This window comes from Sphaerodactylus townsendi, linkage group LG01, assembly GCF_021028975.2.
Source record: "Sphaerodactylus townsendi isolate TG3544 linkage group LG01, MPM_Stown_v2.3, whole genome shotgun sequence".
In the NCBI taxonomy this organism is placed as follows: Eukaryota; Metazoa; Chordata; class Lepidosauria; order Squamata; family Sphaerodactylidae; genus Sphaerodactylus; species Sphaerodactylus townsendi.
This window is the reverse complement of record NC_059425.1, coordinates 86,799,702-86,943,880: the sequence shown is the minus strand read 5'-3', so window position 1 is coordinate 86,943,880 and position 144,179 is coordinate 86,799,702. Positions and strand designations below refer to the sequence as shown.

At 55.8% G+C, this 144,179-nt stretch overlaps 1 protein-coding gene across 1 annotated transcript; it reads left to right on the top strand.

Annotated features, from left to right (window-relative positions):
- The first annotated feature begins 44,359 nt into the window (after positions 1-44,359).
- Positions 44,360-140,830, top strand: DISC1 (DISC1 scaffold protein). The gene is made up of 6 exons (XM_048486191.1): positions 44,360-44,420; positions 48,295-48,397; positions 83,456-83,516; positions 101,153-101,423; positions 129,603-129,755; positions 137,877-140,830. The coding sequence occupies exons 2-6, from the start codon at positions 48,382-48,384 to the stop codon at positions 138,003-138,005; spliced, it is 630 nt and encodes a 209-aa protein (XP_048342148.1). The 5' UTR covers positions 44,360-44,420; positions 48,295-48,381; the 3' UTR covers positions 138,006-140,830.
- The last annotated feature ends 3,349 nt before the right edge of the window (positions 140,831-144,179 follow it).

Below are 144,179 nucleotides of genomic sequence, written 5' to 3'. Positions count from 1 at the left end.
CCCCATTGTGATAAAGGTACTCAGGAAAACAGCGGAAGAAAAATGAAGGGAAATGTTTCTGGAATCAAATGGAGGGAAAAAGTGCAGACTTGAAAGAAAAAAAAGTAGTATTTCACAGCAAGATACATTATAAACAACTTGTATGGAAAAGGCCCAGATGAAGTGACTCTGGTTACTGTTGCTGACATTAGAATCACAGAGTTGGAAGGGGCCATACAAGCCAACTACTCCATGTTCCTCAGCCTTTCCTCATAGGGTTTGATCTCCAGGCCTCTCATCATCCTTGTCACTCTCCTGTGCACCCACTCCATTTTGTCCAAATCTTTTTTGAAGTGAGGTTTCCAGAACTGCATACAGTACTCCAGATGTGATCTGACTAATTTGGTATTTAGCAGGATTATGACATCTCGTGGTTTGAATGTTATGCCCCTGTTGATACACCCTAAGAATGTATTAGCCTTTTTTGTCACTGCATCACAATGACTGCTCATATGTAGCTAGTTCACTTGTGCCCCTAGATCTTGTTCACACATAGTGTTACCCAGAAGTATCCCCCCCCCCAATCCAGTTCTCATTTTTGGTGCCCATTATGTAGAACTCTGCACTTGTTCTTTTTTAATTGCATCTTGTTCACATTGGCTCACTTTCCCTGTGCGTTCATTTTATTGAATTCTGTCTTTATCATCTGGGATGTTTGTTATTCCTCCCAATTTGGTGCCTATCATCTGCAAACCCTTTTATCAGATCATTTGCAAAAATATTGCAGAGTATTGAGCCTACAACCGAGCCTTGTGACGTCCTACTTGGCGACTTCCTCCAATCAGATGAAATGCCATTGACAACTACTCTTTGGGTATGGTTCTCCAACCAGTTCCCAATCCACCTAACTATCCTATAGTCTAGTCTGTAGTGCTTCAGTTTACCTATCAGAACATCATGTGGGATCCTGTTGAAGGTGTTCCCTCAATCCAGTAAGCTTGCCCCTTGATCAAAGAAGGAAACGGGTCTGGCAAGACCTGTTAAGAACAAATCTATGCTGGTTTCCCTGGATCACCAGTTGTCCTTCACATGCCCACAGACCCCTTTAAAATCTTCTCCAATATCTTTCCTGGGACAGAGGTCAGATTGACTGGCCTGTAGTTTTTAAGAGACTAGGTACGTGTAGGTCACAGGGCAGCATAAGTCCCAGGCAAGGAATTTGGGAAAGGGAGCTCTCCTGAGGAATCAGGGCAAGAGAATCTTGAGAGGGGAAAGCAAATAAAGAGAAATGGGTTGAGAATATAATCCCACTGTGGATTATGAACAAAAGCGTTTTAAAGATAAAATGTGCTAAATGATATTGTGAATATAAATTGTCGTTCCAGATCCCATTCCTTCCAACAAATATTTAATAGTACAACCCTATATTTTATGTTGATCTTAATAATGCTGCATTTTAATGGAGTAGGGTTTATTTTTTAGAGCCTGTATTAACTGATATTTAATGGATTTTAGTGTGATATATGTCCTCTATTTTACATGTTGTTCACAGCCCTGAGTCCTCCAGGGGAGGGCGGTATATAAACCTAACCAATCAATAAATCAGTAAATAAATATGTACAGTTGCTCCAGTGTAAACCTATTGATTGGAGTAACTCTGCATAGGATTGTGTGGTAAATAATATTAGGGGTGGATAAAATTTAAATTGGAGAGAATCTGTTACCGTATATACCTGTGGTGGCGAACCTTTGGCACTCCAGATGTTATGGACTACAATTCCCATCAGCCCCTGCCAGCATGGCCAATTTCTTTAAGAAAACCATAGAGACAAGCTGTCCCAAGCGGCAGCTTCCCTGAAGCCAAGCTTTAGACTTAGAGCCTGCAAGAAAGAAAGCATGAGTTAGTGAGGGGGACAAGGCTTCACGACTTGCGAGTAAGCTCTGCCGCTCTGCGGGAAAAGTGTGAGTTAGTGAGGGGGACAAAGCTTCGCAACTCGTGAGTAAGCGCTGCGACACTTACTCACAAGTAAGCAGGGCTCCGCAGGGGGGCGCCTGGAGGGTTTTTGGTCTCCGGGCACAATTTATGTCGTTTCCCCACTCACCATTTGTTGCGGGTTACTGGCGGCAAATAACCCGGCGTCCGGCTGTACTCCCCACTACACCAGCGGCAACAACGCAGCCACCCCGATTCTGCCGCTCCCCTACCCCCTCAGCGTGCGTCATTTAAGATCCTGAACTGAAGAGCACCTTTTGAAAAACCCTGCGGGGAGCGCGGGGCAGTGGTGAAGTCCGGGGGGGGGGGTGAATTCGGGGTTTGAGTTTCCCACACCTGTGACTTCCCACCCGGGCGCCGGAGTAGCAGTGGGTAAGGCAGCTGGGCAGGCAACTGCTTGTCCAGGCAACTCCCCAGCCACAGCTTGCTCTCCTCCTCCCCAAATCCTCATCGCTCTGCCCTTTGTGAAGCCCAAGGACTGCAGAGGAAAACATTCCGCCCCGCACCCCGGCTCAACTGGCTCAGGGAGAGCCGGGGAGTGGTTGCACCTTTTCTGGGAAAACGGGTGGCGGCAGGTGTGTGTGTGTGTGTGTGTGTGTGTGAAGGAGGGCCAGTCCCCCGGGTTTGCCTCGCCTGTTGCAGGAGGTTTGGGGGCTGCCGGTGTGGCGGCAAACAAAGGGAAGTGCAGCAGCTGCTGCTGGAGTCTGGCGGGTGCTGCGCCTCCTCCCCACCCCGGCGGCGGTGGCGGTGGTGGTGGGGAGCATTAACCTGCACTCAACAACACCAGGCTATCTTCCTCCACTTTCACTTCTGAAGTGGGGAAACCCACGTACTGCATTCTCTGCTTCGCTTTCTCCTGCCTTCAGCTGCTTTCCCTCTCCCCAGACCCACACGCGCGCCCCCGCCTCGCCCTTCCTTAAAAAGCTTCCCAAAGGCTTCTGGGGTGCTCCTTTCCTCCAGCTGTGGCTCCTTTGCCAGCTCAGCACCCTGCCTCTCGATGGACCTTTCCCACCCTCGACTTATACACGAGTCAATAAAATGTCCCAGTTTTTTGAGGTAAAATTGGGTTCTTCGACTTATATTCAGGTCTACTTATACATGAGTATATACAGTATGTGTTCTTATTGATGTCACAGCAGAGGTGTTTTGAATATATGATAAATATCTTGGGAAATCTATGTTTTATAAAGCCAGAGATTGTTATAATATTTAGAAATAGAAAATTTGGGATTCTGATTTTTATTAGATTTAGTGGCTACAATTAGACCTGTCTGATGTATTGCACTTACTGAAATGACTGCTGCTCTGTTGTCTCATCCTCATTATATGCAATCACTATTGAGTCGCTAATAGAAAATTACTTACTATTTCAGTGAACTCAATTCCAAATGGACTGTGTGTGTCAGACACTTAATTTGCAATGTGCTCCCTTGGTGAATTAAAAAAACTTAAATAGTAGAGCTGGAACACTCAAACTGTATTTGCGTCTTAAATTGGCTGCTGTCAGTGTGCTGTCACATTGCCCTTTATTTGCCTGATGATCCTTACGCAGAATCACTCACCAGGTGTTTTGACAGAATAGGGGTGGGGGTGGGACCAAATGTTTGTCAGCTGATAGAATAAGATAAGTAAAGCATACTTATTACACAATCCGTCAGAGGAGGCAAATGTACAACCATTAGATTTGTTTAGCAAACTAGTACTTTTTAAAATTTAGCATGATATGATCACTTAGAATATTATTAGCAGCGTTTTGGGCTTCAACAAAATTATTTGTCTAGTACAATTTGGCTTGGAATTGATCTATATTAAACTAACAAAGCTATCTTTGAAATAAATTAAAGACACATTTTTCTAGTTTGTCGTCCACTCAGAAGTGTAATTGGTGAATGTAGGATGACTGTGTAGTTCTGTGCAGAGTTACTTCTGTCAAATGGGCTTAAAGAGACATAATTTAGCCAGTCACTGATCAGGGGACAGGGCCAACCTAGACAAGATACTAGAAGATGAATCTCTGAAGTGCCTTAAACTGGTAAATAGCAGCAGCTGGGCTCTAGTTCAGACCAGGGCAATGGCACAGGGAGAATGGGGCAGGGTTTACCACTTTCTCCAGGTTCTGTTTTTCCATCCTCAAATGGCTTCCATAACTGCTGCTTGCTGTATTGGGGGAAACCCAGAAACTTGCCTTATGGTGTCTCTGTGTTTCCTCATACTGGGCAGGTAACAGCTCTTGGACCCATGAAACTGAGAAAATGATCTGAACGTGTGTGGCAGATGTGTCCCTCTTCTGTGCTGTGACCCCAGTTCTGATCCCCCTCTTCTCTGCATAGCTGCCATGTACCAGTTCAGCTCTTTTGATTCAGCCTCTCTTCCTACCAGGCATGAAAGTCTTCCCCCTCTATTCTGCCTTATCTTTAACATTTTGCTTATCTGGGGGACATTGTGAATGTATTTTTATTTTCATTACATAATAGCCCCTCTCCACACTCTTTCTTCTCCCCTACCTGTTGTCGCTGCAACTGTTGGCAATAAAGTAATTCTGACTTGTTTTTGTTAAAGGCATTGGTAGCAGAAACCATGGTAGAACAGTAATCAGTCTAACAGTCAAGAATTCACAATTTCTTCTAGATTTTTAAATAATGCGTCTTAAAATGAAACAACAATTCTGAAATCTCTTTGGCAGAGAAATTAGTTTAAAAGCTTCAAGGGTTCTTTGCAGGGGCGTAATGCCCATTGGGCAAGGTGGGCAGCTGCTCAGGGCATCACCTTGTGGGGGGCATCAAAATGCAGGGTTCATTTTTGGGTATTTTTAGTTTTGAGACTGTGCCTTCAGAAATGTGCCCCCCCCCCCCCCGCCTGCAACCCCCATTGACAGCAATGCAGAAAACTCAATGCAGAACAAAGATTCTTGGGCAAATTTCTGTGATGTTCCTGCAGGGGGTGCATTTTTGGATGTAACAGCACCAAACTTTCAGGGTATCATCTGGAGACTGTCATGATGGGACCCCCTGAGTTTGGTGCAGTTTGGTTCAGGGGGTCCAAAGTTATTGGACCCTCAAAAGGGTACCCCCATCTCCTTAGCAAAGAATGGGGGATGGGGCACCCCTTTTGAGGGTCTATAACTTTGGACCCCCTAAATCAAACTGCACCAAATCTGGGGGGTCCCATAAGGACAGTTTCCAGATGATACCCTGAAATTTTGGTGCCAATACATCCAAAAATGCACCCCCTGCAGGAACATCCCAGAAACCTCTCTTTCCCACATTTGCCTGTCAGAATGGCCCTAATTCTGACAAGGGGGGTGGGGAAGGGATGCTCAGGGCAGTAAGGGATGCTCTTCTTCCTTTCCTGCCAGTTGGTTGGGGCTTGGTTCAGCTCAATTCTTTCTCAGTGTGAAATGCCTTTTGTCTTTTGTACTTTTTCTTTGATCCTGTGGGAATGGGATTGGCGTCGCTAGCCTAGGGACCTTGCAAGATCTCTCCTCCCTGTCCTGGGCTCCCAGGCACTAAAAGCCCCACCACTGTCTCTCCCAGGGGAGCGGGGGGGTCTTAACAAACAGTTCACTCCAATCAGGGTGAGCGCCTGAATCCCACCACTGCGCCTGCCCTGCTCTTGGCAGACACGCTCTTCCCAATGGAAGCCCCTCACCCAGACTGTTGCTTTTTAATCCTACCCATAAAGTTTTAGTTTGGTCCCAAAAGTTACATGCCAAGAAAAGCGTGCCAGCCTCCAGTCTCCCAACTTTGTGGGGGATGTGGGGTACTTATGAGGTGGTAGATGGTACAGGTCGACTCAAGAGGACCTTCCTGAAGCTCAGCCCCAGCCGGCAGAGTGCCTTGTGCACGGCAACCTGTGCAGCGTGACTCCCAACGCATTTGCTGCAGTGAGTGAGGGGGGGAGGGGAAGGGGGAAATGACGGCATGTGTGCCCACAGAGAGGGCTCTGAGTGCCACTTTGGGCACCCATGCCATAGGTTCACCATCACGGCACTAGACCAAAATGCCCATGCCATAAGATGGCTACTCTTCTGCAAACTCCCCCTTTGTCCATCACCACAGGCTTTTCCCCTTTGAGATAACTTCTTCAGAAATTCTCTATACCCTTAGGAGAAAATGCCTTAGCTTTTTGCCTTTCACTGGATTTTTCTGCACAGCACAATTATAATGTCTTGCAAATGTTATCAAAAATTGTTTTCGTGGATTTTGTTCATACGGGGGTCTTTTATAACATTCTGCAAGCATGTTAAGCTTCTGAAAATGATTTGGGTGGGTTTATTATATTTTTATTTGTTTTAGAGATCCAGAGTTGCTGACTACCTTCTGGTTCTTTTTGTAAAAAGAAGCTAGCAAAGAGACCAGGATACATGAGAACTAGCGATCTGCAACAGATAGAATTTCACCCTCCTGCTGACTGTGAACCATTTATTCCAAAAGAGCTTGAGTACTATAACAGGAAACACCACAGAGATTTGAAGAGGTCACGCAAAAATGACCCAGGATTGCTCCATTGTAATGTACATGTGTGTACCACAGTTCCCACAGATGTTTCAGCTGGGCCAGCCACTGTTGAAATTACTGCAGGTCACAGAGAACATCAATCAGAAAATCTAATCTTACCTGCTTGTTCTCCAGTTGCTGTGTGTAAAGAAGCTGTCCTGCCTGTGTACAGCTCATACTCACCAAAAACCTATTTGTTAGACTCTGTGAATGATACTGCCTACACTGGTAGCTCACAGGAGAAGAAAAGAATGCATGCTTTCGGTAAGAAGGCAGTGGATGAAAATCAGGAATTTGAAAGCAAAGAAACTGTTTGTGGTTCTTCTGAAGGTCACTTTAATTCAAGTTTTAGCTTCATCCAGCAATCTTTAAACTCAGCTTTTGATAGAAATAGAATTGTGGGCCTTTCAGTCTGTAGTGAGCCTAACAATATTCTGCAAGAATGTAAAGCAGGAAAATCAAATAATGTTCATTTGCATGGACCTGTAGAGGGTCAAAAAACTTTGGAAGAAAAATCGTGGACTTCATCCTACAGTTGCGTGTGCACGGAAGACTATAAGAGCCCAGGAGAGACCATAGAGGATTACAAATTTTACGATTTTGAGCACCTTTCACTTTTATGTGCAAATGCTGCTCTTTCCTGCTCCACTGATTCTTTGGATGTAGCATCTGCTGGTTCTTCTGCGACCTCAGGCTATGAAAGTAGCACCAATATTAGTGATCACAGATGGAATTCTTTGATAAAGAAGTACGAACCAGTCCTACAGGAGTGTGTACTTGGCAACCACAGTATATTAAAGGTAGGATTTCCTTTTGTTCATGTTCACAATCATTAAGTGTTGTACCTTATGATTCTTGACAAATGTATTTTCTTTTATGTACACTGCCCCCCCCCCACCCCCCCCCCCCCCCACCCCCCCCCCCCCCCACCCCCCCCCCCCGCCACCCCCCCCCCCCCCCACCCCCCCCCCCCCCCACCCCCCCCCCCCCCCACCCCCCCCCCCCCCCACCCCCCCCCCCCCCCACCCCCCCCCCCCCCCACCCCCCCCCCCCCCCACCCCCCCCCCCCCCCACCCCCCCCCCCCCCCACCCCCCCCCCCCCCCACCCCCCCCCCCCCCCACCCCCCCCCCCCCCCACCCCCCCCCCCCCCCACCCCCCCCCCCCCCCACCCCCCCCCCCCCCCACCCCCCCCCCCCCCCACCCCCCCCCCCCCCCACCCCCCCCCCCCCCCACCCCCCCCCCCCCCCACCCCCCCCCCCCCCCACCCCCCCCCCCCCCCACCCCCCCCCCCCCCCACCCCCCCCCCCCCCCACCCCCCCCCCCCCCCACCCCCCCCCCCCCCCACCCCCCCCCCCCCCCACCCCCCCCCCCCCCCACCCCCCCCCCCCCCCACCCCCCCCCCCCCCCACCCCCCCCCCCCCCCACCCCCCCCCCCCCCCACCCCCCCCCCCCCCCACCCCCCCCCCCCCCCACCCCCCCCCCCCCCCACCCCCCCCCCCCCCCACCCCCCCCCCCCCCCACCCCCCCCCCCCCCCACCCCCCCCCCCCCCCACCCCCCCCCCCCCCCACCCCCCCCCCCCCCCACCCCCCCCCCCCCCCACCCCCCCCCCCCCCCACCCCCCCCCCCCCCCACCCCCCCCCCCCCCCACCCCCCCCCCCCCCCACCCCCCCCCCCCCCCACCCCCCCCCCCCCCCACCCCCCCCCCCCCCCACCCCCCCCCCCCCCCACCCCCCCCCCCCCCCACCCCCCCCCCCCCCCACCCCCCCCCCCCCCCACCCCCCCCCCCCCCCACCCCCCCCCCCCCCCACCCCCCCCCCCCCCCACCCCCCCCCCCCCCCACCCCCCCCCCCCCCCACCCCCCCCCCCCCCCACCCCCCCCCCCCCCCACCCCCCCCCCCCCCCACCCCCCCCCCCCCCCACCCCCCCCCCCCCCCACCCCCCCCCCCCCCCACCCCCCCCCCCCCCCACCCCCCCCCCCCCCCACCCCCCCCCCCCCCCACCCCCCCCCCCCCCCACCCCCCCCCCCCCCCACCCCCCCCCCCCCCCACCCCCCCCCCCCCCCACCCCCCCCCCCCCCCACCCCCCCCCCCCCCCACCCCCCCCCCCCCCCACCCCCCCCCCCCCCCACCCCCCCCCCCCCCCACCCCCCCCCCCCCCCACCCCCCCCCCCCCCCACCCCCCCCCCCCCCCACCCCCCCCCCCCCCCACCCCCCCCCCCCCCCACCCCCCCCCCCCCCCACCCCCCCCCCCCCCCACCCCCCCCCCCCCCCACCCCCCCCCCCCCCCACCCCCCCCCCCCCCCACCCCCCCCCCCCCCCACCCCCCCCCCCCCCCACCCCCCCCCCCCCCCACCCCCCCCCCCCCCCACCCCCCCCCCCCCCCACCCCCCCCCCCCCCCACCCCCCCCCCCCCCCACCCCCCCCCCCCCCCACCCCCCCCCCCCCCCACCCCCCCCCCCCCCCACCCCCCCCCCCCCCCACCCCCCCCCCCCCCCACCCCCCCCCCCCCCCACCCCCCCCCCCCCCCACCCCCCCCCCCCCCCACCCCCCCCCCCCCCCACCCCCCCCCCCCCCCACCCCCCCCCCCCCCCACCCCCCCCCCCCCCCACCCCCCCCCCCCCCCACCCCCCCCCCCCCCCACCCCCCCCCCCCCCCACCCCCCCCCCCCCCCACCCCCCCCCCCCCCCACCCCCCCCCCCCCCCACCCCCCCCCCCCCCCACCCCCCCCCCCCCCCACCCCCCCCCCCCCCCACCCCCCCCCCCCCCCACCCCCCCCCCCCCCCACCCCCCCCCCCCCCCACCCCCCCCCCCCCCCACCCCCCCCCCCCCCCACCCCCCCCCCCCCCCACCCCCCCCCCCCCCCACCCCCCCCCCCCCCCACCCCCCCCCCCCCCCACCCCCCCCCCCCCCCACCCCCCCCCCCCCCCACCCCCCCCCCCCCCCACCCCCCCCCCCCCCCACCCCCCCCCCCCCCCACCCCCCCCCCCCCCCACCCCCCCCCCCCCCCACCCCCCCCCCCCCCCACCCCCCCCCCCCCCCACCCCCCCCCCCCCCCACCCCCCCCCCCCCCCACCCCCCCCCCCCCCCACCCCCCCCCCCCCCCACCCCCCCCCCCCCCCACCCCCCCCCCCCCCCACCCCCCCCCCCCCCCACCCCCCCCCCCCCCCACCCCCCCCCCCCCCCACCCCCCCCCCCCCCCACCCCCCCCCCCCCCCACCCCCCCCCCCCCCCACCCCCCCCCCCCCCCACCCCCCCCCCCCCCCACCCCCCCCCCCCCCCACCCCCCCCCCCCCCCACCCCCCCCCCCCCCCACCCCCCCCCCCCCCCACCCCCCCCCCCCCCCACCCCCCCCCCCCCCCACCCCCCCCCCCCCCCACCCCCCCCCCCCCCCACCCCCCCCCCCCCCCACCCCCCCCCCCCCCCACCCCCCCCCCCCCCCACCCCCCCCCCCCCCCACCCCCCCCCCCCCCCACCCCCCCCCCCCCCCACCCCCCCCCCCCCCCACCCCCCCCCCCCCCCACCCCCCCCCCCCCCCACCCCCCCCCCCCCCCACCCCCCCCCCCCCCCACCCCCCCCCCCCCCCACCCCCCCCCCCCCCCACCCCCCCCCCCCCCCACCCCCCCCCCCCCCCACCCCCCCCCCCCCCCACCCCCCCCCCCCCCCACCCCCCCCCCCCCCCACCCCCCCCCCCCCCCACCCCCCCCCCCCCCCACCCCCCCCCCCCCCCACCCCCCCCCCCCCCCACCCCCCCCCCCCCCCACCCCCCCCCCCCCCCACCCCCCCCCCCCCCCACCCCCCCCCCCCCCCACCCCCCCCCCCCCCCACCCCCCCCCCCCCCCACCCCCCCCCCCCCCCACCCCCCCCCCCCCCCACCCCCCCCCCCCCCCACCCCCCCCCCCCCCCACCCCCCCCCCCCCCCACCCCCCCCCCCCCCCACCCCCCCCCCCCCCCACCCCCCCCCCCCCCCACCCCCCCCCCCCCCCACCCCCCCCCCCCCCCACCCCCCCCCCCCCCCACCCCCCCCCCCCCCCACCCCCCCCCCCCCCCACCCCCCCCCCCCCCCACCCCCCCCCCCCCCCACCCCCCCCCCCCCCCACCCCCCCCCCCCCCCACCCCCCCCCCCCCCCACCCCCCCCCCCCCCCACCCCCCCCCCCCCCCACCCCCCCCCCCCCCCACCCCCCCCCCCCCCCACCCCCCCCCCCCCCCACCCCCCCCCCCCCCCACCCCCCCCCCCCCCCACCCCCCCCCCCCCCCACCCCCCCCCCCCCCCACCCCCCCCCCCCCCCACCCCCCCCCCCCCCCACCCCCCCCCCCCCCCACCCCCCCCCCCCCCCACCCCCCCCCCCCCCCACCCCCCCCCCCCCCCACCCCCCCCCCCCCCCACCCCCCCCCCCCCCCACCCCCCCCCCCCCCCACCCCCCCCCCCCCCCACCCCCCCCCCCCCCCACCCCCCCCCCCCCCCACCCCCCCCCCCCCCCACCCCCCCCCCCCCCCACCCCCCCCCCCCCCCACCCCCCCCCCCCCCCACCCCCCCCCCCCCCCACCCCCCCCCCCCCCCACCCCCCCCCCCCCCCACCCCCCCCCCCCCCCACCCCCCCCCCCCCCCACCCCCCCCCCCCCCCACCCCCCCCCCCCCCCACCCCCCCCCCCCCCCACCCCCCCCCCCCCCCACCCCCCCCCCCCCCCACCCCCCCCCCCCCCCACCCCCCCCCCCCCCCACCCCCCCCCCCCCCCACCCCCCCCCCCCCCCACCCCCCCCCCCCCCCACCCCCCCCCCCCCCCACCCCCCCCCCCCCCCACCCCCCCCCCCCCCCACCCCCCCCCCCCCCCACCCCCCCCCCCCCCCACCCCCCCCCCCCCCCACCCCCCCCCCCCCCCACCCCCCCCCCCCCCCACCCCCCCCCCCCCCCACCCCCCCCCCCCCCCACCCCCCCCCCCCCCCACCCCCCCCCCCCCCCACCCCCCCCCCCCCCCACCCCCCCCCCCCCCCACCCCCCCCCCCCCCCACCCCCCCCCCCCCCCACCCCCCCCCCCCCCCACCCCCCCCCCCCCCCACCCCCCCCCCCCCCCACCCCCCCCCCCCCCCACCCCCCCCCCCCCCCACCCCCCCCCCCCCCCACCCCCCCCCCCCCCCACCCCCCCCCCCCCCCACCCCCCCCCCCCCCCACCCCCCCCCCCCCCCACCCCCCCCCCCCCCCACCCCCCCCCCCCCCCACCCCCCCCCCCCCCCACCCCCCCCCCCCCCCACCCCCCCCCCCCCCCACCCCCCCCCCCCCCCACCCCCCCCCCCCCCCACCCCCCCCCCCCCCCACCCCCCCCCCCCCCCACCCCCCCCCCCCCCCACCCCCCCCCCCCCCCACCCCCCCCCCCCCCCACCCCCCCCCCCCCCCACCCCCCCCCCCCCCCACCCCCCCCCCCCCCCACCCCCCCCCCCCCCCACCCCCCCCCCCCCCCACCCCCCCCCCCCCCCACCCCCCCCCCCCCCCACCCCCCCCCCCCCCCACCCCCCCCCCCCCCCACCCCCCCCCCCCCCCACCCCCCCCCCCCCCCACCCCCCCCCCCCCCCACCCCCCCCCCCCCCCACCCCCCCCCCCCCCCACCCCCCCCCCCCCCCACCCCCCCCCCCCCCCACCCCCCCCCCCCCCCACCCCCCCCCCCCCCCACCCCCCCCCCCCCCCACCCCCCCCCCCCCCCACCCCCCCCCCCCCCCACCCCCCCCCCCCCCCACCCCCCCCCCCCCCCACCCCCCCCCCCCCCCACCCCCCCCCCCCCCCACCCCCCCCCCCCCCCACCCCCCCCCCCCCCCACCCCCCCCCCCCCCCACCCCCCCCCCCCCCCACCCCCCCCCCCCCCCACCCCCCCCCCCCCCCACCCCCCCCCCCCCCCACCCCCCCCCCCCCCCACCCCCCCCCCCCCCCACCCCCCCCCCCCCCCACCCCCCCCCCCCCCCACCCCCCCCCCCCCCCACCCCCCCCCCCCCCCACCCCCCCCCCCCCCCACCCCCCCCCCCCCCCACCCCCCCCCCCCCCCACCCCCCCCCCCCCCCACCCCCCCCCCCCCCCACCCCCCCCCCCCCCCACCCCCCCCCCCCCCCACCCCCCCCCCCCCCCACCCCCCCCCCCCCCCACCCCCCCCCCCCCCCACCCCCCCCCCCCCCCACCCCCCCCCCCCCCCACCCCCCCCCCCCCCCACCCCCCCCCCCCCCCACCCCCCCCCCCCCCCACCCCCCCCCCCCCCCACCCCCCCCCCCCCCCACCCCCCCCCCCCCCCACCCCCCCCCCCCCCCACCCCCCCCCCCCCCCACCCCCCCCCCCCCCCACCCCCCCCCCCCCCCACCCCCCCCCCCCCCCACCCCCCCCCCCCCCCACCCCCCCCCCCCCCCACCCCCCCCCCCCCCCACCCCCCCCCCCCCCCACCCCCCCCCCCCCCCACCCCCCCCCCCCCCCACCCCCCCCCCCCCCCACCCCCCCCCCCCCCCACCCCCCCCCCCCCCCACCCCCCCCCCCCCCCACCCCCCCCCCCCCCCACCCCCCCCCCCCCCCACCCCCCCCCCCCCCCACCCCCCCCCCCCCCCACCCCCCCCCCCCCCCACCCCCCCCCCCCCCCACCCCCCCCCCCCCCCACCCCCCCCCCCCCCCACCCCCCCCCCCCCCCACCCCCCCCCCCCCCCACCCCCCCCCCCCCCCACCCCCCCCCCCCCCCACCCCCCCCCCCCCCCACCCCCCCCCCCCCCCACCCCCCCCCCCCCCCACCCCCCCCCCCCCCCACCCCCCCCCCCCCCCACCCCCCCCCCCCCCCACCCCCCCCCCCCCCCACCCCCCCCCCCCCCCACCCCCCCCCCCCCCCACCCCCCCCCCCCCCCACCCCCCCCCCCCCCCACCCCCCCCCCCCCCCACCCCCCCCCCCCCCCACCCCCCCCCCCCCCCACCCCCCCCCCCCCCCACCCCCCCCCCCCCCCACCCCCCCCCCCCCCCACCCCCCCCCCCCCCCACCCCCCCCCCCCCCCACCCCCCCCCCCCCCCACCCCCCCCCCCCCCCACCCCCCCCCCCCCCCACCCCCCCCCCCCCCCACCCCCCCCCCCCCCCACCCCCCCCCCCCCCCACCCCCCCCCCCCCCCACCCCCCCCCCCCCCCACCCCCCCCCCCCCCCACCCCCCCCCCCCCCCACCCCCCCCCCCCCCCACCCCCCCCCCCCCCCACCCCCCCCCCCCCCCACCCCCCCCCCCCCCCACCCCCCCCCCCCCCCACCCCCCCCCCCCCCCACCCCCCCCCCCCCCCACCCCCCCCCCCCCCCACCCCCCCCCCCCCCCACCCCCCCCCCCCCCCACCCCCCCCCCCCCCCACCCCCCCCCCCCCCCACCCCCCCCCCCCCCCACCCCCCCCCCCCCCCACCCCCCCCCCCCCCCACCCCCCCCCCCCCCCACCCCCCCCCCCCCCCACCCCCCCCCCCCCCCACCCCCCCCCCCCCCCACCCCCCCCCCCCCCCACCCCCCCCCCCCCCCACCCCCCCCCCCCCCCACCCCCCCCCCCCCCCACCCCCCCCCCCCCCCACCCCCCCCCCCCCCCACCCCCCCCCCCCCCCACCCCCCCCCCCCCCCACCCCCCCCCCCCCCCACCCCCCCCCCCCCCCACCCCCCCCCCCCCCCACCCCCCCCCCCCCCCACCCCCCCCCCCCCCCACCCCCCCCCCCCCCCACCCCCCCCCCCCCCCACCCCCCCCCCCCCCCACCCCCCCCCCCCCCCACCCCCCCCCCCCCCCACCCCCCCCCCCCCCCACCCCCCCCCCCCCCCACCCCCCCCCCCCCCCACCCCCCCCCCCCCCCACCCCCCCCCCCCCCCACCCCCCCCCCCCCCCACCCCCCCCCCCCCCCACCCCCCCCCCCCCCCACCCCCCCCCCCCCCCACCCCCCCCCCCCCCCACCCCCCCCCCCCCCCACCCCCCCCCCCCCCCACCCCCCCCCCCCCCCACCCCCCCCCCCCCCCACCCCCCCCCCCCCCCACCCCCCCCCCCCCCCACCCCCCCCCCCCCCCACCCCCCCCCCCCCCCACCCCCCCCCCCCCCCACCCCCCCCCCCCCCCACCCCCCCCCCCCCCCACCCCCCCCCCCCCCCACCCCCCCCCCCCCCCACCCCCCCCCCCCCCCACCCCCCCCCCCCCCCACCCCCCCCCCCCCCCACCCCCCCCCCCCCCCACCCCCCCCCCCCCCCACCCCCCCCCCCCCCCACCCCCCCCCCCCCCCACCCCCCCCCCCCCCCACCCCCCCCCCCCCCCACCCCCCCCCCCCCCCACCCCCCCCCCCCCCCACCCCCCCCCCCCCCCACCCCCCCCCCCCCCCACCCCCCCCCCCCCCCACCCCCCCCCCCCCCCACCCCCCCCCCCCCCCACCCCCCCCCCCCCCCACCCCCCCCCCCCCCCACCCCCCCCCCCCCCCACCCCCCCCCCCCCCCACCCCCCCCCCCCCCCACCCCCCCCCCCCCCCACCCCCCCCCCCCCCCACCCCCCCCCCCCCCCACCCCCCCCCCCCCCCACCCCCCCCCCCCCCCACCCCCCCCCCCCCCCACCCCCCCCCCCCCCCACCCCCCCCCCCCCCCACCCCCCCCCCCCCCCACCCCCCCCCCCCCCCACCCCCCCCCCCCCCCACCCCCCCCCCCCCCCACCCCCCCCCCCCCCCACCCCCCCCCCCCCCCACCCCCCCCCCCCCCCACCCCCCCCCCCCCCCACCCCCCCCCCCCCCCACCCCCCCCCCCCCCCACCCCCCCCCCCCCCCACCCCCCCCCCCCCCCACCCCCCCCCCCCCCCACCCCCCCCCCCCCCCACCCCCCCCCCCCCCCACCCCCCCCCCCCCCCACCCCCCCCCCCCCCCACCCCCCCCCCCCCCCACCCCCCCCCCCCCCCACCCCCCCCCCCCCCCACCCCCCCCCCCCCCCACCCCCCCCCCCCCCCACCCCCCCCCCCCCCCACCCCCCCCCCCCCCCACCCCCCCCCCCCCCCACCCCCCCCCCCCCCCACCCCCCCCCCCCCCCACCCCCCCCCCCCCCCACCCCCCCCCCCCCCCACCCCCCCCCCCCCCCACCCCCCCCCCCCCCCACCCCCCCCCCCCCCCACCCCCCCCCCCCCCCACCCCCCCCCCCCCCCACCCCCCCCCCCCCCCACCCCCCCCCCCCCCCACCCCCCCCCCCCCCCACCCCCCCCCCCCCCCACCCCCCCCCCCCCCCACCCCCCCCCCCCCCCACCCCCCCCCCCCCCCACCCCCCCCCCCCCCCACCCCCCCCCCCCCCCACCCCCCCCCCCCCCCACCCCCCCCCCCCCCCACCCCCCCCCCCCCCCACCCCCCCCCCCCCCCACCCCCCCCCCCCCCCACCCCCCCCCCCCCCCACCCCCCCCCCCCCCCACCCCCCCCCCCCCCCACCCCCCCCCCCCCCCACCCCCCCCCCCCCCCACCCCCCCCCCCCCCCACCCCCCCCCCCCCCCACCCCCCCCCCCCCCCACCCCCCCCCCCCCCCACCCCCCCCCCCCCCCACCCCCCCCCCCCCCCACCCCCCCCCCCCCCCACCCCCCCCCCCCCCCACCCCCCCCCCCCCCCACCCCCCCCCCCCCCCACCCCCCCCCCCCCCCACCCCCCCCCCCCCCCACCCCCCCCCCCCCCCACCCCCCCCCCCCCCCACCCCCCCCCCCCCCCACCCCCCCCCCCCCCCACCCCCCCCCCCCCCCACCCCCCCCCCCCCCCACCCCCCCCCCCCCCCACCCCCCCCCCCCCCCACCCCCCCCCCCCCCCACCCCCCCCCCCCCCCACCCCCCCCCCCCCCCACCCCCCCCCCCCCCCACCCCCCCCCCCCCCCACCCCCCCCCCCCCCCACCCCCCCCCCCCCCCACCCCCCCCCCCCCCCACCCCCCCCCCCCCCCACCCCCCCCCCCCCCCACCCCCCCCCCCCCCCACCCCCCCCCCCCCCCACCCCCCCCCCCCCCCACCCCCCCCCCCCCCCACCCCCCCCCCCCCCCACCCCCCCCCCCCCCCACCCCCCCCCCCCCCCACCCCCCCCCCCCCCCACCCCCCCCCCCCCCCACCCCCCCCCCCCCCCACCCCCCCCCCCCCCCACCCCCCCCCCCCCCCACCCCCCCCCCCCCCCACCCCCCCCCCCCCCCACCCCCCCCCCCCCCCACCCCCCCCCCCCCCCACCCCCCCCCCCCCCCACCCCCCCCCCCCCCCACCCCCCCCCCCCCCCACCCCCCCCCCCCCCCACCCCCCCCCCCCCCCACCCCCCCCCCCCCCCACCCCCCCCCCCCCCCACCCCCCCCCCCCCCCACCCCCCCCCCCCCCCACCCCCCCCCCCCCCCACCCCCCCCCCCCCCCACCCCCCCCCCCCCCCACCCCCCCCCCCCCCCACCCCCCCCCCCCCCCACCCCCCCCCCCCCCCACCCCCCCCCCCCCCCACCCCCCCCCCCCCCCACCCCCCCCCCCCCCCACCCCCCCCCCCCCCCACCCCCCCCCCCCCCCACCCCCCCCCCCCCCCACCCCCCCCCCCCCCCACCCCCCCCCCCCCCCACCCCCCCCCCCCCCCACCCCCCCCCCCCCCCACCCCCCCCCCCCCCCACCCCCCCCCCCCCCCACCCCCCCCCCCCCCCACCCCCCCCCCCCCCCACCCCCCCCCCCCCCCACCCCCCCCCCCCCCCACCCCCCCCCCCCCCCACCCCCCCCCCCCCCCACCCCCCCCCCCCCCCACCCCCCCCCCCCCCCACCCCCCCCCCCCCCCACCCCCCCCCCCCCCCACCCCCCCCCCCCCCCACCCCCCCCCCCCCCCACCCCCCCCCCCCCCCACCCCCCCCCCCCCCCACCCCCCCCCCCCCCCACCCCCCCCCCCCCCCACCCCCCCCCCCCCCCACCCCCCCCCCCCCCCACCCCCCCCCCCCCCCACCCCCCCCCCCCCCCACCCCCCCCCCCCCCCACCCCCCCCCCCCCCCACCCCCCCCCCCCCCCACCCCCCCCCCCCCCCACCCCCCCCCCCCCCCACCCCCCCCCCCCCCCACCCCCCCCCCCCCCCACCCCCCCCCCCCCCCACCCCCCCCCCCCCCCACCCCCCCCCCCCCCCACCCCCCCCCCCCCCCACCCCCCCCCCCCCCCACCCCCCCCCCCCCCCACCCCCCCCCCCCCCCACCCCCCCCCCCCCCCACCCCCCCCCCCCCCCACCCCCCCCCCCCCCCACCCCCCCCCCCCCCCACCCCCCCCCCCCCCCACCCCCCCCCCCCCCCACCCCCCCCCCCCCCCACCCCCCCCCCCCCCCACCCCCCCCCCCCCCCACCCCCCCCCCCCCCCACCCCCCCCCCCCCCCACCCCCCCCCCCCCCCACCCCCCCCCCCCCCCACCCCCCCCCCCCCCCACCCCCCCCCCCCCCCACCCCCCCCCCCCCCCACCCCCCCCCCCCCCCACCCCCCCCCCCCCCCACCCCCCCCCCCCCCCACCCCCCCCCCCCCCCACCCCCCCCCCCCCCCACCCCCCCCCCCCCCCACCCCCCCCCCCCCCCACCCCCCCCCCCCCCCACCCCCCCCCCCCCCCACCCCCCCCCCCCCCCACCCCCCCCCCCCCCCACCCCCCCCCCCCCCCACCCCCCCCCCCCCCCACCCCCCCCCCCCCCCACCCCCCCCCCCCCCCACCCCCCCCCCCCCCCACCCCCCCCCCCCCCCACCCCCCCCCCCCCCCACCCCCCCCCCCCCCCACCCCCCCCCCCCCCCACCCCCCCCCCCCCCCACCCCCCCCCCCCCCCACCCCCCCCCCCCCCCACCCCCCCCCCCCCCCACCCCCCCCCCCCCCCACCCCCCCCCCCCCCCACCCCCCCCCCCCCCCACCCCCCCCCCCCCCCACCCCCCCCCCCCCCCACCCCCCCCCCCCCCCACCCCCCCCCCCCCCCACCCCCCCCCCCCCCCACCCCCCCCCCCCCCCACCCCCCCCCCCCCCCACCCCCCCCCCCCCCCACCCCCCCCCCCCCCCACCCCCCCCCCCCCCCACCCCCCCCCCCCCCCACCCCCCCCCCCCCCCACCCCCCCCCCCCCCCACCCCCCCCCCCCCCCACCCCCCCCCCCCCCCACCCCCCCCCCCCCCCACCCCCCCCCCCCCCCACCCCCCCCCCCCCCCACCCCCCCCCCCCCCCACCCCCCCCCCCCCCCACCCCCCCCCCCCCCCACCCCCCCCCCCCCCCACCCCCCCCCCCCCCCACCCCCCCCCCCCCCCACCCCCCCCCCCCCCCACCCCCCCCCCCCCCCACCCCCCCCCCCCCCCACCCCCCCCCCCCCCCACCCCCCCCCCCCCCCACCCCCCCCCCCCCCCACCCCCCCCCCCCCCCACCCCCCCCCCCCCCCACCCCCCCCCCCCCCCACCCCCCCCCCCCCCCACCCCCCCCCCCCCCCACCCCCCCCCCCCCCCACCCCCCCCCCCCCCCACCCCCCCCCCCCCCCACCCCCCCCCCCCCCCACCCCCCCCCCCCCCCACCCCCCCCCCCCCCCACCCCCCCCCCCCCCCACCCCCCCCCCCCCCCACCCCCCCCCCCCCCCACCCCCCCCCCCCCCCACCCCCCCCCCCCCCCACCCCCCCCCCCCCCCACCCCCCCCCCCCCCCACCCCCCCCCCCCCCCACCCCCCCCCCCCCCCACCCCCCCCCCCCCCCACCCCCCCCCCCCCCCACCCCCCCCCCCCCCCACCCCCCCCCCCCCCCACCCCCCCCCCCCCCCACCCCCCCCCCCCCCCACCCCCCCCCCCCCCCACCCCCCCCCCCCCCCACCCCCCCCCCCCCCCACCCCCCCCCCCCCCCACCCCCCCCCCCCCCCACCCCCCCCCCCCCCCACCCCCCCCCCCCCCCACCCCCCCCCCCCCCCACCCCCCCCCCCCCCCACCCCCCCCCCCCCCCACCCCCCCCCCCCCCCACCCCCCCCCCCCCCCACCCCCCCCCCCCCCCACCCCCCCCCCCCCCCACCCCCCCCCCCCCCCACCCCCCCCCCCCCCCACCCCCCCCCCCCCCCACCCCCCCCCCCCCCCACCCCCCCCCCCCCCCACCCCCCCCCCCCCCCACCCCCCCCCCCCCCCACCCCCCCCCCCCCCCACCCCCCCCCCCCCCCACCCCCCCCCCCCCCCACCCCCCCCCCCCCCCACCCCCCCCCCCCCCCACCCCCCCCCCCCCCCACCCCCCCCCCCCCCCACCCCCCCCCCCCCCCACCCCCCCCCCCCCCCACCCCCCCCCCCCCCCACCCCCCCCCCCCCCCACCCCCCCCCCCCCCCACCCCCCCCCCCCCCCACCCCCCCCCCCCCCCACCCCCCCCCCCCCCCACCCCCCCCCCCCCCCACCCCCCCCCCCCCCCACCCCCCCCCCCCCCCACCCCCCCCCCCCCCCACCCCCCCCCCCCCCCACCCCCCCCCCCCCCCACCCCCCCCCCCCCCCACCCCCCCCCCCCCCCACCCCCCCCCCCCCCCACCCCCCCCCCCCCCCACCCCCCCCCCCCCCCACCCCCCCCCCCCCCCACCCCCCCCCCCCCCCACCCCCCCCCCCCCCCACCCCCCCCCCCCCCCACCCCCCCCCCCCCCCACCCCCCCCCCCCCCCACCCCCCCCCCCCCCCACCCCCCCCCCCCCCCACCCCCCCCCCCCCCCACCCCCCCCCCCCCCCACCCCCCCCCCCCCCCACCCCCCCCCCCCCCCACCCCCCCCCCCCCCCACCCCCCCCCCCCCCCACCCCCCCCCCCCCCCACCCCCCCCCCCCCCCACCCCCCCCCCCCCCCACCCCCCCCCCCCCCCACCCCCCCCCCCCCCCACCCCCCCCCCCCCCCACCCCCCCCCCCCCCCACCCCCCCCCCCCCCCACCCCCCCCCCCCCCCACCCCCCCCCCCCCCCACCCCCCCCCCCCCCCACCCCCCCCCCCCCCCACCCCCCCCCCCCCCCACCCCCCCCCCCCCCCACCCCCCCCCCCCCCCACCCCCCCCCCCCCCCACCCCCCCCCCCCCCCACCCCCCCCCCCCCCCACCCCCCCCCCCCCCCACCCCCCCCCCCCCCCACCCCCCCCCCCCCCCACCCCCCCCCCCCCCCACCCCCCCCCCCCCCCACCCCCCCCCCCCCCCACCCCCCCCCCCCCCCACCCCCCCCCCCCCCCACCCCCCCCCCCCCCCACCCCCCCCCCCCCCCACCCCCCCCCCCCCCCACCCCCCCCCCCCCCCACCCCCCCCCCCCCCCACCCCCCCCCCCCCCCACCCCCCCCCCCCCCCACCCCCCCCCCCCCCCACCCCCCCCCCCCCCCACCCCCCCCCCCCCCCACCCCCCCCCCCCCCCACCCCCCCCCCCCCCCACCCCCCCCCCCCCCCACCCCCCCCCCCCCCCACCCCCCCCCCCCCCCACCCCCCCCCCCCCCCACCCCCCCCCCCCCCCACCCCCCCCCCCCCCCACCCCCCCCCCCCCCCACCCCCCCCCCCCCCCACCCCCCCCCCCCCCCACCCCCCCCCCCCCCCACCCCCCCCCCCCCCCACCCCCCCCCCCCCCCACCCCCCCCCCCCCCCACCCCCCCCCCCCCCCACCCCCCCCCCCCCCCACCCCCCCCCCCCCCCACCCCCCCCCCCCCCCACCCCCCCCCCCCCCCACCCCCCCCCCCCCCCACCCCCCCCCCCCCCCACCCCCCCCCCCCCCCACCCCCCCCCCCCCCCACCCCCCCCCCCCCCCACCCCCCCCCCCCCCCACCCCCCCCCCCCCCCACCCCCCCCCCCCCCCACCCCCCCCCCCCCCCACCCCCCCCCCCCCCCACCCCCCCCCCCCCCCACCCCCCCCCCCCCCCACCCCCCCCCCCCCCCACCCCCCCCCCCCCCCACCCCCCCCCCCCCCCACCCCCCCCCCCCCCCACCCCCCCCCCCCCCCACCCCCCCCCCCCCCCACCCCCCCCCCCCCCCACCCCCCCCCCCCCCCACCCCCCCCCCCCCCCACCCCCCCCCCCCCCCACCCCCCCCCCCCCCCACCCCCCCCCCCCCCCACCCCCCCCCCCCCCCACCCCCCCCCCCCCCCACCCCCCCCCCCCCCCACCCCCCCCCCCCCCCACCCCCCCCCCCCCCCACCCCCCCCCCCCCCCACCCCCCCCCCCCCCCACCCCCCCCCCCCCCCACCCCCCCCCCCCCCCACCCCCCCCCCCCCCCACCCCCCCCCCCCCCCACCCCCCCCCCCCCCCACCCCCCCCCCCCCCCACCCCCCCCCCCCCCCACCCCCCCCCCCCCCCACCCCCCCCCCCCCCCACCCCCCCCCCCCCCCACCCCCCCCCCCCCCCACCCCCCCCCCCCCCCACCCCCCCCCCCCCCCACCCCCCCCCCCCCCCACCCCCCCCCCCCCCCACCCCCCCCCCCCCCCACCCCCCCCCCCCCCCACCCCCCCCCCCCCCCACCCCCCCCCCCCCCCACCCCCCCCCCCCCCCACCCCCCCCCCCCCCCACCCCCCCCCCCCCCCACCCCCCCCCCCCCCCACCCCCCCCCCCCCCCACCCCCCCCCCCCCCCACCCCCCCCCCCCCCCACCCCCCCCCCCCCCCACCCCCCCCCCCCCCCACCCCCCCCCCCCCCCACCCCCCCCCCCCCCCACCCCCCCCCCCCCCCACCCCCCCCCCCCCCCACCCCCCCCCCCCCCCACCCCCCCCCCCCCCCACCCCCCCCCCCCCCCACCCCCCCCCCCCCCCACCCCCCCCCCCCCCCACCCCCCCCCCCCCCCACCCCCCCCCCCCCCCACCCCCCCCCCCCCCCACCCCCCCCCCCCCCCACCCCCCCCCCCCCCCACCCCCCCCCCCCCCCACCCCCCCCCCCCCCCACCCCCCCCCCCCCCCACCCCCCCCCCCCCCCACCCCCCCCCCCCCCCACCCCCCCCCCCCCCCACCCCCCCCCCCCCCCACCCCCCCCCCCCCCCACCCCCCCCCCCCCCCACCCCCCCCCCCCCCCACCCCCCCCCCCCCCCACCCCCCCCCCCCCCCACCCCCCCCCCCCCCCACCCCCCCCCCCCCCCACCCCCCCCCCCCCCCACCCCCCCCCCCCCCCACCCCCCCCCCCCCCCACCCCCCCCCCCCCCCACCCCCCCCCCCCCCCACCCCCCCCCCCCCCCACCCCCCCCCCCCCCCACCCCCCCCCCCCCCCACCCCCCCCCCCCCCCACCCCCCCCCCCCCCCACCCCCCCCCCCCCCCACCCCCCCCCCCCCCCACCCCCCCCCCCCCCCACCCCCCCCCCCCCCCACCCCCCCCCCCCCCCACCCCCCCCCCCCCCCACCCCCCCCCCCCCCCACCCCCCCCCCCCCCCACCCCCCCCCCCCCCCACCCCCCCCCCCCCCCACCCCCCCCCCCCCCCACCCCCCCCCCCCCCCACCCCCCCCCCCCCCCACCCCCCCCCCCCCCCACCCCCCCCCCCCCCCACCCCCCCCCCCCCCCACCCCCCCCCCCCCCCACCCCCCCCCCCCCCCACCCCCCCCCCCCCCCACCCCCCCCCCCCCCCACCCCCCCCCCCCCCCACCCCCCCCCCCCCCCACCCCCCCCCCCCCCCACCCCCCCCCCCCCCCACCCCCCCCCCCCCCCACCCCCCCCCCCCCCCACCCCCCCCCCCCCCCACCCCCCCCCCCCCCCACCCCCCCCCCCCCCCACCCCCCCCCCCCCCCACCCCCCCCCCCCCCCACCCCCCCCCCCCCCCACCCCCCCCCCCCCCCACCCCCCCCCCCCCCCACCCCCCCCCCCCCCCACCCCCCCCCCCCCCCACCCCCCCCCCCCCCCACCCCCCCCCCCCCCCACCCCCCCCCCCCCCCACCCCCCCCCCCCCCCACCCCCCCCCCCCCCCACCCCCCCCCCCCCCCACCCCCCCCCCCCCCCACCCCCCCCCCCCCCCACCCCCCCCCCCCCCCACCCCCCCCCCCCCCCACCCCCCCCCCCCCCCACCCCCCCCCCCCCCCACCCCCCCCCCCCCCCACCCCCCCCCCCCCCCACCCCCCCCCCCCCCCACCCCCCCCCCCCCCCACCCCCCCCCCCCCCCACCCCCCCCCCCCCCCACCCCCCCCCCCCCCCACCCCCCCCCCCCCCCACCCCCCCCCCCCCCCACCCCCCCCCCCCCCCACCCCCCCCCCCCCCCACCCCCCCCCCCCCCCACCCCCCCCCCCCCCCACCCCCCCCCCCCCCCACCCCCCCCCCCCCCCACCCCCCCCCCCCCCCACCCCCCCCCCCCCCCACCCCCCCCCCCCCCCACCCCCCCCCCCCCCCACCCCCCCCCCCCCCCACCCCCCCCCCCCCCCACCCCCCCCCCCCCCCACCCCCCCCCCCCCCCACCCCCCCCCCCCCCCACCCCCCCCCCCCCCCACCCCCCCCCCCCCCCACCCCCCCCCCCCCCCACCCCCCCCCCCCCCCACCCCCCCCCCCCCCCACCCCCCCCCCCCCCCACCCCCCCCCCCCCCCACCCCCCCCCCCCCCCACCCCCCCCCCCCCCCACCCCCCCCCCCCCCCACCCCCCCCCCCCCCCACCCCCCCCCCCCCCCACCCCCCCCCCCCCCCACCCCCCCCCCCCCCCACCCCCCCCCCCCCCCACCCCCCCCCCCCCCCACCCCCCCCCCCCCCCACCCCCCCCCCCCCCCACCCCCCCCCCCCCCCACCCCCCCCCCCCCCCACCCCCCCCCCCCCCCACCCCCCCCCCCCCCCACCCCCCCCCCCCCCCACCCCCCCCCCCCCCCACCCCCCCCCCCCCCCACCCCCCCCCCCCCCCACCCCCCCCCCCCCCCACCCCCCCCCCCCCCCACCCCCCCCCCCCCCCACCCCCCCCCCCCCCCACCCCCCCCCCCCCCCACCCCCCCCCCCCCCCACCCCCCCCCCCCCCCACCCCCCCCCCCCCCCACCCCCCCCCCCCCCCACCCCCCCCCCCCCCCACCCCCCCCCCCCCCCACCCCCCCCCCCCCCCACCCCCCCCCCCCCCCACCCCCCCCCCCCCCCACCCCCCCCCCCCCCCACCCCCCCCCCCCCCCACCCCCCCCCCCCCCCACCCCCCCCCCCCCCCACCCCCCCCCCCCCCCACCCCCCCCCCCCCCCACCCCCCCCCCCCCCCACCCCCCCCCCCCCCCACCCCCCCCCCCCCCCACCCCCCCCCCCCCCCACCCCCCCCCCCCCCCACCCCCCCCCCCCCCCACCCCCCCCCCCCCCCACCCCCCCCCCCCCCCACCCCCCCCCCCCCCCACCCCCCCCCCCCCCCACCCCCCCCCCCCCCCACCCCCCCCCCCCCCCACCCCCCCCCCCCCCCACCCCCCCCCCCCCCCACCCCCCCCCCCCCCCACCCCCCCCCCCCCCCACCCCCCCCCCCCCCCACCCCCCCCCCCCCCCACCCCCCCCCCCCCCCACCCCCCCCCCCCCCCACCCCCCCCCCCCCCCACCCCCCCCCCCCCCCACCCCCCCCCCCCCCCACCCCCCCCCCCCCCCACCCCCCCCCCCCCCCACCCCCCCCCCCCCCCACCCCCCCCCCCCCCCACCCCCCCCCCCCCCCACCCCCCCCCCCCCCCACCCCCCCCCCCCCCCACCCCCCCCCCCCCCCACCCCCCCCCCCCCCCACCCCCCCCCCCCCCCACCCCCCCCCCCCCCCACCCCCCCCCCCCCCCACCCCCCCCCCCCCCCACCCCCCCCCCCCCCCACCCCCCCCCCCCCCCACCCCCCCCCCCCCCCACCCCCCCCCCCCCCCACCCCCCCCCCCCCCCACCCCCCCCCCCCCCCACCCCCCCCCCCCCCCACCCCCCCCCCCCCCCACCCCCCCCCCCCCCCACCCCCCCCCCCCCCCACCCCCCCCCCCCCCCACCCCCCCCCCCCCCCACCCCCCCCCCCCCCCACCCCCCCCCCCCCCCACCCCCCCCCCCCCCCACCCCCCCCCCCCCCCACCCCCCCCCCCCCCCACCCCCCCCCCCCCCCACCCCCCCCCCCCCCCACCCCCCCCCCCCCCCACCCCCCCCCCCCCCCACCCCCCCCCCCCCCCACCCCCCCCCCCCCCCACCCCCCCCCCCCCCCACCCCCCCCCCCCCCCACCCCCCCCCCCCCCCACCCCCCCCCCCCCCCACCCCCCCCCCCCCCCACCCCCCCCCCCCCCCACCCCCCCCCCCCCCCACCCCCCCCCCCCCCCACCCCCCCCCCCCCCCACCCCCCCCCCCCCCCACCCCCCCCCCCCCCCACCCCCCCCCCCCCCCACCCCCCCCCCCCCCCACCCCCCCCCCCCCCCACCCCCCCCCCCCCCCACCCCCCCCCCCCCCCACCCCCCCCCCCCCCCACCCCCCCCCCCCCCCACCCCCCCCCCCCCCCACCCCCCCCCCCCCCCACCCCCCCCCCCCCCCACCCCCCCCCCCCCCCACCCCCCCCCCCCCCCACCCCCCCCCCCCCCCACCCCCCCCCCCCCCCACCCCCCCCCCCCCCCACCCCCCCCCCCCCCCACCCCCCCCCCCCCCCACCCCCCCCCCCCCCCACCCCCCCCCCCCCCCACCCCCCCCCCCCCCCACCCCCCCCCCCCCCCACCCCCCCCCCCCCCCACCCCCCCCCCCCCCCACCCCCCCCCCCCCCCACCCCCCCCCCCCCCCACCCCCCCCCCCCCCCACCCCCCCCCCCCCCCACCCCCCCCCCCCCCCACCCCCCCCCCCCCCCACCCCCCCCCCCCCCCACCCCCCCCCCCCCCCACCCCCCCCCCCCCCCACCCCCCCCCCCCCCCACCCCCCCCCCCCCCCACCCCCCCCCCCCCCCACCCCCCCCCCCCCCCACCCCCCCCCCCCCCCACCCCCCCCCCCCCCCACCCCCCCCCCCCCCCACCCCCCCCCCCCCCCACCCCCCCCCCCCCCCACCCCCCCCCCCCCCCACCCCCCCCCCCCCCCACCCCCCCCCCCCCCCACCCCCCCCCCCCCCCACCCCCCCCCCCCCCCACCCCCCCCCCCCCCCACCCCCCCCCCCCCCCACCCCCCCCCCCCCCCACCCCCCCCCCCCCCCACCCCCCCCCCCCCCCACCCCCCCCCCCCCCCACCCCCCCCCCCCCCCACCCCCCCCCCCCCCCACCCCCCCCCCCCCCCACCCCCCCCCCCCCCCACCCCCCCCCCCCCCCACCCCCCCCCCCCCCCACCCCCCCCCCCCCCCACCCCCCCCCCCCCCCACCCCCCCCCCCCCCCACCCCCCCCCCCCCCCACCCCCCCCCCCCCCCACCCCCCCCCCCCCCCACCCCCCCCCCCCCCCACCCCCCCCCCCCCCCACCCCCCCCCCCCCCCACCCCCCCCCCCCCCCACCCCCCCCCCCCCCCACCCCCCCCCCCCCCCACCCCCCCCCCCCCCCACCCCCCCCCCCCCCCACCCCCCCCCCCCCCCACCCCCCCCCCCCCCCACCCCCCCCCCCCCCCACCCCCCCCCCCCCCCACCCCCCCCCCCCCCCACCCCCCCCCCCCCCCACCCCCCCCCCCCCCCACCCCCCCCCCCCCCCACCCCCCCCCCCCCCCACCCCCCCCCCCCCCCACCCCCCCCCCCCCCCACCCCCCCCCCCCCCCACCCCCCCCCCCCCCCACCCCCCCCCCCCCCCACCCCCCCCCCCCCCCACCCCCCCCCCCCCCCACCCCCCCCCCCCCCCACCCCCCCCCCCCCCCACCCCCCCCCCCCCCCACCCCCCCCCCCCCCCACCCCCCCCCCCCCCCACCCCCCCCCCCCCCCACCCCCCCCCCCCCCCACCCCCCCCCCCCCCCACCCCCCCCCCCCCCCACCCCCCCCCCCCCCCACCCCCCCCCCCCCCCACCCCCCCCCCCCCCCACCCCCCCCCCCCCCCACCCCCCCCCCCCCCCACCCCCCCCCCCCCCCACCCCCCCCCCCCCCCACCCCCCCCCCCCCCCACCCCCCCCCCCCCCCACCCCCCCCCCCCCCCACCCCCCCCCCCCCCCACCCCCCCCCCCCCCCACCCCCCCCCCCCCCCACCCCCCCCCCCCCCCACCCCCCCCCCCCCCCACCCCCCCCCCCCCCCACCCCCCCCCCCCCCCACCCCCCCCCCCCCCCACCCCCCCCCCCCCCCACCCCCCCCCCCCCCCACCCCCCCCCCCCCCCACCCCCCCCCCCCCCCACCCCCCCCCCCCCCCACCCCCCCCCCCCCCCACCCCCCCCCCCCCCCACCCCCCCCCCCCCCCACCCCCCCCCCCCCCCACCCCCCCCCCCCCCCACCCCCCCCCCCCCCCACCCCCCCCCCCCCCCACCCCCCCCCCCCCCCACCCCCCCCCCCCCCCACCCCCCCCCCCCCCCACCCCCCCCCCCCCCCACCCCCCCCCCCCCCCACCCCCCCCCCCCCCCACCCCCCCCCCCCCCCACCCCCCCCCCCCCCCACCCCCCCCCCCCCCCACCCCCCCCCCCCCCCACCCCCCCCCCCCCCCACCCCCCCCCCCCCCCACCCCCCCCCCCCCCCACCCCCCCCCCCCCCCACCCCCCCCCCCCCCCACCCCCCCCCCCCCCCACCCCCCCCCCCCCCCACCCCCCCCCCCCCCCACCCCCCCCCCCCCCCACCCCCCCCCCCCCCCACCCCCCCCCCCCCCCACCCCCCCCCCCCCCCACCCCCCCCCCCCCCCACCCCCCCCCCCCCCCACCCCCCCCCCCCCCCACCCCCCCCCCCCCCCACCCCCCCCCCCCCCCACCCCCCCCCCCCCCCACCCCCCCCCCCCCCCACCCCCCCCCCCCCCCACCCCCCCCCCCCCCCACCCCCCCCCCCCCCCACCCCCCCCCCCCCCCACCCCCCCCCCCCCCCACCCCCCCCCCCCCCCACCCCCCCCCCCCCCCACCCCCCCCCCCCCCCACCCCCCCCCCCCCCCACCCCCCCCCCCCCCCACCCCCCCCCCCCCCCACCCCCCCCCCCCCCCACCCCCCCCCCCCCCCACCCCCCCCCCCCCCCACCCCCCCCCCCCCCCACCCCCCCCCCCCCCCACCCCCCCCCCCCCCCACCCCCCCCCCCCCCCACCCCCCCCCCCCCCCACCCCCCCCCCCCCCCACCCCCCCCCCCCCCCACCCCCCCCCCCCCCCACCCCCCCCCCCCCCCACCCCCCCCCCCCCCCACCCCCCCCCCCCCCCACCCCCCCCCCCCCCCACCCCCCCCCCCCCCCACCCCCCCCCCCCCCCACCCCCCCCCCCCCCCACCCCCCCCCCCCCCCACCCCCCCCCCCCCCCACCCCCCCCCCCCCCCACCCCCCCCCCCCCCCACCCCCCCCCCCCCCCACCCCCCCCCCCCCCCACCCCCCCCCCCCCCCACCCCCCCCCCCCCCCACCCCCCCCCCCCCCCACCCCCCCCCCCCCCCACCCCCCCCCCCCCCCACCCCCCCCCCCCCCCACCCCCCCCCCCCCCCACCCCCCCCCCCCCCCACCCCCCCCCCCCCCCACCCCCCCCCCCCCCCACCCCCCCCCCCCCCCACCCCCCCCCCCCCCCACCCCCCCCCCCCCCCACCCCCCCCCCCCCCCACCCCCCCCCCCCCCCACCCCCCCCCCCCCCCACCCCCCCCCCCCCCCACCCCCCCCCCCCCCCACCCCCCCCCCCCCCCACCCCCCCCCCCCCCCACCCCCCCCCCCCCCCACCCCCCCCCCCCCCCACCCCCCCCCCCCCCCACCCCCCCCCCCCCCCACCCCCCCCCCCCCCCACCCCCCCCCCCCCCCACCCCCCCCCCCCCCCACCCCCCCCCCCCCCCACCCCCCCCCCCCCCCACCCCCCCCCCCCCCCACCCCCCCCCCCCCCCACCCCCCCCCCCCCCCACCCCCCCCCCCCCCCACCCCCCCCCCCCCCCACCCCCCCCCCCCCCCACCCCCCCCCCCCCCCACCCCCCCCCCCCCCCACCCCCCCCCCCCCCCACCCCCCCCCCCCCCCACCCCCCCCCCCCCCCACCCCCCCCCCCCCCCACCCCCCCCCCCCCCCACCCCCCCCCCCCCCCACCCCCCCCCCCCCCCACCCCCCCCCCCCCCCACCCCCCCCCCCCCCCACCCCCCCCCCCCCCCACCCCCCCCCCCCCCCACCCCCCCCCCCCCCCACCCCCCCCCCCCCCCACCCCCCCCCCCCCCCACCCCCCCCCCCCCCCACCCCCCCCCCCCCCCACCCCCCCCCCCCCCCACCCCCCCCCCCCCCCACCCCCCCCCCCCCCCACCCCCCCCCCCCCCCACCCCCCCCCCCCCCCACCCCCCCCCCCCCCCACCCCCCCCCCCCCCCACCCCCCCCCCCCCCCACCCCCCCCCCCCCCCACCCCCCCCCCCCCCCACCCCCCCCCCCCCCCACCCCCCCCCCCCCCCACCCCCCCCCCCCCCCACCCCCCCCCCCCCCCACCCCCCCCCCCCCCCACCCCCCCCCCCCCCCACCCCCCCCCCCCCCCACCCCCCCCCCCCCCCACCCCCCCCCCCCCCCACCCCCCCCCCCCCCCACCCCCCCCCCCCCCCACCCCCCCCCCCCCCCACCCCCCCCCCCCCCCACCCCCCCCCCCCCCCACCCCCCCCCCCCCCCACCCCCCCCCCCCCCCACCCCCCCCCCCCCCCACCCCCCCCCCCCCCCACCCCCCCCCCCCCCCACCCCCCCCCCCCCCCACCCCCCCCCCCCCCCACCCCCCCCCCCCCCCACCCCCCCCCCCCCCCACCCCCCCCCCCCCCCACCCCCCCCCCCCCCCACCCCCCCCCCCCCCCACCCCCCCCCCCCCCCACCCCCCCCCCCCCCCACCCCCCCCCCCCCCCACCCCCCCCCCCCCCCACCCCCCCCCCCCCCCACCCCCCCCCCCCCCCACCCCCCCCCCCCCCCACCCCCCCCCCCCCCCACCCCCCCCCCCCCCCACCCCCCCCCCCCCCCACCCCCCCCCCCCCCCACCCCCCCCCCCCCCCACCCCCCCCCCCCCCCACCCCCCCCCCCCCCCACCCCCCCCCCCCCCCACCCCCCCCCCCCCCCACCCCCCCCCCCCCCCACCCCCCCCCCCCCCCACCCCCCCCCCCCCCCACCCCCCCCCCCCCCCACCCCCCCCCCCCCCCACCCCCCCCCCCCCCCACCCCCCCCCCCCCCCACCCCCCCCCCCCCCCACCCCCCCCCCCCCCCACCCCCCCCCCCCCCCACCCCCCCCCCCCCCCACCCCCCCCCCCCCCCACCCCCCCCCCCCCCCACCCCCCCCCCCCCCCACCCCCCCCCCCCCCCACCCCCCCCCCCCCCCACCCCCCCCCCCCCCCACCCCCCCCCCCCCCCACCCCCCCCCCCCCCCACCCCCCCCCCCCCCCACCCCCCCCCCCCCCCACCCCCCCCCCCCCCCACCCCCCCCCCCCCCCACCCCCCCCCCCCCCCACCCCCCCCCCCCCCCACCCCCCCCCCCCCCCACCCCCCCCCCCCCCCACCCCCCCCCCCCCCCACCCCCCCCCCCCCCCACCCCCCCCCCCCCCCACCCCCCCCCCCCCCCACCCCCCCCCCCCCCCACCCCCCCCCCCCCCCACCCCCCCCCCCCCCCACCCCCCCCCCCCCCCACCCCCCCCCCCCCCCACCCCCCCCCCCCCCCACCCCCCCCCCCCCCCACCCCCCCCCCCCCCCACCCCCCCCCCCCCCCACCCCCCCCCCCCCCCACCCCCCCCCCCCCCCACCCCCCCCCCCCCCCACCCCCCCCCCCCCCCACCCCCCCCCCCCCCCACCCCCCCCCCCCCCCACCCCCCCCCCCCCCCACCCCCCCCCCCCCCCACCCCCCCCCCCCCCCACCCCCCCCCCCCCCCACCCCCCCCCCCCCCCACCCCCCCCCCCCCCCACCCCCCCCCCCCCCCACCCCCCCCCCCCCCCACCCCCCCCCCCCCCCACCCCCCCCCCCCCCCACCCCCCCCCCCCCCCACCCCCCCCCCCCCCCACCCCCCCCCCCCCCCACCCCCCCCCCCCCCCACCCCCCCCCCCCCCCACCCCCCCCCCCCCCCACCCCCCCCCCCCCCCACCCCCCCCCCCCCCCACCCCCCCCCCCCCCCACCCCCCCCCCCCCCCACCCCCCCCCCCCCCCACCCCCCCCCCCCCCCACCCCCCCCCCCCCCCACCCCCCCCCCCCCCCACCCCCCCCCCCCCCCACCCCCCCCCCCCCCCACCCCCCCCCCCCCCCACCCCCCCCCCCCCCCACCCCCCCCCCCCCCCACCCCCCCCCCCCCCCACCCCCCCCCCCCCCCACCCCCCCCCCCCCCCACCCCCCCCCCCCCCCACCCCCCCCCCCCCCCACCCCCCCCCCCCCCCACCCCCCCCCCCCCCCACCCCCCCCCCCCCCCACCCCCCCCCCCCCCCACCCCCCCCCCCCCCCACCCCCCCCCCCCCCCACCCCCCCCCCCCCCCACCCCCCCCCCCCCCCACCCCCCCCCCCCCCCACCCCCCCCCCCCCCCACCCCCCCCCCCCCCCACCCCCCCCCCCCCCCACCCCCCCCCCCCCCCACCCCCCCCCCCCCCCACCCCCCCCCCCCCCCACCCCCCCCCCCCCCCACCCCCCCCCCCCCCCACCCCCCCCCCCCCCCACCCCCCCCCCCCCCCACCCCCCCCCCCCCCCACCCCCCCCCCCCCCCACCCCCCCCCCCCCCCACCCCCCCCCCCCCCCACCCCCCCCCCCCCCCACCCCCCCCCCCCCCCACCCCCCCCCCCCCCCACCCCCCCCCCCCCCCACCCCCCCCCCCCCCCACCCCCCCCCCCCCCCACCCCCCCCCCCCCCCACCCCCCCCCCCCCCCACCCCCCCCCCCCCCCACCCCCCCCCCCCCCCACCCCCCCCCCCCCCCACCCCCCCCCCCCCCCACCCCCCCCCCCCCCCACCCCCCCCCCCCCCCACCCCCCCCCCCCCCCACCCCCCCCCCCCCCCACCCCCCCCCCCCCCCACCCCCCCCCCCCCCCACCCCCCCCCCCCCCCACCCCCCCCCCCCCCCACCCCCCCCCCCCCCCACCCCCCCCCCCCCCCACCCCCCCCCCCCCCCACCCCCCCCCCCCCCCACCCCCCCCCCCCCCCACCCCCCCCCCCCCCCACCCCCCCCCCCCCCCACCCCCCCCCCCCCCCACCCCCCCCCCCCCCCACCCCCCCCCCCCCCCACCCCCCCCCCCCCCCACCCCCCCCCCCCCCCACCCCCCCCCCCCCCCACCCCCCCCCCCCCCCACCCCCCCCCCCCCCCACCCCCCCCCCCCCCCACCCCCCCCCCCCCCCACCCCCCCCCCCCCCCACCCCCCCCCCCCCCCACCCCCCCCCCCCCCCACCCCCCCCCCCCCCCACCCCCCCCCCCCCCCACCCCCCCCCCCCCCCACCCCCCCCCCCCCCCACCCCCCCCCCCCCCCACCCCCCCCCCCCCCCACCCCCCCCCCCCCCCACCCCCCCCCCCCCCCACCCCCCCCCCCCCCCACCCCCCCCCCCCCCCACCCCCCCCCCCCCCCACCCCCCCCCCCCCCCACCCCCCCCCCCCCCCACCCCCCCCCCCCCCCACCCCCCCCCCCCCCCACCCCCCCCCCCCCCCACCCCCCCCCCCCCCCACCCCCCCCCCCCCCCACCCCCCCCCCCCCCCACCCCCCCCCCCCCCCACCCCCCCCCCCCCCCACCCCCCCCCCCCCCCACCCCCCCCCCCCCCCACCCCCCCCCCCCCCCACCCCCCCCCCCCCCCACCCCCCCCCCCCCCCACCCCCCCCCCCCCCCACCCCCCCCCCCCCCCACCCCCCCCCCCCCCCACCCCCCCCCCCCCCCACCCCCCCCCCCCCCCACCCCCCCCCCCCCCCACCCCCCCCCCCCCCCACCCCCCCCCCCCCCCACCCCCCCCCCCCCCCACCCCCCCCCCCCCCCACCCCCCCCCCCCCCCACCCCCCCCCCCCCCCACCCCCCCCCCCCCCCACCCCCCCCCCCCCCCACCCCCCCCCCCCCCCACCCCCCCCCCCCCCCACCCCCCCCCCCCCCCACCCCCCCCCCCCCCCACCCCCCCCCCCCCCCACCCCCCCCCCCCCCCACCCCCCCCCCCCCCCACCCCCCCCCCCCCCCACCCCCCCCCCCCCCCACCCCCCCCCCCCCCCACCCCCCCCCCCCCCCACCCCCCCCCCCCCCCACCCCCCCCCCCCCCCACCCCCCCCCCCCCCCACCCCCCCCCCCCCCCACCCCCCCCCCCCCCCACCCCCCCCCCCCCCCACCCCCCCCCCCCCCCACCCCCCCCCCCCCCCACCCCCCCCCCCCCCCACCCCCCCCCCCCCCCACCCCCCCCCCCCCCCACCCCCCCCCCCCCCCACCCCCCCCCCCCCCCACCCCCCCCCCCCCCCACCCCCCCCCCCCCCCACCCCCCCCCCCCCCCACCCCCCCCCCCCCCCACCCCCCCCCCCCCCCACCCCCCCCCCCCCCCACCCCCCCCCCCCCCCACCCCCCCCCCCCCCCACCCCCCCCCCCCCCCACCCCCCCCCCCCCCCACCCCCCCCCCCCCCCACCCCCCCCCCCCCCCACCCCCCCCCCCCCCCACCCCCCCCCCCCCCCACCCCCCCCCCCCCCCACCCCCCCCCCCCCCCACCCCCCCCCCCCCCCACCCCCCCCCCCCCCCACCCCCCCCCCCCCCCACCCCCCCCCCCCCCCACCCCCCCCCCCCCCCACCCCCCCCCCCCCCCACCCCCCCCCCCCCCCACCCCCCCCCCCCCCCACCCCCCCCCCCCCCCACCCCCCCCCCCCCCCACCCCCCCCCCCCCCCACCCCCCCCCCCCCCCACCCCCCCCCCCCCCCACCCCCCCCCCCCCCCACCCCCCCCCCCCCCCACCCCCCCCCCCCCCCACCCCCCCCCCCCCCCACCCCCCCCCCCCCCCACCCCCCCCCCCCCCCACCCCCCCCCCCCCCCACCCCCCCCCCCCCCCACCCCCCCCCCCCCCCACCCCCCCCCCCCCCCACCCCCCCCCCCCCCCACCCCCCCCCCCCCCCACCCCCCCCCCCCCCCACCCCCCCCCCCCCCCACCCCCCCCCCCCCCCACCCCCCCCCCCCCCCACCCCCCCCCCCCCCCACCCCCCCCCCCCCCCACCCCCCCCCCCCCCCACCCCCCCCCCCCCCCACCCCCCCCCCCCCCCACCCCCCCCCCCCCCCACCCCCCCCCCCCCCCACCCCCCCCCCCCCCCACCCCCCCCCCCCCCCACCCCCCCCCCCCCCCACCCCCCCCCCCCCCCACCCCCCCCCCCCCCCACCCCCCCCCCCCCCCACCCCCCCCCCCCCCCACCCCCCCCCCCCCCCACCCCCCCCCCCCCCCACCCCCCCCCCCCCCCACCCCCCCCCCCCCCCACCCCCCCCCCCCCCCACCCCCCCCCCCCCCCACCCCCCCCCCCCCCCACCCCCCCCCCCCCCCACCCCCCCCCCCCCCCACCCCCCCCCCCCCCCACCCCCCCCCCCCCCCACCCCCCCCCCCCCCCACCCCCCCCCCCCCCCACCCCCCCCCCCCCCCACCCCCCCCCCCCCCCACCCCCCCCCCCCCCCACCCCCCCCCCCCCCCACCCCCCCCCCCCCCCACCCCCCCCCCCCCCCACCCCCCCCCCCCCCCACCCCCCCCCCCCCCCACCCCCCCCCCCCCCCACCCCCCCCCCCCCCCACCCCCCCCCCCCCCCACCCCCCCCCCCCCCCACCCCCCCCCCCCCCCACCCCCCCCCCCCCCCACCCCCCCCCCCCCCCACCCCCCCCCCCCCCCACCCCCCCCCCCCCCCACCCCCCCCCCCCCCCACCCCCCCCCCCCCCCACCCCCCCCCCCCCCCACCCCCCCCCCCCCCCACCCCCCCCCCCCCCCACCCCCCCCCCCCCCCACCCCCCCCCCCCCCCACCCCCCCCCCCCCCCACCCCCCCCCCCCCCCACCCCCCCCCCCCCCCACCCCCCCCCCCCCCCACCCCCCCCCCCCCCCACCCCCCCCCCCCCCCACCCCCCCCCCCCCCCACCCCCCCCCCCCCCCACCCCCCCCCCCCCCCACCCCCCCCCCCCCCCACCCCCCCCCCCCCCCACCCCCCCCCCCCCCCACCCCCCCCCCCCCCCACCCCCCCCCCCCCCCACCCCCCCCCCCCCCCACCCCCCCCCCCCCCCACCCCCCCCCCCCCCCACCCCCCCCCCCCCCCACCCCCCCCCCCCCCCACCCCCCCCCCCCCCCACCCCCCCCCCCCCCCACCCCCCCCCCCCCCCACCCCCCCCCCCCCCCACCCCCCCCCCCCCCCACCCCCCCCCCCCCCCACCCCCCCCCCCCCCCACCCCCCCCCCCCCCCACCCCCCCCCCCCCCCACCCCCCCCCCCCCCCACCCCCCCCCCCCCCCACCCCCCCCCCCCCCCACCCCCCCCCCCCCCCACCCCCCCCCCCCCCCACCCCCCCCCCCCCCCACCCCCCCCCCCCCCCACCCCCCCCCCCCCCCACCCCCCCCCCCCCCCACCCCCCCCCCCCCCCACCCCCCCCCCCCCCCACCCCCCCCCCCCCCCACCCCCCCCCCCCCCCACCCCCCCCCCCCCCCACCCCCCCCCCCCCCCACCCCCCCCCCCCCCCACCCCCCCCCCCCCCCACCCCCCCCCCCCCCCACCCCCCCCCCCCCCCACCCCCCCCCCCCCCCACCCCCCCCCCCCCCCACCCCCCCCCCCCCCCACCCCCCCCCCCCCCCACCCCCCCCCCCCCCCACCCCCCCCCCCCCCCACCCCCCCCCCCCCCCACCCCCCCCCCCCCCCACCCCCCCCCCCCCCCACCCCCCCCCCCCCCCACCCCCCCCCCCCCCCACCCCCCCCCCCCCCCACCCCCCCCCCCCCCCACCCCCCCCCCCCCCCACCCCCCCCCCCCCCCACCCCCCCCCCCCCCCACCCCCCCCCCCCCCCACCCCCCCCCCCCCCCACCCCCCCCCCCCCCCACCCCCCCCCCCCCCCACCCCCCCCCCCCCCCACCCCCCCCCCCCCCCACCCCCCCCCCCCCCCACCCCCCCCCCCCCCCACCCCCCCCCCCCCCCACCCCCCCCCCCCCCCACCCCCCCCCCCCCCCACCCCCCCCCCCCCCCACCCCCCCCCCCCCCCACCCCCCCCCCCCCCCACCCCCCCCCCCCCCCACCCCCCCCCCCCCCCACCCCCCCCCCCCCCCACCCCCCCCCCCCCCCACCCCCCCCCCCCCCCACCCCCCCCCCCCCCCACCCCCCCCCCCCCCCACCCCCCCCCCCCCCCACCCCCCCCCCCCCCCACCCCCCCCCCCCCCCACCCCCCCCCCCCCCCACCCCCCCCCCCCCCCACCCCCCCCCCCCCCCACCCCCCCCCCCCCCCACCCCCCCCCCCCCCCACCCCCCCCCCCCCCCACCCCCCCCCCCCCCCACCCCCCCCCCCCCCCACCCCCCCCCCCCCCCACCCCCCCCCCCCCCCACCCCCCCCCCCCCCCACCCCCCCCCCCCCCCACCCCCCCCCCCCCCCACCCCCCCCCCCCCCCACCCCCCCCCCCCCCCACCCCCCCCCCCCCCCACCCCCCCCCCCCCCCACCCCCCCCCCCCCCCACCCCCCCCCCCCCCCACCCCCCCCCCCCCCCACCCCCCCCCCCCCCCACCCCCCCCCCCCCCCACCCCCCCCCCCCCCCACCCCCCCCCCCCCCCACCCCCCCCCCCCCCCACCCCCCCCCCCCCCCACCCCCCCCCCCCCCCACCCCCCCCCCCCCCCACCCCCCCCCCCCCCCACCCCCCCCCCCCCCCACCCCCCCCCCCCCCCACCCCCCCCCCCCCCCACCCCCCCCCCCCCCCACCCCCCCCCCCCCCCACCCCCCCCCCCCCCCACCCCCCCCCCCCCCCACCCCCCCCCCCCCCCACCCCCCCCCCCCCCCACCCCCCCCCCCCCCCACCCCCCCCCCCCCCCACCCCCCCCCCCCCCCACCCCCCCCCCCCCCCACCCCCCCCCCCCCCCACCCCCCCCCCCCCCCACCCCCCCCCCCCCCCACCCCCCCCCCCCCCCACCCCCCCCCCCCCCCACCCCCCCCCCCCCCCACCCCCCCCCCCCCCCACCCCCCCCCCCCCCCACCCCCCCCCCCCCCCACCCCCCCCCCCCCCCACCCCCCCCCCCCCCCACCCCCCCCCCCCCCCACCCCCCCCCCCCCCCACCCCCCCCCCCCCCCACCCCCCCCCCCCCCCACCCCCCCCCCCCCCCACCCCCCCCCCCCCCCACCCCCCCCCCCCCCCACCCCCCCCCCCCCCCACCCCCCCCCCCCCCCACCCCCCCCCCCCCCCACCCCCCCCCCCCCCCACCCCCCCCCCCCCCCACCCCCCCCCCCCCCCACCCCCCCCCCCCCCCACCCCCCCCCCCCCCCACCCCCCCCCCCCCCCACCCCCCCCCCCCCCCACCCCCCCCCCCCCCCACCCCCCCCCCCCCCCACCCCCCCCCCCCCCCACCCCCCCCCCCCCCCACCCCCCCCCCCCCCCACCCCCCCCCCCCCCCACCCCCCCCCCCCCCCACCCCCCCCCCCCCCCACCCCCCCCCCCCCCCACCCCCCCCCCCCCCCACCCCCCCCCCCCCCCACCCCCCCCCCCCCCCACCCCCCCCCCCCCCCACCCCCCCCCCCCCCCACCCCCCCCCCCCCCCACCCCCCCCCCCCCCCACCCCCCCCCCCCCCCACCCCCCCCCCCCCCCACCCCCCCCCCCCCCCACCCCCCCCCCCCCCCACCCCCCCCCCCCCCCACCCCCCCCCCCCCCCACCCCCCCCCCCCCCCACCCCCCCCCCCCCCCACCCCCCCCCCCCCCCACCCCCCCCCCCCCCCACCCCCCCCCCCCCCCACCCCCCCCCCCCCCCACCCCCCCCCCCCCCCACCCCCCCCCCCCCCCACCCCCCCCCCCCCCCACCCCCCCCCCCCCCCACCCCCCCCCCCCCCCACCCCCCCCCCCCCCCACCCCCCCCCCCCCCCACCCCCCCCCCCCCCCACCCCCCCCCCCCCCCACCCCCCCCCCCCCCCACCCCCCCCCCCCCCCACCCCCCCCCCCCCCCACCCCCCCCCCCCCCCACCCCCCCCCCCCCCCACCCCCCCCCCCCCCCACCCCCCCCCCCCCCCACCCCCCCCCCCCCCCACCCCCCCCCCCCCCCACCCCCCCCCCCCCCCACCCCCCCCCCCCCCCACCCCCCCCCCCCCCCACCCCCCCCCCCCCCCACCCCCCCCCCCCCCCACCCCCCCCCCCCCCCACCCCCCCCCCCCCCCACCCCCCCCCCCCCCCACCCCCCCCCCCCCCCACCCCCCCCCCCCCCCACCCCCCCCCCCCCCCACCCCCCCCCCCCCCCACCCCCCCCCCCCCCCACCCCCCCCCCCCCCCACCCCCCCCCCCCCCCACCCCCCCCCCCCCCCACCCCCCCCCCCCCCCACCCCCCCCCCCCCCCACCCCCCCCCCCCCCCACCCCCCCCCCCCCCCACCCCCCCCCCCCCCCACCCCCCCCCCCCCCCACCCCCCCCCCCCCCCACCCCCCCCCCCCCCCACCCCCCCCCCCCCCCACCCCCCCCCCCCCCCACCCCCCCCCCCCCCCACCCCCCCCCCCCCCCACCCCCCCCCCCCCCCACCCCCCCCCCCCCCCACCCCCCCCCCCCCCCACCCCCCCCCCCCCCCACCCCCCCCCCCCCCCACCCCCCCCCCCCCCCACCCCCCCCCCCCCCCACCCCCCCCCCCCCCCACCCCCCCCCCCCCCCACCCCCCCCCCCCCCCACCCCCCCCCCCCCCCACCCCCCCCCCCCCCCACCCCCCCCCCCCCCCACCCCCCCCCCCCCCCACCCCCCCCCCCCCCCACCCCCCCCCCCCCCCACCCCCCCCCCCCCCCACCCCCCCCCCCCCCCACCCCCCCCCCCCCCCACCCCCCCCCCCCCCCACCCCCCCCCCCCCCCACCCCCCCCCCCCCCCACCCCCCCCCCCCCCCACCCCCCCCCCCCCCCACCCCCCCCCCCCCCCACCCCCCCCCCCCCCCACCCCCCCCCCCCCCCACCCCCCCCCCCCCCCACCCCCCCCCCCCCCCACCCCCCCCCCCCCCCACCCCCCCCCCCCCCCACCCCCCCCCCCCCCCACCCCCCCCCCCCCCCACCCCCCCCCCCCCCCACCCCCCCCCCCCCCCACCCCCCCCCCCCCCCACCCCCCCCCCCCCCCACCCCCCCCCCCCCCCACCCCCCCCCCCCCCCACCCCCCCCCCCCCCCACCCCCCCCCCCCCCCACCCCCCCCCCCCCCCACCCCCCCCCCCCCCCACCCCCCCCCCCCCCCACCCCCCCCCCCCCCCACCCCCCCCCCCCCCCACCCCCCCCCCCCCCCACCCCCCCCCCCCCCCACCCCCCCCCCCCCCCACCCCCCCCCCCCCCCACCCCCCCCCCCCCCCACCCCCCCCCCCCCCCACCCCCCCCCCCCCCCACCCCCCCCCCCCCCCACCCCCCCCCCCCCCCACCCCCCCCCCCCCCCACCCCCCCCCCCCCCCACCCCCCCCCCCCCCCACCCCCCCCCCCCCCCACCCCCCCCCCCCCCCACCCCCCCCCCCCCCCACCCCCCCCCCCCCCCACCCCCCCCCCCCCCCACCCCCCCCCCCCCCCACCCCCCCCCCCCCCCACCCCCCCCCCCCCCCACCCCCCCCCCCCCCCACCCCCCCCCCCCCCCACCCCCCCCCCCCCCCACCCCCCCCCCCCCCCACCCCCCCCCCCCCCCACCCCCCCCCCCCCCCACCCCCCCCCCCCCCCACCCCCCCCCCCCCCCACCCCCCCCCCCCCCCACCCCCCCCCCCCCCCACCCCCCCCCCCCCCCACCCCCCCCCCCCCCCACCCCCCCCCCCCCCCACCCCCCCCCCCCCCCACCCCCCCCCCCCCCCACCCCCCCCCCCCCCCACCCCCCCCCCCCCCCACCCCCCCCCCCCCCCACCCCCCCCCCCCCCCACCCCCCCCCCCCCCCACCCCCCCCCCCCCCCACCCCCCCCCCCCCCCACCCCCCCCCCCCCCCACCCCCCCCCCCCCCCACCCCCCCCCCCCCCCACCCCCCCCCCCCCCCACCCCCCCCCCCCCCCACCCCCCCCCCCCCCCACCCCCCCCCCCCCCCACCCCCCCCCCCCCCCACCCCCCCCCCCCCCCACCCCCCCCCCCCCCCACCCCCCCCCCCCCCCACCCCCCCCCCCCCCCACCCCCCCCCCCCCCCACCCCCCCCCCCCCCCACCCCCCCCCCCCCCCACCCCCCCCCCCCCCCACCCCCCCCCCCCCCCACCCCCCCCCCCCCCCACCCCCCCCCCCCCCCACCCCCCCCCCCCCCCACCCCCCCCCCCCCCCACCCCCCCCCCCCCCCACCCCCCCCCCCCCCCACCCCCCCCCCCCCCCACCCCCCCCCCCCCCCACCCCCCCCCCCCCCCACCCCCCCCCCCCCCCACCCCCCCCCCCCCCCACCCCCCCCCCCCCCCACCCCCCCCCCCCCCCACCCCCCCCCCCCCCCACCCCCCCCCCCCCCCACCCCCCCCCCCCCCCACCCCCCCCCCCCCCCACCCCCCCCCCCCCCCACCCCCCCCCCCCCCCACCCCCCCCCCCCCCCACCCCCCCCCCCCCCCACCCCCCCCCCCCCCCACCCCCCCCCCCCCCCACCCCCCCCCCCCCCCACCCCCCCCCCCCCCCACCCCCCCCCCCCCCCACCCCCCCCCCCCCCCACCCCCCCCCCCCCCCACCCCCCCCCCCCCCCACCCCCCCCCCCCCCCACCCCCCCCCCCCCCCACCCCCCCCCCCCCCCACCCCCCCCCCCCCCCACCCCCCCCCCCCCCCACCCCCCCCCCCCCCCACCCCCCCCCCCCCCCACCCCCCCCCCCCCCCACCCCCCCCCCCCCCCACCCCCCCCCCCCCCCACCCCCCCCCCCCCCCACCCCCCCCCCCCCCCACCCCCCCCCCCCCCCACCCCCCCCCCCCCCCACCCCCCCCCCCCCCCACCCCCCCCCCCCCCCACCCCCCCCCCCCCCCACCCCCCCCCCCCCCCACCCCCCCCCCCCCCCACCCCCCCCCCCCCCCACCCCCCCCCCCCCCCACCCCCCCCCCCCCCCACCCCCCCCCCCCCCCACCCCCCCCCCCCCCCACCCCCCCCCCCCCCCACCCCCCCCCCCCCCCACCCCCCCCCCCCCCCACCCCCCCCCCCCCCCACCCCCCCCCCCCCCCACCCCCCCCCCCCCCCACCCCCCCCCCCCCCCACCCCCCCCCCCCCCCACCCCCCCCCCCCCCCACCCCCCCCCCCCCCCACCCCCCCCCCCCCCCACCCCCCCCCCCCCCCACCCCCCCCCCCCCCCACCCCCCCCCCCCCCCACCCCCCCCCCCCCCCACCCCCCCCCCCCCCCACCCCCCCCCCCCCCCACCCCCCCCCCCCCCCACCCCCCCCCCCCCCCACCCCCCCCCCCCCCCACCCCCCCCCCCCCCCACCCCCCCCCCCCCCCACCCCCCCCCCCCCCCACCCCCCCCCCCCCCCACCCCCCCCCCCCCCCACCCCCCCCCCCCCCCACCCCCCCCCCCCCCCACCCCCCCCCCCCCCCACCCCCCCCCCCCCCCACCCCCCCCCCCCCCCACCCCCCCCCCCCCCCACCCCCCCCCCCCCCCACCCCCCCCCCCCCCCACCCCCCCCCCCCCCCACCCCCCCCCCCCCCCACCCCCCCCCCCCCCCACCCCCCCCCCCCCCCACCCCCCCCCCCCCCCACCCCCCCCCCCCCCCACCCCCCCCCCCCCCCACCCCCCCCCCCCCCCACCCCCCCCCCCCCCCACCCCCCCCCCCCCCCACCCCCCCCCCCCCCCACCCCCCCCCCCCCCCACCCCCCCCCCCCCCCACCCCCGCCCCCCCCCGGCACCTCCCTCCCCCCCCGCCCCCACCTCCCCCCACCGCCCCCCCCACCCACCTTTCCCTCCCCCCCCCCACCCCCACCCCCACCCCCCACCCCCCCACACCCCCCCCCCCCTCCCCCCCCCCTCCCCTCCCTCCCCCCCCCCCCCCCCCCCCCCACCCCCCCCCCCCCACCACCAAGGTTGTTGCTGCTGAATCTGGCCCGTCGCCCGGCTGGAGGCATTCCGTCAAGGCCAGCTGGCTGGGAGAGAACCAGGCAGAATTGCCATCCTTACACGATGTCACAAGTTATAGGGTTTTGCCACAGGGACTGTCAGCTATATTGCAGCTGCAAGTACCTGGTGGCAACTCCATTTAGAAGCAGTGGAGGGGCCTGATTCTGACTGGGACAATAGTGCCAAGGGAGAAGAAGCTTCTTCTCTTTCCCCTCCCTCCCTGCCCCATGCCTTTTTCTGAGCCAAAACATTGTTGGAGGAGAGGGCGTAATTTGCCCCATTAGGGGGCTACATGTACACTGAATGCTTGCATATGCAGTTCTTCAACAAGGCCTGTAATGACCCCATGCCATCTTAGCTCAGGAAAATGACACAAGGGATCTATTTACCAAAATCTTCAGATTGGCTGATCTATTTCTGTACCTTCCTGTCTGTTCAACTTGGCTAAGCAATGCTCATTAATATTTCTAAGTAGAGCTCAGCTGGAATGATTAATCGGAAGAAATAAAATTACAAAAGCTCACTTTATTTATTTAACTTCTGCTCCATGTCTACCCATAACCTCTGAATGGGTATTCACATAAACTTCCAGTTAAGCTAATACAACCATATGCTCCTGAAAAATGTAAAATATGAAGACTAACTGGATTGTTTCGGGGATGTAACTTAGTTATTGATTTAGTATGTTTACCCTGCCTTTTCTCCCAGAAGCTCATTCTGGTTTACATAATTCTTTCCCCTCTTCCATTGTACTCTAACAACCCTGTGATATAGGTTAAGCTGAGAGAAGGTGACTGAGCCAAGGTCCCTCTGTGATTTTCATGGTGAGTGAGGTTTCGAACCTGTATCTCCCACACCCGAGTCCAATTTGTTAAGCCCATTGTTCATTCCTATTAAAATCAATGCACTTTAAAAATATTCAGCTTTCTTTTAAAATTTTTGTTTATTTACAACATTTTTACACTCCTGTTCCCCAGACGGCATCTTTAAGGCAGCAAACATGAAAACCTTAAAATATTTGAACAATTGAAAGCAACGTTAAAAATTATAAAACAATTAAGTAAAAAACATAAACAAACAATATCAGAACCAGAGAGGAAAGCCAATAATGGTTATTGAAGGCATGCCAAATGAAACAAAAAATATTCACCTGCTTGCGAAAGACACCACTAGAGGGAGTTCCAAAGGTTTGGTGCCATGACTAAGAAAGCCTTTCTCAAATCCTGTTAGGATTGTCAGCTCCGTGTTGGGAAATACCTGGAGATTTTGGGTTGGAGCCTGAGGAGGGTGGGATTTGAGGAGGGGAGTATAATGCTATAGAGCAGTGGTGGCGAACCTTTGGCACTCCAGATGTTATGGACTACAATTCCTATCAGCCCCTGCCAGCATGGCCAATTGGCCATGCTGGAAGGGGCTGATGGGAATTGTAGTCTATAACACCTGGAGTGCCAAAGGTTCGCCGCCATGGCTATAGAGTCTACCTTCCAAAGTAGCCATTTTCTCCAGGTGAATCTATCTCTGTCACCTGAAGATCAGTTGTAATCCCAGAAGATCTCCAGCTACCACATAAAAGTTGACAACCCTACATATGTGGCATGCAGCCTGCTGGACTTTTTTGTATTTATTTCTGATCTGCTGAGCAAGCATAGAACACCAGCTAGTGAGAATGCTGCTGCCACAGGTGGTAAGGGCAACCAAAGCAGGATTTCTGAAGGTGATCAAATGAATAGGTAGGTTCAAATGGGAGAAGGTAGTCATTAAGGTATGATGCTTATGGTATGTTTTGAACTGTACCCTAAATACTGACACAGATGAATGAGGTTTCTGATGTTAACAGTGAATACATGAGTTTTAACTTAAACAGTCTGGATATTTGCTATAGTTCTTGTATTGTTTATCAGGCCATGATTGGCTGATCATGCCAACTATTTAATTAATTTTAATTTTAATTTATAGGCATCAAGAAAAAGAGCAGTCCCTCAGTATATCTAATAAAGATACTGCTGCCAAAGTAAGTGTACCTCAATTGTAATAACGTAAAACTGTTGTTTAATGTAAAATTCTATTAATTTGGGGGATCATAAATCATAGAATCATAGAGTTGGAAGAGACCACAAGGGCCATCAAGTCCAACCCCCTGCAATGCAGGAACAAATAATCAAAGCACTCCTGAAAGATGGCTATCAACCATCCCTTAGAAAACCTCCAAAGAAGGAGACTCCACCACACTCCGAGGTAGGGTCAGAGGCGTAGCTGGGCCAGAGTGCGCCTGGTGCGCACTCTGGCTCCCCGCCCTGCGGCGCCCCCCACCCACCACTTACTTTAGGAAATCAAGCAGGCTAGAGGCCTGTTCTGGTGGGAACTACATTTCCCAGGGTATTCTGGGAAATATAGTTCCCACACAGGCAGGCCTGTTCTGCAGCCTGCTTGGTTTCCTAAAGTAAGTGGGGGGAATCAATGCTCGTCTCCCTCTGTAGAAAGCACTCCTCCTCATCGGCGTCCCTTCCCCATTACACTTACTTTAGGGATTAGTGGCTGCAGAACAGGCCTTCCTGTGTGGGAACTACATTTCCCAGGAGACCCTGTTCTGCAGCCTGCCCAGTTTCCTAAAGTAAGTGGGGGAGGGCGCCATGGGGGGGGCGCAGTGGAAGGGGGAGGGGCTGGGGGAATTTTGCACCCCCACGTGACCTAAATCAGTGCACCCGGTGCGTGGCACACCCCCCCGGCCCCTGGGAGCTTCGCCACTGGTTTAGGTGGAATCTCTTTTCCTTCACCATTACTCTTGATCCTAGTCTCTGGAACTGCAGAAAACAAGCTTGCTCCCTCACCAACATGACATCCCTTCAAATATCTAAACATGGCTATCATGTCACCTCTTAACCTTCTCTTCACCAAACTAAAGATTCCCAGCTCCCTAAGTCTCTCCTCGTAGGGCATGGATTCCAGACCTTTTACCATTTTGGTTGCCCTCCTCTTGACCCATTTCAGCTTGACAATGTCCTTCTTGAATTGTGGTTCCCAGAACTGTACACAATACTCCAGGTAAGGTCTAACCAATGCAGAACAGAGAGGTACAATTGATAGGAAAAGTACATCATTCAAAAAAAGTGGTGTGATGCATTAAATATCTTTTTTTGGGCTCTATATTAAGAAAAAGAGCTACATGGTATGCCTCCAATTGGAACAAAAGCCTTCATTTTATGAAATGAAATCGTCCTGAACTGGCAGATTGTAGCTCAATTCTATGCATGACTGGAACAGTAATTAGTGTCATCATGACCATGGTAAACACAGCAAGATTGATCTGTCTCACTGGATAGTAAATATAGTAGGAAGCACCTCTATTATGACCCCTACATAAGGGTGTGGTGATATTGGGAGCTCTGAGCTACTGTACCATTTTGGATGGATTGCATTGAGGGGCAATAATTTTCTAACATGAAATGGAGTTTTAAATGCATAACAGGGCCGACTTATTTCTTTCATAAAATTTAGAGATCCTTCCATAACAGAAGGCCTTTCCCCAAATTATAGCAAATAATGTTGTAACTGTCTTGATCTAAGAAAAAAATAAAAAGAAGTATAACCCAATCCTCTGTACATTTACTCATGAGTAAGATCCATCAGACCAAGTGCAATCTAGGAACAAGGACTCTGACATTTATGAGCCTGAAGCTCAGTAGCAAAACACCTGCTTTTTATTTAAGATATTTATACCCTGCTTTTTTCCGCCAATAGGGACTCAGTGTAACTTGCGACACTGTTGTCTCCCCTTCCGTTTTATCCTTACAGCAAGGTGGTTTCTATATGGGGACAGGTTTATGTGATTTCTCTGGCGATGCTGCAGCTGCTGATAAAAAAGCTTTCCGCATAGCAGGTCTCCCCACAGTCCTACGACCAATATTCATCTTGAGCTACTAGTGCTTTTTCAATTTTTTTTTCAAAATCAGCAGTTGAATATTATATTAATAAAATATGGTAGATCAGCAAACATATCTACATGCCTCCAGCTACCATATCAAACAGTCTATTATCTTTAGCCATGTTTTATAGTCATATCTGCTCCAATCCCTCAGACAGAGATAATTACTTGAAGGAACCTACAGGAAGCATTTTTGCAATTACAATATCATGCAGATATGGTGAGAAAGATGGCTAGAAAGGCCAGAACAATACCCAGGCACGGCTTGCTGCAAGACAAGCCCAAAGAAAATGACAACAGAACAATTTCTGAAGGTTACATACAGCTCACAAGTCTAGCCAGTCCAACATATTATTATACACTTTTCCACTGAAAGATCTCAGTGGAATTGTGAATACATCCTCTGCCCCTTCATGAATCTCCTTCTTTGAAGAATGCTCCTGTTCATTCCTACTGCCTAATGCCCCCCAACCCAGCCGAACTGGCTGAACAGTGGTGGCAAGTTGCCTTTCTCCCTCTGGGCTTGGCAACAGCTTTCCCATTTCCCCACCCACCCTTCCCCCTGCCCAAATACCAAGCTGGGCCCTATGGGACGGCGGCGACTATCTGCTGCTCTCCCACCAGGCCTGGCAACAGCCTCCCCATTCCCTCTTTACCCTCCCCCTGGCCCAAACACCAGTCTGGGCCCAGCAGGACAGTGGAGGCAATCCACCACTCTCCTGCCAGTCCTCCCTATCCCCCCCCCCACAGTCCCCCTGGTCCAAATATCAAGCTGGGCCTTGTGGGACAGCAGCAGCAAGCAGCCTCCCCATTCTCCTGTGCATCTTTAGTCCTTCCATAGCTGGATGGGAATAGAGTTACTTAAGAAAGGAAGCAAGAAAGAAGGAGGGAAAGCTGGGAAATTAAAGAACCTGTTACATACATTGTTTTAACAGTGTATGGATATCAATATTCAATTTCTAGTTTTCTTTAAAAAAAGAGAGACCCTAAGTAACAGGGGGAGCAGAACAACCCCTCCCTATCCCAACCCTTACAAGCAATCCAGAAAGAAACCATGATTGACGTTATCAAAAGCTGATGAGAGGCCCAGGAGAATCAACAGTGTGGCACTCCTCGCATCCATCCTCCAGTGCAAGTCATCTTCCAGGGCAACCAAAACTGTTTCCATCCTATGATCAGGCCTAAAAACAGATTGGAAATTATCCAAAAAATCAATTTCATTTGGGAATGCTTGAAATTGTCCAGTCAGCACTCGTTAGTCTAGAAGGAGCAGAGCACAGGTTTGAATGTGCCAGTGGTTTATGCTGCCATCCAAGGCCTCTAGAACATTCTGCCCTATCACTGTTACAGATTTGTTCTTGCAGTTACTTGCAGGAAGGAGGCAAAAGAACAAAGTCTCAAATGGCATGGTTTTGTCCCTTGTATCTTGTTGCATGAGGGTGCTGTTCTACCTGTTCTACCAAAGCTGCTCAAGTGAAGAACTGGAATGATTAATGTATTGTTTGTCTAAATTTTCTGATTTTCAAATGTTTTCAAATTTCAGCTGACATTATAGACAAAATGATTACTTACATTATAGCCATTATGATTACTTAAAGATGACAAAATGACAAAAGATAGACAAAATGATTACTTAAAGATGAAGCATCTGCAATTGCTTACCATCCCAAGTCTTTTGCCTGAAAATACAGTATCTGCCCCTCAGATGTATTTGTGATTTTTGCCTCTGTAGGGAACTGCTAATAATACAGTTGCTATTTCTGTGGATTGTGTAGCAAAGCCACTGAATTATGGGATATATTTCTTGCAGCAATATCGCACATCACTTTTTATTAATCTTTGTTGTCTTGCTGTGTAATGATATGTCATGTCTGCAAACCAAGATGATTTGAAGACCCTTTTATATTCCATTATATTTTTTACATGAATGAATTATATATCTTGGCTGTCTGCCTCAATCTAGGTATGTACCAGTCAGAAGCTGTACAGCTCTTTAAGGAGGAAAGCGAGTGATACTGAGACTCAACTACCAGCACTTCTTGAAGCCAAAATGCTTGCTGCATCAGGTAATTTTTGATAGGCTAAGAGGATAGGATTAGAGGATGCAACAACTTTACATGACTGTGAATTTTCATCATAGCCTAGATGCAGAAAAGAAATCCACAGTGAGTTACTGAAGCTTACATCAGCTTTGTTTCATAAACAAATGAACTCAAAGGTCTTAGAATTAACATATATCAGGTTCAAATTATTCTTCTCAGCGGAATACAATATTTGGTAGCTTCTTCTTGGTTAGATCAATAGACCGGTAATGTTGGCAGCCAAAGAGCAATTTTTTTCAGTGATTGGATATTAATCACAAGGAAAATATTGCTATATGAATCTGAATTTCAGAACATATGAAGCTGTTATTAATCTTTTTAAAAGTGTAGTAGCTTATCAGGCCATGAACTTTTGATTATTGAACCCCCTTACTTTTTTTGTTGAGGACGATAGGAAAGAAATAATTTTGCACAGTTGTGATCTCAATTTGTTGGATTGACAGGCAGAAAATCTCTCCATTAGGCAAAGGGCCAGTGCCATGAATGAGGGGATGAGGGTTGGGGTGGTGTGGGGGGGCTGAGAGTACAGATTCAAGAAGATCTCTCCTCAAGGAAAATGTGGCAGCGTGTTTTATAAATGACAACTGGCCTGTAACCATTTTCTATTTTAAGTAACTCTGAATTAAGGGATGTAGGAGAAGTGAGGGGTGTGCATGCCCAATCAGAGTTTACATGACGTCTGAAAACAGTTTTATGTGTTTGCTTTTTTCCAGTATTGTCTACAAGGCTATATTCCTCATTTACCAAGGTCAGCATATATTCCATTACATGAGCTCCTGGTTTGTTCAGTTTCTTGAAGTATAGCTGTTCATGGGTACCATCCAGGAGTGGGGTCCCCCCCCAAGTTATTGGCTGCCTATAGAGCCATGGTAGAGTTAGTTGTGTGGTTTTTATTGTTCTGACCATCAAATGGCCAAGTTATATTTAAAGTTTTCTTCTAGATATTTGTCTTTCTCCCTATCTTTAAAAAGGTGTTTAAAATATTGGGTACTTGCAGAGATCCACTGTAATTTCATTCATTTAACTTACTTTCCAAAATTGAATTTTAATATTTTACAGTATTTTATTTTGTAAACAATGTCAATATTTTTGTTTACTCTGTTTTGCCCACCTGCTGTTATATATATATGTGTGTGTATATATGTGTGTATAACGCATTTTTGTCTCAATGGCTGGGGTTCTGTGGTCTAGATCTCCAAGGGGTTGATTTCATACCTTCAAAAATCCTACTGGCATCCTCCAGAAAAATTGCATGGAACTGACTCAAACAAGCTGCAGTTTTAGATACCTCTATAGGATCTGTTTGAACAGCAGCCCCATGTGAGTTAAAGTATGTTGCCAGTTTATTTCAGTAGGCCACTGAGATTCATCTCATTATAAATGGACAAAAAAATAAGCCCCTGAAATGGTTTCCCTGGAGAGTAGTATGCAAATTCTTTGGTGGCATAAAAGAATTATTTCTGCATTCCTCTGTTGCCACTGTATGGCTTTTCAGATATGCTAAAAGACTGTTCTAATGATCTGAGTGGAATGGAAGGTAGAATGGTATAGTAGCCTGATCTCATTAGATTTCAGAAGCTAAGCAGGGTTTAGAAATGTTAGAAATAGCTGAATGTTAGAAATATATTAGAAATAACTGAATGTTCTCCTAGCAAGATCTGAAAAGTACTATCTGAGATGGTTCAGTCTAGAGATGTTTCAAGGAGGTGGTGATGGCCACTAACCTGGATAGCTTTAAAAGGGACTTGGGCAGATTTATGGAGGTGAAGTCGATCTATGGCTACCAATCTTGATCCTCTTTGATTTGAGATTGCAAATGCCCTAGCAGACCAGGTGCTCGGGAGCAGCAGCAGCAGCAGCAGCAGCAGAAGGCCTTTGCTTTCACATCATGCATGTGAGCTCCCAAAGGCACCTGGTGGGCCACTGTGAGTAGCAGAGTGCTGGACTAGATGGACTCTGGTCTGATCCAGCAGGCTTTTTCTTATGTTCTTATGTTCAAGAAAATCAGGAAATTTATCATGTGCATTGTACATAAAGCATAAATCTGTCAAAGAAATGGAGAATTGTAATAATGACATTTTATTAACTTGGTGTTTTGTCTGAAAAACATATTTCCAGTTCCCCAAATTGCCATTTTTAAAAAATTCAGAATGTCATCGTTATTTTGAAACTTTTTCGAGACAGGCTAATTTATATGCTTTAAAAGCATCCCTCATGTGGCATTTAGGAAGTGCCAGTTTTAGTTACTGTGATTGAGGTCAGGAGTTCATTGGTGATACTTTAGGAGAGTGGTTTGCTGATCTCTTGATGAGTTCTTGATTTTTCACCACAGACTTGAAGGCTACATACGGCAGATTTGCTTCACGGGCATATATTAGAGCCAAAAATGCTTATAAATTATTAACTGACTTACTGTGCTTATTTCATCATAGCTTCAAGCTTTGATATTAACTTTCCATCTGGGAATTAATAATTGTTCACTTATAAAAGTTTAATAGACAGTCTGATAGCATTTTACCCCAAACTCTTACAAGAAGAATGAAGATTAGGCTTCAGTTCCTCATTAAGGGGAAATTAGCCTGTGTTTGTAAGGATACACACATACCAGTTCTCATACAGCAGGGGATGGACTGGGGTCACATTTTAACAGCAGAAAGAGACCATGTTGGGAGGACATTGGCCTCTCATCCCCGTACCTCCCCTTCATCCATTTGCTTCAACTCCTTTTTTCCCTCAGGGCTCTGTGTTTGTTGCGGGGGAGGGGGTTAGTTCAGAAGTTTGTATGTGTGTTGCCTAAGAGGAGCCCTTTTCTTTAGTCAGACTTTATTGTGTGTGTGACTTCGAGCCAGCAAAGGTTGAATGATGCACCTTGTAGGGAGAAAGTGTGTGGCATGTGTTATTCCTCAACTGCTTCACTACACACTTGTTTATTAACAAATCGGTTCCAGAATAAGGTGCTTGAGAGCTGCAGCTATATTTACCCGCTATATTTACTGGAACCCAGATTCTCCTTTTAAATCCACCTTAAGGGGAGAATCTGGGCTCCCTACTTTAAACAACATTGAAAGTGATGTTGTTTGGGGTGTGTGTGGGGAGGGGGGCAAATCCACCCTGAAACAGCATCATTTTCAATGTTGTTTAAACTAGGGAGCCCAGATTCTCCCTTTAAGGTGGATTTAAAAGGAGAATCTGGGCTCTCTAGTCTAAACAACATTAAAAGGGATGCTGTTTCAGGGTGGATCAGAGGCGAAGCTGGGCCATACTGCATCCGGTGCCCACTCTGTGTTTTCTGCCCCCCATGGTGCCTTGGGGCTTACAAGGTCTCCTGGGAAGTGTAGTTCCCACCAGGCTGTTTTCAGCCTGAAGGAAACAGGCCTCTTCTCCAGTCTTCACTGTTTCATTAAGGTAAATGGGAAGGGGCGCTGCTGGGGGTTCTGTGGGAGGTGTGCCCGGTGAAAAGCACCCCCCTTCCCCCTGGTAGTTCTGCCTTTGGGGTGGATTTCCCCACCCCATCCTAAAACAGCATCACTTCCAATTCTGTTTAATCTAGGGACCTGACATTCTGCCGTTAAGGTGGATTTAAAAGGAGAATCTAGGCTCCCTAATTTAAACAACATTGAAAGTGATGCTGTTTCAGAGTGGGTTCAGATTTGTAAGTTGGGGCATGTTCTATAAGGTGATTGTGACTTTGAGATTACCTGGTGCAAAAAATAATTCTTTAGTTGGTGGGGGGAGGGCATACAGAGCAGGGCAGGGCGGGGTGTGTGGAAAACTCAGATTTTGCCCCGGGTTCCATTTCCCCTAGCTATGTCTCTCCCCTGCCGCCTCCCAGCCTCCCTGCAGGCCGGCTTCTGCCCTTCCCAGGCTCTGGGGAGAGCAGCAGCCAGCCTCCAGGGACATGCTTTTAAAAACATAGTGGCTGGGTCGGGGCTTTAGGGTGGGGCCCTGCCCCCCCAAGCTGCCACCCAAATTTCTTTAAAAAACCTGTCCCTGGAGGCTGGCTCCTGCTCTTCCCAGGCTCTGGGGAGGGCAGAAGCCAGGCTGCAGGGGGCCTGAGGCTGGGGCCATGCCCCCTAGCCTTACCCCCTGGCATGAGGGGGGGCGCCCAGAGGAGTTGTCTCTGAGTGCATTTTTCCCACCATACTACTCTGGGTGGGTTGGTGCCTGGACTGGCAAACCTGCAGCAGGGTCACCTGTCCAGGCAGCCACAGCCACCCTTCTCCCGAGTCCATTGTGGGCTGGCCAGTCCAGGTACCCATCCCTGGGTTGCATGTATGACACCACTGATCTAAACTTTCCCAACCACATGGCAGCAATCCAGGCTTTACTGTGATCTTTCCTAAAACTCTGTGTCTACTTCTAAAGAGAGGGTGGCATCTACTGAGAATATACGTCTAAATAAAACTATGGATATATGCCACATTTGGATCACATCTCCTTTATTGTCCTTTATTGGTTATGTTGTAACTGATTATGGTGCTCACAAGAGTATGTGTCAGGGTTCTTTTGTGTGTGTGTGATTTTCACAAATGACTACATAGTATATGTTCTCTAGTGGAGTACAATTTTCTGGCTGTATAAATAATTAAAATGTGTGATTTTCTTCTCTCTTTCTCACTCCTCTCTCCTTTTCAACCTTTCTTTCTCTGTCATGGACTGCATATCTTTCTTTAGGCTATGCTAATTTGTTTAGGTCAGATTATATTAAACTTGTGATGGGCGGAACAAATTTAGTTGAAAACAAACCTATTGTGGGGGTGTCTTTAAAATGAAAAACTCCACAATACTGTAATTACTATGTTCATTAATGTTACTGGTTTCATTTTTCCTGGTTTCATTCTATTAGAAAATGTTACATTTCTTATTAGACAGAGGAAATTTCCATGCTCTATTTATAAATATTTCTTCAGTGATGGATATAGCATACGGTTGTGTAATTTTTACACACAGGTGACAACTGATTCATTTTAACAGATAATGAGTTGGATTCTAGTAACATGTTCAAGAGGCATGTCTTTTCCTTCCTCCAGTGGTTCCCTAAGACCCCACAAAAGCTGTTGCTGTGAAAGCTGCAGTGAGGAGGGGATCAGGCTCAGTTTTTTCTTCTACTGAAAGAGCAAGCACACTGAGCAGATTTTCCATGAGTAAAAAATGGCGTGTGAGTGGTTCTCCCTCCGTGCCATGGCTCCCTGTTCCTCTTTGCATTTTGTCCAAAAGGCTTCCCTGTCTTCAAGTGTTGGCTTTTTTTTAAGTCTTAGAGGATTCTTTGCAACAACCATATTAGGTGTTGTATCCCTATACTGCCTCAGTTTTCTGAGGCCACCTATTAAATTCATGACCAAGAAGGTGTTTACACTCAGAACTTTCTGGCTGACAGCTCAGACTTTTAGCCAAAGTACAAGTCTAAACTAAAATATGGTTTAACCTGGTACCCTGATTTTTGCAGGCTAAGTAAGATTGGTTTGGGGAGAAGATATTGGTCATCCTTAGCTAGAGTATGTGATTACTTATTTGAAATGCTCTTCAAAGAGCAATTTATTATTTTTATGTACAAGTTTTAGTAAGCGAAGTAAAAAGAGCACATTCAACAAAGTATGTTAACTTTAATAGGGTTATGCTCTTACTATATCATAATGATCTCTATCTAGTAGCACCTTAGAGATCAGCAAGATTTTTAGGATATAAGTTTTTGAGAATCAAAAGTATATTCATCAGATTATATCTGACAAAGGGTGCTTTGACTCTCAAAAACCTATACCTCAAAAATCTTGAGGGTCTCTATAGTGCTACTGGACTTGAATCTAGGCCATGGGTTGGCAACCCGCGGCTCGCGAGCCACAAACGGCTCTTTTGTACTTGTGGTATGGCTCTCGGCATGGCTGCCCATTCCTGGGGAGCGTGTAGAGAGGGGAGAAAAAAGTGGCGCCCGGCTCAGGCTGGGGCCGCCAACTGCACGCTCTCTGCTGCAGTGGAGAGCATGGGGAACCCCCTCCCCTGCAAAGGGGGGGGGGAGAAGAAAGCGGCGCCCGGCTCAGGCCGGGGCCGCCAACTGCATGCCCGCTCCCCTGCTTAAAGGTAAAAAACCAAAATAAATGTAAAAAATCAAAATCCCCTTTGAAGGGGAAGGGGAGAAGAAAGTGGCACCCGGCTCAGGCCAGGGCTGCCAATCCCCTCCCCTTCAAAGGGAAGAAAGCGGCACCAGCCAACTGCATGCCCCCTCCCCTGCTTAAAGGTAAAAAACCCAAATACGCAGTGTTATCTTCATTTTAAATGTCAAAAAGTATTTGCAGCTCTATGTGTTTTCTTTTCCGTGGAAAATGGGTCCAAATGGCATTTTGAGTGTAAAAGGTTGCTGACCCCAGATCAAGGCCCTTTCCACCTGAGCCATTTAAAATATATCCTGCTGCCAATGCTACTCTTTTTTGTTTGTATTCTGTACTTTTTTCTCCTGTTTGGTTCCAAAATTTTTCCACTTTACTTTTCCTCCATTTTTTTCATGAACACTTTTACCATGATATTTTTATATCAGTGAATCAGTTCAAATGAATAAAGAGACATGGCAAGATATAAATATAAACAAACAGCATTAATCAGTGAATTCATTTGGAAAAATAAATTCTGCCAAAAGACTGAGGATAAACTTACAGTAGATTCAGTCCAATGTCATTTTAGTTGCTAGGGAAAGAGCCAAAAGTCCATGGATACCAGCCCTCTATATTAATCTCCTTCCCATCTAAGATGGTTCGCTGGACAAGCAAATACCAGTAATTCTTTTTAGCTCCCCAAACTATCAATAGGAGCTTACTATCGGTATCATCATTAGTGAGATTGATCTATAGTTTGAATGTGAGAAAGGATCTTTGCCCAGCTTTAACAAGCCAGGAATACATGACTGCTTTCTGTGGTTAAAAATACATCTGTTTCTTCGATGGAAAGAGTGCTGCTTTGAAATCCCTTCCACCTCCAACAATCTTTTATATAAGGGATTGCTAAACCAGCCAGTTTTCATGGACTAACCCCAGCAAACTTGCATGGTAGTGTCCAGTTTCAGTTTCAGGCATGCACTGACAGGTCAGCAAACGTCCCTTTCTCACCAAGGTGCAGAAAAGTGAGGACTCTTTAGAGGCTGTAGAAAAATCTATAGTTTCCAGTGGTATTACTGAGGGCAGAAGTGAACCTAGATGCTGCACTGATTTGAAACTGATCTAATAAAAGAACTATTTACTTCCAGGAGTCTGGAAGACATTAAAAATTAATTTGGAAAAACAGTGGGAGATGTTTGAAATGGTGGCAAAATTTAGGGTCTTTTTGCCACCTGCTTTTCTACTTTATCGTTGTTAAAATTTTACCGTTCCTGAGATGGAAGGCGGCAGAAGTCAAGGGAAGAGATTTAATCACACAATAATCAGGGCTGGAATTTTAAATGGCACACATCATTAGCATGTTAATGAGTTTTCTCGCTTGTTGCCAGCTGCTATGTATAAAAGGTTACAGAAAATAATTCAGAAATGTGGCTTTGCAAAAATATTTGTCCTCTGATCTTTATACGTCTTGTGGAAAAGACCCCCAATATCTTTGAAGAATTGTACTTTCTTGTTAATAAGTATGACATCAACTGATTATTTCAATATATAGGTGACAATCCAGCATGTACATGTATGTCAGAAGTGTTCATGTATGTCACAATCCAGCACACACATGCATGTCAGAAGTGTTCTTGTGCAAGTACCATTAAAATTAATAGGGATGCTGTTAATATGTACACTTACCATTTATCTAAAGAGGCTTTCATGAGAGAATTTATGCTGGATGCTGCCTCATGTCAGCCTGCCCTGTTTGTACCCCGAATTCTACAATGGTATGATTTTGCAACTCATAATCATGAAATTTGCTGTCAATGCAAGGCATGAAAATAAACATTGAAGTGTGTTTGCACTCAACATGCAATACATGTGTGTCATTACATCAATTTAACTAGAGAAGTTTAAAGCCATGAAGGAGGCGAGTGGTGTGGGATTGAACTGTTGTTTAGTGGACTGCAGTCCATAAAAAAAGAACCATACTTGCAACCAGGACTCTCCTGCATGGCTAATTATAGAAAATGAATATTTCCTTGGTTTGCATAGAACTTTGCCATTTCACAGATGGCCGTGGAACCTCTGTGCATATATGGTAACATGACTCATGATTACAGTAAGGAAAAGTAGGCCTGCAACAAGCACTGTGCCAGCAAACAACAAAAAAAGCCAGGTGGCAAGTGACAGCTTTATATGAAACTGCCAAATATTTCACTGTACTAGCTTTATCAAGGGGATCAGAGCTCCTTTGCACTGAACATTTCCAAAGCAATAACAGCTATTTCTGTGGAAACTTTCAACACAAAGGAGCTCTGATCCCTCTGATGAAGCTTGCACAGTGAAATCGTAGGCATTTTACATGACAATAAAGATGTTACCTGTCTACCTGTTGCTAAATTGGGAATATTATAATTCTGATTGTATCTATTTTAATAAATCATTTTTAAAAATCACATTAGCACATGTAACAGATGGGTTTCCATCTGAAGGCAACAGCTTTTGGTCACATTTCTTGACCGATTCTCATTTGAGGTAGGCCCCCTGCATTCCCTCAAATGTGACAGAAGAGGCAGTATGAAAGAGTCCTTTCTTGCTTCCAATTGTAGCTCTTCCATGTCAAATAAAAATCTTCCTAGATTTCACAAATGCACAACAGTCAATAGGGCAACAGGTTTATTAGCAGATTACATAGAATGAGGAGATTCTGTGAGCAGATTTCTAGTTGTCTTGCTGTGTCTTTCTCATTTTGAGTTTTAAAATAAAATTGTATTGTGCTTTGAACAATGACTACTTCCTTTATTCTAATTTAATTTAATATACATTATGTTCATGGCTTTTCTGAGGGAGTTGCCTTCAGCCCAGGCTGTCTGTCTTTTTCTCTCAACTAGCTTTGGCTCAAAATGAGAGGGCATATGATACCCACAAGCTCATGCCCTGTCCTCTAGCTTTAAGGATAGAAGCACAAACAACTTAAGGGAAAACCTTTGATGCTTTACACTGTTCCATTCTCTATGAATTTTACCCATAAGGGTGCTTTTAGCATCCATAATCTGCTTTTAGCATCCATAATCTGCTAAAGCCATACTCTTCTAGATACTGCTTAGATTGCATGTTGGTTCACTTCCAAACACAATTAAGAAGACTGTAAAATTAGAAGACCATATAATTAAAATTATTAATTCAGTAAATGTTGTCATCACAGATTTCTTCTTTTAGTTATGTACTGCAAGTGCGCTTGGAAATTTATTAGGATCCTCTATCTGTCCTTATTACATTATTCTTCCTATTCTATGTTGCATTATAGGACAGAGAGACATTATAATTCTCTTGCTTCATATTTATTCAGGATTTTCTAGACATTTCCACAACTCCCTTTTCTTACCCTTTTCCTTTTTATCTCCATTCCTTTTTTCTTGCTAAACACATGGTAAAAAAATTCCTTCAGTTTCCTTTGATTTCTGCCAACTTTGAAAGGATTGTCAAACCTTAAAAATAGAATGATACATATTGCTGTGGAAGGTAAAATGCCTACTTATCCCCTAATATCATAATCTGCTTACATAACAACAGATTGGGTTAATAGTCTGTTATTCTGCTTGGGAGTTTTCAGTAAAATTCATCAAAGAAAATTCAATAGCTAATCCTTTTGTACAACAATGATTTCACCAGATATTTGCATTTTTAAATTTTAATCATGTCTCTCAAACACTTTAAACCAGAGCCCTTTAGGGATGAGATGGGTAAAAATTGAATAAATAAATAAACAAATCTACACAAAAAAACTTGTGACACATTAAAAATCTAAGGCCCCTTCCGCACACGCAAAATAATGCGTTTTCAAACCACTTTCACAACTGTTTTCAAGTGGATGTTGCCATTCCGCACAGCTTCAAAGAGCACTGAAAGCAGTTTGAAAGTGCGTTATTCTGCATGTGCGGAATGAGCCTAACATTTATTAAAGCATAGGTTTTTGTCATGAACATATGCTGTAACCCCCACAAAATGAAAAAAAAAGAGATAATGTTCACAAAGTTCACATTGTGGTACTTTGAAATGGTTGCATCACATTGTCTTATGGCCTGCATTTAACTGTAGTAGTAGTAGTAGTAGTAGTAGTAGTAGTAGTAGTAGTATGTTTTTGTACTATTTTTTAATTCTTATACATCAAAATAATAATACAGCATTAAATATTTCTAGCCTCATTAAATGCATATATCATGGCTGCTATTGTCCCAAATGTATGTGTATTATAGTTAATATTTTGTGAACATTTTATACTGTAGTAAACAAACATTTCACTTCCTACCCTTTTGTGCTCTTACATCTGTCATTGACTTTTCCCATAATATTTAAATCGAACAAATTCACACTCAAAAACATCTGTATCAAGGTTAATGGAACTGTGCACTTTTTACTCTGACGGTGAAACTGCTTCTTTGCATGAATGAAAATGTAATCATTTTCTGGGATGTGAAATTTCATCTTTACTATGACTGGAAAGATCATGAAGCATCAGCTGGAGGCATGAAAATCAAAGCCAACACCCGCACCCCCCTTGGGATACTGTTCCTCTGCAACAAAAACAAGATGTCTTTCTCTTTAAAAAAAAATGAAAAATGTCATTAGGTTCTATTGCTGTTGATTTTTTTCACACTAAGAAGATGTTCACTTTAGATTCATATGATACATTTTGCACATGTTACTTACACCTAATGGTTTGAACATTAAGGTCATTAAACAATTTGAAATAGTTCTTGCAGGTTTAAAAACAGATTTTAAAGATTTAAATAGGATGTTTTAAATAAAATGTTTTTTTTCAGGGAAAATCTATTTAAATACAGTTTTCTGTTTAAGATACCTTATAGTCCAAATGTTATTCATCATGAAATAAGGATAAGTTTTTAATTATGTATTACAAGGCTGTATATTAATGCAAAGCTAAAAAATTTTGGTGAATGAATTCCATTAATCTATTCACAATGGCCCGTTCCACACAACACAAATAAAACGTTTAGAGGCAGGAATATAAAATGTTTCCTGTAGGAATTCTGCACAGTTTTTTTCTCAGAATGTTTTATTTTTTTCTCAAAATGTTCTATTTTGAAAATGCTAAACTAGTGACCTTTTCCTCTGAAACATTTTTATAAAGTTCCCTGCTTGCTTTGTGGAGTGTAAAAAAGTTTTATTTTTCCTGCCCGATTTAGAAGCTTTCACTTTTTGTTGTGTCCACCATTTTCTGCTGCTCGAGATCTTCCATTCTGTCCACCATCTGCTCTGTTTCCCATGGAAGTTTCCTCTGCTTGCAGCCCAGATGCCCACCATTTCAATGTGTACTGTACATGAATAAAGTTAGTTTTGCCTTCTGATTCTGGTTTTCAATGAGCTGTCTTCAAAGTTACAAAGATGCAATATGAGAATTGATTGAAAACAGAAATATTCTAGCAGCTGATCCCTCCTCAGTATTTGGTACTTGGTATTCATTGGTGCTCCAATCTCTTTCAGATCTGATGTGCTTTTCTTTGCTGAATTTATTCTACTTCCTAGGAACGGTGACATGCAGTGCAAAGAACACTTGCCTGGAAGTGAGCTGCACTGAAAAGACCAGAGTAGGATTCTGAGTAGACCTGCTTAGGATTGCTTTGATAGTCACTGAGGCAATTTTGATTGGTCACATGCTGTTACTAGAATAAAGATGACTAATTTGAAATAAAAAAGAAACTGCAAAGCAGCAGCCAATTAGAACAGCAGCAAATGGAGTGGGACAAGGTAATAGAACACTTTAGCCCTCTGGTACACACCGTTTCATACTAAAAACTATTCATCAGTTAACATTTGACACAGCTTTAATATTTAATTTGATGTGTACGTTATGGCCTTGAGTAAAGGTAAACATAGAGTTATCCATAAAAAGCATGTTGCATTGTTGACTTTGTTAGTACAATAAATGGGTGAGCGTTTTCCATGCTCCATTTAGTGCCTGTGTCCACTGTTTTCCTGCTCAGCATGTGAATTGCTCCTGTGTTTTACAGTACAGCCAACAAAATGATCAATTTTAAAATAGTAAGACTTATAGGAAATGAAGCACCAGGCAGGCTACACCTGTCATTATCGGCTCTTGTGTTGGATCAATAATATTTAAATATTCTTTATGGAAACTGATGGTTCAGCCTGTGACAAAAAGTGCTGGCTTTTTGGAGGTATCAACTCTGCCCCACTGTCTTCTTCAACTAAAAATGCTATTATAAAATGATGGTAAATTGTTCTGTGGATGAGTCCTTTGAAGGGGTGGCATTCTAATGTATGTCATTTATCAGTGTTAGGTTCCAAATATACATAATTTCTTCTGTCTGTTTGCTGCCCCAAGAACTGAATGGGTGAGAGAGCAGGACATAAATAATTTAAATAGATTTAAATAATATCAGGATTTCTGGATTAGACTGTGTATGTAAAGATGTTCTATAGGTATTGGCTGGGATGAAACATTATTCCTGAAGCCTGCAAGCCAACTCCTGTACTTCAAATGGAATCAGCATGAGTGTTGGAAGCACCAGTTCTCAGTATCTGCAGTAGGAAAGGACAGACTTTATGTCGGAAACTGTTTACTTTTTTTCCAGAGCCTTGATAGCTACCAGTCACAAAGTGTGAATCCAGTAGTACCTAGAGCAACAAACTTTTCCAGGTTTTGTGAATCAAAATTCACTTTGGCGCTTTGTGAGTTTCTGACAAAGTAAACTTTGATGCATGAAAACCTATACCTTGGAAACATTTTGTTCGTATTTAAGGGGCTAGTGTACTCAAATTTTGTTTGACTGCTGCAGTGTAGCAGGAGCACCCACTTGGTACAGACACAGAATGATGGTTCAGTGTGTTCAGCTAGTCACAAAATGATAACTTGTACAAGCATTGCAGCATTTCAGAACATGTCTACAGTGCTTGAGTGGGAAAAGCTTTCTTCTGCTATTTTCCCAAAACAGTCCCCCTCCAACTGTGTTCTGTCCTAAAGGGGGAAAATGTTCAGGAACCCTCCATGCATACCATGGAAGAGGCAAACAGGAGCTTTGAGGCAGGAAGAGTGTCAATAGCAAGCTCCTCTTCCATTCAGAGCAAGAGTGTGTGAGTGTTCATGAAGGATGAGGAGGAAGAAGAAGAAGAGTTTGGATTTATATCCCCCCTTTCTCTTCTGTAGGAGACTCAAAGGGGCTTACAATCTCCTTGCCCTTCCCCCCTCACAACAAACACCCTGTGAGGTAGGTGGGGCTGAGAGAGCTCCGAGAAGCTGTGACTAGCCCAAGGTCACCCAGCTGCCATGTGTGGGAGTGTATAGGCTAATCTGAATTCCCCAGATAAGCCTCCACAGCTCAGGCGGCAGAGCTGGGAATCAAACCCGGTTCCTCCAGATTAGATACACAAGCTCTTAACCTCCTACGCCATATATAGAGAGGCAAATGGGAAAGGCCACTGATGCCATCATTTCCCCATTCCGATTTCTTGTCTTTCTCCTTTGCATGAAAGAGAATGAGGAAAGAAGCTGATTTACAAGCTTTAAAGGAAAAGATAAGAAAGTGATTACAGTAGTACTTGAGGAGCGGCACAGAGATACTTTTAATTGCTTGGACAGTGACTAGACACTTCTGAGTGGCCTTCTGCCCATTCCTGATGTTTTGTAGTGGACATCTGCACAGGAAAATGGGATACTTTTCATTCAGGTTCCTCAGCTAATGTTATATTAGCTGGAGAAGGTCAACCAGTGAGTTTCAAAATGGCATGAAAAATTTGAACTGATCTGAACATCTAGATTTGAGTCCAGTACTACTTTAGAGACCTGCAAGATTTTTGGAATATGAGCTTTCAAGAGTCTAAGCTCCCTTAAGATGCTTGAATCTAGCTGTTTTACTGCAGTCCAGCATGACTATGCTCTGAACCCAATCCTGACTCTTTAATCACCATACCACCCTGCTGTTTCCATTGCTTTATAAGGTCCTCATATTCCAGCAGAATCCCTTCCCAATCCTTTCCCGGTCTTTCTGTTTTCACCTCCAGTTTCAATGTATGTTAACGTCTATGATATTTTTTCTACTTAAGTTTCAGCTGAAAATGTCATGCAAAGTTATGCAGAACAGTGCTGCACATCTTTTCACATACCCTTTCATCCTCATTGTCCTGCAAGCTTAATATTTTAAAAAAGATATTGGTGTTTCTGAATCTTCCTATAATATAACCCTGATAGATTTTCTCTGTTATGCCTTTTTGGCATGTCAGCAGAGTTTTCTCTCTAATGGCTACAGTAGGATTTAAGAGTCTGCAAGTTTCTAGGAATTGTATCCAGTTGTGGTCCTCTAAAGGTGAAGTTAAATTATATATTGGATTCATTTTACTGGTAATGCCTTTCTTTATAGACTATTTATAATTAGGATATTATTCTTATTTTAAATTTTGGAACAGGAAACAGGAAACTAAGCTCCTTTGGGGTTTGACAATTGTTCCTTTTTATAAATCTGGAATTTATCTTCAGTGGCAGTTCAGTTTATCCTCTATTTTTTAGATTTTTTCACATGCAGTATATAGTTTTAGACTTTGGAAGCAAATCTCATTAAACATTTCCATCATATTGGCCTTTGATCAGATTATGTTGCACTATTACTATTATATCTGAAGCATTTCCCTTTTCCATACGTAACTGCCAACAGGTGAACTTCATTCTCAGAAATATGCATTTGTAATGAACTGTTAATGAAAGTAAACAGATTGGTTTGGCTTGTGTATATGTATTTTACTTATTTGGTGGAAAAAGCATTCATAATCTGTAGAGGAATAGAAACTTTTTCTGAGTAAACTTCAGTGTGGCTGTTGTGGGTTTTCTGGGCTATGTGGCTGTGGTCTGGTAAATTACAGAGATTACCAGCTAAGTAACACTGGAATGGTACTTTTGTATTTGATATTGAAGAAGAAGAAGAAGAGTTGGATTTATAGCCCCCATTTCTCTCCTGTAAGGAGACTCAAAGGGGCTTACAAACTCTTTTCCCTTCCCCCCTCACAACAAATACCCTGTGAGGTAGGTGGGGCTGAGAGAGCTCAGAAGAACTGTGACAAGCCCAAGGTCACCTAGCTGGTATGTGTTGGAGTGCACAGGCTAATCTGAATTCCCCACATAAGCCTCCACAGCTCAGGCGGCAGAGCAGGGAATCAACATGGTTCCTCCAGATTAGAGTATACCTGCTCTTAGCCACTACACCACTGCTGCTCCAAAATTGGTTTTTGTTCAAAGTCTTTTCACAATGCTCAGTTGCTTTATGTTTTCAGTGTATGGGCATAAGACAGACTCTGCAGAGCTGTTGTGGGTAAACAGAACTGTGTATTGGTTGTGGTGGGTTTTCCGGGTTGTGTGGCCGTGATCTGGTTGAATCTGGCTATGAAGGTCTTTGACAATACATAGAACTGTGTATGTGTGTTTGTTCTGTCTCTCTAAGCAATGGAATGGGGAATGATGTAGTATGTGACATAGCCTTCACACACCCAGTGGACATCCCACAAACACTTTGGTTAGGGGACTATGTGTCGTGCTGCAATTGTGACAATGAAAACATTTTAAACAAATAAAATGATGGTGAAGGTAGGCGTCGAGTGACATTTCAGCAAATTGACCATTACTGGACCATCATTGTTCTGCAAAGTCTAATTTTGTATTTTGGGATTTTTTTGCTTGAATGAACTTTAAGGAAATAATTTCTTAAATGCAGCCTGCCAGTGGACAATGGAGTTCTTGTTCCTTTAACATTTATTAATGTAGGGACACTCACACAAGAATAATCAATATAATGAGTTCTATGCACAAAGGATTCTTTGTCCATCAGCTCTAAACATATTAAGATTTGAGGGGTTTTTTTACAGTTTTGAACGATGTGGTTTTTATAGCAACATAAACTTTATAATCTCTCTAAATGTTCTTTCTGACCTTACTGGAAAAAAATGGATCTAGAATTAGAAGTAATAATTTTCATTCCATCCTACTAGCACTAGAGGGTGTTATTGTAGCACTATAGTTGTAGGCTAAAATTATTTATGGATTAGAGAAGTGTTCACCGTACAGAGGTTCATTTATCAAGTTCATATAACCTGACTGGGTTCTTGCAAAATGCCGAAGGGGTGGGGGTGGGGTGGGGAAATAACAGATACCTCTTTTCAATTATGTTGCCTTTTGATGCTAAGGCTGATTCTCTCCTTTGCAGGCCTGTTTAAAAAAATCTTTTGGTTTAAACTGTAGTGTATTTTACTGTTGATTTTTAATACACACCTTGCTTTAATACTTCATGTCATTGTTATCTCAACAATAGATAAGAAACAGAGGTAGTTGTTCTTAAATCTTTCATTTTTTTGCAGTTCCATTCATAGAAGTTGCATGATGATTTCAAAGAGGAAATTGACTGGTTTTCAAACAGGCGGTTATATTTGGTGGCATGTTGGAAACCAGTGCTGTGTTATATAGGGGAAAAGCCTTTAGTAATTCAAAAATGTATTTTGTACTCTCATTGGTCTGACTTCAGTGGTTTGCAACTGGATCCACATGGATACACTACCACATTAGTCTTTGGTGTGTTATGTGGATGCTGACCTAGGCCTATTATGCATGTACTGCTTACTGTGCACTTGAGAGGCAGTCAGTTCGCAGTCTTTGCCTCACAGCTTTGCACGTCCATTGCTTTCCAGCATCCACTGTATGTGACCCTCTTCCCTTCCCTAATCTGCCATTTTGCCTGCCACCTTCGTTGAATCCTTTCCCCTTGTTTATTTTTGTTTCTTTCAGCAGCAGTAGGCCAGTGATAGACTGCTGGTATAATTTTCCCTCTGTGATGCTTACTTCCAAATAAGCCCCATCCTTTCAGTAAGAGCGCAGAACAAATTAAACATTGGCAAATTAGAGAATCTAGTCTTGTCAATTTCACTTTGGTTCATAGTTCCATCAATAGACTTTTGTCACAATTTTTTTAGAAAAGAAAAAGACTATTGAGGAAAGCTCCCCAAAGTATCACAAAATGGAGGTGACATGAGAATGGAAATGAAGGGGCGTAACGAGGCAGCCCTGGGAAAACTGTAGCCCTGGGCAAAACCTGAGTTGGATGCCCCCCCCCCCACAATGGGCGGCCACTCCACCATGACCAAAAATTCTTTTGCACCAGGACATTGGTGCTTGCAGGGGGTGCATTTTTAGATATATCAGCACCAGAATTTCAGCATATCATCAGGAGACTGTTCTTATGCTACTCCCCAAGTTTGGTGAGGTTTGGTTCAAGGAGTCCAAAGTTATGGACTCCCAAAGGGGGTGCCCCATGCCCCATTGTTTCCAATGGGAGCTAATAGGAGATGGGGGCTACAGTTTTGAGGGTCCATAACTTTGGCCCCCCTGAACCAAACTGCACCAAGCTTGGGGGGTGCCATCATCTCCAGATGATCCCTGAAATTTTGGTCCAAAAATGCACCCCCTGCAGGAACATCCTAGAAATTTACCCAAGAATCTTTGTTCTGCATTGAGTTTTCTGCATTGCTGTCAATGGGGGTTGCAAGCTGTGGGGGGCACATTTCTGAAGGCACAGTCTCAAAACTTTCAGGGTCTCATCAGGAGACTGCCCTAATGATACCCTCCAAGTTTGGTGCAGTTTGGTTCAGGGAGGCCAAAGTTATGGACCCTCAAAACTGTAGCCCCCATCCCCTATTAACTCCCATTGGAAACAATGGGGGATAGGGGCACCCCCTTTGGGAGTCCATAACTTTTGACTCCCTGAACCAAATCTCACCAAACTTGGGAGGTAGCATAAGGACAGTCTCCTGATGATACGCTGATATTTTGGTGCCGCTAGCCTAAAAACTGCGCCCCCTGCAGGCCAATAATGGAAACCACTAAAATACCCAAAAACGAACCCATCATTTTGATGCCCCCCACAAGGTGATGCCCTGGGCAGCTGCCCACCTTGCCCAATGGGCATTATGCCAGTGAGGGGGGAGAAGGTAGGTAGTCGAATGGAAGGAACACCTATAGTTTGGGTGGGAGGGGGGAGGCAGGAAGGGGGGAGACAAGAAACCTGAGGCAAATGTTTATACATTGGGATTGCCTTTGCTTTCCCTCCAAAGGAAATAAAACATGTTTAGGAAATTCACAAAACTTGGGGAATCGCAGAAGTGAAAGGGCAGTGAGTGCTGAAAAGGGTGAAATGTGGGTGTTAGGAAAAAAAGAAGGCCTGATGGGAATGTAGGAATGTATGCTAAAAGTGAAGAGAGCACATGTGCAAAAATGTGGACAGAGTGTTTGTAATTTTTGCTAGTTGGTCAGAAGAGCAACTTGGAACAGTTGTCTGAAAAGATAGACATTTCAGAATTTTTCTTCTGTACCACTATAAAAGGAGTTTTGCACTCCTTTATACATGGTTGCCATAGAGAGATACACATATAGACTAAAATTTTAAATGATCTCTGGTTGTAAACTATAGTTACATGTGGCCGAGAAGATTGAAGACTCCTCCCAATGTCACTGGTGACTTGGGCACATGTACTGCCTTTTTTAAAAAAAAAAGTGGAAGCAATGTATTAGAGGAATTCCAGGCAAATTATTATGAAGAGAACCAAATAATGAGATTGGGAAAGGACAAACCTGTGTTTACTCACTAGTATGGAGTTGCATAATGTAATTAAATTTAAGTATGTGTCATGTTATCGATGATTATAGATAATGTTATAGGATGGGTCCAAATGTCATTGTTCATTAATAGAAAGAACTTCTGTGTGTGGAATAGAACTACTTGCTCCCTGCTGCAGCCTCCAAAATGTTGCTTCTTGGAAGAACCTTCAGGAACACCATGAGTGGGCAAAGCAGGATGAAAATTACTACCCCTTCTGCTAGTGGAGAAAGATGCTTGGATCCAACCAATTGTTTTCATGTTCTTGTTACTGTAGTCACCATATCAAGTGACTTTTGCTCACATGGGTCTGATGCCCCCCCTCCCGGTGTAGCTGTTTTGATGGTCTTTAGTGGATCACCCCTATTTCATCAGTGGAAAACTGGTACGATACAGCCCAGCTATTTAGTACACACTGATTGAATATTACTTGATCTTAAAACTGTTGTACTGGGTACCTATGTTGCTCAAAATCCAAGCAAACCAATTCATGTTGTCCACTAATCAGTGGAGTGATAACATGAAATATGTTTTAGGTGAAGGTATAGAATCAATTCAGCTGTCTAAGATAATCACCTGCCTAAGAATTAAGTGACACAATAACTTGAATTAAATATAACTCTTCATTTTGTTTGTTGGTAATGAAAACAATGTGTCATATTCATTCTCATTTTAAGGTTATTTTTCTATTTGTCCAAAAAAAGTTTCATGTATTTCTAAATCTACTGTATTGATTTTGCTGTATCAGAGCTCTGCAAATGTCATTAATTGATCCAATGTTATCTATTATAGACCCTTCCTGCAAGCCAAGGTCATTCTGATTCTTATCTTATTCTTTGTCTTCTTTGATTCAAATAAGAGCTCTTTTTGCAGCAAACAGAGAATGAAGATGTTGTTGAGATGAATGCTCAACCCCTTCCCAATTCTAAGACTACAGTAAACATTTTGAGGTTACTCTAAAGTGTTCTTTTTCATAGGCTATTATTTTCATGTGTTTATTGAATAGTCCAGTCAGGTCTCTTAAAGTGTTTCTCAGGAAAAGGTACATTAAATTATAAACCTGGGAGGGGGAGAGGGAGGAGGTATAGAGGAAAAGTGTTTTCTTTCAAGCACTAGAGCATGGACTAACCCAATGATGTGGGTTCTAGAAAAAATATTTTCTTCTGTAATTAACTTTGAAATATCTTGCCATAAAATGTAGTCATGAAAAATAAGACACCTTCTTAAAAATTCCTGTCCTGTGTTCTGTCTCTTATGCATTTCCTCAGAACAAGAATGAACATATTTTGCAAAATATCCATCTGTTCATAACTAAAGTGGAGGGTGGACTTTTATTTTGGATCAAAACAAAACATCATGGAAGGGGGAAGATAAACTCTGCCCTCCCCCAATACCTGATGTACCCCACTGAGTTAGTTTTTTCTAGCCTGGCTCATTTTAATGTTGAAACTCTGCTGGATGAGAAGTAGTAAAAGCAGCAGGGTAAGTGGAGGATGATGCAGGATTTATCTCCCCTCACCCATGTGCTCAGTTTTTATTACAAAAAATATCCATCTCCTATATACATATGAATGGTGAGAAGCATATAAATACACTTTTGTGCAACTTTGTACCTTTTTTAGTTGAAACCAGTCATGCAGAGCTGAACAGGCATAGTCCTCCATGTTTTCCTGTAATCTGCTATTGTGTCTAGTTTTTCCAAGCAGATTTTTCTGAAGTTTTTTGGTTGAGAAATATTTAACCATGAAAGATGCTTAAAATAGTTAAAGGGAAAAGATACAAAAAAATTCATAGTCCTGTCACATGGATTTCACTGGCTGCTCCTTTTTGCCTTCAGAGGAGCAATTTTATGTTATTACTTTCCTGTCAAATAAAGATGAGATTAAAGCTGTGGAACTATTTGTAGAGACCTCTGGAATTCAAATATAATTAACTTTCTCCTCTTGAAAATGTTTGTGACATATATCTATTTCAAGAAGTTAAGGAGTTCCGAGACTTTAGAAAACCTAGCAAGTCTAATTGAGTTTAGTGTCTGTTTTGGACACCTAGATTTAAATTCATGCACAAGTTAAAACAGTGATCTCCTTCCCTGGAATACTTTTTCAGGAAAAAATAATTTTTTGTATAACCATGTTATAAATGCGTGAATATTTCTCAAGAAATTTTAAAAAGTGTAGTATAATTTATGATATCTCACTTCATTAAAAAAAGAAATTAGAACAGTAGAATTAACATCCTCTGGACAGTTTGTTATAGTACTATCTATGCCCATGCATCTTGTAAAGATTGTGCATCTAAAAGATTTTGCAAGTTATTCTCATTTATGTAAATGTGCATGACTCATTCCTGTTACACAATGTACAATCTATTATTTCAAAAAAACATAGATATGGTTTATTCAGTATTATTAGGTCAGAATTCCCAGTTATTGAACTACTTAAGCTGTTGGTATATTTATCCTGCTCTGACTGGACTTCTCAAGGCTTTGCAAGTTATTATTCCCTGCTCTACTGCCTGAGTTGGTTGTTTGTCTGTTCAATCAGAAGTGCCAAGGTGTGAATCACATAAAAGTGTTCAACCACAGAGCCATGGTGTGGTATGTGACTTCCGTAACCAGCAAGATCTGTAATTTTACTGATCTTCTTTGGTTACCACTAAAAGTGCTGCTAGTTCTTTAAATGAATGCATGAAAATTTAACAATGTAGCTCTTTTTAAAAATGTTTTTATTTGTGATGAGATGAGGCTGGCAGTAAAAAGATGAGAGAAGGACAGGGGTTGACCAATTCAAGTTCAACCTGAATGTCAGAGAAATGTGTGTCACCTGAAGGATTAGCAATAAAGGTTTTTAATTCTGTTTTAAATGTTGGTGTGGACCTTAATAGAACACATTGTACAGATGTATATGTATAACTGTATTCCTTGTTTACCACAATATTGGCACAGAGAAAAGCTGAAATAGCTGACCCCAAATCTTCCAATAAATTGAGAGCATATTTGGTTAAGGAACACATCACATGCTTTCTGCATTGCATTTATACCAAATTTATGCTGACAAAGGTCTTTTCCCCACGGCCAATATATCCTGGGATAAGGAGATGAAACATCCTGTTTCGGCCATGATTTCCGCATGGCTTCCAGGTCTAACTCTGGCCTGCCCCGCAAGATTTCCCTTATCCTGCACCTTTCAAAAAACGATAAAATTGAGGGCTCTTTTTTTTAAAAAAAACAACAACGCCGCTCCCATGCAAACACCACAAGAGGTGGACCGGTTTATTTTTCCCGCCTCACCAGCAGCAACCAATCAGAATGGTGGAAAAACGGGACAGTTCGCGCATGCGCAGCAACATCGGCAAGGAAAAGGAAACTAAACTGGAGCCATGCATAATCATCTGGAGTTCTTCCTCCCAGCCTGAACGCGCTGGCAGGCAGCTGTGCGGAGGGAGAAACCGAGATAGAAACATCCCGGTATGTATGATCCCGGTTTTCCTCCAGGATATTTTGGCTGTGGGGAAAACGCCAAACATAACTTTAATCCATAGACCTTCAAACAGAATTGCAGTGATGCAGAGACTCATTGACTTCTTTTCCCAATTTGGAAAATGAATGAAGTGTTTGTTTATTTTAATAGAGAATCTACTTGTTGCCTCTTTAAAGCAGCTCAAGGCTCACAACTAAATAAAGAAACCAAGAAATGATTCAATGAGATCAACTTATGCCAATAGAAACGAGTAAGTAAAATAAACCAAGCCAATAAAATAAACAAATATGAACAAGTCAACATGAACAAGTCATACCATTAAACTCAAACTGGACATTAAAGCATATAAACATAGTTGTCTAAAGTTATATTGGTAAAACAGGCCTCAACATGGAAGCAGACTGTGAATCACATAAAAAAGATTAGTTAAAACTGTGGGTAGATGCCAGGCAACCTCACAGGCAAGGGGCCACTACTGAAACAGCCCAGTCTCTGTTGGCTATGTGTCTTACCTTTGCAAGTGGGAGTGCAGAGAAGATGGCTGGTAGTCTGGTCAATGCAGATGGGGGTCCTTGAAGTTGGAATCATCCTCCAGTCAAATGTTGACTTTTAGAGATAAATATTGACTGGATATGTTTCCTGAATAATTTATCCCCATTTTTTTTACTTCTTTAAGGTGAGGTATTTTCCCCATTAGTTCCCCAAATACTTTTGAGGTGAAGATTTCACATGAAATCATAAACTACATGACCAACTGAGAATTAAACAGAGTGAGAAATGGATATTGGGGACAGCAGGTTAGGAAGCACCTCTAGCCTGATCAGAATGTGCGTGGAAAGTGAGGGAGAAATCAAAAATAAGCGTATGACTATATGACCTATGGTCAGAGCTTTCTTTTAGTGTCTCATCTTGTCCTCTCAGAACTTGTGATGTAGATAACAGACCACGGTACAAAGCAAAACCCTGCATGTGAGTTCTCATTTGAATTCACTTTTTGTGTTTTGTTTCTGTGGTCAGAAAGGACTTGGTATCCCTATGGCTGTATGAGTTCCACACAGATTTTCATGCAAATATGAATTCATTGAATGCTCATGAAGTTGACAGTTCTTTAAATGTTTGAGAGCCATATAATTTGGGCTCAGCAACAGTAGCATGTATTTTCAATGGCTAAACGCCAGTGAGAATAACACATTGTGAATATGACAGTCACAGCGTAGAGTTTATGAATATAAGCTGAAGTGTGTTCAGAGAAACAATTATTGAGGCATTGGCATTTATTGCCCTATTTATAAGCATGAAAGCCTGCAGATAAGAATACAGAAATAGCTTTAGTAAGGCAGACAGATGGTCTGTGGGGCAGAGTATTTTGAGCACCCAGTCAGTTCGGATACAGTAGAATTCCTATTATCCACAGTCCTGCTATCTGAAACAGGCTTACCACACCACATTCACTTCTGGGTATTTTTTTTTCTGAATCAGAAACAGCTTTGTTGATGTTCCCAGGCCATTGAAATGTACAACATTTCATAAGTGGAAAGAAATCGTAGTAAAGAGCCTGCTAGTGACTCATTTGTACAGAAAGCAAACACATGCATTGCTTCTAAGGGTTCTTAATTTCTTAAGGTTTACAAATTGGCTCCTGAGTCAACTCTTCCAATACTTTATCTTTGCATATATCTTTGCAGTCTTCCTGTGTAAGGGAGCACAAGAAAGAACAGGAGTGAAGGAAGGATAAATCATGCAAAGGAAAAAAATACCACAATTTTGAAACTACTGCCCTCTTTGGGCAGTTTCATGATCACACACAATTCTACCCATTCTTTCCCTTTGTTGCCATCTATCTCATCCAGATATTTATTTTTATTTATTTAAAACATTTTTTATTTCACTTTTCCAGCTGATCAGGGTTCTCAAGGTGGTACATATAAAACATTAGAAAAATTAAAAACATTAAAATTACACAATAATTCAATAAAAACACATAAAAAGAACAATAGAGCTGGGTTTTTTCCAAAACCAAACCAAAACCAGCTTCATGTGCTGATGAAAGATACCAATAGAGCCAAACAGATGAATTTCCCTGGGATCTGAATCCTCTGAAGATGCCAGCCACAGATGCAGGCGAAACATCAGGAGAGAATGCTGCTAGAACACGGCCATACAGCCCGGAAACCACACAGCACCCCAGTTTTGGTAATATCTTCTGGTTGCTGAAACAGTCCCAGTTTGATGTGCAGTTGTGATATATATTTTAGTCGCTCAGAAAAAAAGAAAAGAAATAGATATTTTAATTAGTCCCAGAGTGGGGATTATTTCATATGAGCTTGAAACTACCCAGAAAGGCAACAAAAGCCATAGCAGAAGACATTAAATCATTCCTCTTTCCTGTTTTCTCCTTATATTTATTGAAGATTCCTTTTCTCCCACGGAAAATGTCTGATTTAACAAATAAAAATATGGCTCAGTGGTTGATTACTTAAACAGATATCTACAGTAGAAATCTGTGTGTTGCTTTATCGGATTTCAAATTCCCTATATCGGGGCTAACAGATCAAAGCATGGGAATTTTTTATCCATGCCAGGTATCACTACATGATAATTTGATCTTAGAAGTTGCATGCACAAACTAGATGGTAGATATGCATGTGTTCTCTTCCAAAACCATGATCTGGATGCATCCTAATATGTAAGAAAGATGGGAAGTTTGCCTAGTGCTCATTCTGGTGTCTTGGCTCCTTCCCCATTTAGAAAAAAGAAAGTGGGACTGGCTACATAATGTGTTTTAGAGGGCCCTGGGGAGCAGCTGTGCAAACTTAAAAAGACTATCATAAAAACATGAAGAGAAGTTGCTTCTTTCATTGTTTAAATCTACAAATATTCTACAAACTTCCTGTGGCTGGGGGCCTCAATAAGAAGTCTGGGGGTAGTGGAGGGCTCGATGTCACAAGCCATGGAGGCTCTGCTTGAGAACTTGCTACACCCGGCAGGAAGTGATGTCACTAAATGGGTACACACCCAAGTGGCACCTAGTAACTTTCTGTCCCAATCCCCATGGGGGATGGGCCGGGTTCAGCACAGTTGCTGCCCGAAGGGCTGGGTTCAGCATTTGCTGCCCGTAAGCCAGATTCAGCACAGTTGCTGCCTGGCGGCCAGGCTGTGCCCCTTATGCCCACCTAGCTTCCTATGTTGCTAATTAATAAAAAAGCTTTGGCCAATTTCTATTCCAATTAACAACTGTGTTGGTGGTCAATGGTGAGCGAGCATCCACACATCCACACAGCAACAGTGCTGTGTGTGGGGAGGATGTAACAAACTGTACAAACTGCTTATGAGAAAACTTTCACATTCCTCACCTGAAAATCTCTTGTGCTGGCTTCCCCCGTCTACCTCCTTCCAAGTGATGGAGCAGATCCACTTTTTAATGCACAAATCTTTTGCCAAAACATATAGCTGGGCCTGAGATCACTCATTTGACTTTTAATCACTCCCCATTTTTTTCTGCTCAACTATTTTGGCTTAGCAGCTAATTGACCTGATTTTCTAGCTTCAGATTTGTGGTTGTAACCCTCTGAACTAATTTATACACTGTGCTTTGAACAGAACATTACAATGCAAATATAATGTCCTATTAGCAAGTGATGAATTATTACTGTTGGGGTTTGTACAATCATTTTAGTTCATTATTACAGCCATTCAATATTGCAGATGAGTAGAGGAGAAAGATAATTAAGCCAAAATAGCAGAGTAAGCCCCATAAGAAACATCAAATCAGCATAGATTAAATCCTAGCAGGCCTAACTTGTGTTTAATATATATGATCCTTTGAGATGGAGGATATGCAAGGATATGTACATGCAGGATAGAGCTGCCATTGTAATTGGATTAAAAAATTGCTATCCAGCAAAAGTTTCACCATAACCATATCATTTCTGCATAAAATCATAAATTTAATGTAACAATGAGAATGGTTTTAAAATGTTCCTCTATAATGGCTCCTTAAATCTAACTTCCATTTTCAAACTGTTCCTTGGAGATTTAGACAAATGAAGACTTTGACTTTACCGAGAATTTCACAGAGATAACTTTGCATACTGATCTGAAAATATAGATATTTTTAGCTGAACAGTATAGAAGTGTACAAAATTGATGATTTAAAAAAAACTGTCAGAAAGTTCAAATCACATGTCCTTGCCAACAAAGGCAGCAAGAAAAGGTCCAATCTCCATCTCTACAGCGTACAAAACCTCTAGGCACTGGGATGAAGACTGCATCATCTATTTATATGATTCTGTGGAGGATTCAGAAAGAGAAGAGAAAGTGTCAGATGATGAGCGCCCCCCCCCCCCTCCACAAGAACTAACAACTTCACAGGCTATTTTCTGAGAATGAGTTTCCTGACCTTCTGTATGGAACATTAGAAATTCTTAAGTTTTCTGTGCCTGAAGAGAAATAAGTTAAGGAATCTAAGGAAGAGAGAAACCCAGAGGTGTTCTCAAGGACTAGGATCAATTTACCTGTCTTTTTCTAGTCAGAATGAACTGCCAAGGCCATACTTTGCCATACCAAACAAAAAACCTGTACTCTTCCCCTAAGATGAACAAACTTCTGCAAAGTCCCTGTCATGGATGTCCTGATGGAGAATGCTCCTTCCAGGGTGCCACTGACTGGAAGAGTGACACATTTCTTTGCTGATCCTATAAGACTCTTACTTTCTTCATTTGAACTTCTGCTGTCATCTCTCATGGCAAATGCTCAGCTGCAACTTGACAGCACTTTATACACACAAAGAAGCTACGAAGGGCAGACAAAAAGCAGGTTCATTGTGATTTTCCTTTAAATAGGTGTTCCAAGCTTCTCCTGTTTTGGGTACACCACAGTGCTATCTTAGGCAACTGAATATGTACATGTATACTCGAATGTAAGCCCTTTGGCTGAAATGTGACTCTGTTTCTGTCTAAGGATTGTACTACATAGCACATGGAAGAAAAGTTGTAGCACTGGTTTGAATTTCTTGTGGTCAACATCTCCACAAATAGGAAGATGGGCTCAGCTGTTCAAAATAAACAGAACATGTTGCTAATGCACTGAGATTTCATCGCTTGTTGGCTTTCTTTTTCACATTCACAGGTTGCCCTTGACAGTGCATTAAGGGCAGGGTTTCATTTTGCAGTCTCCATTTCATTTCATTTCTTGTCTTGGTTTTTGGTTTTGGTTTTTAGATATCATGGTGCGAGCAGTTTTGTGTTATTATTCAAATAAATTATTTTCTGCTGACCCTGAAACTGTCTGTTACAATCCAGAGAGGTAGTTTTTAAAAAATGTAATAGGATTGCTTCTTTCATTATCTATTTTAACACTAATATTATTGGCTTCCTCTTTGGGTCCAAAAGGTTACAAATCAGCTCAAATATTCTTCATATTAAGAGGAAATGGCAAACTTATCTCTAAAAATTGTGACAAAGAATGATATATGGAAATAATGATTCAACATTCCCTCATGAGACAAGCTAGGTTGAGGTTACCTGCGATAACCACTGTAACTAGTTCTATCTTCCATTTAAATTACCTTGTTTTATTGTATGTGTTCAGTTGTAGCATCCAAGATTCATTTTAAAAGAATGTTTGATGAGTTATTTTAAAAATGCTACATTTGAATTGCTGTGTAACTTTAATATGAAATTTGTTTCATTGAAAGGGCTCAAAATGGTTACTTTTTGCATAATAGGACATTTGTCAAGAAGAGCTAAAGATTCTCTCTCCTGACATGGTTTTCCTTCCAATGATAAACATTTCTGCAGTGAGTTGTAGACTGATGGCAGAAGGCACGGAACTCTAGTACTGCTTAAATCTCATACAGAATACATTGTTGCTGTTTAAATAGGAACTAGATTTGGTAATTTGAATAGCACAATGCAGCCAATGGCACGGTTTCGTTTGGGCTAGTAGAAAATAAGTATGACCCGAAACCTGTTCTGAAAAATACTGAATCTTATTTGCTACATTGTCAGTTTGCATTTTCGTTCACCCACAGTGCTAGTTAGTGGTAGAAGCTTATTGATTATAGCTGTGTACCATAGAAACCAGCTGTTTTTCATTGTGGGAAGACTTAAGCAATTCTGTATGTACTTGTGGGATTCTTTGGGAGGAAAAATGTAATAACTATTGTTGTAAGGACCTGAGTGTCTTTGCTGGGGTGATGTTATCTCAAGGGCTTTCCCTCTTCCTGTATAATCAGCAGTATTGGATGTTCTTTCTATTGCAGCTTTTTTTAAAAAAAGGAGTCACTTTGAAATTTATATTCTTTTCTAACCTGCAGGATATATCTTTGAGAATGTTTGCTTCTTGTTCCTTGCTTCAAATAACTACAAGGGCCAGTATTTTTGCCACCACTTTCTGTTTTGGGACAAGGATAAGCATGTGTCTGTCTCCTTTGCCACTCAGCAGTGATGGCTTTGCCTTCATGGTTTTATTTTCTCTGCCTCTCCGGTCTCTCAGTGGCATCACATTGAATGCGGGGGGCCACAGGAGGCCCTCCTCTCCCAGACATTGTTTAATATCTACATACGACCTCTTGCTTAACTGGTGTGAAGGTTTGGGCTTGGGTGTCATCAATATGCAGATGACACCCAGCTCATTCTTATGATGGAAGGCTGGCTGGCTTCTGCCCCTGAGGCTCTCCAGCATTGTTTGGAGTCCATAGCTGACTGGTTGAGAACGAGCAGACTGAAGATGAATCCAGCAAAGATGGAGGTTATTTGGCTGTTCAGAGGGAGAGACCTATGGACTTCTGGCTGCCAACCTTATATGATGCAGCTTTAAAACTGTCCACATCTGTAAAGAGTCTGGGTGTGATCCTGGACTTCGGCTTAACGGCAGCTGGCTCCATACCTCTCCAACCCTGATCTCGCCACTGTGATCCACGCAATGGTCAGTTCTTTCAAAACTGGTGTTACATGATCGTGACTGGCTTCCCCAGTAATCAGTTTCAGTTTCCGGATCAAGGACAAAGGTAGGCCAGCATAAATTGATTGTTGTAATCTGCCATAAGACCTGTGGGTTACAACAATAAAATAGGAAGATGAAAAAGCCACAGATCCATCTTCTCCAGCCTTCATTTTCTCCTGGGGAGAACAGAATTGAAGAGGAGTAATCTTTTGGGTTTATTTGAAAAAAAATTGTACAAAACTATTGTGACTTAATCTAGCTACTGACATGGATAATCTGGTGACTACAGAGCACTGAGACTCAGTGTGGATCTCACCCAGGCTCTCATTTTTAATTTTGTTTTGGATTTGTTGTATATTAGTGTTCTAAACATAATTTTATTAAATGATAGAACTGGTGATTTAAAAAGGTATCAGAACAAGCAGTCTTTTTGTAGATACCAGTAGGATTTTTATATGCCATTGTTCAAATCTCATTAGCTCAGCTTAGTATATAATTAAAGAAGCTTGAATAAGGACTTGCACATAGTATTCTGTACTAGATCATAACGCATTTGCTTTAAAATTAAGGAACTTTTACTATTAAATATTCTATGTAGGGCATTCTAGCAAGGAAATTTGTTTAGCCCAGATAGCTGACATTTCGTGGATATAGAACAGTGATAGCGAACCTTTTCGAGACCAAGTGCCCACATTGCAACCCAAAACCCACTTATTTATCACAAAGTGCCATCATGGCAATTTAACCTGAATACTGAGGTTTTAGTTTAGAAAAAACGGTTGGCTCCGAGGCAGGGGCGTAACGAGGCAGCCCTGGGCAAACTGTAGCCCTGGGCAAAACCTGAGTTGGATGCCCCCCCCATGGGCGGCCACTCCACCACGACCAATTTTTTTTGCACCAGGACATTGGTGCCTGCAGGGGGTGCGTTTTTAGACACATCAGCACCACAAATTCAGCACATCATCAGGAGACTGTCCTTATGCTACTCCCCAAGTTTGGTGAGGTTTGGTTCAAGGAGTCAAAAGTTATGGACCCTCAAAGGGGGTGCCCCATCCCATATTCTTTGCTAAGGAGATGGGGGCACCCCCTTTGAGGGTCCATAACTTTGGACCCCCTGAACCAAACTGCACAAAACTTGGGGGGTGCCATCATCTCCAGAGGATACCCTGAAATTTTGGTGCCAATACATCCCAAAATGCACCCCCTGCAGGAACATCCTAGAAATTTGCCCAAGAATCTTTGTTCTGCATTGAGTTTTCTGCATTGCTGTCAATGGGGGTTGCAAGCTGTGGGGGGCACATTTCTGAAGGCACAGTCTCAAAACTTGAGACTGCCCTAATGATACCCCCCAAGTTTGGTGTAGTTTGGTTCAGGGGGGCCAAAGTTATGGACCCTCAAAACTGTAGCTCCATCTCCTATTAGCTCCCATTGGAAACAATGGGGGATAGGGGCACCCCTTTGGGAGTCCATAACTTTGGACTCCCTGAACCAAACCTCTCCAAACTTGGTGGATAGCATAAGGACAGTCTCCTGATGATACGCTGATATTTTGGTGCCGCTAGCCTAAAATCTGCGCCCCCTGCAGGCCAAAAATGGAAAACCACTAAAATACCCAAAAACGAACCCATCATTTTGATGCCCCCCACAAGGTGATGCCCTGGGCAGCTGCCCACCTTGCCCAATGGGCATTACGCCAGTGCTCCGAGGCATGCATTACTCAGGAGTAAGCTTGGTGGTAGTCGGTGGCTTTGCTTTGAAGCAACTGTGCAACTCTTCCAATGGGTGAATCACGACTCAGAAGTAAGCCCCATTGCCAGCAGCCAAGCTTACTCCCAGGTAAAGGATCGTGCTTTAGTTCTTCACATGAAAATCAGTGGGGTTTAACAGCGCTTAACAGGGTTACCTACACTGCTTCCCCAAAACTAGATCTTAGGTTTAATGCTAATAATTGAGCCCAGCAGCCCAGGCCAGCCTAGATGTGTGTGTGTGGGGGGGGGGGGGCACTCTGTTTGCGTGTGCCCACAGAGAGGGCTCTGAGTGCCACCTCTGGCACCCGTGCCATAGGTTTGCCACCGCTGATATAGAATGATCTTTTCTCCCTATTCAAGGCATCTTCAGACTTAATGAACATGTACAGTCTGTTCAATGGCAGTCACTTCCACATCTTACAAATGGTCATCTTACTGGAAGGGATATTGCATATGTTAGAACCTAGAGTGCTTACCTGTGTAACAAGATGACCTTGATATAGAAGTGATCACACTCTGGGCTGGCTGCATTTTTACCTCTTGTGGAAAGCTGCTCTTGGTACTACAGTTAGTATTTCCAGCAACATAATTTCGGTACAGACCGTAAAGGCACCATATTTATATTAGATTGCAGTACAAAAATACACAAGTCGCATGGCCTGCCTTGTGGTATTTTCAATTGTAACCCTTGATGTTGAACAGTGTGGCCTTCCCCGTTATAGGAACAATAAATAAATGTGACAGGAATAACAATAAAACAAATTGCTATATTTTCTCTCCTAATCATGATTCCATGAAAAAGCTGTTTTTGATTTCATCAAATGCACTAATCTCTTCCCCCTGAAAACTACAAATATAATCTATGGAGACAGGCTCAGAAGCAAATGTAACCTCTATCTGTGGGTTCTGTGAGGCAGAACTTGGAATGAGTTTGCAACAACAAATTTTAAAAACAAAATGGTTTACTTTCTTAACATATAACATCAAACATCAACATTTAACATCACACTTCAAGGTCCTGTTCAGGTTTCATTTCAAGTCCTTCTAGTTACAGTCTTGTAATGCCAAGTCCATTTCTTCTTGCAAGTGGGTTGGCTCCTGAAGACTCCAAGGGCTTGGTGAACAGGATTCAACATGATGAAGGGTTCCAGGAGAACTCTCACCCATTACAACCACAAAAAGAAACCCTGAAACAATAAACTCCAACATTTACAACATAGCAAAAATAAACAACTACCTTCCCAGTAGTTCCCAACAACATTGCAGTTACCTTAACAAGGTGTTAAGGGCTTATATAAATCAAAGTCCAAGTTTGGTAGCCTTGTCTCCTCCAAACTACTTGAGCTCTGCAGCCTCTTGCTGCTTTGAGTCTCCACCCCTTACTGGGTCAACCCATTCTGAGCATGGGGGTTACACAAACACAGTTTGAATGTGAGAATACATGTAAACATGTGATATATGTTTACATAGCGCAACTGTATAATATCCCCCAACGTATCTTTTTAGAATCATTAAAAAATGTTTGCTTTGGTAGATGAAGGAAATTTGGGCTCTAGTTATTTTCCCCAAACAACAGCTATTGGTTTTCATTAAATTATAAGAAAATCTGAAGAGCAGTGTCTTGTTTTATATTCTGTGTAAATAGTCCAGAGGAAAAGAAAATCAAGATACTGTTCATGATGTTTTCTTCAAGCTTTTGTAGGAAAGTAGAGCTATTCAGATGTTGAAGTAATTTGAAATTAAAGTACTCAATTACATGTACTAGCAGTCATGGGATGCAATGCATCTTCATTCTGAATAGCAAAAATCATATGATGCTCACAACCCTTTTAATGTAGTTAAAACATTTTGCAAATCTGTGTGTCCTACTTGCATTTCCTCTTCAGTGTATAACTGACCTAGTTTTGTTTGGTGAGTTCCTTATATGCTACTTTGTGTCATTGAACAATGCTGATTTATTAAGGTTTATGTTTCAAGGGCATTGTAAAATTGCATGTAGGGAATAGGGCACCACTGTGAAAAGTGAGAATTACTGAATCAGATAATATCCAATTAAAATCTAGCTAGCACAGCAGGAGAAACTGGAACTAGGGTTTATCATTCAAGTAACATAATACATTGTGGAATTAGTTGGAAACAGAGTAAGTGTGAAAAAGATTCCTCACCTTCCCCTCCAATTATTAATATCTATTGACATTTTATATCAAGATAAGAGAGAGTCTGAATTGCAATGTGCCAAGTTCCAAGGGCATATAATGATGAGAACAGGATGAAGAATGGCTTTAAAACAACTCATGATCAAAGAACATATCACACATTTAAGTGAAAGTCTTTGCAGCTGAAATATGAGTGTAGGTTAACAAATTGGGCTTTATATAGCGGGTACTGTGATTCACAATGCAAGTCAAGAATGTGATTATACATTTTTCTCAGATCTCTCTAGTTCCACAGTCCTGATGAAATTGTAGAAGATAAATGCATAATACATTATCATGGTGTGTGGGTTATACAGAAGTGGGGTTTGAAGGAAGCCTTGGGTTAGGAACCTGTCCACACTGGAGAAAGTGCGAAATGATTTGGGGTTATGTATGTAAATGCAAATGATGAAATAAATGAATAAAAGTTACTTGTGTAGACATTTACATACATCAGTTCCAGAACATATTGAGGTGTACTTTGGAATGAATTCATGTGAGCTCAAAGCGCACATCTTCAAGCTGTTTCTAGGGCCACCTGTAACCTCACCTATGATCCTGTTTAAGAAATTCTGGCACAGAATCTCATTGGGTCAAATGATTAAAGTGTTGGAATTGTGGACAACTAAATTCGTACTTTAGTTATGGAGCAATGTTAGAGTTTAAGTTCCTGTAGCAAATTGCTATCATTGTATGCTTATGTCTCCAAAACTTTGATACTTCTTATTTTCTTTATATATTTATTCTGAAATAAAATAAGCATTTTCTACTAAAATTGGTATTTTAGAAGCAAACTAAAAAAAATATTTGACAATAAACAGATAAATTCTCCCACCAATATATTATTTATTTACTAGCAGTAAAGCCCATTGTACAAACAAATACAACAAGCTCTAGAAAATGGTTGGTAGGTAAATGGTGCCCACTGAGAGGGCTAAACCCTCCTACCTTTTATCCCCCCTTGGCACAAATAATTTTTCCAAATAACTGTGTATCATTTAGTACCATGCAGCCCTATTGCCTGCAGAGAAAATCCCTCTTCATTTTTGCATAGTTTGCAAAAAACATGAGAGTGGGGGACTTCCTAACCTCCTCAGGCAGGTCATTCTACAAGGTGGGTGCTACCAGAGGAGTATCGGGGGAATTGGCACTCAGGGACAGCACCTTCCCTGGGCACCCCCACACTTGGGGGTGGGGCTCAGAGGCATGGCTTGAGGTGCTGAGCCCTGCCCCCTCCCTGCAGACTGGCTCCTGCCCTCCCCAGGGCCTGGGAACAGCAAGAACCGACCTGCAGGGAGGCGGGTGTAGGGCAGGGGGCCATGGCAGGGGGCCCAGGAGCCATCCTGCTGCCATGACACCCATCCAAGCTGCCCCCGCCCCCATCCCTGAGGGCCTGGGGAGGAGAGGAGGTGGCTCGAATGGATGCTACGGCAGCAGTCTGACTCTTTCTTTAGGTACTTTCCCCACACTGACCCGGCTTCCGAGTTGTCTCCGGGTGCCATTTCCCCTGGTTATGCCTCTGGTTGAACCCATCACGATTTGATACAGGCCTAAGTCAGTCAAAAATCCTGAACTTTTGCTGGCAGGGTATCCTTGGCATGGATATTGATGTCTCCTAGAACTATCAGTCTAGAAGTCTTCAGTACGACATCTGAGGGTGCCTCTGCTAACTCATGAAGCATGTCCATTGTGTGACTATACTTTGCCCTCCTTTCTTTCACCTGAAGTGATCAGCAATAAATGATGCTTGAAGCACAACTGTATTTAGTAGTCTGATTAAAGATATATATTAAGTTTGAAATAAAAAGCAAAAAACTTTTATCTAACCAGTGATACAAAAATTTACTCTTTAAAGTGTCAGATCTGTGTTATTGTCTTCTTTCTCAATGAAAAAATGTATTTTTTGTGTACAGAGAGAAAATTAAAGGAGAATATTCTCAAATACATGACAATTCTGGAGGAACAACTGCAAAGGTAAAAATATAATAGATTTTGAAAACTTTTTGCAGTCTTTGTTGTATTTATTATGTTACCTTGTGAAACTAACTTATACATCAATGTCTGTGGTGACTGTGTTTTGTATTCTGGGTATTGTTACAAAGAGCTGGTTTGGGTTGTGTTGCTTTTATAGCAATGTCTTTTACATAGATAACAGTTTCCTCCAGAAATTCTGTTTAAGTCAGAAGTCTCAAGGTTCTGTACCCATATTGTAGATTCATGTTTTAGCAACATATTTTTCTTTTTACAAAAGAGTAGAGAGGGGCATAAAATACCACTTACCCAAGGACTAGGAAATCCACTCAGCACATTTTAGCTGAGTTTAGCTGAGTCATATTGGTAAGAAATGCGCATCCAGTTGGTTCAGAAGAATTTTGGAGATCATGAAAAACTTGTATTTGTATTCCAACTGCAAAAATATAAATCAAGAATACAATATCATTGTTTTACACTTTTAAACTTTATTCAAACATATCTTGTTTTGAGCTGCTGCTCAGATTTCCTGTAATGTTAAATTTAATGTCTCTTTGAAGAGTTCTAATGCTTCCCTCAAGGCTTCAGTTACCAATTTAAGCTTATCACTTAATGTTCTGTTGCTTGTATAATAGGATACTTTACGTGTATAAATTTTTTAAAAGTTGGGTGCTGTGTGGTTTCCGGGCTGTATGGCTGTGTTCTAGCAGCATTCTCTCCTGACGTTTCGCCTGCATCTGTGGCTGGCATCTTCAGAGGATCTGATGTTGGAAAAGCAAGTGGAGTATATATCTGTCCAGGGTGTGTGGGGAGTGTCCAGGGTGGGTGGGGAAACCTTGTCTGTGAGTAACAAAGGCGGCAACCAGGTCAATAGTTGAGGGCATCTGAATAGAAGTATGAGTAACAAAGAACTTTTTAAAAAGTTCTTTTGAAGCTACAGTTTACATATTTTAAAGACCTGGAACCTATAACTAAATCTGTATTTTTACTAATAAGCAGATATATTGGAATGCCAAAATATTTCAGGTTTGTCTATACTAAATGTGTAGTAAGGTGTCAGGCTGGAGGCAAGGCTGAATCTGGGATACTGTTTTGTTCCATCTGAAACTTGGAAAACAATAAAGGTGGATTTTTAATTCTTGATTTTTAATTCTATGGCAGTTCTGCTTATTGAGGCACTTTTAGCTCGCCTCTTTTTTCTGATGGGCACCCAAAGCTACTTACAGAAATTCTGAAAGACAATAGGAATAAATAAAGATATAACAGGAAAAAAGCAGATACAGCATTTTTCCCTTAAAGAAGAGTTGTATTGTGTTCTCAAGACATTGATGAGAAAGGGGGCTAGAGAGATGTCCATTTCAGGTTTCAATCAGATGGCTAGGTGTTCCAGTTCCCTCCCCTTGGGAATGAATTGGCTATTGGGAAATGTTCCAGTGGGCTGTTTATATGGGGACCACCACCCCCACTAGGGCTACTCTGACAAAAGAGAGGAGATAGCATGATCTGCCACCACCATAAACTAGAGGTGTGAGGAAGGAAGGCTCGGCCTCGCCGCACCCTGCCCAGCACCCCCAGCCCGTCTTTTGCCTACCCTTGCCCCACCAGCAAAGGGCACACCTGCCTGGCTTGACCTTGTGGTGGCAAGGGATATACCTGCTCAGCCCAGTGTCACAGTGGTGAGCAGCACACTAGCATAGTCTGGCCTTCAGGCAGCAGAGGTCACAGTGACCCAGTCTCTGTGGCAAGAGACACACCCACCTGGTCTCATCAGGGCCATTACAGTGAGACATGAGACCAATCTAGAGAGGAATGTGCCCAACAAGTCACACAGCTTACCCATGCACTTTTGTGTTTGGAGCTGGCTAGGCAGGCTCTCCTCTCCTTAGAAGTAATAATATAAAAACAAAAAAAACCCTTTCAAATTGTCAAAAAAGAAAAATAGTAAAACAATAATAATAAAAAGTGCATATAAATCAAAGCAGTAGAAATGTCAGTACAGGAAACATAACTAACCATATAATGGTTATCCCTGGAATCAGGCTCCATCCCTGAAGACTGGAAGATGGCCAATGTCACACCAATCTTTAAGAAAGGATCTAGGGGGGACCCGGAAAATTACAGGCCAGTCAGTTTGACATCTGTTCCTGGTAAATTAGTAGAATCTATCATTAAAGATAAAATTATAAAACATGTAGAAAAGCAAGACCTGCTGAGAAAGAGTCAGCATGGCTTTTGCAGAGGCAAATCCTGTCTTCTAGAGCTACTAGAGTTCTTTGAGGGGTGTAAACAGGCATGTGGACAAAGTGAACCGTTGGACATTGTCTACTTGGATTTCCAAAAGGCTTTTGACAAAGTTCCTCACCAGAGACTGTTGAGAAAACTCAGCAATGAAGGAATAAGAGGGGAAGTCCTCCTATGGATTAAAAACTGGTTGAGAAACAGGAAACAAAAAAAATTGGGTGGTAAATGGGAAGTTCTCACAATGGAGAGATGTAGGGAGTGGGTGTCCCCAAAAGGATCCGTTTTGGGACCAGTGCTCTTTAACCCTATGTCGTAAATGACCTGGAAGTAGGGGGGGTGGGTGGCGATGGTTGGCCAAGTTTGCAGATGATACCAAATTATGTAGAGTGGTGAAAACCACAAAGGATTGCGAAGAGCTCCAAAGCGGACCTTGATAAATTAGGTGAGTGGGCTCCAGAAATGGCAAATGCAGTTCAATGTAGCAAAATGTAAGAGTGATGCACACAGGGGCAAAAAATCCAAACTTCACATACTGCGCTACAGGGGTCAGTGCTATCAGTCACAGACCAGGAAAGGGATTTAGGCGTCTTAGTTGATAGTTCCATGGGAATGTCAACTCAATGCATAGCAGCTGTGAAAAGAGCAAACTCTATGGGCTGGGGATCATTAGGAAAGGAATTGATAATAAGACGGCGAAGGTGGGCATGCCCGTATATAAAGCAGTGGTGCGAGCCGCGCAGAGTACTGTGTCCAGTTCTGGTCGCTTGCATCTCAAAAAGGATATTGAGGAGATAGAAAAAGTGCAGAGAAGGGCAACAAGGATGATTGAGGGACTGGAGCACCTTCCCTATGAGGAGAGGCTGCAGCGTTTGGGACTCTTTAGTTTGGAGAGGAGGCGGCTAAGGGGGGATATGATTGAAGTCTATAAAATTATGCATGGGGTAGAAAATGTTGACAGAGAGAAATTTTTCTCTCTTTCTCACAATACTAGAACCAGGGGGCATTCATTGAAAATGCTGGGGGGAAGAATTAGGACTAATAAAAGGAAACACTTCTTCACGCAACGTGTGATTGGTGTTTGGAATATGCTGCCACAGGAGGTGGTGATGGCCACTAACCTGGATAGCTTTAAAAGGGGCTTGGACAGATTTATGGAGGAGAAGTCGATTTATGGCTACCAATCTTGATCCTCTTTGATCTGAGATTGCAAATGCCTTAACAGACCAGGTGATCGGGAGCAACAGCCGCAGAAGGCCATTGCGTTCACATCCTACATGTGAGCTCCCAAAGGCACCTGGTGGGCCACTGCGAGTAGCAGAGAGCTGGACTAGATGGACTTTGGTCTGATCCAGCTGGCTTGTTCTTATGTTCTTATGTTCTTATGTTCTTAATGGAAGATGTCAGTATGTTTCAGTGGGATTTGCTTAAGGTCAAAGCCCAAATATAACATCTTAAGAACATTTTAAATAGTGTTTCAGCTAGGAACTCTGCACAGCTTTCTCCCCCAAGATATCTTCAAGTTAAGTTTTTTCTTCCAACTTGGGCTTTTCAAAAATTGCTAAACTAGCTATCATTTTTCTCCAGGTGAGGTTGAAGATTCTTTCTTCAATGCTGTGCAGAACAAGTTCTATTTTATTTTTTCCACACACCCCTGCCCAATCACCCCCCCACCCAATTCTACTTTCATTTTTGCAGCAGATTGCGCCTGTCATCTTCTACAAGCTTCAGGAACCTCCGTGCAGCTGCCACCATTTGCAGACTGTTCCCACGGAGGTTTCCTCTGCTAGCAGCTCATCTGCCTGCTATTTCCATCTAAAAAGTTCAGTAATAATGTTTGTTTTCCCTGGTGATCCCACAAACATGTCTTTTTTTGTTTTGTTTTGTTTTTGTTTTTGTTTTGAGGGAGATGTCTTCATAGCTATGAAACCATCTGAGAATCGCAGCCCCTCCAAGGTCTGGCCTGCCTCCCATTAAGAACCAATGGGTAGACCTGTCAGATGTACCACATTTCAGTCAGGACAAATCCCAGCCTTCTCTCTAGGCCAGCCATTCTCAACCAGGGTACTGTGGTACCCTGGGGTGCCGTGACCATGTCCCAGGGGTGCTGCGGCAACACTACCACCCCTCCCCCCTCATTTTTGTGGTGTCTCCCACTGGCGCCAGCAAGGATATGGAGCTGGCCCATGGGGCAGGGCCTGCCACAAGGTCAGCAGCCACCCCCCCCCCCAGTGCTTCCCTTCACCCTGGGAGGGGAAGGTGGGATGTGTGGCAAGCAGGGGCAATGGGAGGGGAAGGTGGAGGGTGGTGGCAGAGGTACCGTGAAATATGAAGAGTGAGGTCAAGGGTACCCTGACCTCAAAAAGGTTGGGAAACACAGCTCTAGGCATTGGTGCTGAGTGCTGAACGTATAATGCTGACAGATTTTGAAAATTTGATCATTAACACATCTATACAGAGAATAATATAATGGAGAGAAAACTTTTCAAGAATTAGGGTGGAAAATGTTATAAATTTTTTTGGTGATAAAATATTTATTCTTTTGTTTACTGCATTTTTTCTTTTACGCTTTACTTTCAGAGTCTTTGAAACCTCCCTAGTACTTTTAATTATCTTACTGATGTGAAATTCTTGATGTGTGAATCCCAAATGTGATTCTTCTTTGATAGTGTAAAACCTCGGGATAATCTACGGTTTTAACAGTTTATCTTGAATGAGCTTAATTTATCTTGAACACAATTTATCTTATGGCTCTCAATGACCACAGTAGTACTGTTGCTTAAAGCTCTTTCATACATATATTCCACATTATTAAAAAAGCAAATTTAGCATGTTTGAGAAATACTGCATGAACAAATCTTGAGAGTGTTATCTGCTGGATGCATAATAGGCCAGAAAATCTTTCCATGCATTAAGCCAGAGCTCAATCTACATTTCAAAGTAATCAGGTATGAGTAAATGTTATTCAGTTCTGTGCCATTCTAACCATGACTAATCAAAGGTGCTAATGGCAATTATCAGGTCCTACAACATACATGTGACCAATTTGATACACATAAATTGTTTGAATTTGCTAAGTGGATCAGGGTAAAGCTGCTGCCATAAAAGGTAAAATTCTACAGGGAAAAATACATTTACAGAAAGGACATGTTGGTTTCTTAGCCATAAAACTAATATAATAGGTAAATCATTTTCACTTCCATTCTTAGTTCCTTATCATAGTTAACATTTGCAAATAACAGCTTATACAAATTGAGGATGTGACCTAGAAATATTGGTTGCTTTTAAGCCCAGGCATCCAACAGCGTTGCTCTCCATAATGTGCCTGTGAACACTATTCATTTGCAAAGTTAAAGGGTTCTGTATCACTGTCAGTTTTCAGTAACACAGCAAATGGTATTGCAGGGTTTGAGTACATGAGTTCCCATATTTATTTATTCAGCCACTTTCCAAACACTAAAAGAGAATAGCTCAGTAAGGCTCCTTTGTGCAATTGTCACTAGTTATCTTTCAAAGTGTCCCATTCCCCCAAACAACTGTTGAAGATTTACCAAGGAATTAAGAAAAATAATGAAAAAATTAAGAGGATCAACTAAATAACCCCATTTAACTTTGTTCTACGAAAAAGAAGCCACAGAACAACACTTTTATTTGTTTGTTTGTTTGTTTATTATATTTATATACCGCCCTCCCCCAGAGGGCTCAGGGCAGTGAACAACAAGCATAAATAGAGCACAATAAAATCAAGACTAAAATAAGTTAAATATTAATTAATGTGGCTCTATATAAAATAAACCCCACCCCATTAAAACTCAGCACACTAAATCGGCATAACATTTGAGGCTGAGCAAAACATAATCATCTTACACAGCCACATCTAAACCCCCCCTGGCCCAAGTTATATTTATATTTAAATTTACTGATATAAATAAAAATATGTTTGGAGTCTGAGGTACTTGTGATATGGGAATACGGAATTTCGGGAAAATAAACATTTCATCCATGAAATGTATAGGAATGGAAGCATAGCATATAAGAGTGGATATAGTGCTCTCCATTTTGTGCATAATATGTTCATTGGTCTCTTCTAGTTAAAGTAGCCATGACTGTTCTGATTTGGGTTTTTATCCCACTCACCTAAAGGCTTAATATGAGCAACATTTGATTCAGCTTTTATCAATTAAAAGGAGGCAGGTTACAAAATGAAGTAGATAAAAATGAAGGATTCAATTTTGCATTATGCTAAAGGTAATTTTCCCACATCTATACCTTTAGAATTTCTTGCTTAAAGCCCAGAAGTGCTGAAGGAAGGGCAGTGAATGTTCCTGAATGTCCAGTTCCTCTATTATTGTAATGGTATGGAACCAGATCATAGGTCCATACCGCCTAATACCTCACTGTAGAAAATATGAATCTCCCCTCCTTTAACTGATTTCCTAACAATTTTTCTTAATTATTTCTGTTCAGCTTTATCTTTATTAAATTTAGCTATTGCTTTTGTCAATTCTGGGATAGGCAGAGCTGTCCAGTTTTGAAACAAGACAGTGTACGTACGTGCTCTTATATGGCATAAGATGTGTGTATTTGGAAGAAATTTAGATTTACAAAATGAGCATTAATATAGGTTATAGATAATCTTTTACTCACAGTTGATTATTAAAGGGGCTGTCTCTCAATGGCTAGATAGTTGGAGCAGATGAGACCCCAGATTTAATGTCTGGCATTGCCTATTAATGGATCCTAGGCAATAGAATTGGAAAAAGACATCTGCCTAAGCCCCTAGAGGGCTGTATCAAAATTGACACTAGTAAACTAGATTGTTCATTGAACTGTCTCAGCATATGGTGGCTTCTTGTATTACTTAAGCATTTAAGAGTCAAGGGCAATTTAATTAGTTTGAAATAAATGGCAGTAAACTGAGAACGTGTGTGTGTGTGTGTGTGTGTGTGTGTGTGTGTGTGTGTGTGTGTGTGTACATACAAGTGGTGACCCACAAAAAACTTGATGGGAGGGGGCATTTCCCCACTATTGCTTTCTTCTCTCTCCTCCCTTCTTGTTCAGTGTTTCCCCTCTCTCTGCCTCCATTCCTTATCTATCAAAACTTTTCCTTTCAGCCTTCTCCCAAGAGGCGTACCTAGGCAAACTGGAGCCCTGGGCAAAACCTGAGTTTGATGCCCCCCCATGGGCGGCCACCCTCCCCCACTGTGACCAAACAATGATTTTTTCCACCAGGTCGTTTCAAAGTCACCATCACATTATAGAACATCCCCCACCTCACAAATCTGAACACAGCAGTGGGCCATGTCACACAGCAGAAATAATTTTTTGAAAACATTTTCAAAATGCTTTCAAAATGTTTTATTACTGCTATGAAAACATTTTCTGGTGTTGTATTCAGTCCCCCCAATTGGGGGAAACAGCATCACTTTCAATGTTATTTAAACTGGGGACCCCAGATTCTCCCTTTGAGGTGGATTTAAAAGGAGAATCTGGGCTCCACTGAAAATACAAAATCCCTCACAAACAAACCTGCAATTTTGTCGCCCACCACAAGGTGGCGCCTTGGGCATCTGCCCACTTTGCCCAATGGGAGGAACGCCTCTGCTCCCCTCCCTTCTTCTATGTCAGTCATCCTTCTTTTTTCTCTCCTCACTACATTCTCAGGCAATCCTCTGTTACTCCCCCTTTCTCTCCTCATCACTTTTATGTCACTCTCAACCCGGTCTTACCCTACCCCCAGCCTTTCTCAGACAGTGTCCTCCTCTTTTCCTCCCCCCCTTCTCAGTTTGTCCCTCTCTCTCCACTCTCTTTCTCTGCCCATTCAATCTCCCTTATGTTTCTCCCCCCTACTCTTTCTCTCTCAGTTTGGTAGTCATGGTGGGTACATCTAGGGCCCTGGGAGTAGTGGCTGCAGAGCTCCTGGGTGCCTCTAGGCTGATCACAAGGTTCCCAGGAGTGATGGTAGTGGCTTGGTTGTCAAGAGTTGTAGTGGTGCATCAGGCCAGCCATAAGGCACACAGGAGCTGGTGTGATGTCTTCCAGGCCCCTGGGAGCTGCCGTGCCTGTCACAGAGCCACCAGGACCTCCACTGACAGAAAGTACTCCGCACATCCACAAACAACATTTTTATTTAGGGGAAATTTAAACCTCCAGTATATTTTTTAAAGTTTTAAGATATTTCTCCAAACCCGTGGATTCCCTTAGTTTGAAGAAAAATCTCCTTTCTTTCAGTGTGGGCCCAATCTGCAGATTTAAATATCTGCAGTGTTCCCCCATCTCTCTCTCTATATATACAGGTATGCACGCACGCACGCGCACACACACACACACACACACACACAAACACACAGGTTTAACCCAATTTGTTTTAAGCAAATTCATTTCAATTTTCTTTCACAACTGGTATATATATTCAAACCCTTACTTCAGAGCAACTAACTTTTGAACCAGGTATAAAGCCACCAAAGACTGCAATGCACTTTTAACATCAGAAAACCATATTTTCCCCATTTCCTTATCATTGCCAGTTGTCCTAACTAATTGTCATAATCAAAATATATATTTCAGTTTGACAAATTCATTTAAGTACCATGCTTGAATTCCCTAAATACCCTAAAAAATTGTAGAGTACATCCATTCCGGTCACTTAAATTTGAGGCCAGATTCTATGGAGGTCACTTTACCTTTTCCACAGCTATATTTGGTACAACAGCTGCTATCATCTGACATTCCCTTTGTTGAAGTATGAACCACAGGTAGGGGACTTCTTGTGTTGTCTTTTTCAGACAGTTCAGATATTAATTTTCACTTCAACTCAAACACATGAGTATGGAGTTCATGAGGAAAATATTCAAAAGCGGAACATCATCATTTTGGAAAGGTTAGAGGTTTCACTGACATCTGTGGGCCTTGTAGACATTAAGACTTCATGAAAGAACTATGTAAAGTTCTTGCTAAAAGGATGGCTTATTTTATTTCAAAATTTTACTTATGCAGAAACTACTAAAAGACCTACTTATGCATAAACTAACAAGAACTTCCACCTTCACAACTCATATTTTTATTTCCTTTATTTCTGTTTTCCCACTGTTCCAAAGTCATGAATACTGGACTAGCATCATTGATTATATGGAAAATAAAGCATCTCAGTGCTGGAAGATCTATACCACTTATACATTCTTGGCAATGATTCAAGTTTTTTTATCAATATAAGAAGTAGATTGTTTGACTTGTCCTTGGCAATGTCCTTTGAAGTTTATTAAGTAACAAAACATAACTATTCAGCCTTTTCTAATTCTTTATTATCCTGACCTGGTCCACGGGTTGCTGTGTTCAGGCTACAGTACTGAACATGCTATTCATTATTTTTGACTGTCCCTAAGAAACAGTGATTGCTTAAGGCATCGCACTTCAGGGTATGAGTTTATTTTCATTTATTAAATTCAAGGTTTTTTCCTGTTGTCACTGAGCAGTTCCAGAGCACTGAGAGGCAACAGAAATAGGGTGTTCTCACTGAAGAAATCCAGTTTCCAGAACCCAGTTGTTCTTTGAAGAGGAATATTTATATGGTGTACAGCAATTGTGAAGTAACTTCACCTCTCATTATTTCTTATTTATTGGACCCGTTTCTGTGGTTTCTGCTTTGCAGTGTGCATGAGTGATAATTGCTTCTGCTTTCCATATGTCCGTGGTAAACCTGATGCATGGAAGGTTTATTTATTTATTCATTTCATTTTTATGCCACTTCTCTTTGGGTGAGTGTTCAAAGCTGTTTACATCAATAAACAATTAAAACAGTATCTCAATTAAAATATGCACAAAAATAATATAATAAATATCCATTAATATCCTATATAATCATATAAAATAATGCAAATGAATGAAACCAATCTCAACATGTTGCAAGTCATACCAGATGTTACAATACTGGTTTATAAGCTATATCCAACCAATTGCTGTAGCACCACTTAGGGGCTGATTATTAATTTATTTACTGTGTTTAGACTCTCAAGGCTTGTGGTTCGTAGTCAGGGGCTCTTGGAAATGCTTCTCCTGGTAACAGCAACATCACCAGAAGAAACACAGCAGTTGAGTCTGGCAAGGGTTTTTTGCCTCCAGAAATGGCTGGAGTTAGACAAGGCATAAAGACACAACACCCTCCAGTGTTGGACAGTGCTCCGTCTTCATGGATTTGACACTAAACTACTTTATACCCCTTTGTTTGAGGAACCAAAACCAAGCATCATATAATACAGCCCCTTGAATTTGTATTAAATTGAAAGATGGGGAATCCTAGAACTCTGGTGAAACAAGCTGGGAAATATCATTGTGCTAACTGTCTGCACAAGTTGGGTGCAATCCAGATTGTTAGGGGAGCCCTGAGCCAACTGGAGGTAATGCGGTGATGGTGGTGCCATGCTGCCTCCAAAGGGGCTTTGGGTGACACAGCAGGGAGGGAAAAAAACAAACCATCCTGCCATCTGAAAAGCCCCATCCTTCAAAACAGGCTTACCCCGCAGAAAAGTGTGACCTAAGTCTGCAGGCTCCCAGGGCTGGGTTTCTGGGCTGGAAAGCTGATGGAAGCCAACGAATGCAGTCTTCAGCCCAAGGAATGGCACTTTCCTCTCCCCATGCTGGCATCTACTCAGGACTGCAGTGCAGCTCTGCACTGAGATCTGTTGAGATTAGGCTAGTCCGGGGGTCTGCAACCTGCGGCTCTCCTTTTTTTTTTTTTTTTTTTTTTTTTTTTTTGATGCTTGGTTTTGGTCCCCCCCCCCTCCACCCCCCCCCACACCCCCCAACCCCTCACCACCCCCCCACCACCCCCCCCCCCCCCCTCCCCCCCCCCCCCCCCCCCCCCCCCCCCACCCCCCCCCCCCCCCACCCCCCCCCCCCCCCACCCCCCCCCCCCCCCACCCCCCCCCCCCCCCACCCCCCCCCCCCCCCACCCCCCCCCCCCCCCACCCCCCCCCCCCCCCACCCCCCCCCCCCCCCACCCCCCCCCCCCCCCACCCCCCCCCCCCCCCACCCCCCCCCCCCCCCACCCCCCCCCCCCCCCACCCCCCCCCCCCCCCACCCCCCCCCCCCCCCACCCCCCCCCCCCCCCACCCCCCCCCCCCCCCACCCCCCCCCCCCCCCACCCCCCCCCCCCCCCACCCCCCCCCCCCCCCACCCCCCCCCCCCCCCACCCCCCCCCCCCCCCACCCCCCCCCCCCCCCACCCCCCCCCCCCCCCACCCCCCCCCCCCCCCACCCCCCCCCCCCCCCACCCCCCCCCCCCCCCACCCCCCCCCCCCCCCACCCCCCCCCCCCCCCACCCCCCCCCCCCCCCACCCCCCCCCCCCCCCACCCCCCCCCCCCCCCACCCCCCCCCCCCCCCACCCCCCCCCCCCCCCACCCCCCCCCCCCCCCACCCCCCCCCCCCCCCACCCCCCCCCCCCCCCACCCCCCCCCCCCCCCACCCCCCCCCCCCCCCACCCCCCCCCCCCCCCACCCCCCCCCCCCCCCACCCCCCCCCCCCCCCACCCCCCCCCCCCCCCACCCCCCCCCCCCCCCACCCCCCCCCCCCCCCACCCCCCCCCCCCCCCACCCCCCCCCCCCCCCACCCCCCCCCCCCCCCACCCCCCCCCCCCCCCACCCCCCCCCCCCCCCACCCCCCCCCCCCCCCACCCCCCCCCCCCCCCACCCCCCCCCCCCCCCACCCCCCCCCCCCCCCACCCCCCCCCCCCCCCACCCCCCCCCCCCCCCACCCCCCCCCCCCCCCACCCCCCCCCCCCCCCACCCCCCCCCCCCCCCACCCCCCCCCCCCCCCACCCCCCCCCCCCCCCACCCCCCCCCCCCCCCACCCCCCCCCCCCCCCACCCCCCCCCCCCCCCACCCCCCCCCCCCCCCACCCCCCCCCCCCCCCACCCCCCCCCCCCCCCACCCCCCCCCCCCCCCACCCCCCCCCCCCCCCACCCCCCCCCCCCCCCACCCCCCCCCCCCCCCACCCCCCCCCCCCCCCACCCCCCCCCCCCCCCACCCCCCCCCCCCCCCACCCCCCCCCCCCCCCACCCCCCCCCCCCCCCACCCCCCCCCCCCCCCACCCCCCCCCCCCCCCACCCCCCCCCCCCCCCACCCCCCCCCCCCCCCACCCCCCCCCCCCCCCACCCCCCCCCCCCCCCACCCCCCCCCCCCCCCACCCCCCCCCCCCCCCACCCCCCCCCCCCCCCACCCCCCCCCCCCCCCACCCCCCCCCCCCCCCACCCCCCCCCCCCCCCACCCCCCCCCCCCCCCACCCCCCCCCCCCCCCACCCCCCCCCCCCCCCACCCCCCCCCCCCCCCACCCCCCCCCCCCCCCACCCCCCCCCCCCCCCACCCCCCCCCCCCCCCACCCCCCCCCCCCCCCACCCCCCCCCCCCCCCACCCCCCCCCCCCCCCACCCCCCCCCCCCCCCACCCCCCCCCCCCCCCACCCCCCCCCCCCCCCACCCCCCCCCCCCCCCACCCCCCCCCCCCCCCACCCCCCCCCCCCCCCACCCCCCCCCCCCCCCACCCCCCCCCCCCCCCACCCCCCCCCCCCCCCACCCCCCCCCCCCCCCACCCCCCCCCCCCCCCACCCCCCCCCCCCCCCACCCCCCCCCCCCCCCACCCCCCCCCCCCCCCACCCCCCCCCCCCCCCACCCCCCCCCCCCCCCACCCCCCCCCCCCCCCACCCCCCCCCCCCCCCACCCCCCCCCCCCCCCACCCCCCCCCCCCCCCACCCCCCCCCCCCCCCACCCCCCCCCCCCCCCACCCCCCCCCCCCCCCACCCCCCCCCCCCCCCACCCCCCCCCCCCCCCACCCCCCCCCCCCCCCACCCCCCCCCCCCCCCACCCCCCCCCCCCCCCACCCCCCCCCCCCCCCACCCCCCCCCCCCCCCACCCCCCCCCCCCCCCACCCCCCCCCCCCCCCACCCCCCCCCCCCCCCACCCCCCCCCCCCCCCACCCCCCCCCCCCCCCACCCCCCCCCCCCCCCACCCCCCCCCCCCCCCACCCCCCCCCCCCCCCACCCCCCCCCCCCCCCACCCCCCCCCCCCCCCACCCCCCCCCCCCCCCACCCCCCCCCCCCCCCACCCCCCCCCCCCCCCACCCCCCCCCCCCCCCACCCCCCCCCCCCCCCACCCCCCCCCCCCCCCACCCCCCCCCCCCCCCACCCCCCCCCCCCCCCACCCCCCCCCCCCCCCACCCCCCCCCCCCCCCACCCCCCCCCCCCCCCACCCCCCCCCCCCCCCACCCCCCCCCCCCCCCACCCCCCCCCCCCCCCACCCCCCCCCCCCCCCACCCCCCCCCCCCCCCACCCCCCCCCCCCCCCACCCCCCCCCCCCCCCACCCCCCCCCCCCCCCACCCCCCCCCCCCCCCACCCCCCCCCCCCCCCACCCCCCCCCCCCCCCACCCCCCCCCCCCCCCACCCCCCCCCCCCCCCACCCCCCCCCCCCCCCACCCCCCCCCCCCCCCACCCCCCCCCCCCCCCACCCCCCCCCCCCCCCACCCCCCCCCCCCCCCACCCCCCCCCCCCCCCACCCCCCCCCCCCCCCACCCCCCCCCCCCCCCACCCCCCCCCCCCCCCACCCCCCCCCCCCCCCACCCCCCCCCCCCCCCACCCCCCCCCCCCCCCACCCCCCCCCCCCCCCACCCCCCCCCCCCCCCACCCCCCCCCCCCCCCACCCCCCCCCCCCCCCACCCCCCCCCCCCCCCACCCCCCCCCCCCCCCACCCCCCCCCCCCCCCACCCCCCCCCCCCCCCACCCCCCCCCCCCCCCACCCCCCCCCCCCCCCACCCCCCCCCCCCCCCACCCCCCCCCCCCCCCACCCCCCCCCCCCCCCACCCCCCCCCCCCCCCACCCCCCCCCCCCCCCACCCCCCCCCCCCCCCACCCCCCCCCCCCCCCACCCCCCCCCCCCCCCACCCCCCCCCCCCCCCACCCCCCCCCCCCCCCACCCCCCCCCCCCCCCACCCCCCCCCCCCCCCACCCCCCCCCCCCCCCACCCCCCCCCCCCCCCACCCCCCCCCCCCCCCACCCCCCCCCCCCCCCACCCCCCCCCCCCCCCACCCCCCCCCCCCCCCACCCCCCCCCCCCCCCACCCCCCCCCCCCCCCACCCCCCCCCCCCCCCACCCCCCCCCCCCCCCACCCCCCCCCCCCCCCACCCCCCCCCCCCCCCACCCCCCCCCCCCCCCACCCCCCCCCCCCCCCACCCCCCCCCCCCCCCACCCCCCCCCCCCCCCACCCCCCCCCCCCCCCACCCCCCCCCCCCCCCACCCCCCCCCCCCCCCACCCCCCCCCCCCCCCACCCCCCCCCCCCCCCACCCCCCCCCCCCCCCACCCCCCCCCCCCCCCACCCCCCCCCCCCCCCACCCCCCCCCCCCCCCACCCCCCCCCCCCCCCACCCCCCCCCCCCCCCACCCCCCCCCCCCCCCACCCCCCCCCCCCCCCACCCCCCCCCCCCCCCACCCCCCCCCCCCCCCACCCCCCCCCCCCCCCACCCCCCCCCCCCCCCACCCCCCCCCCCCCCCACCCCCCCCCCCCCCCACCCCCCCCCCCCCCCACCCCCCCCCCCCCCCACCCCCCCCCCCCCCCACCCCCCCCCCCCCCCACCCCCCCCCCCCCCCACCCCCCCCCCCCCCCACCCCCCCCCCCCCCCACCCCCCCCCCCCCCCACCCCCCCCCCCCCCCACCCCCCCCCCCCCCCACCCCCCCCCCCCCCCACCCCCCCCCCCCCCCACCCCCCCCCCCCCCCACCCCCCCCCCCCCCCACCCCCCCCCCCCCCCACCCCCCCCCCCCCCCACCCCCCCCCCCCCCCACCCCCCCCCCCCCCCACCCCCCCCCCCCCCCACCCCCCCCCCCCCCCACCCCCCCCCCCCCCCACCCCCCCCCCCCCCCACCCCCCCCCCCCCCCACCCCCCCCCCCCCCCACCCCCCCCCCCCCCCACCCCCCCCCCCCCCCACCCCCCCCCCCCCCCACCCCCCCCCCCCCCCACCCCCCCCCCCCCCCACCCCCCCCCCCCCCCACCCCCCCCCCCCCCCACCCCCCCCCCCCCCCACCCCCCCCCCCCCCCACCCCCCCCCCCCCCCACCCCCCCCCCCCCCCACCCCCCCCCCCCCCCACCCCCCCCCCCCCCCACCCCCCCCCCCCCCCACCCCCCCCCCCCCCCACCCCCCCCCCCCCCCACCCCCCCCCCCCCCCACCCCCCCCCCCCCCCACCCCCCCCCCCCCCCACCCCCCCCCCCCCCCACCCCCCCCCCCCCCCACCCCCCCCCCCCCCCACCCCCCCCCCCCCCCACCCCCCCCCCCCCCCACCCCCCCCCCCCCCCACCCCCCCCCCCCCCCACCCCCCCCCCCCCCCACCCCCCCCCCCCCCCACCCCCCCCCCCCCCCACCCCCCCCCCCCCCCACCCCCCCCCCCCCCCACCCCCCCCCCCCCCCACCCCCCCCCCCCCCCACCCCCCCCCCCCCCCACCCCCCCCCCCCCCCACCCCCCCCCCCCCCCACCCCCCCCCCCCCCCACCCCCCCCCCCCCCCACCCCCCCCCCCCCCCACCCCCCCCCCCCCCCACCCCCCCCCCCCCCCACCCCCCCCCCCCCCCACCCCCCCCCCCCCCCACCCCCCCCCCCCCCCACCCCCCCCCCCCCCCACCCCCCCCCCCCCCCACCCCCCCCCCCCCCCACCCCCCCCCCCCCCCACCCCCCCCCCCCCCCACCCCCCCCCCCCCCCACCCCCCCCCCCCCCCACCCCCCCCCCCCCCCACCCCCCCCCATGTTGATAATAATAATAATAATAATAATAATAATAATAATAATAATAATAATAATAATAATAATAATAATAATAATAATTCAATTTGGTATACCACCCCATCCCTGGAGGGCTCTGGGCGGTGTACAACATCAACATAAAATACAATAACAAGAGGGGCAAGTAAATAACAACCAATAAATACTGTAGTCTTACAGCACCGGAGACAGCATGTCTTTTTATATACAGGTCGACTTATACATGAGTATATACGGTACCTTGATGTCCTCAACCAGAGCCAGAGCTTTTTTGGTTCTGTCTCCAGCCTGGTAGAATGCTCTGTCAATGAAACGTAACAAAAGCATAATTGTGCACACAACTCTAGTTTCATACTTAATCCAGTAAGATCTGTATGTCTACAAGAACTCTATTTTTATTATTTTACATGGATTATCCACCAGTGAAATTAATGTGAAAACCACTACATCTCTAGTGCTCCATATACATACTGGAATCCTATGGAACACTGGATAACAAACACTGCGCTGGCAGAAAGGAATTATAGTGGGTGATTGCCCACTGCAGAGTCTACCTAGGTTCGATCCGGTTCCTTTAACTTGGGAGTGACCCTCGTCCCTCCCCACAGCAACCAAGTTCAACTCAGTTCATCCATTTTGAACCAAACTCAGAGGGCGGGATCATCTGTGCAACCACTTTCGCTCCTCGTTTCTGATTGGCTCATGTATTATGGTGGGAAACATGAGCATGCATCTTTTTTTTAGTTTTTATACGTCACAGCTACGTTGACTTGGCCACGTAGATACGTCGCAGCTACTTAGAATTGGCACCAAAACGTGGATACGTCAGTTCAAGGCATTGAATTTGTTGTCCCCTCAAACGACAAATGTATTTGTAACATACCACCAGAAAGGGAGGGAATGTAATTGATTGGTTGTGTTGTTGCTACATATGGATGATAATGCAACTTTTTGCTACTAAGGCCACAGAAGCATTTTCAAAGCTTCGAAAACACAACAAAGAAAGTATAAAGTAAATAAAATGAAACAAAATTAAAAAGCGCTTTTATCGCTATGACTCTAATTCTGTGCATGCTCAAAACACACATCTTGATTGGCTGAACGGGGAGACATGTGATCGCATCAACGTAGCTTCGACAATAGCAGTATAAAAAAAGGTGCGCTTTTCACTGCCAGAAATTCCAGTTCTGAGGGGCCCAGAACTGAAACGAAACCAGGTCAAACTCAGCGACAGTGGGGAGTTGCTGTGATGAGCCTAGGTCGACTCTGCCAGTGGGGAATCACCTGATGTGTCCTTTAGGCTGCAGTTGGCTACTGTGAATGAATAAGGCACAGAATTGCCAAAATAGTAGCGTTTCAGGGATAGTTCAAGACCAATGTGATCTTACAAGCAGTGAACAGCGTGCTATTTTAGGTTCTCGCTTGTTATTCCTTGGTAGAAATCACATTTACCTCAAGTCAGACTGAAAATATCAGTTGCTTCTTTGAAAATGATAATCCGTAGTACTTTTTATGAAAACTACCAGTTTTATCAGGTTTTTAAAAATCCAGAGCACTACATAAAATATGAACTATTCTTTCTGAACAACATTATTTTGACTTTTCCCCCCAGTTGTGTGAGCCAGCTTCTTGAAAGAATTTGGGAAGTTGACTTGGAGGCCTGCCAGATATTGATCCAGGAGTTTCAACTGAAAGAAGATGGCAGCTGCGTTTTTGGGGGAGAAGGGAGTCAAACAAATGAAGCCGAGGACACTGCCAATGCATTGTTGAGCACCAAGCAGGGACAATCAAAACATGTACCCATTAAAGACTCCAAGCAGAGTGTTATCCAGCATCCTGTCACTCGAAGCAAACACCGAAGTGCACACTGGGAATCAAAGAAGGTATCAAGGATGGGGGGTTTTTTTGGAGTGGGGTCAGTTAATTTTCCACTCATCTCATTGTTTTTAAAGATGTTGATGCCAACAGAGGTTACTTCAAATATTATCAAACTAAATTCCAACATGAAATAAGGGATAATTGGGTGCAGTTCATAAAACACAGGATAGCCCTATCCAATTTTAAACTGTTGCACGTATACATACTGCAGAAAGTTGATTCCTGCCTCTGTGAAGCAGCCCTTATTGTAGCAATTCACTAAGCAAAGTTTTGAGTCTAGCTTGCTTAGAACAAGATTGGTATTATTACAGAAGCTGCTTTGTAATTAATAAGGTACAGTTTTGCCTGATGGCTGCTCTCATCCTTGCTTTCTCCTGCCAGGATGTCATTCAATCTGGATAGAATCTGGACTTCATCTAAGCAATGTACACACTTTACCATTGAGTCGCAACTCTGGTGATTTCTTAGGGCCCACAAGATTAATTAAGCAGTGAAAAACTTAAGAGACAAGAAAAAAACTTTAAGTATAGCAGAACCTGGATTACATTTGGAGAGGCAGCAGGGGCATTTTATGGTAATATAAATTGCATAGGCTGATCTGTAGGAGCTAATATGCATGTGATTTTGGATTTGGAAAGTGAGTTTGAATTAGCCTGGGATTTTCTGCAGCTTTATGATTTGATGACAAATTCAAGAAGGGACACTATCTGAAAGGTATTGAATATTAACCAAATGTTAAAGCCTGAGTTGGGAGACTAATTATTTTAAAAAGCTATAAGGATGAAAGCACTACATTGTTTAACTGAAACTAGTCTCCACCATCTTTAATATCTTTGTATCTGCTTTACAAAAATTAAATAGGTACTTAATAATGCAGAGGGTTAATATCTGATGAACTGTGGATTATATAATGATGCGTATGTGCCGTAACAACTGGTTGAGATTTTCCAGAAAGTATGATGCTACAATACTGGAACTCTAAGACTTGCTTACCAAATTTTGTTCAGAATTGAATTGTAAATGCTAATTTCAAGATTTAGGATTTCAACATTTAGCATTCAGCGAACAAAGGTTGTCTGTTGTGGCTGGTCATCTTTAGATTCTTCTGCATGCTGAAACCTGACCAGTAATAATATCATTTGGTATTTTGAGCCTAAAAATGGAACAAAATTTCCAGAGAAGTGAGCTAAAATGCCACTCCTATCAGGGTCCAACTTGTGAGGGAAATTAATAATATTTTATATGATTCTACATAAGTAGCTTCAGTGTTTCCTCCCTTCGACTACTTGCCTTTGTGTTTACATGAATATCTGAAACCCTATGTCTAGAAAATCAATTGACAATTACAATTGCCTCAATCTGTTTATGTCTTCTTTCTTTCAATTGCATGTCTAGGGGCTTAATTTAAGCCATGGCTGGTGGCTTAAACTCAGATTCTCTGCCAGGAAATTATCTTAAGCACCTTGGCAAACCACTCCAGCTCAGTTTAATGCCTAAAAAATAGCACTGAACTATCCAGCAAGTTCTTGATTTTCCTCTGTGAATCATTAAGAGCTAGGTTCTGGAAAGGAGGGGCTTTCAAGGAGGCAAAAAACACAAGTAAACTGAAGAAGGAGTAGTAGTAGTTTGGATTTATACCCCCCTTTCTCTCCTGCAAGAAGACTCAAAGGGGCTTACAAACTCCTTTCCCTACCTCACCTCACAACAGACACTTTGTGAGGTAGGTGGAGCTGAGAGAATTCTGAGTGAACTGCGACTAGCCCAAGGTCACCCAGCAGGAATGTAGAAGTGTGGAAGGAAATCTGGTTCACCAGATAAGATACCGCCGCAAATGTGGAAGAATGGGGAATCAAACCTAGTTCTCTAGATTAGAGTCCACCTGCTCTTAACCTTTACACTATGCATATCCAGGGGTCATTAACCCAGGCACCATATGCCTCATAAGGGGGTGGAGATTGCTTGATTGCCGCCGGCCCACTTGCTGGAGGACCGGAATGCTTCTTGGTCAGCTCTCTGCCTTTTGTTACTCCAGAGCCTCCCCCCAGTACTTTTCTTTCCCCCTCCCCCAATGCCTTGCCCAGCCACTGCCTTTCTGCCTGACTTGCCCCAACTTGCCCAACCCCAACTTGCCCAGACGCAGCGTGACTTTGTAGGGCTCGATGCTATCCAGGAGCTCATGGCGCAGGAAATCCTAATGGTGAGCAGTGGGGCCTGAGAAAGCACCCATTGAGTGGTCAACCTCTTGCCAGCTCTGCGAGGTGGGCTCAGTTCTGCATAGCCCACCCACCACCATCACTATGGAGAGTTAGGGAGCGGACACAGTTTTGGAGGTCTGTGGGGGAGCATTTTTAATACTTGTCCTGGGCTCCATTTCAGGCTGGTACGCCACTGTTCTTACAGAACAGAATTACTGTTCTGTAATGGGAAAGCAGATTTGAAATTCAGGCTAAATGATCTGTATGTGTTTTAAGTGCCATCAAATTTCTTCCAACTCATGGTGATCCTACTAATCAATATCCTCCAACCCATGCTATAATTAACAGCCTTGCTCAGGTCTTGCGAACTGAGGCCATCTCTTCCTGCAGCCTTCAGGCTTTCCTACCATTACTGCCTTTTCCAGTGACTTTTGTATTATTATGTGACAAAAGTATGACAGCCTCAGTTTAGTCATTTTAGTTTCTAGGGACAGTTCAGGCTTGATTTGATCTAGAACCAAATTATTTGTTTTGTTTTTGTTTTTTGCAATCCACCGTCTGTGTAACCCTCTCTTACAACATTGCATTTCAAAGGAATCTTCCTGTCAGCTTTCTTCATTATCCAGCTTTCACAACCATACATAGTAATAGGGAATACTAAGGCATGAATTAACTTGATCTTGCTTACCAGGGACGCATACCCGCACTTAAGATTTTTTTCCAGTTCTTTCATGGCTGCCGTTTCCTAGTTTCAATCTCCTTCTGATTTCTTGGTTACAGTCTCCCTTTTGGTTGCTGATGGAGCCAAGGAATAGAAAGTCTTCAACCATTTCAGTTTCCTCATTGTCCACTCTAAAGCTGAATATTTCTGAAGGAGTCATTACTTTTGTCTCCTTGATGTGTTGCTGAAGTCCTGCTTTGAAACTTTCTCCTTTAACTTTTGGTAGTCATTTCAAGTCTTTGCTATTTTCTGCCAGTAATGTAGAATCATTGGTATATTTTAAATTGTTAATTCTCCTCCCCCCAATTTTCACTCCACCTTCATCTAAATCTAATCCCACTTTCCTTATGATATATTCTGCATACAGATTGAAAAGATAGGAAGATAAAATAAATCCTTGTCTGACACCTTTGCCAACTGGAGACCAATCTTGTCCAGAGTACAGGTTGCGCATCAAAACAATCAGATGCTGTGGCAAACCCATTTCCTTTAAAACCATAGTTTTCATGATCCACCTAGTCAAAAGCTTTGCTGCAATCTATGAAACACAAGCTGATTTTCTTCTGAAATTCTTTCATACGCTCCAGTAACCCATGTAAATTTGCAATATGATCTCTAATGCCTCTTCCTTTTCTGAATCCAGCGTGAACCTCAGGCATTTCTTGTTCCATAAGAACATAAGAAAGAGCCGGCTGGATCTGACAACAGCCCATCTAGTCCAGCACTCTGCTACTTGCAGTGGTCCGCCAGATGCCTTTGGGAGCTCACATGCAGGATGTGAAAGCAATGGCCTTCTGCTGCTGCTGCTCCCGAGCACCTGGTCTGCTAAAGCATTTGCAATCTCAGATCAAGGAGGATCAAGATTACCATATATAGTAACAGAGTAACAGATTTTGAGCATCACTTTTCTCGTGAGAAATTTAAGGCAATAGTCCGATAGTTGCTGTAATCTTTGAGATCTTTTTTGGGAATTGCAGTGTAAATTGATCATTTCCAGTCTATGAGGCATAGTTTTGTTTTCCATATTTGTTGGCATATTCTTGACAAGATTTTGATGGACTGCATTTCTGTGATGAAATAGATAAACCTCGCAGGGCTCTGGTCTCATTTGACAGAGCATTCCACCAGCCCAGGGTCTGGTGGAAGCCCTAGTTTCCACCTTTGTTTATTTTGTCTGTTCAGTTAATGTATTTCCATACTGATCTTTCAGCATGCCTAACCATGCTTTAAATTTCCCTTTGATTTCTTGGATCTTGTGGAATGTATCTCTTGTTCTTTTTTATTGTTCTGTTTCGTTACACTGGTTATTATAATAGTTCTCTTTGTCTCTTCATTGAGGACCCTGATGAGAGCAGACCAGTAAATGGGTTACTGACAAGGTGGAGAGCTATGGTAGGACAGGGCTGTGGGAGCACACCATTGGCAGGGTGTGACCAGGGATCCCAATGGTGGGGTTTGGGTGGCTTACACATGGTTCAACAGTACAGGGAAAGGCATCATGCTGGGACTTCATTGGGATTGGGGCTGACAGATTGGAAGATGGTTACTACAACATGCCTAGGTATTGCACAGATGTGCTCCCTGGAATCCCAAGCTTAATAAGAGGAACCAAGGCAAGATTCCTGTGAATGAAGGAAAAGCTTTAGTTGTGAGCACAGGGAGCATCTAGGGCAGGGGTCGGGAACCTGCGGCTCTTGAGCCGCACTTGGCTCTTTCATCCTCGTACTGTGGCTCCCAGCATGGCTGCCCCTTCCTGGGGCCAACCAGCCAGGCCCCACCCCCTCCTCCTTCCCCTTGGGTCCTGTCTGAGGCTAGAGCCGCAAAAAACCCCTCAGATTCTTCCTCCCGCCCCCACCGCCGCCCGTGCCCAGCAGATGGACACCTAGCTCCTTCTGCAAAACTTATCTTCCACACTGTGCAAAAATAAAGGAAGCCTGCCTGGATCCTCCTCTGCCTAGCTGCATTCAAAACGGGACTTTGGGAGGGGCGGTGCTGAAGTTAAGCCGCCCCCAGGGAAGGTGAGAAGCTATCCTTTCTTTCCTGCCAGCTCCCCTCCCCCTCCCCCCTCCCCACCGCAGCTTCCATCCTAGCTGCAGTCCCCAGCAGGACCTTGCAAAAAGAAGCAACAAGAAAGGAGATGCGGCGTGCGCAGAGGATGGATTTTTCAAACGGGTCAGGCACCAGTGGGACCCTGCAAAGAGAAGCGCCAAGAAATGGGATGTGGTGCATGTAGAGGACAAATTTTGGAAGTGGGGCAGGTCCCAGCAGCCGGACCTTCCGAAGTGAGGCACCAAGAAATGGGATGCGGGGCGCGCGAGAACGGATTTTGCAAGGGGGAGCACCTTGGGGGAGCAGCTGGGCACGCTGGAGCCTCTCCTCCAGGCTGGAGTTGAGTTGTGTGCTTTGTGTGTTTGCTCGGCTGGGCGCTCCTCCTCTTCTCCCTCCTCCTCTCGGCAGCTGGGAAGGGGAAGGGTTCAGCCTCACAGTTCCTGCCTAGTTTCCCTCCTGACTGAGGCAAAATGAGTGGCTGAACTGGGGAAGGAGAACTTTGTGCAGCCTGGTCCTCGTTGGCAGCCAAAGTCACCAGCTTCTCTGCCAGCTTGCAGACCTCACCCATGTAGTAGTGGCAAGACGAGGTTTGAGGGAGAGGTGCAAACTCAGGAAACTGCTCCAAAGTCCTTTCTGAATTGCTGCATGGGGGTTAGAAAGTCTCTGGAGCTCTTTTAAAACTGTGTATTTGGGTTGTCACCCCCTTTCCTGGTCCTAGATTTTATACAGGCTTATTTAGAAACCCTGCTGAACTCAGGACTTACTCCATAAGTAAGCTTGCATGGAGTTTCCATGCCAACAAAGGGAGTTGTGCCAAGGAGATAGTCGTGTGCCCTTTCAATTGGTGGAGTTGTTAAGAACGTTGGCAAAACGGCTGTAAAGTTCTACAAAGTATTCTGAATATTAAGAGATAGATGCAGTCGTCTGAGGTGTGTGCATTTAAAAAGTTTTGCAAATATTTCAGAATCCTTTGCTTCCAAATTTTAATAAATTCAGTGTGTTTGAAAATTTGATAACTATACCCTTGCCTTCAAGAACAGTGACACTACCATGCTTTCTAGGTTTATTACATCCCAGAGTAAGAAGCTGGGATTAGAAGAGAGTTCTTCTGCAGTGTAGAAATAGATGTTTTGTACAAAGCTTAAAGGTGTGTGTGTGTGTGTGGGTGTTTGTGTGTACGTACACACACACACACACACACACACTGTTATCTTCATTTTAAATGTCAAAAAGTATTTGCGGCTCCAAGTGTTTTCTTTTCCGTGGAAAACGGGTCCAAATGGCTCTTTGGGTGTGAAAGGTTCCCTACCCCTGATCTAGGGGGACTGCTTTTCCATTTGGGGTCCCAGGAAAACTTTTACACAAAACTTTTATACTTCTGGCAAACACAGAACATTTTTTGTTCCATATCAGGTTAACTTTCAGCAATAACAATCTGGGGTGGGAGAGGACCTTCCATAGGAAGCAGTGCAGCCCTGTGCCAGCACAGGTGCCCATGGTAAATGTGCTGGTAGAGGGAGAAGATGGGTGGACAGGTGCCACACAGCCCTGCAGTGCCTGACCCAGAAACTGCCACCATTCCCTAACCCCGGTCGAATCCCCACTACTGTCTTAGCCAGGTTTCAGAACCCAAACTAACCAGGTTTCAGGGACAACCTCCCCATTGCTTGTGCAGCAGATTCCGTTTCTGGCTCTCGTTCTCCCCGTTCTCCCGCGTTCCGGCAGGACCTGGTTGTAAGTGGCACAGACCCCATTGAGCTGATCTGAGGGACAAGGGTTGAAACTTGATTAGTTTCCCGCCATTGATCTAAGTCACAGAAGTATAGGACTGGGGCTTAAAGACTAAAACAAAGTTTGGACACATGATTGATCACTGTAGTTTTAACACCTCAACTGCCTGCCAGCAGTTTCTCTTGTTTCCCATCCTTATAGATTGCCCCAGTAACATTCATCACATTAAAGCATACCACTTACATTTCTGCTTCTCTAACACATGTTTTGGTAAAACAGTTCTGATCACTTAAGGAAGAGAATGAAGTATAAAAGAAGGGGGGAAAGTGGCTGTGTTGGACAGAATGCTTTTCAAGGTAGAATTTATTTTTAAGGTAGAAATAAATTCATATCCCTTAGAAAATAATGGCAGGAGGGTTGAATAGGTTTATCCTGACTAAAGTTTTGAAACCTGACTTCCCTGGGAAAAAATATGGATCATGCAGTACTTTGTGATTATGAGCCAATTGTAATACTTTTGTCAGCAGTCTATACACATTCTTGTTCATTAAAATAGCCTTTAATCTTGGGACTTGGTATTCAGGGTGTAAAGGACAAAGCATTTAAACATCCATGCTTTTTTATTTTTAGTTTAATTAAATTTCATATTTGTCAAACTCCAAATGATTGTTTTGAGGTTCTCCGTTTATCACTTTCTTAAATGTCAATATTGAGCATCAGTGAAGGTCACCAGCTAAATATGATTTCAGTATTCATAACCCCATATCATAAAAGGATTTGATAACAAGGCATTAGCGTGTATTTAATAGTCTGCAAACAGCTGGAAAGCCCCTCTGGGCCCAGAGTGACATCACAAGCATATTGAGAATGCTATTACCATTTGTTCTCACTCGAAGGAAAGGTGCTCTCAGATGTCAGATACGACCATTGCAACTGCATCTTTTCAGTGTTATCCTAGTGAGATTTGTTGTTTTTGCCGTTTTGCTTGTTCACCTCTGCCATATGTAAACATCATGATGTGATGTCATGGGTCAGTAATGAACCTGTGCTTTATCTTTTCTAATAGTGTATCAATGTAAATTTTACCTATTAAAAGTGTACCTTTATTTTTTAAAAATATATCAATGTGGATTAGTGGGATTTAACTCCTGAGCAAGCTATGGCTATTGACATATTTGCTCATCGTTCCTGTACTCTGAATTCAGTATTTTAACATACAGCCTAAGTGGATGAAACACCCAAATATGCAGGGATGTTTCCTTCCAAGGCATCTCTGAACCAACAGTGGGAAGCCAAACTAAAAGGCTATACAGCCTGCATCAATCTCATAATCTTTTGGCATGGCTACTGCTGTCTCACATTGCCCAAATTCAGTAAAGATTGCAAAGAAGCCTAACAGGAATTGCATCCTTGTGTACTGTCTCTGTTAGAATCATAGAATCAAGTTGGAAGGGGCCATACAGACCATCTAAGTAACTCAACCTTCTGCTCAATGCAGGATCTGTTGGAATAAGCGACGTCTGCATGCCTGGACACTGGGGGGTGCTGTATATCACTCTAACTGTGATGTTGCCTCTCTTGTTTGCCCTCCTTGTCTGGGCCAGGAGACCGCCCACTAACTTCCTTTCTTCCCCATGCTAGCCTTCTCTTCTGCTCTAGCCTTTGAACCGAGCGCATGGTCAATGGCAGCCTGCTCAGTGGGGCCTTTGCCACTGCAGCATCCTCTCACCTCCACACACGTGATGGCGCGTTAGTTGTGCCCACTTGTCATAGGGAAAGTAATCTCTTTAGATAGGGTTCTTTCTATCTACCTTTTCTTGGAACAAAGTTGTGAACTGAAGATGATTGAATAAATGTAAGTTTTACCTCTTACATTTATGTCTCTGGAGAAGTTTCTACAAACTGCATTCACACACACTACTGGGCACATCCATGACTCTAAACGAAATCTAACAGGATCACCCTAGAGTACCACCTCCTTCCAGGACCTTATAGGCCAGAGGCCAAGGAGCAGAGTAGCAGTCCCCCAGCACTCTGAAACCTACCTTTGAGGTACCCTGTTTCCCAGAAAATATGACAGTGTCTTAAATTAATTTTTGCTTCCAAAGTTGCGCTATGTCTTATTTTCAAGGGATGTCTTATTTTCCACTCCACAGCTGCATGGTCTGGCATGCTTCCAAACAAAAACTTTGCTACGTCTTTCTTTCAGGGGATGCTTTATATTTAGCACTTCAGCAAAACCTCTACTACGTCTTATTTTCAGGGGATGTCTTATTTTCGGTAGGATCAAAACCATGGCAAAATAGTGCCTCACAGCCCCGACCCTGATAGGTAGTCCAGAAGGTATCCCAATGAGCTCAATCTCCAAGCTCATCTCAGGGACTGAACATGCTCATTTCAGTCAGCTGTATTGTCCAGAACTGGGTAGTTGAATAGAGCCATGTTGACCTGGAGAAAGACCAACTGCTTCCTCCATACTTTTAAATATCTACATAAAGACGCATGTAGGTCTTCTGAAGATGTTGGCTGAGTTGCCACTATACACAGATGACATTCCGCTCTCACTCTAGCAGCAGATCCCAGCGAGGCTGGTAAAACCATCAACAGTTACCTGGAGGAAGTTTTAGAATGGATGAGGACTAACAGGCTGAAACTTAACCCTGACAAAACTGAAGGACTACTGTTGGGGGGAGGGGTTGACCCAGGAAATGGTTAGTCCTTTGTTTTGGATAGGGTTGCAGTCCCCCTAAATAGGAGCAGGTTTGTAGCTTGAAAGTGCTCATGGATCCAGGCCTCCTGTTCAATAAACCAGTGGTAGTGGTAGCCAAGGGTGCCTTTCACTGACTTTGGCTTGTGAGACAGCTGCAGACATTCCTGGGATTACAGAATGCTGTAGCCAGAGAGTTGACTGGAGTGGGTCATGGGGACTGTATCACTCCAGTCTTTTTCCATGCACACTGGCTTCCATTTTTTGGGGGGGAGGAGGCAATGGCATTGACCAAGCCCTAAACACCTTGGGGCCACACACATTAAAGACTGTCTACTCTAATACTAACCTATCTGTCCTCTCCAGTTAACGGACTTGCCCCACACTGAAGGGTTGGTGTGTGTAAAAGGCCTAATGAAAAGGCCTTAGTAACAGCCAGAGTTAAGGCAGCAGGCTCCACTATACTAAGGACCCCATTTGATTGGTCGAGCAAAGGCCCAATTGCCTATAGCCAGGGATAGGGGGAGCCAGAGTGCTGGCAGTATAAATAGACAGAGCAGAGCCTGTCAGGAGATACACTCTCTCTGAAGAGATTCTGATACAGAGATCAGAAGGAGTAAAGATTGGGAGAGAGATTCAGGAAGAGCAGAGTTTGACAGAGAGCAGTCTGTCAGATCTGAACTGAAGGATTCTGTCTCAGCAGTGTTAGCTGACAGAAGTCCAGTCACTCTACAAGCTGAGGAGGCTTGTCAGAGAAAGGAGGCCCTGAGTTTGGTGCAAAGTGACGCGCCAGTCAGTGGCTTGACAGTGAATACTGTCCAGACCTAGAGTCTGCCCTACCCCTGTGTAACAGCAGTCTGGGAAAGCCCGTTCCAGAGGCAGTGAACCCAAATTGAAATTAGTGTGAGTGAGGGAGGCTTTGTATGCCAGAATCTCACAGGGCATAGACTGTGTGGGTGTGTATATTCAGTGGGCTGTGGATCAGAAAGGACTAGTGTCTGTCTGTGAAGAAATTTAGTAGATCTAAAGCAAAATCGTTCCTGAAGAGACACCTGCGTGTGTCTGTGTGTGTGTGAAACCTAAGTAACATCTGAAGCTCTGTAACTTTTAAGTGAAAAGAACCTCTCTGAAACCATCAAGTGTTAGTACTTCTCTGAGCCAGTTTAAGAAGCTTTTCTTTTGTTTTTAAAATAAATTTAATTCGTTGTGTTCAAGTTACCCTCGTGCCAGCCTGCGTTTGTGTGTGAGAGGTTGAAGAGTGCCTGTCTGAAAGAATAGAATCCCAGCCAATTCCTTCTCTTTAATGGTGGCAGCAGAGTAAGAAGAAGATCCCTGAACACTAGCCTGGGATATTTTGGGTGGCCAAGGAAACCCCACTGGTCAGTTTAGTGGGAACCTTGATTGTAGGCCACACACGTCCCATTACAGTTGGTGGCTAGTGGTGGGATAATATCTCTCCCTCGCCTTGAATATAAGCGACCCCATTATATCCTGCTTCAAAAGCTAGATGGATGTTAACCTGGAAAAGGGCCTTTTCAGTTGTAGCACCAAAATGCTACAATTCCTTCCCCAGGGAAATATGTCTTTCTTCATCTATCATTGTCTTCAACCAGCAGGTAAAGATTTCTTTGTTTTGTTTAGTTCTAACAAAACAAATTCCAGAAGGCAAGAGAGGAACCCCCTCAAGAGAGAGGTCTGGTTGACTCCTTCGTGGCCCAGTAGTTGTGGATTGCAACTCCACAAGGTATTCCTTCACCACTGCAATCACCGTGTTCTCACTCATGTGCCTCACCACCCAGGGGTGCTGAGTGCCCATCCAATGAGCTTCATCTTCAAGGTCATCTCATCAGTTGTCTAGGAGAAGGGGGAGCTGCCTAGCATGGGAAATGAGGGGCAAACAGCAGAGGATCTTCTTTTTCCCCTTCAACCTCCTCTTCTTCTGGCAAGGTGCCCCTTTGGGCCTGCATACACTTGACATGGTAGGAGAGCTTGTTTCTCCAGTGCACCAGGTCTCTTGCCTGCTTGGCGATCTTTCCCTTGATGTTTGGTCACACATGGTCACCAACATGTAGATTTGCTGGGTGAGAGGCTGAAGGCAGGATGCCACACCATCTTACAGCCTCTGTACTAGGATGTGCACTGCTGGAAGCCTGTGTATTCTTCAGCTGGTTCCAGAAATGTGGCAAGTTCTCATAACCTGTTTGGATCATGGGAATGATCAAAGTCAGAAATGCTGTGTCAGACAAGAGCAACTACATATATTTCTTAAAGGGCTTAAGGACCTCCGCAGTCTGTGTGATAGTCAACCACTAGGTTAAGTTTGCTCTCCTTTCACACTTACTTTGGTCTCACAGAACAAGGTAGTGAGGGCTCCCTTTTGCTTCACTAAACTCTCAAGAATGGCACAGGTGGAGGTCCAGTTAGTGCTGGCATAGTCAAGCAGATGGTGCTCCAGCACACATGTCAGTGCCTGCTTCTCAAAAACCAGATGGTGTCCTTCACACTTCATGAAAAATGATCTATAAGATGCCAGCACTTCTGGAGGAGATGTCAGAGGTACGAGTCGCAGTGCCAACCTGGAATTCACCGAAGAACCCAGAGCCAAGGCATCCTTAACCATGAGGTGGAGAAGGTGGGCTGCAGAGTAAATGTGCTTCAGGCCAAATGCCATTACCACGACTCTGATGTTTGTACCACCATCAGACATCATGAAGCTCATGGTGCTGTCTCTGCTTTCCCAGCCTGTCTGTGAGTGGCAGCAGAAATGTTGTCTAATGTGTTCACCTTGTTGAGAATTTTGGCATGGAGCAGTGCTTTGTGATAACCTGCCCACCAGCCCTCATCCTGCCTAGTGCTGGTGTCCCCACCTCCATCCAGAACATCATCAGGTTGTCACCAGTTTGCTGTCAGAGAAATATGATGATGTACCTGAGGGCAAGTCCAGATGATGAACATGAAGTGCACAGTTTCCTCATGAGCTTGGACAACTATGCCTTAACATGGTCCTTGGGAGCTCTTTAAAACAAAGGCATCAAGCTCCTGCTCACTGAGATGTGGAAAGAGGGTGTGTATCAGGGATAGGCCTATGAAAGCTGATGTCTTCCAGAGCTCTGAAGGGCCATTCATCAATAGAGATCATTTTGCCAATTAGACAAGTGACCCTTCTCTCTGTCACCTACTTTCCACCTCTTGGCACCCACCTCTTCCCACCTCTTGGCCTTAGCCAATCATTTCGGTCTTCCTGTCATCCTTTAGTACTCCTTTTAAACACACACACACATACACACACACACACACACACACACACACACACACACACACACACACACTCACACTGTTTTTAATATCTACAACAAAAAAGAAAAGAACAACATAGACACCGGTGATCCAGCCCTCCTATTCTACTTACACAACAAAAGTTAATACTACACAGACATACTGCGCATACCTATGACTTCCCACCCATACCCTGCTGTTAATCTTATTTATCACATTTCTTCATTATTTGTTAAACTTATAGCCCAACCTAAGTTCTTCATTTTTCTTAAACCTTTCCAATATATCAATATACAATATGAAGGAATTTATAACAAATAAAACCCCCCACAACATCTTATCCTCCTAACCTAACTTGCGGTAGTCAAAAGATTTTTAACATACATTTTCCCCTTCCTTCTTCGCTTAACCATATATTTGAATTTACCCTCCTAACTTATTTATCATTTGTCTCCAATATGCCTACTTACTTTCCCTTTTGCTAAATCATTGATTGATTTTACAGAATATTTTTATCTAAGGTCTTTAATTTTTTTTGTCCACACCATATTTTTTTGGCACTTGTTATTGAAGTAATTCTTTGTTGTCCTTATAAGTGGAGAAAACTCCTTTCCATCTGAGCCATGAAAATCTTATCTGGTTTTTCTTAAAATGTCCATTAGAAATGCATAATCTTTCCTTTTTTGTAGGACTCTTAAAGAGCTCTCACTCATGACAATGATGTCATTGTCTTCTATCTTGATTGTTGGTTTCTTGTGTATTTCCAGAATCTGATCTGCCATTTCTTTAGAGTGGAAATAGAGTGAAAATAAACAACAATATATCTACACAATCTTTTCACTTTTGGGTTTCTTTGATGTGACCCTATACATTTTCTCAATCTGTGACACCATTTCTTCTTTCATCTTCAAATGGCTGGCCAGAACTGAGACAATTTTTTTGTTTAACTTCTATTTTGCTGGATTTGGATCCTTTCTTTGATTTGATATTTCAATCAAAGAATGATTAAATCATGTATTTTATCCTCCAAATGTACAAACTCCACATATTGCTTTAAAGATTTTACTTCCTTTCTAGTCTTTTCCAGCTTCTCTTTTACTTGCGCTACTTTTTGAAATTCAACCTTCATCTCCATAATACCATGATGAGGTCTGACATCATGTTTGGTATGCTGGTCTTGACAGAGTCTTTCAGAGAATCGATTCCTGCCCTAAGACTTAGCATACTGGCAGATATCCTCTTAAGATTTATGGCCATCTTGGATATTTCAAGGGACACTCACCCCTTTCTTGTAGATGCCATGTCTACTAGATGTCACTGTTTCCACAGTTTCCCAAGGTTTTCAGTATTTTTATGCAGGGCTGAAATTCCTCCTCTCTGGTTGCTGATGTTTCAATAAAGTCATTTCTTTTCTGCTTTTACTTTGGCAATCCACCAACTGAAAGGGAGATAAGATATAGAATTTTTTTTTGCCCTAAAACGGCTGTCTGACTCTGGTGTTGCCTGCTCTGGGGGTATCTTTTAGTATGGTTTTAGTTAAACTTTTTCTACACTTTGTGCATTCTGTACTAGTTTGTCATTTCGTACCTCTTATGAAGATCTCCTGGTTTTTATTGGGCTTAGCAGCAGCAGAATACGGACTCTCCTTTCAATCTCTTTGTATTTTTATTCCATCCATAAAGGATACATGACTTGGATGTTTCCTCCCATGGGGGGGGGGGGGTTGATAACAAGTTGGAAAAGATGGTGATTATAGCTGGCTCCAGCTTCTGAACTCCAGCAGACCACTACAGTGAGTGTTTCCCTGCAATTCACTCCAGGAGTACATGCGGCTTCTCTAGCTCCTTCATCTGGAGGGCCTTCTGTAGCTCTTTAAGAACTGCACACTTAAGCTTCGTTGTCTGGCAAGTTACTGCATAATATACATGCTGCATTTGCATTCATTGCATTCATCCAGTGTCATATTTTGTACTGGAAGTCACCCTAACTACTTTTTTGACCAGTTCACGTGCCAGATACATTTAAAGATTTTGTGTATTGTTGAAGACTTCCATGGCCGGAATCATGAGAGTGTTGTCAGTTTTCCCAGTTGTATGGCTGTGTTCCAGTAGCATTTTTTTCCTGATGTTTCACCTGCATTTGTGGCTGGCATCTTCAGAGGATCCTCTAAAGATGCCAGCCACAGATGCAGGTGAAACATCAGGAGGAAATGCTACTGGAGCACAGCCATACAATCGGGAAAACCCACAACACCCTAATAAACAAATAAACAAACAAATAATGTTTATTTTGTTACGATGCTTTTAGCAAACCTTGCCTCAAATTGTCATTCTGCTTATGTAATTATTAATTAACGCTTCATCTTCCAGACCCTGTGTTTATGTTTGTTTCTTAGCTGAGGCAGAACTTCCACTTCTTAAAAGAAGCCCTTTTGCCTTTTATGGCTTTTATGACTTAGGTCATTAATCACACAGACATCCTTTTAGGTTTTGTGGGGAATATATTCTGTCTGGGCTTCAATTAGTGTGGTTTTAAATGGCTTCCGAGCATCCTCTAGGGATGTGACTGTCCTCCATTTCCCTTTCAGCTGTATTCTAACTAGTCCCTTATTTTGGTCAACTTGCATGTTTTGAAGTCAAACATAACCATCCTGGACTTTAGGAGTAATTTTCCATTGATGAGAACACTGAACTTAATGTAATTGCAGTCACTATTCCCAACAAATGCAGCAGCCTCTACATCTCTCACCAAGTCTTGAGCCCTGCTCAGAATCAAGTCCAAGATAACTAGTCCTCTGGGTGGCTTTGTGAATTTTTTCTTTCCTCTTCACTCTCTGTAATAATAATACTTTAAGAAATATGCAAGTTGCTAACATATTCACTTGTGTCCCCATGTCATTTTATGCATGTTTGAATAAGATAGCATACATTTTTGTAAGATATAATCAGATTCCACATGTATTTCGTATTAGTTATTAATACTGGGATTCATTTCAAGTAGTTTAAAAACATCAACCTAGTCCTATGAAAAATAGGCCTGAAATAGCACTGGAATAAGAAAAATGTCTGACATGAACTTTCTTAGAACAATAAATTAGACAGATTCTGTGATGAAATGGATAATTAGATAATGAATATAAGACCACTACAAATTTGCTGAGACGCTAGCAGCATTCTAACACCCAGCAGGCCAAAGCTTGTATCATAGATAATTAAGATTGGTCTGGAGTTAGGATGTACATGTATGTGTGATATTTCAAATCTACAGTCTCTTTTATTTTTCCTATTAGTTACATCTCCTGACTTCAGCAATAACTATTATTAGTAATTGTATTTGCTACATTTGTTTACTTATTTTATTAACTGATTTATTGTTGTCAGTTTTAAAACACTGTAACCTACTGTGAGCCACAAAGAGGTTGATTCAGAAAAATATTCCTTGCACATAGGCTTCTGAGTGCAAAGTGAAAGACTCTAACCCTTATTACCTAAAATGTGCAAATGCTAAAAAGTCCAGTAATGCCACTTCAATTTGCCTAGCAAGATAATATCAATTTCCCTGACTTAGGAGCCTAAATGTAAAATAACTAATTCTTTGGATCCAATGCAGGTTCTAGCTCAATGGCAGATTGTACACATTTTTTAAAAAAATTCCCATACCCAATGGTGAAGATTTTGATACTACGGAAAGATATTGTACTAGTAGAAGTAAAATTTGGTGAGGAACGGGTTTTCCGGTGATATAAAAAATTAATGAAAGAAGAACAAACCATAAATATTACTCATGTGAAGACATAAATGCATTCATTAACCATTCTGGGGCACAAAGAATTCTATAGTCCCAGAGGCACACAGACAAAGGAAACACCTGTTGTCAGGAAAGAATTATAACAATAGTTCATGGATGATGTACAGACATCAGCCACTGGCAGCTGCCAAGGGAACATGAGCTCTGCAAGGTAAACAGGGGAGACAGCATATGGTCTCCGGTACAAAGTACGTCAGACCCCTCCAGCAAACTAGTATCCATCTGTAGTGCTAGTAGAAAAGAACAGGACAGCTTTGGACTCTAGAGGAACCTATCAAGTCACCTCATCATAAAAATAAACATAATAGTTCAGCCATTGCACATAAGGCAGCAGTAGAAGGCCATTGCTTTCACATCCTGCATGTGAGCTCTCAAAGGCCACTGTGAGCAGCAGAGTGCTGGACTAGATGGACTCTGGTCTGATCCAGCAGTCTCTTTTTTATGTTCTTAAGGCAAGGAGTGCACCATCATGAGTTTCAACAAGGTTCCTACTAGATTTTCTAGAAACGTCCTCATTTTTCTTCACCACAAAGAGCATGTTACAGACAGAGATCTTATCTTTTAAGCAGAATATATTGCAGTTTAGTAAGAAGTAGGCTGAACAAATTTAATTCTACTAGTTTATTATTATTATTTATTTGATTATTTATTTGATTTGGTATACCGCTCTACCCCCAAAGGGCTCTGAGCGGTGTACAACAAGCATAAAACAAGTAACATAATCAAATAATACATTAAAATACATTAAAATTAACTAAAAACCCAGTAAGAATACCCCATATATATTTGTGTGACGGTGTTCGGTCCTACTCCTGGGAGGGGACCAACAAGTTGTCAAAGATGGCATAACCAGATGGGGGCATCAAGAAAGGGTGGGCAATCTGCAGCCTGCCTCCTCAAAGGCCCAGTGGAACAGCTCAGTTTTGCAGACCCTGCGGAAATCACCAAGGTCCCACAGCTGAAGAAAGAGCATTCCATAAGGCAGGGGGCAGGGCTGGAAATTCCCTGGCCCAGGTAGAGGCCAGCTGCATCATGGAGGTGTGGGGAGCCACCATTAAATTTGCCTCTGCAGAATGTAGGGGTCGAATCAGGACATATGGGGTAAGGTGGTCTCGAAGGTATGAGAGGCCTTAAAGGTCAACACCAACACCTTGAAGACGATCCGGAATTCCACTGGGAGCCAATGCAAGTGGCACAACATAGAGGAAATGTGATCTCTAATAGATGCCCCCATGAGAAGACGGGCTGCCGCATGTTGGACCAGCTTCATTTTCAGGATCAGCCGCAAGGGAAGGCCTGCTTAGAGCGAGTTGCAATAGTGTAACCTGGAGGTGACCGTTGCATGGATCACTGTGGCCAGGTCAGCCTGGGAAAGGTAGGGGGCCAGCTGCCGGGCCTGGCGAAGATGGAAAAAAGCAACCCGAGTAACATGCACTATCTGGGTCTCCATTGAAAGGGATTAATCCAGGTGGACACCCAGGTTGTGAGCCGAAGAGGTCAGTGCCAAAGAGACCCATTCCAACACCGGCAACTGAAAATTCCCAATCCCCTCCCCACGACCCAGCCAGAGGACCCCCGTCTTTGATGGATTAAGTTTTAACCTGCTCTGCTTCAACCAACCAGCTACCGCCTCCAAACAATGCTGTAGAGCTGCAGGGGTAGAGGCTACCCCCCTCCATCAACAGAATGAGCTGAGCGTCATCAGCATATTTCATGTATTTTAGTGCTTGGCGACATATTTTTTTTTATAAGAATGTATGTGGAAATGAATACTACAGGAAAATTGCTTAGCAAACAGTTTGCATCTGAAAAGTTTGTCTTGTGTGGAAATTGGCTTACTTGTTCCATAAGAACTATGGACTGAAGCACTTTGGGGGATAGTCTTAAAGTACTATCATTGCTTTGTAGGTTTTTCTGCTTTAGTGTTAGAATACAAATGTATGCTGTGACGGATTAGGCTCTTATGGGGTTAATTTGCAATGGTGCAGTTAGCTAGAGCCAAACACCACAGTAACAGACAGAGCGCAACCTGATTGGCTGGGCTGTAAGGCTGTAGCTGGTAGCCACAGATAGGGTGCGCTGTCTGCTATAAAAGCAGGAAGAAGCCTGTCAGTGTGGCTAGTTGATGAACTGAGTCTGAGTGGAGAGACACGCAGATTCAGGAATCAGACACAGATTGTGTCAGCTCACAGTCCCTTCAGTCTGGAGATTGTGTCTAGTGGCAGTGAGGCCAGGGAGAGACAGGGAGAGGGTTAGGGTGGCCAGATTCCTCTAATCTCAGACTGTCAGGGAGGAACAGTGGGTGCTATAGGCTAGATAGCCTGGATCTCTGGAATAGGGAAACTTCACGTGGGGGCCCTCCTAAAGTCAGTGACCATTCCCTTTTGGTGATAAAGGGCGGGTGAACTAGGAGTGTGCTTGACTGTGGGTGGAAAGTTTTCCCTCAAGAGGCACCTGTGGGTGAATAAGTCTGTTCTGAAAACTGTGCTGTAACATCTGAGAAAGAAATAACTACCTGTGAAACCTACATGCTTTTGAAACCTCTCTGTTCCATCTGAGAAGCTAAACCAGTCTGTAAACAAATTTTAGTTTTGTTTCAAACTTTAACAAGTACCGGGGTACTTGTTTCTGATTGTCAGAAAGAGGTCGTGCCTATACGTTTAAAAATCCATCCCCCCAAAACAGGGTTTCCCTCCTTTTTTCCAGAAGGCCCTGTTTTCTCCTCAGAGTGAGTAGGGGTATTGGTGCATATGCGTGGGCAGAAGCATGGTTTGTCATATTAGTCAGTGGTTAAAATATATGTGGCTTTCCCCTACAGTTTACTTGGAGAAATGAAAGGGCAAGTATACATAGTTCTAAGCGCTATAAAGTGAAATTCTCTAAAAAATCAAGTTGCCCAATTCTACAAACATAAATAGCAGCCTGGAAGAAAACAACCACCTGCCAGTTGAAAAGTCACTCTGTAAGTAGGCAGCATGCAAATGTTAATTAAGCCTTAATTGTAATGTAGCACAGATGGAAGTATCTGGCAGAATGTCCCTCATGTCTACCTGCAGATCTGAGTACAGGGAGCCAGGCCATACAGCTGAGAATTCTGAGTGCATGATTGCTATGGTAGAACTGAGCATCTCTGGTATGAAACTTCCATTGTAACTTGCTGCTGGAAAAAAGGAACAGGGCAGACTCTAGCTACAGCGAAAAACTAGGTAATGATGAGAGTTAAAAGTGCTTCTTATTATCCCTGTAGTCCTTGAAACTCCTACATCTAGTAGGTAAACATATTCCAAGCAATGGTGGCTTGCCAGAAAAAGTAAAATTCATGGCAGGAGGAACATGAATGGGAAGTGTCTGCCTCACAGCTCAGTTTCTTAGCACTACATTAGTTCTCAAAGTTTTGATGGTGTTCAGTGGAGGTTCAGAGAGAGGTTTGTTGATTTATAGCAGCTATTGAAGTGATTTAAAATTGCCAAGAAAAAATGCAAATATATATCACCGATTAATTTTTTTAAAATTCCTCATGTTCTGAAACCATACTGATAGGCTGCTAAACTGGATACAGCCACAGGTGGTATGCTATAAGCTTCTTGAATATTTAACTTAGTATTTTATTATTTGAGACATAGCATACAGTTCATAGTAATTTTTTACAGAACAATATTTATGACATCAAATAAGGTTTCTCTTTTACTGTTTTACAGCCATAATGCATTTTTGTAGATTATTGCTATGTGGAATCAACACTCCCCCCACCCCCGTGACTATATTTCTGGATCTGATAAAAAATTGTTTTCAGATATGGTATGTTTTAGGTTACCAGGGGTAATTTTTAGTGGAACAACCAAGGATGTTGCATCAAAAGGAGTTTTGTGGTGCCTTAAATACAACAGATCATACTTCATTAAATTTGTTAACCTTTATGTTGCCACAAGACTCCTCTTTCTTTCTTGGGCAAGTAGATAATTCCTAATAAAACACTGGTCTGAATCTCTTGGGAAACGGGCAGGATATAATGAATAAATAAATGTAGCATATTGAATGAGAGGGAGACTCTGCAGTTTAAAATGTAGATGTGCACAAAGGAAATTGGTGTATAAAAAGGCAGTGGCATGTTTGCCTTCAAATAAAAAATATTTTTCACATTTTTGTGTCATATACATTCCTTAAATCTGTCTTATTTTTTATGAAAACAGAGAAAGAAAATACTTCCCAGTATTTTGCATGCCCCCTGTAATGTCATTGCTAATATTTTTATTTGACAAATGTATGGAGGCAGGCAAGGCGCTGCCAGTGACACAGAAAGTACTATTAAACACTTCCTGGTTGGGATGGTCCTCAATAGGCCCTGCTCAGACAGATCTGAGAAAAAAGAACAATCTCTGCCTTTGTCTGAACACATTAACAAGACTAGAATTTCAAAGCTGGCAGGTTAGCTCAGCATTTCAAGCTACTGTCTGTCACCCTGGAAGCACTTCTAGTCTAGCTTAGCTCAGACAGAAAAAAAAACCTTTGGGGAAGCTGAATGCTTGTTGCTAAAGAGTCCCTGGTATGCCACAAGAAGCAAAAATTCATTTTATTGTTTTTATGACTTTTGGTGGCATGGATCTGATAAAGTACCCCCTCCCCCCCAACACATACCAAGGCTGTTGCAAAGGCATAAACTGCAGACTCTGAGAAAAAAAGGGGGGTTGGTTGATAAAAAAAGAAAGCATTTCCACCTCTCTTTTTCATGTATAGGCCATGTTGTTGCTGATGGGAAACAATGTTAATATTCTCCACTATAGTCTGTTAAAATTATTATTTCCTAATATTCGCTGGCAGATGTATCTTCTTAGTTGCAGAGGAAATCCTTTTCTCATCTTGGTTTCTTTCCTCTGTTTTATGCCTATGGACATTTTTAGAAGTCACATGTAATCTAATCTAAGTATATTTTGTGCTAAGGTTTGTAGAATTTGATGTACATAATCAGTTTTGTTAAGATATTAAATGTGCACATACTTTATTTACAAACAAATTTATTCTGCTTTGAAATATCACATTTTCAAAACAGCTGTTTTTGATATTTTTCTTTAAAACTGATGGCAAAGGAATAAGAGGGAACAGGAATGCAGATGGAGAGGGACATGGCCAGTATACCCAGACAGGTGGGAGAGGGAGCTGTGCTGTTTTAATCACCTGCTGCTACATCACTACTTTCTTTGAGCAAGGTGGACAATTGCAGAGAGATTAGATAGTTAATTCACAGATGAGTAACAAAGTGGCCAGAGAAAATACAACTAGTGGGAGACTGGATGGACATTTATAAAAATTATGAATGTGGTGGAAAATGTTGATAGATTTTCTTCTTGTATAATACGAGAACAGCGGTCTGCAACCTGCAGGTCTCCAGATGTTCATGGACTACATATCCCATCAGCCCCTGCCAGCATGGCCAATGAACATCTGGAGAGCCGCAGGTTGCAGACCCCTGTACTAGAAAGTGTGGACAATCAGTGAAACTGAAAGGCGGTATATTCAGAGAAGACAAAAGGATGGCATTCTTCCCTAAAATGTAACCAACTTGTGGAATTCACCACCTTAGAGATGTCATGATGTTCACTAGTTTAGTTCTCTTTAAAAGGGGATTAGACAAATTCATGACGGATACATCTGTCAATGGTTATTAGTCAAGATGACTAAGTGTAATATATTTGTTCAGAGGCAGCAGTGCTATGGGTAGCAACAGGAGACTTGGACCCATATACTCTGCTTGTAGGCCTTCTGCAGGCATCTAGTCAGCTGTTGTGTGAAACAGGATTCTGGACTGGGTCATAAATTTGGATTACCATACAATTAACATGTAATCATTTTTCTCAAATATTGGTTTTTTGCATCAATATTATTGCTGAATGATTTTGAGGATGGCATAGAATTTTAAGATCATATAGTCTGCATTTGAAATAGTTTAAAGATAGATCTGGATATAGCTATTATCACAAGTACCTGAAGGCTTTGCTCAACTGTCAGTTATTTTCTGTGCAACACCCTCACATAAAGATGGTTTTATCACAATCTGATTATTTTTAATGATTGGTGAACATTTTGAACAAAATTCGTATTTGGAGCTGAATGCTTTCGTTAGTAATCAGCACTTTTTCAGTATTTTCAGAGCAAAAACTAAAAAGAGGATTTAATGACCGTCGCCCTAAAAGCTTGTTAGATAGCAAGGTTTCCTTACAATGCTATCATCTCTTCTTGTATGCTAGTCACAAAGGTGTTTTCTAATAGCTTTTTGGTGTTGTAAATTGCTGAGGTGTATTTTTGCCCTAAAATATGCAGGATCCTGCTGGGTATTTGATAACAATTTAACAGTTTGATGGATGAGTTGTTCTTCGTTATTTTCTATCATCTGGTACAGACGCAAGGACATTTGGTGGCCAGTAAGAGGTTTCCTCCCTTGACCTCTAACTCTCCTTGTCCATGTATTTAAAAACTTAAACATACTGATTCCTGATGTTAGTACGTTGTTCTCTTTGGAGTTTTGGAATGTGTTTATTGTAAAGTTTTACAGAAAGCATTCTTGAAAATCGAAGCACTTGAAGTTCTACTTGTGTTTGTTGATGGAAAGGTCATTCCCCTCCTTTTGTGTTCCCCAACACAACCTTTCAATGAACGAAGTTTTCCCTTTACTCTTAGTCGCTCAGTACACACAAATGAAATCCTGTCAACTCAACGGGAAGATATACAACATATTCATCTCATTTTTCAGAAGACATAGTAAGCAAGTAAATGAAACTGTACTGTGTGGCTCCATGAAGAAAATTCATGTTCTGATTGCCCAGGACCATTTAGTTGATTCAGCATCTGCTTCAGCCATATCTACCAAGGTTTAGAATATTTGTAAGCTTGTCCATGTCATTTTCGAGAAACAAGCACCAACAGATGAAAAAGTTCAAGTTGCCTCCTCTCTGCTAGTGCCAGCATTGCCCTCACTTCCTTGAATGTTGTCTCCTGGAGGAACTGGTGTCAAATGCCGAGGAATGGGGACTATCTGTGTCCAATCATGGCTCCTGAAAGAAGCAAGTCCTCTTGAGTGGTTTGTTTTTCTTGTCACTTCAGGAGGCCAGATGTCATGGATTTTCTTCTGTTGCTGTCTTATTCTGTCCTGCATCTTTCCCATCAGTAAAAGTCCTGCATTTGTCACTAGACCTATTCATTTTATCTCCACCAGAAATTATAATAGTTCTCTGCCATAATATGGTGTCTTGCATGCCTCCCTTAGACATTCCCTTATTTTCCTGTCCTTGCCACAGTTTTCCTAATTTGTATATATAATGTTGTGGCTTCTACATTGTCTTTAAGAAGTCACATTTAAATAAAACTCAGCATTATTCTCACTGCCATCATCTGCATACTACTTTGCCTGCTACTTTGTCTGGTCCCTCGTGTTTCTCCATGGTTCTACTTTTTTTGTCCTGTTGCAATATAATTTGCTTGCTTAGCTTTTCTTTCTTCTCTATCTTAGGCTCCTTCCACACACGCAAAATAATGCGTTTTCAAACCACTTTCACAACTGTTTGCAAGTGGATCTTGCTATTCCGCACAGTTTTAAAGAGCACTGAAAGCAGTTTGAAAGTGCATTATTCTGCATGTGCGGAATGAGCCTTAGTTTGCTTATTGTAATTCTGTCAATGAAGACAGGGTTTTTAAATGCCATTTCTACAGGAGACACTTTAGGATATTGGTGTGGAGGGCTATAAAAGGTGATGTTGAGTAGATGGTTTTTAAAAACTCAAGGTATCATGGTCTAAATATGTTACCATATAAAGTTTCAGCTAGTTGCTTTATATTGGAAGATGTTCCTAACTTGGTTTTTGACTTGGGTTCTAAATATGCTCACTGTTAATATTGTTCATGTCCCTAAAATGATGCATGGCATTCTGCCCAACAATCCAAAGTGGGCATTCCCATGAGATTTCAGAAGGATCGGATACCCTTGCAAAGTTCACAGGCATGATAAAAGCTAAAAAGTAGTGACTCACAATGCTGATGGACAGTGTGATTAAAGGTTGCTTTGTAGAGGCTGTTTTGTAGAGCTAGAGCCTCATCAGTCAACATGACTAAGTTGCATCATACATATCTCTCCTGTCTGCAGAAGGAAAATTTGACTGTTTGACAGCAGCTAACCTGACTCCTCTGTATAATATGTGTGTGATAGATGAGCAGCTGCAGTGAAGCAGGCATATTCAACTTGTGATCTACCAAGATTAAGTCTAATAAGGTTACAAACCACCATGTGCTTTTTGCTTGTTGCCCAGGATAATAAAAGCAGGGTGGTTGTCAAGCTGTACTTCATGGTTATGTTTTTGCTGGTGGATCACACATTTGTATTAGCCTTTTCCTAACAGCTCCCTGGTGGAAGGAGAAATTCCTGTCAGGCAAACAGTGAAAGGGAAAGGATTGAACCCACATTGCAGCAGGATTGTGGCTCAAATCCTTCCTCCCACTAAACAGCTGCCTTTTAACATGGATCGTGCCTTTCCTTAGCCTCTGCATTTAAAGAATTGGATTCTCATTGTCCCACCCTGAAGAACCAAAGGATCCCTGTTCTGCTTTATGCGGATGACTCTATTTTGTTATCTTGCATGAAAGTAGGCGGCTTTGGCCCAATGTGCTGAACATTGCAGTAACAACGGCCTCATTATTAACCATACTGAGTCTAAAATGTTAGTATTTTCTAGTTCATGGCATCCTACTAGATGGTTTCTTAATGGTGAATTAATTGAGCAGCTTAAGCTTGTTAAATAATGGTGAATTAATTGAGCAGCTTAAGCTTGTTAAATATTGGGCCTGCACTTTCACTATAGGGTAGGTTGGTCCTCAAGTAGGAATAGGGTCATTGCTACCAGCAAAATTACCATTAAGGCCATATTGCGTTTTTTCTTCAACAAGGGCCTTCCCTCTACACTCAAAGTTTTTAGCGTTAAGGCTGCACAAAACTCTTATACAGTGTCCCTCTTTGGATTCATTCCTGGAAAAGGGATATTGAACGGACCCAATCTACCTTCCATTATAAAACATTTGGCTTGCCCCTATGCCATCCTTTGTCTAGAGGCAGGTCAATACCTCCTCGAGACCAGGGCCTGGAGTATAACTTTTAAATATTGAGTAAAACTTTGCTTCAGGCATGGAGACAAGAGTCTTTCTTCTCTAGCCTTATCCATCTTGTACTCCACTGCCCTGGGTTTAACTGTGGACACTTCAGCCATGTTACCTTCAAATGAAATACTGAAGACAATCAAAGGCAAACTTTTTGAGGTCAAATATCATATGGCTTGATGGCCCAGGCTAGCAAGTACTGCTCGCCAATTTCCCTAGGTATTCCATATGACTCCTGGGGCATGGACAAATATCTATTCTTACTTCCTGACCCCAAGCTGCATTGTGCACTGACTTTAGCTAGGTGCAATCGCTTACCCTCTGCTGTGAGATAAGGAAGAGGTACCAATATCCTGCATCATGAAAGACTTTGTGTATGCAGGTTAAACAGTGAGGAATCTATAAACCATGTTCTGTTCCACTGCTCTCTATATGAAACAGCTCGATTAAAGCTTCTGCTACCTCTCTAGGGCAGTTCTGAAGGCTGGACTGATCAACAGAAGACATTGTTACTTCTGAATAACACTTTGGGTTCAGTTATAGAGCAAATAGAGCAAATAGTTTTCTTAGTATAGTTATAAGTATGTGCTCCTAATCAGTTTTCTGCCTGATTACTGTAAGTTTATGTCTGATCACCATAGCATGTATGTTCTCTTTATTTTGCTTGTATGCCATGAAAGGTTTTTTACAGTTCTGATTCGAATACACTTTCTCAGTTAGGCCTGAATATTCCAGTGCTGGAAACTGAAATGAAATGTAAGGCCTGTAAGGCAGTCCTGTGCTGCCAGGCCCATTGTTGAGGGCAGCAGCACGGTTTGATCTATCTTGGCTGCCCTCCCTTCTCCTTTCCTTTGTTTTTGGTTTGAGTGTGTAGTATGCAGGATGGCTGGGTGGGATGTTATTTATTTATTTATTTATTTATTTATTTATTTATTTATTTATTTATTTATTTATTTATTTATTTATTTATTATATTTGTATACCGCCCTCCCCGAAGGCTCAGGGCGGTTTCCAACAACATAAAAATTTAAAACATCATAAATATAAATATAAATTAGTTAAAATACATAAAATTTTAAACTAGAGATGGCTTCAGCTATTCTATTCCCCCTTTTATGAACCCACGGGAGGCCAGATGTTTACTTATTATTGCGGTTGATATCATCCCGGCTGGCCAAACGCCTGGCGGAACAGGTCCGTTTTACAGGCCCTGCGGAAACTTTGTAAATCCCGCAGGGCCCTGATCTCACCTGGAAGCCTGTTCCACCAGGTAGAGGCCAGAGCCGTAAAAGCCCTGGCCCTTGTAGAGGCCAGCCGGATCGCCTTGGGGCCAGGGATCACCAGCAGGTCCGCCTCCGATGAACGGAGGGGCCTAGAAGGGCGATATAGGGAGAGACGGTCCCTTAGATATGCAGGGCCAAGGCCGCGAATGGCTTTAAAGGTCAAACCAGAACTTTAAACATGACCCGCACTCCGCAAATCGGCAGCCAGTGCAGTTGGTATAGGACCGAGTAATCCGTCCCTTGCTGTTGCTCCGAAAGGAGTCTGGCTGCCGCATTCTGTAACGAAGTTTCAGTTTCCGGATCATGGCCAAAGGTAAGCCCGCGAGAACGAAGTTACAGTAGTCTAATCTATAGGTGACCGTGGCATGGATCACAGTGGCCAAATCAGAACGGGAGAGATACGGGCCAGCTGCCGCCTGCCGCAGATGGTAAAAGCTGCCTGTTGTCTGGGTGACCTGGACCACCAATGATAGAGATGGATCCAGAGTCACCCCCAGGCTCTTGGCGGACGAAGTTAATTTTAACGTCTCGCCAAGAAGGGTAGGCAGGCCAAAGGCCACCGGACACTCCCCCCGGCCCAGCCACAGGACCTCCGTCTTAGTGGGATTCAACTTCAGCCGACTTGCACTCAACCAACCAGCCACAGCATCAAGACAACGCTGGAGAGCATCAGGGGCCGAGGTCGGGCTGCCCTCCATTGTGAACAAGAGCTGGGTGTCATCAGCATATTGGTGACACCGCAGCCCAAAACTCCGAACTAGATTATAACATTTACGTTTTAAATTGTTCCACCCCAACTGAAATTTTGAGGCACCATGTATTGTATATTGTATTTGTTTTTATTGCACAATGTTGGAAGTCGCTATGAGCTTGCTGTGTCAAGGAGAGTGGGATAGAAATCTAAGCAAACAAACAAATGTGGACAGGTGACCTCTCTGTCTCATGCAGTGAAGTGGTGGTGTGAGCCCAATTTTAAGAGTGTGTAGGGTGTAGGATGCACATGTACTTTTACCCAGCTGGGCTCAGAGCCAACTGAGATAAAAGCACCTAATAGATTGGAGATAAGTTCTGGGTCATCTTCCCTTACCTATGCACTATATCTGCTCTGACAGTTGGGCCCCAAGTTCTGTCTGACTGAAACATCATGCAACTATCAGGTCAAGTTTGGCCCTATGTGGTAAAATACAAACATGGCAACTGCAACCCAATTTAACATGTTCCCAAATCATGGTTGTGGCAATCAAGCACATACAAACTTTCTTTATTTTATCTGCTTATAGGAATTACCTGTACTTTCCACAGAACTTGAAGAAAAATGTGAACAAATCAGTGAGAAATTGTTGCATTTGGAAGATCAAATTCAAACAGCAATTTGCAGCTGCGATGAAAGCCTCAGTCATATCCTTTGTGATTTACTTTCTTTAATATTCCAGGTAAAGCTCTAGGTTTCATTGATACATTTCTGAAATTGACATTGTGTTGATCACACTGAAGGGCATTACATTAATGTATTTTGAGCAGACATCTCCAAACTATACACTACTGAGTAATGTGATGCTCCGGTGTTGGGTTGGGATTGAACAGTAATTTGTGAGAGCCTTGTGGGAGTTCAAGCAGATTGATTACACCATATTTAAAGGATGAAGGAATGATGAGTCCAATGTTGTGGTAATGAACCAGAAGATGGGGCACATCACAAACAATTGCCACTATCTTGTATTTTTTCCTTATGTGGACTCTGGAATGTGCCCATTTTTGTTGGCCGCTTCTACATGGTATTGTCCTCATCTGACGCATGACATGTCAAGTTCATGACACTTTGAACTTGCTAATCTCAGCTTTTCTTGCCCACCCTTTTTAACTATTTGACAGATTTTTTTCCCATTTCACAACCAAACTATATTTTATTTATTTATTTATTTATTTATTGTTTGCTTGTTTGTTTGTTTGTTTAGTTTTATATACCGCCCTATCCCCGAAGGGCTCTGGGCGGTGTACAACAAAGTTAAATCATAATTTGACTAAATACAATCAAAACTAAACAATTAGATTCAAATATAAATAAATTACTAAATCCCCATTTAAAACAGCGGTTAATACAAAGTTTAAAATTGAAATCGGGTGCCCAGCAAACCCATTTTAAAACCCTCCCTAAATGGGAAGACTGCTGGGTCCATCAATAAAAGATGTAAACAGAAACAAGGATGGGAGGGGGGGCACCATCAACGGCTGGTTACTCCAAAGGCCCGGTGGAACAACTCAGTCTTGCAGGCCCTGCGGAATTCACCAAGGTCCCGCAGGGCCTGGACAGCTGGAGGAAGAGTGTTCCACCAGGCCGGGGCCAGCCGTATCATTGAGGGGCCGGGGACCACCAGCAAATTGGCCTCTGCTGAGCACAGAGGCCGAGTAGGGACATGTGGGATAATACGGTCCCGAAGGTACAGAGGTCCCAGGCCACGTAAGGCCTTAAAGGTCAGAACCCATACCTTGAAGATGATTTATATTTGCATTTATACCCCGCCCTCCCAATACAGCTTAGGGTGGCAGACAACAACAAAATGTCAGAGTTAAAACAATAATAAAAACATAATTTAAACCATTAAAACATTAAAACAGCAATATATGGCAACAAAATCCACTTCAACTACTACTACTACCCATGGGAGGCCAATGATGGTACCTGTCAGGCTGGTTGGCTAGATGGAAAAGCCTGGCGGAAAAGCTCTGTCTTGCGGGCCCTGCAGAACTCATTCAAGTCCCGCAGGGCCCTGATCTCAGCAGGGAGCTTATTCCACCAGGTAAAGGCAAGGACTAAAAAAGCTGAGAGATCCAAGCTTGGAATCCCACAATCCAGAATTCATGAAGACTGAATATTTTCCTGCGAGGGGAGGCTGAAGAATCAGGGATCTTTCAGTTTAGAAAAGTGATGCCTAAAGGGGTACATGATAGAGGTTTGTAAAATTATGCATAGGTTCCAAAGAGGACAAAGAGAAATCTTCCTCCTTCCCCAAATACTAGAATTCCAGAGCATCCATTAGTGGATAGGCTGTAGATTCAGGATAGACAGAAAGAAATGCTTCTTTACAGAGAGAGAGAGATTAAAGTGCGGAACTCACTGCCAGAGGATGTAGTGATGGCCACTGGCGTACAAATTCATAGAAAATGGGTTTACCAGCAGCTACATCAAGATATCACCTTGGCCCCAATGCTTTGTTGGCCCTCCAGAGTAAATGGTTGGCCAGTGCATGAGACAGGATGCTGGACTAGATGGATCTCTGGTCTGTTATGTTTTATATAAATCTTTACACACTACACAGTGTATCGAGCCTCTTTTGTGTTATTCATGCCCTTTCTTCATATAATAGGATATAGAACAGAAATTGAATATACATTCTGAACAGTGTAAGTTTAATTTTATTTTTGGGGAGAATGATGGCTAGCTTATAGGGCTATCTTAAAGTGTGAACTAGATTATTTTAATCTACCCTGAAATGTTAAAATATTTTCATGACAAAAATAATCTGTGGGCGTACAGAACTCTGCATTCGTAGGAATGATCTACTTAATTATCATCTTTAGCCAAAACAGAGGGCATATAATCTTGGCAAGATACTTTTCCCTTGAAATATTCAGTAAGTACTTTTCATGGCATATTATCCAACAATTTTATCTGCATACTGCAGTATTTTTTACAAATAATCATGGAAGGATGGGGATTTGGTTCCATCCCAGATGAAATCCCTTGAATAGAGAAATAGATGTCAACTGGCATCTGGATAAATTTTCCTTGAACCTTGGACTGCCTGCCATGCTTACCTAAATAGAAAGGTGTGATTTTGTTTAAGAGCAGGGGAAATCATTCTCCCCTTTTCCTACAAAATTTTTCTACAAATAATTTCTCCCCACAGTGACAATGCCTGCTGAAATTGAATGCATAGAGAAATGCATTAGCAGGAATGCTAGACAAGTTGAGAAGAGAGAGGAAGAGTGGGTTATTGAAAGAGTGCAGACATTGAAGTGAGCAAAAAACGTGATTTTATTCATCAGAATATGTTAGCAAACCCTGCTTGAAATCCCATTTCTGAAAGAGAACATTTTAAACATTTTAAAAACTACAAACAGAAAATCAAACTCTGTCATTATTTGTTTATTTACTTAACTGAAAAAAAGACTAGCAACAAGGCAATAAAATGGGTAAATAAAAAGACATGCTTGGGCATAAAGGCAGCATCTGTCTAAAATGATACCGATAAAATATTCCTTAGACTGGGAGCAGACCATAAAAGATCTAAAAAGTAGAACCCCTTAGTTAAAGCCTGGGTAATGAGAAATGTTTAGGCTTGGTACCTAAAGGAAATTAAGGTAGTTGCCAGGCAAGCCTTAAGCAAAAGGAAATTCCAAAGGAAAGACACTTCCATCAGAAAAGCCCTCACCTCTGTAGGTGAGTTCACAGAGAACAGAGCTTGAGGCAAAGATTTTAATTGGCAGTTTGGATGATATGGGAAGAAGTGGTATAAGGGCTGTAAGGTCATGGCTCTCTGTTTTATTTCTCTATAATGTATTATTTTACACAGTATGTATAATTAGTGATATTGCTGCACTAAACTTGACAATATTGTTCTGTACACTGTGCTGATTCAGATTATTGGCCATTAGTAGTGGAGAATACAAATCCCCAAAAGACATCACAATCATGTTATGTAAAACTAGTGACATGGAGCTGAGATGGCTCCACGTTTCCACTTACTATGTAACCCCATGTGTGGTTCAGCTGAGTCAAAGGTGGCTGAGTCAAGGCCTTGCAGCCTGAGGTCAGATGATTCTTGATTGTTTCATATGTTTCGTACACAAGTGTGCAAATGGTGACCAACGTAAATGTGCACCAGAAAATAAAATTGGGGGGGGGGGGGGGGGTTGGAACTAGGTAATGAAGTGGGCATAATTATTGGTATTTCAGATTTGATTCTTCAATTTCAGCTCAGTGTTTGGATTTGGAGTTTTTTCTTGAATTTTGAAATTATTTGGGCTGCTGAGTCTATCTGGGGAACATTTCCAGTGGGCTGGAGTGTCTTATTTTGTCCAAATGATGCCAAACATTGCAGCAGACTTAGTACTGCATGTCTACTAAAGTTTCTACCAAGTCTTCTAAAGTCTACCAGGTTTCAAGTGAACTGGACCACGAACAAGGTGTCTCCAACCATCCTACATTGCTTCCTATGAGGAAAAAATTCCATGCTTTTCCAGGGCAAAGAATAGCCAAACATATAAGAGTTAACAATCACTGTCCAAAGCCTCTCAAATGCAAGCAATTTCAACCCAGAGAATCTCAGTCAAACTAACTGAATCAAGAGAAGGCAGTCCCACTCCAGCCCAACAGAGCCAATGTCAGACTACAGAAGCCTACAGAACCAAGGGGCTAATGTGACAGCACCAGCCCAGCAGAACTAATGTAAAACCAAAACATTTCAGCAGAACCACCCTGGCAATATGTGATCCCATTTGAGGGTGAGTGCTACCAAACTTTGTCCTCTCTCTTATTGCCTGGAAAAACTGCAACCGCCCCCCACCCCCAATTGAAGCTTTAAAACATCAGCCCCAGATATTCCTAATTTTTCCCGGGAATATTTGGGATTAGTATACCAATATTGCTAAGATCCCCAAATATTGATTTGGATCCCAAATATATCTACAGAATATTGATAAGGCATATTTTGGGTATATATTCAGATTGGGTACATCCAAATACACATCCCTCGTGTCAAACCAAACTAGGTGGCAAATAACTTGACTCGAATGAACCAGTAAAAGAATAAACCAGTTAAGGAAAGCACAGTTTGTGTAGAATAGTAACCATGAGTGGTGACACTGTTCTTGTGTTGCATTCAACTGTTCTTGTATTGCATTAAACTTAGGCCAGTTCAGATTTTTTTTCTCAGCACAGCATCATGTGGAAACTCCCAAAGAAAGTGCGGGCATGCTTTGTGCCACCCACTCTGTTTAATGCAATACAAGAACAGTTGAATACCCTATGTGGAAACAGTCCAGGAATTTCTAGTTTCAGAGCATATACTGCTCCTAGAAACTGATCTACAGAGGTCTGAAAGTGTCCTCTGGCTATGTTATACAGCTCACACAAATGCATCACTTGCATCAGGATTAAAATTAGAGGATAGTTAGTGGATATACTGTCTGAACCAACTCTTATTATGAACAGTGATCCACTATTTAAAGTGACATGTGTTAATTATGCCCACAAGATTTCTGATGGCAAGTATATTACACAATAACGTGGGCAGTCACTGAGTGAAGAATGGGTCCCGAGAGTGTGATATTCTAACAACTTCTAAGGTAGGTATGGTACTTTGGTTTTAAATGAGTTGAAAATTGTAGCCATTGTCTCTTTAATGAAAGAAAGAGAGAGAGTTTAAAAGGTTCTTTCAGAACTGACTTCCAGGTGCCATCAAGCAGTTCTGCCAATATTTAAGCACACATTGTGGTTTTGATTAATAATTAAACTTATATTAGAAGAAGTAAATTCCAGATGGCATTGTTGTTCATCATACTTTTTATAGCACAGAATATTGGAATCAACCGGCTTGCTGGTAGGGCATGAATAACACAGAACACAAACGAAGGCAGAAACCAGCACTAATGCTCAGAACTGAATATTTACATAGACCCGCTGGGGATTTTTATTTAATATTGTAGCTTCTCAAAGCAAATATTAAACAGTAGGCTTTGCATTTGGGGATGGGTGGAGGAGCAGACTTCCAGATCGAGAGTAAAACTTGCTCCTATCTCTGCAAGTGATAAATTTGTTGAAGAATCACTACTGGACATAGTGAAGTAAACCCACAGAAGAGCCAATGATTGTTGATCACTAGCAAGCATATGAAAATAATCTGAATTTTAATTGGAAGAACCAAAGACAGAGGGGTGACTTATTGCCAGTGTCTGAGGAGTTGATGAGAGGTGTTACTTTCCTGACAAGCAAGGCTGGCATTCCCTAGTAAAATTAAATGGATTTTATATTGCAATTTCACAGTCATTTTGGGTCTTAATTAGCTGTTATGGTTTGACAGACAATTTGAGGGCATGAAATAGGCTCTCTGAGATAAAATGCATTTTTGTTACAAGAAATGGGTTGGCCATTTGCATTTTGCAGATACAAAACGTTGCTCTCTGCACCTTGCTTAAAAGCAAGTTTCCATTAACAATTGTGAAGCTTTCATTCAACTGAGGCAGAAGGAACCAAGTCACACATTTCACCCTCTCAAAACACTTACTCGTTTTCTTTCCCTCCGTGGTAGTTCTTCCAGTATCATCACAACATGGTTATCCCTTTCACTCACACATACCAACATACAAATACACTCTCACAGTTTCTAAATCAATCTCCTTTCCTCCCATGTGTCTTTTCTACTGGGATATTGGAACTTAAATATGGAATTCTTATAGACTTGCCTCAGAATTTTTAAAACAAATTATCTTATCCAATAATCACTTTTATTCTTGGACTAATTTGTACACTGTTACAGCTACATCCAAAATAACCCCCATAAAATGAAAATAAGCTAGAGAAACACAATGCTGTAGGCACTGCCACACTGAAACAACACCATGGATCAAGGCGGCTGTGACTCATCTAGTCTTGATAAAAGATCTGTCTGCTAGACTGAGTTTTTTGCATAGAAGGGTCCCCCCCCCCCAGCACCTCTGTTACAGTGAACCCTCATGAACAGCATACTGGGCATGGTAAGGGTCTGCAATGGGAAGGGAAATAGATAGAAACCACACCCTCTCTTCCAATGATGGAAGTGCCTTTCCCTCATGGAAAAGCCAATGCCTCTATTAAGATGCTTTGTTTCGTATGCAATTGCCCCCTTTTTTGGTTTTTATCTTTCCTTCTGTAATTTCTGCATTATTTCTTAATACCAAATACTTCTTTTGTTATCCTTTAGCAGTATACTTAGATGAACAGCCCCCAACTTGTAATCTCAGAATATGTATCAAGGGTAATTAGAATTCATGTTCACAAGCTTCTCCAAGGCCTGCTGTGGCCATTTGTGATTTCTGCAGAACTTTATGACTAAGTTACAGCTTTGTGGGGATCCCCAATATGGTTTTGCTACATCTGAAGTATCATGAAGGATTTCCTTATTTGTACTTTGTCCAAATAAGTACTTTGTACTTGTACTTTATATTTGTACAAAGTACAAATAAGACCAAATACAGCGATGCTTTGTTCAGTATCTTCTGTGTATCTTGCTTCTAAATTGAAAAAACTGTCTAAAAATTAGGGCAACATTGGATTTTTGTCTCTTTTTACAAATATTAGTTCCCCTTAAAGTAAGGAAGAGTCACACATTAAAGCAAATATATGTAAATTACACAAAAAGATGAAATCTTGAGGAAGCTTTAATAAGCTTGGAAGCTGCCAAAAGGCTTTTCAAACTGGTGTGTGTGACAGTCTGGCAATGAAGATATTTGCATAATTCTCTTGTGATTCCCTCCAGTCACTTTTTTTCCCTAAAGAAAAGGATTTTTGAGTTATCCACTTCATAACCTAAGGATATCTTTTCATGTTGACATTGTTCTTGGCTAAGGCAAAATTTCCTAATGTATCAGGCACCCAAAGAAAGATAAAAGCAGGTAGGCATATCACTGACAACTTTGACTTTTTTTGCAGAGGGGTTTTTCAAACATTTGTTTTTAACTCAAGAGTTTTAATTTTCATTATTATTATTATCAAACGGTTCCCTTGCTGAAGGTTAGCATTTGTACCTAACTTGCATTAAGTAACTGAATGAGAACTGTTAGCATTTAAATGGATTTGATTTGGCCAATAGCAGAATTAAAGTTATTTAGGAAAACTACAATTCTTAGTACTGTTAACTAAAAGTAAGTTCCAATGAAAACCATTTACTTTAAAACACCCACTTTCAAAATGTAAGCTCAGATTCTGCTCTTCCCCATAAGGCAAGGGGTGGCCTTTCATTCTGAGGGAAGCTGAGGTGGAAGTGTGAGAAAAAAGAGGGAGAGGCAATTCATTCCTAAATTGTGTGTGAGGGCACAATGAATATTAACTCAGAGATGTTCTCTTGTTAGTCAAAATTACCATTCATGACCTGCAAATTTGGCACCAAGACAGAAAGAACTCTTTATGTTCATTTATATTCCACTCAAGTGGCGATATAAGATTATTTCCTCTGCAGAATTCTCTTTGTACAACACATTGGGCTTTACAACAGCTACTCCCACTTACATATGCACGTCAAGGAAAAAAACCCACCAAAAATGCTGCTCATTTCATACCCCTCAAGCAAAAATGCTTCATAAAGCTGCCTGTTGCCTACAGGCCAAGAAAAATGTGGGAGAAGGAACCAAGTGTGTGAAATATCTATTAATATTTAATCCAAGCAATTTGGATGAACTTGATGCTGCAATTAGCTAGCAATACCCATCTGTTGTGCACAGTGCAACAACAACTTATTAAATAATTTGGAAAGGGGAAGGTAGCTGCCAATTACCTTTCAATGTATTCCTTAATAAAGCATATACAGTCTCTTCAGAGAGAGATCCAGATGGTGAAGGAAGCTCTCCAGGCCATGTTGGTGCAGCTCCAGCCAGCTAAGGAAGCAGAGGAAGATGCTACTGCTGCAGACCTCCTTGGTGACAGTTGATGTCCGGGAAAGCAAGCTTAAAGGAGTGATGAGGAGGAAGGCAGAGGGGAAAGCCTAAGTCGCAAGGGCTGCTTCCAGGAACAGAATGTGCTGTTATTAAGCCTCAAGGATTCCTCCTGTCTCTGCATAACTAATGACTACTAAATCAGTTACAGAAAAAATGGAGCCTCTGGGTCTTGCCTGACACACATCTTAGGTTGCACATTGCCCAGCTCTGGAGACAGCTTTTAAAGCAGAGCATCCTTCCTGCCCACCCTTCCATGTGCAAATCTCAACTGGGTGCATTTGAAATTATGCCTTCCAGTAAGATTTTTGTAAGAAAGGCATGACAATCTATTTGTGATTTTCTCAGTCTGTTTTTATTTTTTTGCACACTTGACTGAGTAACATTGAAAGTTTGTATTTTCAGAAGTAATTTTGTATCCTGACAACCCAAGGAACAGAAGTTTTAGCCCCAATACAGAGCCAGTGCCAATACAGCCTTACCCCACTTAACAAAAGAAATTGAGGAATTGTAACATTTTTTAAAACAGGGTGCATATTTGGGGGTCTTGTATCCTCCAGTGCTAGAAAACAAGAATACACAGCTTAGAAAAAAGGGAAGGGAGAACAAGAAAGATAAGGTCAGTAACTGATGAGATGTTTTAAGGGTATAGAACAGTCATGATCTACAGTCATACTCACATTCTTTAGAATGCTTTTGATGTTAGTATAACCATTACAGATACCTCAGTGTTTCCATAGTAATTTGAGGGAGGAATTGCATTTTCTCAGCAACTCACTATTATGGTTGGCGATTCGGACCGTCCAAATCCGGGTGTGGACCAAATCTGCACTGATTCGGACAGATTCAGATGAGTGGGGTCCGAATCCAAGCTGTCCAAATCCCATCCGATTCGAATCCATGGGATTTGGATCAGCAGCCGAACTGCATTTTTATTTTTTGGTGATTAAAATTCAGTGATTGTTTTGTCTTTCAAATTTTTAAATGGCTGAAGTCTTAAATACTTCAGACACACTTCCTCCTGTGCTTTGTTCCAGAATCCCAGTATATTGGAATAGACAAATCAGAGAACCCCAAGGCATGATTCAGGACCTCTACTACATTCTCAGGAGATTTGGCTAAGGATATATAGGGCTGAATATCATCAGTATACTGATGGCAGTCAGACCCTAAACAAGGAATGATTTGTTTTAGGGGCTTTACCTAGAGATTAAAAAGCATGGGTAATAGAATTACCCTCTAGAAACCCACAAGATAGATCCCTCGCTGATGATAAATAGATTCAAGTAGCAACTCTTTAAATCCAATCCATGAGGAATTATTTGAACAGGTCAACACATATCCCCTAATCTCTAGTTGTGCCTCCAGGCACCTCAACAACTAGCATGATCAATTGTATCAAAGGCTGCAGATAAAGCCAATGAGGGCAACAGAGAGGCTTGGCCTTTGTCTAAACTCAGGCAGAAAACATGAGCTAAAGCTGGAACTATCTCCATCCTGTAGCCTATCCTTGAACCAACGTGAAAAGGCTTTACAGCAGATAACTTATCCAAGAAGACTTGGAGTTGGTTCACTACTGCTCTGTCAATTGCTTTGCTCAGAAATAGTGGATTAGAAATTGGGTGATAATTGGCAACATCAGTTTTCTGTGGGGATTTTTTTAAAGTAGTAGCTGAATGGTTGAGGGAAGGTGTCCTGAATTAATGACTGATTTATACTAGATAGTACACATTTGTGGATATGGTCCTTACATGATTTTAGCAGACAGGATGGACAAGAATTCAGGGTACAAAAAGTGACCTTCACAAGTCCTAGGATCTTGACCACATCCATCAAGGAAATTAGGTAAAAATGATCCACAAGTCGCCCAGGTGGTGTATTAGGGCTGTGTCCTGGTGTGCATATGTTATGACTGAAATCTAGATCAGTATCCTTGATACTTTATCAGCAAAACACTTGGCAAAAGTACTGCAGCTAGTTGTTTGTTCCTGAGACATTAGAAGCTCAGATTTAGGCAGCAGCAAATGCCGAGCCCCCTTGAACAATTGGGATGAATATGAACTAGCTATAATACTAGGTAAGTAATCTTTCTTTGGCACCGTCACCACAACTCCATAGGACTTAGATGAGCTCTGCAGTGTGGTCTGTCAGATTCAATTCAAGTTGGTTTAACTTCTGCTCCCTTTTTTTGCCTCCTGAATTTAACGTTGTGGAAATTGAGTTTTGACGCTATTCTTAATTGGAAGTGCTTAACATATTTGGCCCTTTTTTTGTGCTTATTATTTGAGGCCATTATAGGGGGGAAAAGTGGAATGTATATTTAAAAATAAATTTATTTTTAAGAAATATCCCATCTTTCCACTGCAAGGCAATACCTTCTACTCAGCATTCTCTTAAATCTACCTGTTTAATTGGTCTGGTTGTGTGACAAAAAAGCATATTCAAAAGCATTCATAAAGAAAGATCTGCATAATTCAGCAAAAGAGTTTTACTGTTACACATGGGAATGCAAGGTTTGCTGTGGTACACCTTGGCTGCCGCAACCCTCCCAAAATTGCATGAGAATCCCACAGAAGCACTCCTTCACACGAATGGAACACGTCCTAGAGTGCTGAGCAGCTTGCTCGCATGAGTTTCAAAACTCCCCAGAGTGAACAGTATTGCATGGGTTTGCAGGAGCACAGCAGTTTGAAAAATGGGCTGTTATTTAATGAACAATGTACTCAGAGTTTAAAACATTCCTACACACATCCAGCATTCCATGTTTAATGTGACTGTGATTAATTTCTTGCCTTTAATAAATATGGAAAACTTCTAAAAATTGAGTTTTCAAACTTTCTTAATCAGTCTGAAATCATTAGCTGAAGCAAATCATTTGTAGCAGTGGTGCATCATTTTTAATATACTACTACTTTAGTTTTTACATTATGTTTTTGGGAAAAACCAGTCATGTTTATGACACTGTCATTGCTTGTTTCACAAAAAGAGGACAAAGTTCCAGTCACAGAGGTGACAGGGTTCACTGTTTTCACACCTTTTATCCTTAGCTTTAAATGCCTAGCATTAAATTTTCTACTTCATAGCATTGATTGGGAATAGATGCCAGGAAGTGATGATGTACAATTCCACCCAAGGATGTGAAATCATAAGGGCAAAGCTCAAGTAGTCTGTGTAGTCATCCATTCCTCTGGGTAGAATTAAAGTCCTCTAAAAGTCAGAAGTGACTGGCATTTATCTCTGAGAGCTTGGGAGCCCTGCAGGGTCTTTATCATTATCACCCTTGGATCTCACTTCTTCGATTCTAGGTCATGTTCCTTCTGATGTTCATTGCTGCTGCTGCTACCTGCCCTACCTCTTACAGCTCTCATATCTGTTTTTCATTTCCCATATCCTGATTCTTTTTCTATTGCTCTTGATGGACCAATAGGTAGCTCATGCTTATTTCTAAGCACTTATTTATAACAGCTAAGATATGTTAAGCCTTGACTTGAGTGGCTGAGGCTACCCTAATCATGTCAGCTCCCAGAAGCCAAGCAAGGGCAGCCCTGCTTAACAGTTGGATGGAAGAAATCTAGGCTTGCTATGCAGAGGCAGGCAATGGCAAACCACCTCTGGATGTCCCCTGCATCCATATCCATCACAGAACAGTGCTGTCCCAGCTGTCTTGAAATCTGAATGGGTTGCAGTTTGTGTACTAGCTGGGAATGCACTGTCACCCCACACATTTCTGCTGGAAAGGATTCAGTACAGATGAATAAGGAAAACCAGGCAGGATGGTCATTGCCATCTCCACATTAAGCATAAGGAATTCAATGCTCTCATAAATGGTTTGCAACTGATTGCTGTTTAAATTAGTCATTATTTAACTTTGCAGTACACTTAAGATCAGAATACCCCGGCATCCTCTCTGACTTGGTTATCCACTTTCCTCATTAGTACGGATATTATTTTAGTCTGTTGCTGAAATCCCATCATGCTTGGGAAGGCAGACTGTAGGCTTTGCATAAGTTAAGGCTAGGAGAGTCTGTTGCTACACTGGTTGAATTGTAACCAAAGAATCATCCTGAAATCTAAAGCTAAACATAGTGGGATCTACAAGGCATGGTTCAGGTTGCTGCTTATGTCTGTCAGCTATACCTAAGTTTGACAGTTCTCTGTCTTCCTTTTCTGCTTATGCAGTTGGCCATCTTTTGCTCATGCAGAAAAGGAACGTGATAAGCCACATCAACAGCATTATATGATGCAGACTCTGGGGTGGGTTGTTGTAACCCTACCTCTTTGGAAAAGTGCTTGAGAGAGAATACAGCATAGCCTCTAAAACTGTCTCAACATATAACTTATTTAGGACAACAGCTGCATTGTTCAGTGCATAAAGGCTAAATAGGTTCTCACAAAAGATGGCAACCATAGATGCGGAGCAAAAACTACCAGACCACAACTACATGGCCTGGAAAACCCACAACAGCCAGTTAATTCTGACTTTGAAAGCTTTCAAAAATGTTTTACAAGGGTCAATCCCCCCACTGCAAACCAGACTTTGCCATTTTTTAAACCACTACACAAAAAAACCCACTACACAATAAAAAATTAAATTAAATTAAGATAGTAGTAATGCCTCAGAGAGAAAAACACTTTGAAGAGGTGGCAGATGAATTGCACTGGCTACAATTCAGTGCCAAGACTGTAGGTTTCATGAGAAAACAGCAAACAACTTGGAGCTGTGGATTATGATCTTGCCATAGGGGAAACTAGCCAAAAGACCTGTGTGTGGAAAAGTTGTCCATCTGGAGGAGTTCTTCACCTACCCAGGCATCCCATATAAATTTACTCTTTTAAGCATTAAGCTTGAAAGTGGAGCTAGAGATTCTTTTCTGTATACCAGATAGTTTAAATAAAACAGACTAACACCGTCTCTGAATGGGCGGAAGAAGTGGCTGGCCACTGGCGTAATTTATGCCAGTGGAGCCTTGGGACTGCTTACATGGTCCCGTGTGGGCGGTCCCAAAGCCACCACAGACTGCAGGGGTGGCTCCACACGGGGCTGCTTCCAGTTTGCTTTGTTTACCTACCTTTTTTCCCTGCGAAGCTCTGGGCAAAGGAAGGGACACACCCATGCTGCCCTCCGACTCCTGGAGCTTTGCAGAGAGAAAAGGTAGGTAAACAAAACAAACCGGCAGTGCCTAAAAGTGCGCTGTCACGCCAGTGCACTTTGCATGGTGCTGGCGGGAAGACACCACTTTCCAAAAGACTCACTCATTGAGTGAGTCAAGAAAGCAGCATTTTCCTGCCATTTTTTTGTGTGGGGGGAAGCATGGCACTGCTGTGCTGCAGCAGCGGCATCCATGCGAACAGCGCTGCAGGGATGGTGTTTTTACAGTCCCTGAAGTGCTGCTGTTGGCTTGTGTGGAAATGTCGTAAGCTTCTGTCTAATAGGCCCATTCAAATTCAGTGGTGGGGAGGGGGCTGCGGCAACAAGGCAGTGCCGCCCTGCTGCTACCCTGGAAGCTTCCCAGCGGTGGGAGGAAGCTTGAACGATAAAAAAGCCTCCCTGCTGCCAAAAAGCCCCCGTTGGGCTGAATGGTTGGCAGTGTAATTCAGAGGCCCAGGCTGCCAGTGTAATGCCAACAAAGGCTGGTAGGGAGCCAACTTATGTAAGTTCCTCCCCTGTTTATGCCCTAGCCTGCTTCGTGTCCAGTGGCAGAGACCCCGAGACACTTGTGTGGTGATCAGTACAATGTCCCAGTGCTGGGGAGGGCCATGACGATTGTACACCGACAAAATCACCCCTCCTCCAAGGCAAGTGGCCCAGGGAGGGTAAATTTGGCAGTGCAACCATGCACCACTCCCATGAGCAGATATGGTCCCCCTTTCTTTGGACGGGGCCCCTAATTCCCTAGTCTTGGAGATGTAAAAGTTAACAGCCCACTTGACATCCATGGGACATTTGCATGGAACATTTAGACTTGATACAAAGCACACTATTCACTCTGGGAATAAAGGCCTAGTCTACCTATCTGTCTTCATGAAATATGCTCCAATCTTTGTGCATTAAATTTTAAGTGTATCAAACTCAAACACCTGTCATATGAATGTCAGTTTTAATGGTGATTATGTAATCATGAATAGGGATATAATACTGAGTATTATTCACATATTGATGACATCCAGCC

Bases quoted from the DNA above. Each gene is read 5' to 3' on its own strand.
- DISC1 (XM_048486191.1), top strand. The intron at 101,424-129,602 runs GTATCAAGGATG...ATCTGCTTATAG, and splicing joins CACACTGGGAATCAAAGAAG to GAATTACCTGTACTTTCCAC. The intron at 129,756-137,876 runs GTAAAGCTCTAG...TCCTTAATAAAG, and splicing joins TACTTTCTTTAATATTCCAG to CATATACAGTCTCTTCAGAG.